The 144,179-nt window shown below is 40.7% G+C and overlaps 1 protein-coding gene across 2 annotated transcripts; it reads left to right on the top strand.

Moving 5' to 3' along the window:
* Positions 1 to 73,603: 73,603 nt before the first annotated feature.
* Positions 73,604 to 139,618, top strand: HTR2A (5-hydroxytryptamine receptor 2A). 2 transcript variants are annotated; one of them, XM_061434591.1, is made up of 4 exons: positions 73,604 to 73,627; positions 74,097 to 74,838; positions 78,377 to 78,577; positions 136,244 to 139,618. In XM_061434591.1, exons 2-4 carry the CDS (start codon positions 74,427 to 74,429, stop codon positions 137,041 to 137,043), a joined length of 1,413 nt encoding a protein of 470 aa, XP_061290575.1. In that variant the 5' UTR covers positions 73,604 to 73,627; positions 74,097 to 74,426; the 3' UTR covers positions 137,044 to 139,618. The 2 variants fall into 2 exon arrangements, with proteins under 2 accessions (XP_061290575.1, XP_061290576.1); XM_061434592.1 differs by lacking the exon at positions 73,604 to 73,627 and adding an exon at positions 76,031 to 76,151 and having other exon boundaries at positions 74,750 to 74,838.
* The last annotated feature ends 4,561 nt before the right edge of the window (positions 139,619 to 144,179 follow it).

Here is a 144,179-nt window from a genome sequence, read left to right as displayed (position 1 = left end):
ATATAAATTAGTCCAGCTTTAACAAATGAACCGTAACTTTTATTGATAAATTGGTTCTATAACATTCAAGGTGGAATGACTATTTTATCCAATTCATTCTGATTCTTCTAGACTCTTCTGGGGCTAAGACTACCTCATTAAGTTGCCCTGGGTATTCCCCAGCTCCCACCCCATTCTCCATGTACCACATAGAGGCCTTTCTTCCTCCCTGAGACATTACAAAATAGTAGAGTCTATTTCTTTTTCTGCTATTCCTCTCCTCACCTCCACTTCAGTACATTTTGGTCTCTACAGACAGGTTTTCTTTCCTCTGTCCCATGTAGGAAGAAGCCTATAAATATTTTTATTTGTTGATGGTGCACAGTCTATATTTTTACATTTTTGATTTGTTGGTGGTAGACAGTCTATATTTTTTTGTGTTGTCCTAAAGAAACACAGGCTGGAATCAAGATTGCTGGGAGAAATATCAATAACCTCAGAAATGCAGATGACACCACCCTTATGGCAGAAAGTGAAGAGGAACTAAAAAGCCCCTTGATGAAAGTGAAAGTGGAGAGTCAAAAAGTTGGCTTAAAGCTCAACATTCAGAAAACGAAGATCATGGCATCCAGTCCCATCACTTCATGGGAAATAGATGGGGAAACAGTGGAAACAGGGTCAGACTTTATTCTTCTGGGCTCCAAAATCACTACAGATGGTGACTGCAGCCATGAAATTAAAAGACGCTTACTCCTTGGAAGGAAAGTTATGACCAACCTAGATAGCATATTAAAAAGCAGAGACATTACTTTGCCAACAAAGGTTCGTCTAGTCAAGGCTATGGTTTTTCCTGTGGTCATGTATGGATGTGAGAGTTGGACTGTGATGAAGGCTGAGCGCCGAAGAATGGATGCTTTTGAACTGTGGTGTTGGAGAAGACTCTTGAGAGTCCCTTGGACTGCAAGGAGATCCAACCAGTCCATTCTGAAGGAGATCAGCCCTGGGATTTCTTTGGAAGGAATGATGCTAAAGCTGAAACTCCAGTACTTTGGCCACCTCATGCGAAGAGTTGACTCATTGGAAAAGACTCTGATGCTGGGAGGGATTGGGGGCAGGAGGAGAAGGGGATGACAGAGGATGAGATGGCTGGATGGCATCACTGACTCGATGGACGTGAGTCTGAGTGAACTCCGGGAGTTGGTGATGGACAGGGAGGCCTGGCGTGCTGTGATTCTTGGGGTCGCAAAGAGTCGGACACGACTGAGCAACTGATCTGATCTGATATGAAAGACATTAGAGCTTTGAAAGATCACAAAAGCAGTATTTTCAGGGCTGGTAAGGGACCAGACAGCTCCGAACTCAATAAGTTATTTTTCTCTCTCTGAAATAAGTATTTGAGGATACCTGATCTTGGCAAAATCATTGTCTTTATTTAGTTAAGAAAAGAAAAGAAAAGAAAATGCATATAAGTGATTTATGCTGAACATGCTTTTCTAAAAATGTTGAGCCAAATCAATCAATCAGACATGGATTATTGCATGGTATGATAGTCACTACTCAGGTGGCTATTGCAATATACACCCTAAATTTAGTATACTCCAAGTCACTTTTGGAATATTTTCCACAGCTCATCTCCTTTCCTTTTAGCAGTTAGCTTTGAGAGTCACTCCTAAAGCAACATGGTAAGTACTGATATAACATCATTCATTTAGAATAATAATAGAACAGGTGGACCCAGTTCTGAATGAGTGGTGATTTAATCCAGGGGTCCCCATCCTTTTCAGCACCAGGGACAAGTTTCATGGAAGACATTTTTTTTTTTTCCACAGACCAGGGTAGGAGAATGATTTGAGGATGATTCAAGTGTATTACATCTATTGTGTACTTTATTTCTATGACTATTACATCAGTTCCACCTCAGATCATTAGACATTAGGTCCTAGAAGTTGGGGACCCCTGATTTAATCCACAGAGAAAATATATGATGGAAATCTGAGGTGCTATGAGGCTATCTTAGGAAGAATCATCATTTTGCAATCTACTAAGGAAAAGTATCCCCACAAAAGTGAGGGTAGGAAAGATGATGCTCTTAGAAGAAAGATGGCAGCACTGGGCCAGCTCACACTCAACCGTATGCTTCCAATTATGCATTCAATTTAGTTGAGACAGAATTATGCTCCAGAATAAGGCTTCCTACTTTGGATTTCTTTTTTAATGACTATACCAGGGCCTGCCCAGAAAACTTCTCCTTGACAAGTTGAAATAGAAAACAAATAAAGGAAAGTAAATATAATCCCAGTCCCTAAAATGACGTATATACACGTACATACTTGAAGCAGAAAAAGAACGGCAACAGCAATCCAAGTTGACTAATAAATTTTAGAAAAAGTGATAAAAATCCATAAGAGTCATCATAGCAAAAATAGTGATGAAATTGGTGGTTAAATATAAAATAGAGTTCTTGGTGAATGCTCTGAGTTTAATCTCAGAAAACATCAGCTTACTATGAAGATACCATGTGGATTAATGCAATTTAAGTACCAGAATGATTTTTCAACTATTGGATCAAATATCATTCAATTTACAAGAAAGCAAAATAGATCGGAAAACAACAGGTCCATGTCTTCTGTATATTAAAAAATCCAAGAGTTTGCAACAGCAGTGATGCTATATATTTAACAACCAGTTTTACAGAAAAGAAACTGATCTGTAGTGCTTGCCTATTTCCATGGTGTAAATATTATTGCCGTGGCAGATTTCAACCTGCTGACACAAGTCACCGATTAGATTTGGAAAAAGATGGGCACAGTTGGCTCCTGCAAACTGGTACAAGCTATCTCCGGCACACCACTGATATAGAGGGCAACGGACAATATATCATGTGAGTTCCAGTCATAAAAATAGCTTCATTAAGTATTTATAGTCTGTGGAAACAGTACAGCTTAGTGGCAAAAAGCTACACTTTGCTGTTTATATATTTGGGTGATAAACCCTTCCCGTTTACTATTGCGTGGTCATTTGCACATAATAAAGTTGCAGTGGCCCCCCTGAGCCGCAGCTTCATTTTTCAGTTTCCCAGTTACCCAGGGTCAACCACAATGGGAAAATATTAAATGGAAAATTTCAGAAATAAATAATTCATAAGATTTAAATCGTGCACCACTCAGAGTAGCAAGATGAAACCCTGCACTGTCCTGTTCTGTCCCACCGGGGATGTGAATCATCCATTTGTCCTGCTTATCCCATTCATTAGTCACTCAGTAGCCATCTGGTTCTCAGACGGACTCTCTAGGTACTGCAGCTCTCATGTTCAAGTAACAATTATTTTACTTAATGATGGCCCCAAAGTCCAAGAATAGTGATGCTGGGACTTCAAGCATGCCAAAGAAAAGCTATAAAAGTGCTTCCCATCAGTGAAGAGGTAAAAGTTCTAGACTTAAAAAGAATCCTGTACTGAGATTGCTAAGGTCTATGATAAGAATGAAGCTTCTGTGAAACTGAAAAAGGAAAAAAAAAAAATTCAAGCTGGTTTTGCTGCCACACCTCAAACTGCTAAGTTACACCTGTGGTGTGTGACAAGTGCCTAGTTAAGATGGAAAATGCATTAAATTTGTACAAGAAGATACTTTGACAAGAAGATAAACACCACATTCACATAACTTTACTATACCATATTGTTGTAATTGTTCTATTTGTAATTACTGTTGTTAATCTCTTACCGTGCCTAATTTAGAAATTAAACTTTATCACAAGTATATACACATAGGAATAAACAAGTATATATACATATATGTCCACGGAATTCTCCAGGCAAGAATACTGGAGTGGGTTGCCATTCCCTTCTCCAGAGCATCTGCTTGACCCAGGGACTGAACCCAGGTCTCCTGCATTGCAGGTGGATTCTTGACCAGCTGAGCCATCAGGGAAGCCCTAAAATTACTTAAATTAATTTTTATAATTGTTCTACTTTATAATTACTGTTGTTAATCTCTCAATGTGCCTAATTTAGAAATTAAACTTTATCACAGGTATGTACATATAGGAGAAAAACAAGTGTATATACGCATATATAAACACGTGTATACACACACACACACACACACACACACACGTGTCGTGTGCGCTGCCACTTCAGTCATGTCCAACTCTTTGTGACCCTATGGACTACAGCCTGCCAGGCTCCTATCTCCATAGGATTCTCCAGGTAAGAACACTGGAATGGGTTGCCATGCCCTCCTCCATAAATACTCTCACTATCTGTGGTTTCAGGCATCCCCTGGGGCGTTCTTGGAACGTATCCCCTGTGGATGGGGGAACAATTGTATTTCAGTGTACCTAGATTTACTTTTCTATACACACAACGTGCATAAGAAGAGTATTCGCTCTATATTACATAAGAATATAACAATGCATGTGATCACTGGGCACAGGACCTAGTACGTGTGTGTGTGTGTGTGTGTGTGTGTGTGTGTGCACGCGTGCGTGCGTGCTTAGTCGCTCAGTGGTGTCTGACTCTTTGTGACCCCATGGACTGTTACCCACCAGGCTCCTCTGTCCATGGGGATTCTCCAGGCAAGAACACTGCAGTGGGCTGCCATGCCCTCCTCAGGGGATCTTCCCAACCCAGGGATCAAACCCAGGTCTCTCGCATTGCAGGCAGATTCTCTGCTGTCTGAGTCACCAGGGAAGCCCCGAGTACATAGTATAAAGGAAAAACTTACATGTTCAGCTATGGATAGAATACACCCAAACTCCTTAATATAACCCACATGTTCCTTTCCTAGCTACCTGGAAAACCACAGCCCTCAGCTTTCTTCTCTTACACCCCCTTATAGCCAATGGCCAACTATAGTTCCCTGAACAGGCTCAGCAAGTCCAGACCTCAGTTTGTTATTCCCTCTCCCACTTTCCTCTGGAGTAAATACGTATTCATCCTTTAAGTTCCTACAAAAATCTTTGACTCCTCTGCCAATCTTTCCTTGACCACTTAGTTCCTGGATCTTTATTTTTATTATTGGACAATAATTGTTTTACAAAATGTGTTAGTTTCTGCTGTACAATGAAATAAATCACCTATGTGCATACATGTCCCCTCCCTCTGGAGCCTCCCTCCCACACCCCATCCCAGCCCTCTAGGCCATCACAGAGCACTGAGCTGAACCCCCTGTGCTATACAGCTGCTTCCCACTAGCTGTTTATTTTACACATGGTAATGTATACATGTCAATACTACTTTCCCAATTTGTCCCACCACTCCCTTCCCATCTAGTGTCCACATGTCCATTCCTCCTGTAAAATTGATCACGCCTTTCTGCATGCTTCTTCATCCCTTGTTCATATCTTCAACACTTACCATATTGTATCTTAATCATTTGTTTACGTATCTGTCCACCCAATACATAATTATTTTGTAAATGATAGTCTAGTGTCTTGACAGTAGGTTAGCATGCTCCTCTTTATACCCCAAGCCCCCGATAGAGTGCTTGGCCTAGTGCCTCACATATTTTTTGATGATTTGTTGAATAAAGTCCAAACAATAACTGAAGAGCTGGAACAAGAGAAGAAATGCAAATTGAGTTCCCTTAAGCAAAACTAGTACTTCTTAGAGAGTAATAAATTCAGACAGCTTGCTATATTCATTGGGGTCTAATTAGAAGACAAAAAAAAAAAAAATACCAGTAATTTGAACAAGGACAGTATTAATACCAAGAATTGTTACCTGGGTAATAGGTAGTTAATTACTGAAAGGAGTAAAAGAAAATATTAAGGTATAATAGGGCAGCCACTTCAGAAAGCTGTTGCCACTATTAAGCTCAAAGAAGTGAATAGGGAACCTAGAAACTTAAAGGAGGGGTCTTCTCCCGCAAGAGAGAGATTCTGACATTTGAGAAGGAACCGGCGGCTGCAGAAACACGTAGCCGCTAACCAAGGTGAATAAACAGGCTCCAGGCGACTTGCCAGAACCATAGGCAAGCGACCCACTGAGCTCTGCTCTGCTTGATGTCACAGGAGAAAAAGAGGAAACAGAAGGAAAAAGGTCCTTCTCATATTATCTTGCTGTCCTTTCCACAGCACCATCTATTGGCAGAGCTTAACATCAAGCCAGTTGGTAAAGGATAAATGCAGCCGTATAGCCAAAGCTATAGTTTTTCCAGTCTGCATGTATGGATGTGAGAGTTGGACCACAAAGAAGGCTGAGTGCTGAAGAATTGGTGCCTTTCAATTGGGTGCTAGAGAAGACTCTTAAGAGTTCTTTGGACCGCAAAGTGATCAAACCAGTCCATCCTAAAGGAAATCAACCCTGAATATTCATTGGAAGGACTGATGCTGGAGCTCCAATACTTTGGTCACTTGATGCAAAGAGGTGACTCACTGGAAAAGACCCTGATGCTGGGAAAGATTGAAGGCAAAAGGAGAAGAGGGAAGCAGAGGATGAGATGATTAGATAGTATCACTGACTCAATGGACATGAATCTGAGCAAACTCTCAGAGAGTGAAGGACAGGGAAGACTGGTGTGCTGCAGCCCATAGAATCACAAAGAGTTGGACATGACTTAGTGACTGAACAACAAATGCAGTTGACAAAGCCTATATCCATTACCAAACATTAGGACAAAGAGTAGGTTTAGAGCTGAGAAGTAACTGATAGCCAGCACATTCCTGCAACTGTAATAAGTGAAACAAAAACCAAGGATCGCTGCTCAGGTGCTAGGAGCAGAGACTCAAACCATCAGCATCTTTTCTCTCCAGTCCCATCCTGCTCTTCTCTTAGCGAAACCCTCATTCTACCTTTCAACCATGGATGGGCTCTTTCATGAGTCATAGATCATGACCACTATCACCAGCCAGGACCATCCTTTCCAAATCAAGACCGAAGTGGAGGCTGAGGATTAGCATGGATCCTGAAGAATCTCTGCCGCATTACAAATAAACTCTGAAGGAATTTTGAATCATGGTCCCAGACCCCTGCTGCCTTCTTTAATGAGTTTCTGTGCCCAAGAGGGTGTACAACTCCAGTGTCTTAAATGACACATGCTCATTTCTATAGGGCGGAGATAATGGGCTATAACTGTAGAAGCACATGGTGAGGATAGAGAAAAAGGAAGAGCTCCCCCAAAAGAAGGGGCAGAAGACAAAATAACAAACACCTGCTTCAAATACTTCAACAGCATCATCCTATGCCTCATTTCTCTCTCCTTCAGACCATTATTTAAGATCCTGCTACAAAGCTCAGTCTGCAGATCTACTACTCAGCAAGCAAATTCTGCTTCTACACAACCTACTTGTTCAGTGCGTTTGATCTCCTCTGCTTCCATTTCAGCAATGACAGAAATAGATGGCCAAGGGCTGGTGGTGGACACCATGATCAATCTCCGTGGAGTGAGTCATAATGCTGGTCTCGTTTCATTGCCGCAGCTTCTTGATGCAGGGTGAAAAGAATTTGAAAGGCAAGTTAAAGTTTCATAGACAAGAGAAGATATGTTTAAAATTAAAAACCTCCTTTATAGAGAACCAATCGTGATTATGACCAAGGGGGGTTTTATTTAAGGAGAGGAATACCCACTTAGATAGTACCTCATTTAGTGAGCCCAAATTATTCACCTATGATTTTAAAAACTTTCAGAATTGTTTTACTGAGCACCTGGACATCAGTTAGAAATGTGATTGATTAATTCCCTTAAACTGTAATTATAGATTTAATATGGTTGATTGCTTTGACGTTATTAAAGTATCTAAAATAGCAAATAACTGAAGTTCAGTGATTCCAAAATTTATAATACCTTAATATTAAAACTAGTTATCAAAATGGTGAAAAAAAATATTTAACTTTGTTTCTTCTTGCCCCGTACTCTGACACAGTGATAGTGCTATTTTCAGATGCTCTTAAGAGTTTTATTAATCTAACCAGACACAAAAGAAAAAGATCATAGCCACACAAATCAAGGTTACAGATTCTAGTTGTCGGCTAGGAAACTCTGCCTTGGGACCTTGATCTGACTGTAATGACCACAGTGATTCAAAGAAGTGACACTGAGCATCATAAGCTGAGTCTTTTTATATAGTAAATGTTTTAAGTTTCATTTAAGTTGGTGCCTTTTCTGAAAATGATGTATTCTTCAACTTTTGGATTTCTTGGTCCCTAATCCCTTGGCCTGTCTCTATGATATATGAATCTAGTCTATTTGCATTATTATTAAAAGTATATGCTTTTTCTAGAATCTTTAAAATTTTAATTACTAGAGCCATCTAGGGTTTAATCTCTATGAATATCTCACCTCTTGAGCTGTTAGACTCAAGAGATTAGGCTATTAGAGATTAGGCTACTTTACTAGAAATGAATTTTTGAAATTTCCAACTTCTTGATCAACAGGTTTGATTAACTTTTATATTTAATTTGCTGGTTATTTCATATGACCACAGTGCTGATCACTATTTCCATTTCTTGGTAGAGCTCCTACTTTACACTGGATTCCTTTCCTCCTTACACAGAAACAAGTGTGTGTGTGCACGCACGCGCATGCATGCACACATATATTTAATTAAAAATACCACACATAGTAATATTTCCACTGTAAAAAATAAAAACTTTAAAACTATCCAAATATATCTGTGCTCCTTTTATATGATAACTATTCTTCGCACACTTAACATCAACCTTTTTTACTCAGGGTGTTAGAAATTAGCATCTGTAAAAAGCCATGAATTTATAACTATTATTATTATTTGATGCAAATTTCTAAGGGTTACTGTTGCTGAGTCCTCTTAAGTAGATCTCCTCACTCTTTTACTGTCCCTTACATCTCCAAAAACATTTTTGCTTTCTGACAACAGAATATTCCACACATAGATTGATTTCTTTCCTGGCTTGAAGAGGAAATCAAACACCTCCACGAGATCTGGTCCCTTCTATGCAGAGGACAAAACTGGACATCAAACAAAATCTGGACACTAGGGGTGCAGTAAAGACATGCTGATGGACAAAAGACAGACGCTATTGGACTTATTTTTTTAATGTCTGAGCAGGAATATGTATTTATCTTAAAAGTATGACTTCAAGTTAATTTTTCAAATTTAATGTATTTTCATTCCCACCTTTCCTTATAATACGCTATTTCATCAACCACTAGGATTTGTTTCTACACTGACTTAAGATCTCGATAGTTCAAACAACAAAAAAAAAAAACCTTGGAAAGGATAACAAGTTTAAGATTCTGCATTGCTTATACATACAGAGGATATTTACATATAACAAACTAAAAGTAGAGTCATATGAGTAATTTTTTAAGCAAAGTATAACTCAGAAGTAAAGAGAATTAGGAAGTAGAGTATGGTTCATGATTTTGGAAAGCAGGATTACAATATAACAGTGGGAAATCCATGTCTTGGTTCTCGACAAAGAATTATCATTCTTCATCTTTCTTCTTTGAAAAAATGTAGAGCAGTAGAGACTGGAGGACTAACTGAAGACAAAAACCTGAAACATGTTCATAAAATAAGTCAGTCAATTTCATGAGTCCATGGATAATGATGATAGATGAATCATTCCTACTCAAAGGAAAATTTTATGTATTTTTGTCACAAAAATATTTAGTTCAAAATCATCTATTTGTTGAAAGTAATGCCATGAATGGTGATATACTACTTCATTTTGTATTCATGAATGTAATGAAATTTGATTCAGCGAAGATGGTGGCAGTGGCAGTTTATTTTTCTTAAATTCTTAAGAAGAATAATCCTACCATTCAGAAGACTGAGATCATGGTATACGGTCCCATAACTTCATGGCGGATAGATGGGGAAACAATGGGAACAGTGAGAGACTTTATTTTTGGGGCTCCAAAATCACTGCAGATGGTGACTGTAGCCATAAACTTAAAAGATGCTTGATCCTTGGAAGAAAGGCTATGACCAATCTAGACAGCATATTAAAGAGCAGAGACATTGCTTTGCCAACAAGGGTCTGTCTAGTCAAGGCTGCGGTTTTTCCATTGGTCATGTATGGATGTGAGAGCTGGACTATGGAGAGGGCTGAATGCCAAAGAGTTGATGCTTTTGAACTGTGGCATTGGAGAGGACTCTTGAAGGTCCCTTGGACTACAAGGAGATCAAACCTAAAGGAGAATCAATCCTAAAGGAAATCAGTCCTGAATATTCACTGGAGGGACTGATGCTGAAGCTGAAACTCCAATGCTTTGGCCACCTGATGCAAAGAATTAACTCATTGGAAAAGACCCTGCTGCTGGGGAAGATTGAGGGCAGGAGAAGGGGACGACAGAGGATGAAATGGTTGGATGGCATCACCAACTCAATGGACATGAGTTTGAGTAAGCTCCAGGAGTTAGTGATGGACAGGGAAGCCTAGTGTGCTGCAGTCCACAGGGTTGCAAAGAGTTGGACACAACTGAGCAACTGAACTAACTAACTAAATTCTATTATATAAAGCAGGCAAGTAGCCAGAAAACAAAGAGACGATCAACATCTCCAACAAACTTAGGTGACAAAGTATCTTCATACACCCCATAGTAAGGGCTGGTATAAACAAACTTTTAGTAGCTATCAGATACATAGAGCATCTGCATCATAGGAAGCATAAGAAAGAACTGGGTATCCTCCACAGTCTAAGACTACAGTCCTAAAATAGACAACAGAAACTCACTGGAAATTCCAGAAGGCCAATGTGAGAACAGCAGCCGGCACTGGGTGAATTTTGCATAGTCCAGTGGTGGGTGAGGGTGTGGACCCTTGTGGTGAGTTTTGAAGAGACTGGAGCAGTCTGTGTCCCATGGACTCAAAGTCAACTGCCTAAACTCCCTTACAGGACAAAGTCCAACACTGAGCATGAAGTGCTAGGAACAAAATCCAATTGAAAGACACAAGGTCAATGGAGAAAAACGAAGGAGGTGCTCACATAGAAGCTGAACATGAGAACAGAACCAGGAGATCGAGAAGACCCACAATACTTTGTGTGGGTGCAGTGAGTCGTGTCCAACTCTTTGTAACCCCATGGACTGTAGCCCACCAGGCTCCTTTGTCCATGGTGTTCTCCAGGAAAGACTACTGGAGTGGGTTGCCACTTCATTCTCCAGAGGATCTTTCTGACCCAGGGATCGAACCTGCATCTCTTGCATCGGCAGGTGGATTCTCTACAACTAGGGCCACCTGGGACTGTGTAACCCTACATAAAAGAGTTAGAAGGGTTAACTGTGGAGCATACAGTTAGAGAAGTTATCTTGAACGAATGGCTTTCTATAAGTTTAACAAAACTGATTTTATATAAAAATAAGCAACAGAAAAGAGAGGTCAATCTCATAACAAGTTAATTAATGCACATATTAATATAAGGGAAAAAAAAGTAAAATGTGCCCCTGTTACAGTAAGAGATCCGGATGTTGGAAAGCAAACAGGATACCTATGGAAAGATAAATACATCAAACCAACTTTGATTTTACACAGATCTAAAGGGTTTGTGGTGTTTTTCTGTAGAGAATTGGAAAAGTCCACAGGACAGACATCAGAAGCAGAGCAGCCATTCCAAGCAATGCAGATACAATCAGCCCAAGAATGAACAATATCCCTCAATCAGCCCAAGAATGAACAGAATGTTTCAAAGCAGCTGCACATGGTGTAATTTTATTTCTGAAATGAAGATAGCTTTATGCTTGGCACAGAGATCAGATTAACTTTGATTACAAGGAAGCTAACCTCTATAGATGGGCTTCCCAGATGGCTCAGTGGTAAAGAATCCACCTGCCAATGCAGGAGACGGAGGTTTGATCCTTGGGTCAGAAAGATCTCCTGGAGAAGGAAATGGCAATCCATTCCAGTATTCTTGCCTGGGAAATCCAACAGACAGAGGAGCCTACAGTTCATGCGGTCGCAAAGAGCTGGACATAACTGAGCGACCAAACACACAACCTTTACAGGTTTCCTTAGAGAAATCTCTAACAGATTTCTTTCCAAGGAGACAGGTACCTATGAGAGTTGAACTTGAGCAAGTTTACAGTTATTTTAAGAGATCTGTGTATCTTACATGTTAGTAAGCAAATGCTTATAGGCTGAAAGAAGATGTCATCCACATAAAATGTTCTGACTGTTCAAATATAAGTAGTTGATTTTGTATTTAATAAAATTCCGAGTATTTCAAAAATTACTGAACTCAGCTTTCTCTAACATTTAAGAGACGTTCATGTATGTTCAAATAAATAAGATTTTCCCCTGCTTTTTATTTTGAACAATTTCAAAGCAATTGGAAGCACAGCACATGAACAGCCATCTGTCCTTCATGTAGATTCACCCATTTGTAACATTACTGGCAATATAGTTCCATTCTCTCTCATTCTCTTGGGTGTTCATCTATTACTTTTTTTTTTCATTTTCCTGATATATTTGTAATTGAATTTTAGACTTCACCTCTTCACCTTTAAATACTTTAATGTCTCCTAAGATTAAAATTAAGGAGATATCCATTCTACACAACCACAATATGACTCCCATACCTATTGAAGAGGAGAAAGAGAGGGGGAAGGGAGGGGAAGAGGGACACTGAATTTAAATTTTACCAATTCCTAAGAATATTTTAAAAGTTGGGGTTTTTCCTCTGATTCAGGATCTAAACAAGATTGAGAAAATGAATTTGGTTGTTTTTCTTTCAGTCTCTTTTAATACAGAAGTGTACCCTTTTTCTTATGGCATTGAGTTTTTGCCAGAGGCCAGGCCAATGGTCTTGTAATAGAATATGTCATGTAATTAACTTTTCTGATTGATAAATCCACTGACTAAAAGATTCAGCTAATATATATTTTTTTTTTGCAAAAAATGTTACAGGGGTGCTATTGTATACTTATTTCACTAAATCAGGACACATAATAATCATTGTCTCACAATAAGGAACATTAATTTGATCACTTGCTTAAGTGAATCACAGGCTTATGTTCTCCAATGCAAAGAAAGATTCACTTCTGCCTCTGTAAATCATGTTGGCTAATTCTCAACAAGGTATTATCAAACTGAATGCAACAGCACATTAAAAAGAATCATTCATTATTATCAAGCATGATTTATCTCAAGATAGCTCAACATACACAAATCAATACATGTAATACACCACATTAACAGATCAAAGGTAAGAATCATATGATCATCTCAACTGATACAGACAAAAATATTTAGCAAAATTGAACATTCTTTCATGACAAAAAACAATAAGTTGGGTAAGAAGAAAGTCCAGTATAGAAGGAACATTACTTAGCATAATCAAGGCCATTTACAACAATGCCACAGTTAATATTGTGCTCAGTGGTGAAAAGTTAAAATCCTTTCCTCTAAGATCAGGTACAGGCATAGAATCCTACTTTTTGCCATTTCTATTCAATAGAGTATTGGAAATCCTACCCAGAGTAATTAGACAAGAAAAATAAAAGACATTCACATCAGAAAGGAAAAAGTAAAATTGCCTGTTTGTAGCTGATATGATTTTATATAGAGAAAACTCTAAAGACATCATTTAAGAAAAAACTAGTGTTTTATAGTTTTCTATATATAGGTCTTTAGTTTCTTTAGGTAGATATATTCCTAAGTATTTTATTCTTTCCATTGCAATGGTGAATGGAATTGTTTCCTTAATTTCTCTTTCTGTTTTCTCATTATTAGTGTATAGGAATGCAAGGGATTTCTGTGTGTTGATTTTATATCCTGCAACTTTACTGTAGTCATTGATTATTTCTAGTAATTTTCTGGTGGACTCTTTAGGGTTTTCTATGTAGAGGATCATGTCATCTGCAAATAGTGAGAGTTTTACTTCTTCTTTTCCAATTTGGATTCCTTTTATTTCTTTTTCTGCTCTGATTGCTGTGGCCAAAACTTCCAAAACTATGTTGAATAGTAATGGTGAAAGTGGGCACCCTTGTCTTGTTCCTGACTTTAGAGGAAATGCTTTCAATTTTTCACCATTGAGGATAATGTTTGCTGTGGGTTTGTCATATATAGCTTTTATTATGTTGAGGTATGTTCCTTCTATTCCTGCTTTCTGGAGAGTTTTTATCATAAATGGATGTTGAATTTTGTCAAAGGCTTTCTCTGCATCTATTGAGATAATCATATGGTTTTTATTTTTCAATTTGTTAATGTGGTGTATTACATTGATTGATTTGCGGATATTGAAGAATCCTTGCATCCCTGGGATAAAGCCCACTTGATCATGGTGCATGATCTTTTTAATGTGTTGTTGGATTCTGATTGCTAGAATTTTGTTAAGGATTTTTGCATCTATGTTCATCAGTGATATTGGCCTGTAGTTTTCTTTTTTTGTGGGATCTTTGTCAGGTTTTGGTATTAGGGTGATGGTGGCCTCATAGAATGAGTTTGGAAGTTTACCTTCCTCTGCAATTTTCTGGAAGAGTTTGAGCAGGATAGGTGTTAGCTCTTCTCTAAATTTTTGGTAGAATTCAGCTGTGAAGCCGTCTGGACCGGGGCTTTTGTTTGCTGGAAGATTTTTGATTACAGTTTCAATTTCCATGCTTGTGATGGGTCTGTTAAGATTTTCTATTTCTTCCTGGTCCAGTTTTGGAAAGTTGTACTTTTCTAAGAATTTGTCCATTTCTTCCACATTGTCCATTTTATTGGCATATAATTGTTGATAGTAGTGTCTTATGATCCTTTGTATTTCTGTGTTGTCTGTTGTGATCTCTCCATTTTCGTTTCTAATTTTGTTGATTTGATTTTTCTCCCTTTGTTTCTTGATGAGTCTGGCTAATGGTTTGTCAATTTTATTTATCCTTTCAAAGAACCAGCTTTTGGTTTTGTTGATTTTTGCTATGGTCTCTTTTGTTTCTTTTGCATTTATTTCTGCTCTAATTTTTAAGATTTCTTTCCTTCTACTAACCCTGGGGTTCTTCATTTCTTCCTTTTCTAGTTGCTTTAGGTGTAGAGTTAGGTTATTTATTTGACTTTTTTCTTGTTTCTTGAGGTGTGCCTGTATTGCTATGAACTTTCCCCTTAGGACTGCTTTTACCGTGTCCCACAGGTTTTGGGTTGTTGTGTTTTCATTTTCATTCGTTTCTATGCAAATTTTGATTTCTTTTTTGATTTCTTCTGTGATCTGTTGGTTATTCAGCAGCGTGTGACACTAATAGATGGAGAAATATACCATGTTCATGGATTGGAAGAATCAATATAGTGAAAATGAGTATACTACCCAAAGCAATTTATAGATTCAACGCAATCCCTATCAAGCTACCAACAGTATTCTTCACAGAGCTAGAACAAATAATTTCACAATTTGTATGGAAATACAAAAAACCTCGAATAGCCAAAGCGATCTTGAGAAAGAAGAATGGAACTGGAGGAATCAACTTACCTGACTTCAGGCTCTACTACAAAGCCACAGTTATCAAGACAGTATGGTACTGGCACAAAGACAGAAATATTGATCAATGGAATAATATAGAAAGCCCGGAGATAAATCCACGCACATATGGACACCTTATTTTTGACAAAGGAGGCAAGAATATACAATGGATTAAAGACAATCTCTTTAACAAGTGGTTCTGGGAAATCTGGTCAACCACTTGTAAAAGAATGAAACTGGACCACTTTCTAACACCATACACAAAAATAAACTCAAAATGGATTAAAGATCTCAACGTAAGACCAGAAACTATAAAACTCCTAGAGGAGAACATAGGCAAAACACTCTCTGACATACATCACAGCAGGATCCTCTATGACCCACCTCCCAGAATATTGGAAATAAAAGCAAAAATAAACAAATGGGACCTAATTAACCTTAAAAGCTTCTGCACATCAAAGGAAACTATTAGCAAGGTGAAAAGACAGCCTTCAGAATGGGAGAAAATAATAGCAAATGAAGCAAACGACAAACAACTAATCTCAAAAATATACAAGCAACTCCTACAGCTCAACTCCAGAAAAATAAACGACCCAATCAAAAAATGGGCCAAAGAACTAAATAGACATTTCTCCAAAGAAGACATACAGATGGCTAACAAACACATGAAAAGATGCTCAACATCACTCATTATCAGAGAAATGCAAATCAAAACCACTATGAGGTACTATTTCACACCAGTCAGAATGGCTGCGATCCAAAAGTCTACAAATAATAAATGCTGGAGAGGGTGTGGAGAAAAGGGAACCCTCTTACACTGTTGGTGGGAATGCAAACTAGTACAGCCTCTATGGAGAACAGTGTGGAGATTCCTTAAAAAACTGGAAATAGAACTGCCTTATGATCCAGCAACCCCACTGCTGGGCATACACACTGAGGAAACCAGAAGGGAAAGAGACACATGTACCCCAATGTTCATCGCAGCACTGTTTATAATAGCCAAGACGTGGAAGCAACCTAGATGTCCATCAGCAGATGAATGGATAAAGAAAGCTGTGGTACATATACACAATGGAGTATTACTCAGCCATTAAAAAGAATACATTTGAATCAGTTCTAATGAGGTGGATGAAACTGGAGCCTATTATACAGAGTGAAGTAAGCCAGAAGGAAAAACACCAATACAGTATACTAACGCATATATATGGAATTTAGAAAGATGGTAACAATAACCCGGTGTACGAGACAGCAAGAGAGACACTGATGTATAGAACAGTCTTATGGACTCTGTGGGAGAGGGAGAGGGTGGGAAGATGTGGGAGAATGGCAATGAAACATGTAAAATATCATGTAGGAAACGAGTTGCCAGTCCAGGTTTGATGCATGATGCTGGATGCTTGGGGCTGGTGCACTGGGACGGCCCAGAGGGATGGTATGGGGAGGGAGGAGGGAGGAGGGTTCGGGATGGGGAACACATGTATACCTGTGGCGGATTCATTTTGATATTTGGCAAAACTAATACAATTATGTAAAGTTTAAAAATAAAAAAAAATTGGAAGAATAAAAAAAAATAAAGTAAGAAAGATCAGGAAAATACAGAAAATAAACAGAATTTATTTCCTTTTTCTTTCAAAAAAAAAAAAAGAAAAGAAAAAACTATTAGAATAAATCAATTCAGTAAAGTTGCAGGGTACAAAATCAACATACAAAAATCAGTTGCATTTCTATACAGTAAGAGTGAACTACCTGAATGAGAAATTAAGGAAGCAATCCCAGTTATAACAGCATCAAAAATCAATAAAACACTTGGAAATATGTTTAACATGTTTAACCAAGGAGGTGAAACATGTGTACAACAAAAACTGTAAGACATTAATGAAAAGATTGAAGAAGATACAAATAAATGGAAATAGATTTCATGTTCTTGGATTGGAAGAATTGATATTGCAAACATGTATACTACCCAAAGTGAACTACATATTTAATGCAATCCTAATCAAAATCCCAACAGCATTCTTTACAGAAATAGAAAAAAATTACTCTAAAATTTGAAATCACAGAAGACCTTGTATTAATATACTCAAAGCAATCCTGAGAAAGCACAAAGCTGAACCCATCACATTGCCAGATTTTAAGCCTTATTACAAAGTGATCAAAACAGTATGGTACTGGTATATAAGTAGGCACACAAGGCAGGGGAATAGAATAGAGAGTCTGGACATAAACAGTACGTATAAGGTGAACTCCTGGCAATCTTGATTCCAGCTCGTGCTTCCTCCAGCCCAGCGTTTCTCATGATGTACTCTGCATATAAGTTAAATAAGCAGGGTGACTATATAGAGCCTTGACATACTCCTTTTCCTATTTGGAACCAGTCTGTTGTTCCATGTCCAGTTCTAACTGTAGCTTCACACAGACTTCTCAGGAGGCAGTCAGGTGGTCTGGTATTCCCATCTCTTTCAGAATTTTCCACAGTTTGTTGTGATCCAATCAAAGGCTTTGGCATAGTCAATAAAGCAGAAGTACATGTTTTTCTGGAACTCTCTTGCTTTCTCTATGATCTAGCAGATGTTGGCAGTTTGATCTCTGGTTCCTCTGCTTTTTCTAAAACCAGCTTGAACATCTGGAAGTTCACGGTTCACTTACTGCTGAAGCCTGGCTTGGAGAATTTTGAGCATCACTTTGCTAATGTGTGAGATGAGTGCAATTATGCGGTAGTCTGAGCATTCTTTGGCATTGCCTTTCTTTGGGATTGGAATGAAAACTGACCTTTTCCAGTCCTGTGGCCACTGCTGAGTTTTCCAAATTTGCTGGCATATTGAGTGCAGCACTTTCACAGCATCATCTTTTAGGATTTGAAATAGCTCAACTGGAATTCCATCACCTCTTCTAGCTTTGTTAGTAGTGTTGTTTCCTAAGGACCACTTGACTTCACATTCCAGGATGCAAGGAAATCAGTCCTGAACATTCATTGGAAGGACTGATGCTGAAGCTGAAGCTCCAATATTTTGGCCACCTGATGCAAGAACTAACTCATTTGAAAAGATTCTGATGCTGGGAAAGATTGAAGGCAGGAGGAGAAGGGGACAACAGAGGATGAGATGACTGGATGGCATCACTGACTCAATGGACATGAGTCTGAGTAAACTCTGGGACCTGGTGATGGACAGGGAGGCCGGGCATACTGCAGTCCATGGGGTTGCAAAGAGTCAGATACAACTGAGTGACTGAACTGAACAGAACAAGGTTCTTAACTGGAACTGAGTAAGGAACTGAACTGAATAACTAATTTTTAACAATGGTTCCAAGACCACACAATGAAGGAAAAGGACAGTCTCTTCAATAAATAGTCCTGGGAAAACTGGATATCCGCATACAAAAAAATAAAATGGACCTCTATCTTACACCACTAACAAAAATTCAAAACAGACCATCTAAACATAAAACATAAAATTGTATAACTGCTAGAAAACACAGGGAAAAAGATTCTTGACACTGGCTTTAGCAAGGATTTCCTGGATAAGACACCAAAATCACAAGCAACAAAGACTGCAATAAGCAGGACTAAATTGAAGAGCTTCGGTGTAGCAAGGAAAACAGTGAATTGAAAAGGCAACCTACAGAATGGGAGAAAATATTTACAAAGCATACAGATGATAAGGGCTTAAAGTTAAAATAAATATTAATAACTCATAACTCAATAACACGAAAAGCAAATAATCTGATTACCAAAAAGGCAAAAAACCTGAAGACATTTTCCCAAAGATTACATATAAATGTCCAATAGGTATATGCAAAGATGCTCAGCATCACTAGTCATCGGGGAAATGCACATCAAAACCAGTGAGATATCTCCTCATACCTGGTAAGATGGCTTTTATCAAGAAGATAAGAGGTAAAAATTCCTGGTGGAAGAAAGAGAGCCCTTGTATACTGTTGATGAGAATGGAACTTGGGTTAAGCCACAGTGGAAAACAGTAACAGGTTTCCTCAAAAAATTAAAAATTCATCTATCATATGATCTGGTGATCCCATGCCTGGAATATACATTCAAAAGAATCAAAACCAGTAGCTGAAAGCAATACCAGCACTCCCATATTCATTGCAGTGTTATTCTCAATAGCCAAGGTACAAAAACAATAGCCTAAGTGTCCATCCACAGATGAATGGATTAAGATGTAATGTATCAGATCAGATCAGTCGCTCAGTCGTGTCCGACTCTTTGAGACTCCATGAATCACAGCACTCCAGGCCTCCCTGTCCATCACCAACTCCCAGAGTTCACCCAGACTCACGTCCATCGAGTCAGTGATGCCATCCAGCCATCTCATCTTCTGTCGTCCCCTTCTCCTCCTGCTACCAATCCCTCCCAGCATCAGAGTCTTTTCCAATGAGTCAACTCTTCACATGAGGTGGCCAAAGTACTGAAGTTTCAGCTTTAGCATCATTCCTTCCAAAGAAATCCCAGGGCTGATCTCCTTCAGAATGGACTGGTTGGATCTCCTTGCAGTCCAAGGGACTCTCAAGAGTCTTCTCCAACACCACAGTTCAAAAGCATCAATTCTTCGGCGCTCAGCCTTCTTCACAGTCCAACTCTCACATCCATATATGACCACAGGAAAAACCATAGCCTTGACTAGACGAACCTTTGTTGGCAAAGTAATGTTTCTGCTTTTGAATATGCTATCTAGGTTGGTCATAACTTTCCTTCCAAAGAGTAAGCGTCTTTTAATTTCATGGCTGCAGTCACCATCTGTAGTGATTTTGGAGCCCAGAAAAATAAAGTCTGACATTGTTTCCACTGTTTCCCCATCTATTTCCCATGAAGTGGTGGGACTGGATGCCATGATCTTCGTTTTCTGAATGTTGAGCTTTTTTTTTTTTTTAATTTTATTTTATTTTTAAACTTTATATAATTGTATTAGTTTTGCCAAAAATCAAAATGAATCCACCACAGGTATACATGCGTTCCCCATCCTGAACCCTCCTCCCTCCTCCCTCCCCATACCATCCCTCTGGGTCGTCCCAGTGCACCAGCCCCAAGCATCCAGTATCGTGCATCAAACCTGGACTGGCATCTCGTTTCATACATGATATTTTACATGTTTCAATGCCATTCTCCCAAATCTTCCCACCCTCTCCCTCTCCCACACAGTCCATAAGACTGTTCTATACATCAGTGTCTCTTTTGCTGTCTCGTACACAGGGTTATTGTTACCATCTTTCTAAATTCCATATATATGCGTTAGTATACTGTATTGGTGTTTTTCCTTCTGGCTTACTTCACTCTGTATAATAGGCTCCAGTTTCATCCACCTCATTAGAACTGATTCAAACGTATTCTTTTTAATGGCTGAGTAATACTCCATTGTGTATATGTACCATAGCTTTCTTATCCATTCATCTGCTGATGGGCATCTAGGTTGCTTCCATGTCCTGGCTATTATAAACAGTGCTGCGACGAACATTGGGGTACACGTGTCTCTTTCCCTTCTGGTTTCCTCAGTGTGTATGCCCAGCAGTGGGATTGCTGGATCATAAGGCAGTTCTATTTCCAGTTTTTTAAGGAATCTCCACACTGTTTTCCATAGTGGCTGTACTAGTTTGCATCAAGACAGTATGGTACAGGCACAAAGACAGAAATGTAGATCAATGGAACAAAATAGAAAGCCCAGAGATAAATCCACGCACATATGGACACCTTATCTTTGACAAAGGAGGCAAGAATATACAATGGATTAAAGACAATCTCTTTAACAAGTGGTGCTGGGAAATCTGGTTAACCACTTGTAAAAGAATGAAACTAGAACACTTTCTAACACCATACACAAAAATAAACTCAAAATGGATTAAAGATCTCAACGTAAGACCAGAAACTATAAAACTCCTAGAGGAGAACATAGGCAAAACACTCTCTGACATACATCACAGCAGGATCCTCTATGACCCACCTCCCAGAATATTGGAAATAAAAGCAAAAATAAACAAATGGGACCTAATTAACCTTAAAAGCTTCTGCACATCAAAGGAAACTATTAGCAAGGCGAAAAGACAGCCTTCAGAATGGGAGAAAATAATAGCAAATGAAGCAACTGAATGTTGAGCTTTAAGCCAACTTTTTCACTCTCCTCTTTCACTTTCATCAAGAGGCTTTTGAGTTCCTCTTCACTTTCTGCCATAAGGGTGGTGTCATCTGCATATCTGAGGTTATTGATATTTCTCCCAGCAATCTTGATTCCAGTTTGTGTTTCTTCCACTCCAGCATTTCTCATGATGTAATGTATATTTACATATATAATGGAATATTATTCAGCCCTGAGAAAGAAGGAAATCCTGACAGTGTGACCATGAGAATGGACTTTGAAGGCATTATGCTAAGTGACAAAAGTCAGGCAAGGAAAGACAAGTATGATCTCACTTATGTAAGGAATCTAGAAAAGGTAAACTCATACACAGTAGAATTGTGGTTACCAGGGACCGGAGGTCTGGGGAAATGTTTAAAGGTACAAACTTGAAACCAGTAAGTAAGTTCTGAAGATCTAATATATCGATATCATAATACAGGTAGTAACAATCCAGTATTACAAACTTTAGAGCTATAATACAAACTTTAGATCCAGGAATACTAACTTTATATCTATATATAAATAAATATATCGTGGGTGCTTGTGCTCAGTTGCTTCAGTCGTGTCCAACTCTTTGAGACTGCATGGACTGTAGCCTGCCAGGCTCCTCTGTCCATGGGATTTCCCCAACAAGAATACTGGAATGGGTTGCCATGCCCTCCTGGCTGAGGGATTGACCTGCGTCTCCTGCATTGCAGGCAGATTCTATACCGTTGAGCCACTGGGGAAGCCCCCATAAATATATCAAATAGACACATTATATACCTTAAAATTACACAATGCTGTATATCAGTTACATCCCAATATTTTTAAAGGTAAAAAAAAATAACAAATTATCCAAGGGATGATATTTCAAGACCACGTGAATTTCCTGTTCCCAACAACATTTGACCATTAGCTTAAATAACTATTGATATAATTCTGCTGGAAGTACCAAGACAGTGATTTTCTAACTTTATTCTTTATGCATTTATTTGGGCTTCCCTGATGGCTCAGTGGCAAAGAACCTGCCTGCCAATTCAGGAGATGTGGGTTCAATCCCTGGATTGGGGAAGATCCCGTAGAGAAGGAAATGGCCACCCACTCTGGTATCCTTGCCTGGAGAAAATCTCATAGACAGAGGAGTCTGGTGAGCTATAGATCATGGCGTCACAAGAGTTGGACATGACTTCACAACTAAACCACAACAACAATGCATTCACTTACTAATGATCAATAGAAATGAAAAAAACTACTGTGATTTGAGAGTACAAGTCTTCAGAGAGGTTAGAAGCCACTTTGTCTAGGCAGACATGAGACATTAGGCTCAAGATTATGTAAATGTCCCACTTCCCCCACACGCTCACTGCACCACTGCACAGGACAAGTATTTTTCCTATTAGAAGCTCTGATGATTGACAGCCCTGCTGTCTGAATTATTTGCAAAGATCTCATTATTAGATTTAATAGGGATAAACATAATTTTCTTTAAAAAACTAGAACCTCTTTATTCCTGACACTTAATATTAGGATTCTAAAAAGCTGTATGAAGTAACTGAAAAAGCTGGCTTAATCTAGACTGTGAAAACACTAAGCAAATGACTCTACAACCTCTACCTCCATACATGCTGAGAACAATGAAATTTTAATATCTGCTGCCTAATTTATCTTTATTTTCTTTAATTTATGATATATTTAATACAAAGACTACATGAGGCCAAGTTGTTAAACTCTTGTACAAGACTGGTTACTTTGTAATTTGTGATTCCCTGGATTTTTCTTGAAAATCAGCCAGAAATTGCTACAGGTATAGAATTTAGCAGTTTTGAAACTGCATTCAAGGAGAAGAGGGACCATTTTCACTATGGAGATCCTTCAATAGGCTCTCATATAAGAGCCTGACCTACTCATATTCAATGCCAAACCAAGATCAGCATCAGTCCTGACTCTGCGAGGTTCACAAAAGCATATGTTCAAACAGGGGTTTCATTCTTTAGAAATGTCTCCACAATGTGTATAACAAGGTTTTTGTTGTTATTGTAAAGATTTCAAGATTTATTATCAAATCTGCTTGCATGATTAATGAGCCACTCTTTTCTAATCAGGAGTCATCTTCTCCAAGGGAGATAGATGGTAGATATTTAAAATATAGCAGAAATCCAAGGTCATTATAGTCAGTAGTCCATACTTACCTTCTGGATTCTGCTGTGCGATTTTTTTATTTTCATTGTTAATCAAATTTGAAGGATAATAATGGAGTAAATACTTGCTTGTTGAAAACATTAATTTGTAGGAATTATGAAAATGAAGTATATAAAAGTAAATAATCCTTGAATGAAATTGAGAAATGGTTGAAATCTGGGGGTGGATCCTGAAGAAGGGCCAGCTTCTTGAGAGAGTCAATTCCTAGGCAGGTTGGTAAGAAGTCCAGGGTCCCCAAGGAGGAGAAAGGGGTCTGGGGCTCTTGAAGCAGAGACAGGGGTCTAGAATTCTCGAGGAGGAGGAAGAGACAAACATTTTTTTCTCTCTACATTCCTTAGTCTTAGTCACACAGAATGTTTTTTTCTTTAAGCCCAGAACTGATGATTAACCAACAAACAACTCAGTTTAAACTCTGTACTAAGGATTTTATGGAATTGTCACTCAGTATCTTCAAGGAAGATTGTTTTCTGCTAGAATATATCTTCAGACAGAGAAGGCAATGGCACCCCACTCCAGTACTCTTGCCCGGAAAACTGCATGGATGAAGGAGCTTGGTAGGCTGCAGTCTATGGGGTCCCTAAGAGTTCAACGACTGAGCGACTTCACTTTCACTTTTCACTTTCATGCATTGGAGAAGGAAATGGCAACCCACTCCAGTGTTCTTGCCTGGAGAATCCCAGGGACGGGGGAGCCTGGTGGGCTGCTGTCTATGGGGTTGCACAGAGTCGGACACGACTGAAGCGACTTAGCAGTAGCAAGGATTATACAACAACAATATATCATGCCTGAGGACAGTTTCTCCTTCCTAAAAACCTTCTGGCTAATCCTGTTATCTTAAATGTATATTATGGGAGTGAGTCCAGTAAAATTTCTACAACCTTGAGACATTCTTTTGATTTATTGTAAGAACTATCTTAAAAAGTCGATAACTCCCTTGCTAAAGACTAGCAGGGGGACACTCTCTGTCCCCCTGCTGATGTCTATGTCAGAAACTTTCTCTGTCCCTTTTTATACTTTAATAAAACTCTGCTATACAAAAGCTCTTGAGTGTTCAAGCCTGGTCCCTGGCCCCGAAGTTAAATCTTCTTCTTCGGAGATCACGGATCCAACACCATTCACCATAAGCTATCATTCTCAAACAGACGATGCTTTTTCAGAAAAGACTTTTTTTCAGATCAAAACAAACACTATCCTAACAGAATCCTAATAAATTTTTAAGTATATTTCCAAGTATGTTTCAAACAGAATTCTTCTACATAAACATCCAACTGTAACTAGCAAGTTCACAAAATACATAGAAGTTGGCTTGTTAAAAGCAAAATGCATTTGTTCTTGAAATCTATCCTTTGAATAACTATAAATAAGTCATTCATTTAAGACTCTCCACCTAACATTCAGCTTGGATTAGCATAGTTCTTACCAGAGTTCTTACTCAGAATCATCTGGTAAGATTTAATTTAAAAAAAAAGAAAATGTGATGTACCCCAATGTTCATTGCAGCTTCACATAGCCAGGACGTGGAAACAACCAACATGTCAACTGACAGATGAATGAATAAAGAAGTTGCAGTACATAAACAACGGAATATAACCCAACCATAAAAAGGAATGAAGCTGAGTCAGTTGTAGTGAGGTGGATGAACCTATAGACTGTTATACAGAGTGAAATAAGTCAAAAAGAGAAAAACAAATATTGTATATTAAAGCATACATATGGAATCTAGAAAAATGGCACCGATGAACCTATTTGCAGGGTAGGAATAGAGATGCAGACGTAGGGAACAGACTTGTGCACACGGATGGAAGGGGAGGGTGGGACAAATTGAGAAAGTAGAATTGACATAAATACACCACCATGTGTGAAACAGCTAGCTAGTGAGAAGCTGCCATATAACATAGAGAGACCAGCTCGTTGCTCTGTGACGACACAGAGGGGTGGGATGAAGGGGTGGGAGGGAGGCTCAAGACGGGGGGGATATATATATATATATACTCATGGCTGATTCACAGTGTTGTACAGCAGAAACCAACACAGCATTGTAAAGCAATTATCTTCCAATTAAAAATAAATTTTAAAAAGTACATGTGCTGAAACACACACCCAGGCACTCAGATTTACTGGAGATTATTACTAGAGTCAGGAATATACATATTTTTAAAACTCCCCCAAATGATTCTGAGATGTACTGCCATTTGGGGTGAGTCAGTGGAGAGAGTAAATGCAGATAGGTTCAAGCAAATATTGCCTAACTAGTTAGACAATCTTGAGAAAGACACTGAATATCTCTGAACATCCTTTCATCTGTATGTAACTGAGCCACACACCATGAAATGCCATCAAATATTATATTTCACATTTTAAAACCATTTTTGTAACTGTTTTAATTCTAAAAATCTGTCCACATATTTAATGTTTCATTTTTATTTTAAAAAGCTATTACTAAAGTCAAAGTGAGTCTTAGAGTGAGTAGTATCCTAGGATAAGGAAGTAAGAATTAGACCCAATGAAAATGCCCCAAAGTTGATGTTGCCGCTAGCTACTGTCTCTGCTGCGCCTCAGTACCAGTCAAGAAGGGCCTTAGAACCTTAAGAAAATTCAGTCTTAAAAGTCAAGGCAGGCCATTTGAGTCCCTGAAAATATGAATCTTTGTAGGAATGACACCTAAATTGGGGTTGTCAAAGTCTTTTTTTGGGTACCATCTCAGAATGTGATCTTAAAAATATTACCTTAAAAATAAAAGTACCCAGAATTCATCCTAACCAAAATTTCAAGTCTCAAATTTAAGTTCTTATACAAGTTCTGCCTCTTTATATCATCTTCAAAAGACCCATATGTTCTTGCTTCTTTGTCTTAATTGCCTCTCCTAAGATACTTCTCAGGAGGATAGCTAACCTTCATGTGCTTGGGACCATCACATATTAATACTGTTCATCTCATTCTATTGAGGAGGAAGAGCTTTCTAACAGTAACACTGGAACACCTGCAGTAGGGGCTTCTCTTCCACAATGTACCGCTAGGGGTTGTTGGATTATGACCTCTCTCAGTGTATTGCTGCTGCTGCTGCTGCTGCTAAGTCACTTCAGTCGTGTCCGACTCTGTGCCAAACCATAAACGGCAGCCCACCAGGCTCCCCCGTCCCTGGGATTCTCCAGGCAAGAACACTGGAGTGGGTTGCCATTTCCTTCTCAGTGTATTAGGTATCTCTAAGTATTTTAAATCCAACCTCTCTTCCATTTCCTTTGTATGAGTAATACTAGTGAAGGATGTTAAGTTTTCATGAAAGGCAGAATATTACAAAGTACAGGGTAAGAAGATGATTCCACAGCAGAAATTTCTTTCATTATAGAATTGAATCTCCCTCTTATATATCTATGAGAGCTTCTGCTGCTGCGGCTGCTGCTAAGTCACTTCAGTCGTGTCCGACTCTGTGCGACCCCAGAGACGGCCCACCAGGCTCCCCCATCCCTGGGATTCTCCAGGCAAGAACACTGGAGTGGGTTGCCATTTCCTTCTCCAATGCATGAAAGTGAAAAGTGAAAGTGAAGTCGCTCAGTCGTGTCCGACTCTTAGTGACCCCATGGACTGCAGCCTACCAGGCTCCTCCATCCATGGGATTTTCCAGGCAAGAGTACTGGAGTGGGGTGCCATTGCCTTCTCCAATGAGAGCTTCTAGTATAACAAATTTAAAAAGGGGGCAGGGCAAGATGGCATCAATGGAAGACCTTGAGCTCACCTCCTCCCATAGGGAGATTGAACCTATACCCACATATAGAACAACTCGTCCTGAAGACCTGAGGGCTGAACAGCTATTGCACGTTGAAGGACCACGTGTAGAGAAGACAGACGTGGTATCCATGGGAAACCTACTCCAACCTGCAGTAGGGAGGGATATAGCTGAGGGGCCTGAGCATCTGGGACATAGCAAAACAAACAAAAAAACCCACAGCAGTTTAAAGGGCACCTAGACTATGGGGAAAGAAAAATCCATTTACTAACCCTACAGCTTCTGCCAGAAGATTAAGGAACTGCTGGAGCCCTCTCCAGGGTCAAGGGCTCTGAGGAGCATCACCAAGTCCCTTCATGAGTCATCTCAGCCCACACCTTCTACTGAGTGGTTGTGAAGATTAATGATATGCTTTCATATGAAAGTATTAAACTATTCTTTTTACAAGAAATGCTGGTTTCTCCTATTCTTCTTTCATTTCTTCTTTCTCTCCTTTCTGTTCTTATTATCAGCTCCTCAAAGAGGAGAGTATGGCAAAGCTCCTCAAATAAGAGTTGCTGAAAGTAGGGTTAGCAGAGAGGTCTATTGGACAAATCAATGAGAACCGCAGACCACAGCCTCCTATCAGCTTCCACTAGATGTGAAATTCTTAGGCAAGTGGAAGTCTCAGTATCTCTACAGATGCCTGCCTTGCTCAAGACTGACCAGACTTTAGTCTGAAATATGAAATTGAAAACTGCATTTATCCTGACAGGTCTCCTCTTGAAATCAAGACAGTACATCTCTGCCAATTCTCCTTGGTTCTTGGGATCTCAGAAAACTGTTTCTGTTCTCTTGGTGACAGTAAGCGGGATAATATTCAGCCCTGAGAGGCAACCCAAGTAGACCCTCATACACATTTGTTTCCACACTTGAGCACTAGTTGAGTTTCTCCAGTCAAAATGTACTTCTAATTGAGTTGTGTTGGCCTGGGGACAATTGTGAAAGAGAATGTTTCTGATTAACCAGGACTAAGATCAACAAGCTTTGATATGGTAAATAGCAAAAACATTGTGCTGCTATGTCTACATGAGTTAGTAGAAATGTCACTCTTGTACTATGAAATAGACATTGAACAAAGACACAGACATTGGCAAGAAGAGTGGAGGACCGCAACTTAGCCTATAACTCAAGTAGTAATTCTTTAGCACTTAAATGCCTAGTGGGGTACGATACAATAGAGGGGGAACATCACAGTTTTTAAGTGAATCAAAATAAAATAGCTAGTAACTCTTGAGACTTATCATCCACGCTAGATTTCAACATCGAAATTATAAAAGAAAACATTTTATATTTCCTATGGCTGTTCCACATCCCTACCAGATAAACATCCTCCACTCAGTAAGCCTTGAATTTAGTAAGCCTAAAACAGAGATTGGCAAACCATGGTCTGCAGGCCAGACACCTATTTTAAAATAGAATCTTACTGGAACACAGTCATACCAGTCATTTGTGTATTACTTACGGTTGCTTTTGTAACAGAAGAGTAGATAGGGCAACAGAAATTGTGTGACCAATAAGCCTGAAATATTTACTATCTGGTCCTTTAGGGAAAAAAATAGTCAATCTAAATTCTAAGCAAAAGTTTCTGGCTCTGGGTAAGATGGAATGAACAAACTCCTCGCTGTCTCTTCCACTGAATTCAGTTTTAAAACCTGGACAGAATATAAAAGGAAATGATCAGGAGACTGAAAAGTAGTGGCAAGTGGGTTGGTGAAAAAGACTACAATTCAGAGTAGTACCAAACCAGTGGTGAGTCCGCCATTGTCTCCCCTGTATTTGGAAACCCCATCATTTGTTCCCCTACATGGATGCAGCAGTGGACATCCATTCCGACCAGGATAACTAAAGCCCCAGATTTCTGGCCAAAAGTCTGAAAAGGAGATCCCCAGAAAGCTAAAAAGTACTGACGATATTGTAGTGGTGAAGAAGCATATGAAAGTGACTTCACAAAGTTTATTAATTCCTAGGAACACCCCTGACCTGTGTACACATGGACAAGATCTTAATCAGAAAATGAAATATTTTGAGAACTGGTCCCAGGCTTGTCACTGGCTGATCACACGTGGCATATATTCAAATAACACTGCAAAGGCTTTGAAAGCTGAGTTGACGTTAGAACTACAGTGCAATAGAGGCAATTTTAAACTTCCAAATTAAACCTGATTGGGCATCCAACGGAGAAGGCAATGGCACCCCACTCCAGTACTCTTGCCTGGAAAATCCCATGGACAGAGGAGCCTGGTGGGCTGCAGTCCATGGGGTCGCTGAGTGTCGGACACGACTGAGGGACTTCACTTTCACTTTTCACTTTCATGCATTGAAGGAAATGGCAACCCACTCCAGTGTTCTTGCCTGGAGAATCCCAGGGATGGGGGAGCCTGGTGGGCTGCCATCTCTGGGGTCGCACAGAGTCAGACACAACTGAAGAGACTTAGCAGCAGCAGCAGGCACCCAAAACAAATTTTTTTTCAGCGTTCACTGTAGAATTTAACAAGATCTATAATCTCACAGCCTAATATTCAAAATGTGTCAGATTTAATCCAGAATTACTGAGCATATGAAAGACAAAAAAAAAACCCATCTCCACTTCACATGGGAAAGAAAACCTACAGACATCAACCCGAGATGAGATAGATATTAGATCTATCTGACAGACTTTGAGGCAGCTGTTGTACAAATGCTCCAGCAAGCAAGTCTAAATACTCCTGAAACAGACACAAAAAATAGGCTGCAAATCAACAGATAAAGAAAATCTGAAATTCTAGAACTTAAAAATACAGTAAAAGAAATTTAATGGAAAGGACTAAGAGTTAAAACTCTCCTACCAGAGTCACTAGTACACATTTTTTTTTCTTACAACCCATACAGACATCCCTTCACCAAAATAGTATAATTAAAAGCTCTGGGTCTCAAATTCTATAAAATTTTTCTAAAGATTCATTGTTGCTCTTTTGAACTACCTCTAAAATAAGTTTCAGTTCAGTTCACTTGCTCAGTCGTGTCAAACTCTTTGAGACCTCATGGACTGCAGTACACCAAGCTTCCCTGTCCATCACCAACTCCTAGAGCTTACTCAAACTCATGTCCATCAAGTCGGTGATGCCATCCAACCATCTCATCCTCTATCATCCACTTCTCCTCCAACCTTCAATCCTTCCCAGCATCAGGGTCTTTCAAATGAGTCAGTTCTTTGCATCATATAGCCAAAGTAGTGGAGTTTCTGCTTCAACATCAGTCCTTGCAATGAATATTCAGGACTGATTTTCTTTAGGATGGACTGGTTGGATCTCTTTGCAGTCCAAGGGACTCTCAAGAGTCTTCTCCAACACCACAGTTCAAAGCATCAATCCCTCCGCGCTCAGCCTTCTTCACAGTCCAACTCTCACATCCATAAATGACCACTGGAAAAACCATAGCCTTACTAGACAGACTTTTGTTGGCAAAGTAATGTCTCTGCTTTTCAATATGCTATCTAGGTTGGTCATAACTTTTCTTCCAAAGAGTTGGCGTCTTTTAATTTCATGGCTGCAGTCACCATCTGCAGTGATTTTGGAGCCCAGAAAAATAAAGTCTGACACTGTTTCCCCATCTGTTTGCCATGAAGTGATGGGACCAGATGCCATGATCTTCGTTTTCTGAATGTTGAGCTTTAAGCCAACTTTTTCACTCTCCACTTTCACTTTCATCAAGAGGCTCTTGAGTTCTTCACTTTCTGCCATAAGGGTGGTGTCATGTGCATATCTGAGGTTATTGATATTTCTCCCGGCAATCTTGATTCCAGCTTGTGCTTCTTCCAGCCCAGCGTTTCTCATGATGTATTCTGCATATAAGTTAAATAAGCAGGGTGACAATATACAGCCTTGACGTACTCTTTTTCCTATTTGGACCCAGTCTGTTTTTCCATGTCCAGTTCTAACTGTTGCTTCCTGACCTGCATATAGGTTTCTCAAGAGGCAGGTGAGGTGGTCTGGGATTCCCACCTCTTTCAGAATTTTCCACAGTTTACTGTGGTCCACACAGTCAAAGGCTTTGGCATAGTCAATAAAGCAGAAATAGATGTTTTTCTGGAATTCTCTTGCTTTTTCCATGATCCAGCAGATGTTGGCAGTTTGATCTCTGGTTCCTCTGCCTTTTCTAAATCCAGCTTGAACATCTGGAAGTTCCTGGTTCCTGTACTGTTGAACCCTGGCTTGGAGAATTTTGAGCATTACTTTACTAGTGTGTGAGATGAATGCAATTGTGCAGTAATTTGAGCATTTTTTTGGCATTGCCTTTCTTTGGGATTGGAATGAAAACTGACATTTTCCAGTCCTGTGGCCACTGCTGAGTTTTCCAATTTTGCTGGCATAATGAGTGCAGCACTTTAATAGCATCATCTTTGAGGATTTGAAATAGCTCAACTGGAATTCCATTACCTCCACTAGCGTTGTTCGTAGTGATGCTTCCTAAGGCCCATTTGACTTCACATTCCAGGATGTCTGGCTCTAGGTCAGTGATCACACCATTGTGATTATCTGGATCACGAAGATCTTTTTTGTACAGTCCTTCTGTGTATTCTCACCGCCTCTTCTTAATATCTTCTGCTTCTGTTAGGTCCATATCATTTCTGTCCTTTATTGAGCCCATCTTTGAATAAAATGATCCCTTGGTATCTAATTTTCTTGAAGGGATCTCTAGTCTTTCCCATTCTATTGTTTTCCTCTATTTCTTTGCACTGATCACTGAGGAAGTCTTTCTTATCTCTCCTTGCTATTCTTTGGAACTTTGCATTCAAATGGGTACATCTTTCCTTTTCTCCTTTGCTTTTCGCTTCTCTTCTTTTCACAGCTATTTGTAAGGCCTCCTCAGACAGCCATTTTGCTTTTTTGCATTTCTTTTTCTTGGGGGATGGTCTTGCTCCCTGTCTCCTATACAATGTCATGAACCTCCATCCATAGTTCATCAGGCACTCTATCAGATCTAGTCCCTTAAATAAGCTTACTAACCACACACACACACAAAAAGTTTGTTATTTTTACTTTATGGTTATATATTAGATTTGCTTGTTTGCTTTAAATAAAACTGGTATCATCAAGCTCTGTTTTTCATTATAGGCAACCAAGTTTCTGACAAATACATGTCAGATATTTGCCACATTTACTGGGATATTTTGTGCCAGTTAGAATGTATCAAAGACAACTGGGTTATATTAAGAAGGTAAGGAGCTAATTGGAAAGAGTTTCTATCAAAAAAAAAAAAAAAGAATGAATGCAATTGATTGGAAAACAGTGGACTCTTAAAAATCCATGAATTGATAATATTAATGTTAAAATAGGTAAAGGGAAAGACCAAAAAACCTCATTTAACAACTTTGGAAGTAACTGGGTCAATAATTCTTTATTCTGAAAGTTAACAATTAGAAATTAAGAGGAAAGAATTAGTCATTCTACCTTAACCTACATGAACTACATTTCAGGATAACTAAGTAGTCTTGACTGATGATGGAAAGCTATTTCTTTAATCAAAATACTCTAGCTAAATCATGTAGGGAGGAAAAACAGATTTAGAAAATCACAATTTTATAGTCCCAAAGTAAAATAATTGAGCCAAGCAACACAATCAATGGAAAGAAACCATTAGATGGAAAGTTGATGGGGAGCTTCACAATGGAGGGATCAGGATTTCAGGATTAAGACAACCAGACATCACTGTCTTATGTGATGCAACAGGAGCATGTAGCATCCTTCCTATGAAGTATTCTTGCCAAAAATGTGGAGCTAAAATCAAATCAAATCTCTAAAGCTAATGCTAATTTATCAAAGCAAAACAAAACAAACAAACCAAAAAAAAAAATAATAATAATCAAAGAGTAGCATTAAAATACACATATTAGACAACAATATATGTTGTCTACAAGAGACCCACCTCAAAACAGGGGACACATACAGACTGAAAGTGAAGGGCTGGAAAAAGATATTCCATGCAAATAGAGACCAAAAGAAAGTAGGAGTAGCAATACTCATATCAGATAAAATAGACTTTAAAACAAAGGCTATGAAAAGAGACAAAGAAGGACAATACATAATGATCAAAGGATCAATCCAAGAAGAAGATATAACAATTATAAATATATATGCACCCAACATAGGAGCACCACAATATGTAAGACAAATGCTACAAGTATGAAAGGGGAAATTAACAATAACACAATAATAGTGGGAGACTTTAATACCCCACTCACACCTATGGATAGATCAACTAAACAGAAAATTAACCAGGAAACACAAACTTTAAATGATACAATAAACCAGTTAGACCTAATTGATATCTATAGGACATTTCACCCCAAAACAATGAATTTCACCTTTATCTCAAGCACACACAGAACCTTCTCCAGGATAGAGCACATCCTGGACCATAAATCTAGCCTTGGTAAATTCAAAAAAAATGAAGTCATTCCAAGCATCTTTTCTGACCACAATGCAATAAGATTAGATCTCAATTACAGGAGAAAAACTATTAAAAATTCCAACATATGGAGGCTGAAAAACACGCTGCTGAATAACCAACAAATCACAGAAGAAATCAAATAAGAAATCAAAATATGCATAGAAATGAATGAAAATGAAAATACAACAACCCAAAACCTGTGGGACACTGGAAAAGCAGTCCTAAGGGGAAAGTTCATAGCAATACAGGCATACCTCAAGAAACAAGAAAAAAGTCAAATAAATAACCTAACCCTACACCTAAAGCAACTAGAAAAGGAAGAAATGAAGAACACCAGGGTTAGCAGAAGGAAACAAATCTTAAAAATTAGGGCAGAAATAAATGCAAAAGAAACAAAGGAGACCATAGCAAAAATCAACAAAGCCAAAAGCTGGTTCTTTGAAAGGATAAATAAAATTGACAAACCATTAGCCAGACTCATCAAGAAACAAAGGGAGAAAAATCAGATCAATAAAATTAGAAATGAAAATGGAGAGATCACAACAGACAACACAGAAATACAAAGGATCATAAGAGACTACTAACAGCAATTATATGCCAATAAAATGGACATCGTGGAAGAAATGGACAAATTCTTAGAGAAGTACAACTTTTCAAAACTGAACCAGGAAGAAATAGAAAATCTTAACAGACCCATCACAAGTACGGAAATTGAAACTGTAATCAGAAGTCTCCAGCAAACAAAAGCCCAGGTCCAGATGGCTTCACAGATGAATTCTACCAAAACTTTAGAGAAGAGCTAACACCTATCCTACTCAAACTCTTCCAGAAAATTGCAGAGGAAGGTAAACTTCCAAACTCATTCTATGAAGCCACCATCACCCTAATACCAAAACCTGACAAAGATGCCACAATAAAAGAAAACTACAGGCCAATATCACTGATGAACATAGATGCAAAAATCCTTAACAGAATTCTAGCAATCAGAATCCAACAACACATTAAAAGGATTATACACCATGACCAAGTGGGCTTTATCCCAGGGATGCAAGGATTCTTCAATATCCACAAATAAATCAATGTAATACACCACACATTAACAAATTGAAAAATAAAAGTCATATGATTATCTCAATAGATACAGAGAAGGCCTTTGACAAAATTCAACATCCATTTATGATTAAAAACTCTCCAGAAAGTAGGAATAGAAGGAACATACCTCAACATAATAAAGGCTATATATGACAAACCCACAGCAAACATTATCCTCAATGGTGAAAAATTGAAAGCATTTCCCCTAAAGTCAGGAACAAGACAAGGGTGCCCACTTTCACCACTACTATTCAACATAGTTTTGGAAGTTTTGGCCACAGCAATCAGAGCAGAAAAATAAATAAAAGGAATCCAAATTGGAAAAGAAGAAGTAAAACTCTCACTATTTGCAGATGACATGATCCTCTACATAGAAAACCCTAAAGACTCCACCAGAAAATTACTAGAACTAATCAATGAATATAGTAAAGTTGCAGGATATAAAATCAACACACAGAAACCCCTTGCATTCCTATACACTAATAATGAGAAAATAGAAACAGAAATTAAGGAAACAATTCCATTCATCATTGCAATGAAAAGAATTAAATACTTAGGAATATACCTACCTAAAGAAACTAAAGACCTATATATAGAAAACTATAAAACACTGGTGAAAGAAATCAAAGAGGACACTAATAGATGGAGAAATATACCATGTTCATGGATCAGAAGAATCAATATAGTGAAAATGAGTATACTACCCAAAGCAATCTATAGATTCAATGCAATCCCTATCAAGCTACCAATGGTATTTTTCACAGAGCTAGTGCAAATAATTTCACAACTTGTATGGAAATACAAAAAACCTCAAATAGCCAAAGCAATCTTGAGAAAGAAGAATGGAACTGGAGGAATCAACCTTCCTGACTTCAGGCTCTACTATAAAGCCACAGTCATCAAGACAGTATGGTACTGGCACAAAGACAGAAATATAGATCAATGGAACAAAATAGCCCAGAGATAAATCCATGCACCTATTGACACCTTATCTTTGACAAAGGAGGCAAGAATATACAATGGATTAAAGACAATCTCTTTAACAAGTGGTGCTGGGAAAACTGGTCAACCACTTGTAAAAGAATGAAACTAGAACACTTTCTAACACAATACACCAAAATAAACTCAAAATGGATTAAAGATCTAAACGTAAGACCAGAAACTATAAAACTGCTATAGGAGAACATAGGCAAAACACTCTCTGACATAAATCAAAGCAGGATCCTCTATGACCCACCTCCCAGAATACTGGAAATAAAAGCAAAAATAAACAAATGGGACCTAATTAAACTTAAAAGCTTCTGCACAACAAAGGAAACTATAAACAAGGTGAAAACACAGCCTTCAGAATGGGAGAAAATAATAACGAATGAAGCAACTGACGAACAACTAATCTCAAAAATATACAAGCAACTCCTACAGCTCAATTCCAAAAAATGAACGACCTAATCAAAAAATGGGCCAAACAACTAAATAGACATTTCTCCAAAGAAGACATCAGATCAGATCAGATCGGTTGAGTCACTCAGTCATGTCCGACTTTTTGCGACCCCATGAATCGCAGCACGCCAGGCCTCCCTGTCCATCACCAACTCCCGGAGTTCACTCAGACTCACATCCATCGAGTCAGTGATGCCATCCAGCCATCTCATCTTCTGTCCTCCCCTTCTCCTCTTGCCCCCAATCCCTCCCAGCATCAGAGTCTTTTCCAATGAGTCAACTCTTTGCATGAGGTGGCCAAAGTACTGGAGTTTCAGCTTTAGCATCATTCCTTCCAAAGAAATCCCAGGGCTGATCTCCTTCAGAATGCACTGGTTGGATCTCCTTGCAGTCCAAGGGACTCTCAAGAGTCTTCTCCAACACCACAGTTCAAAAGCATCAATTCTTCGGCGCTCAGCCTTCTTCACAGTCCAACTCTCACATCCATACATGACCACAGGAAAAACCACAGCCTTGACTAGACGAAACTTTGTTGGCAAAGTAATATCTCTGCTTTTGAATATGCTATCTAGTTTGGTCATAACTTTCCTTCCAAGGAGTAAGCGTCTTTTAATTTCATGGCTGCAGTCACTATCTGCAGTGATTTTGGAGCCCAGAAAAATAAAGTCTGACACTGTTTCCACTGTTTCCCCATCTATTTCCCATGAAGTGATAGGACCGGATGCCACGATCTTCATTTTCTGAATGTTGAGCTTTAAGCCAACTTTTTCACTCTCCACTTTCACTTTCATCAAGAAGCTTTTTAGTTCCTCTTCACTTTCTGCCATAAGGGTGGTGTCATGTGCATATCTGAGGTTATTGATATTTCTCCTGGCAATCTTGATTCCAGCTGTGTTTCTTCCAGTCCAGCGTTTCTCATGATGTACTCTGCATAGAAGTTAAATAAACAGGGTGATAATATACAGCCTTGATGTACTCCTTTTCCTATTTGGAACCAGTCTGTTTTTCCATGTCCAGTTCTAACTGTTGCTTCCTGACCTGCATACAAATTTCTCAAGAGGCAGATCAGGTGGTCTGGTATTCCCATCTCTTTCAGAATTTTCCACAATTTATTGTGATCCACACAGTCAAAGGCTTTGGCATAGTCAATAAAGCAGAAATAGATGTTTTTCTGGAATTCTCTTGCTTTTTCCATGATCCAGCAGATGTCGGCAATTTGATCTCTGGTTCCTCTGCCTTTTCTAAAGCATACAGATGGCTAACAAACACATGAAAAGATGCTCAACATCACTCATTATCAGAGAAATGAAAATCAAAACCACAATGAGGTACCATTTCACGCCAGTCAGAATGGCTGCTATCCAAAAGTCTACAAACAATAAATGCTGGAGAGGGTGTGGAGAAAAGGGAACCCTCTTACACTGTTGGTGGAAATGCAAACTAGTACAGCCACTATGGAGAACAGTGCGGAGATTCCTTAAAAAACTGGAAATAGTACTGCCTTATGACCCAGCAATCTCACTGCTGGGTATACACACTAAGGAAACCAGAATTGAAAGAGATATGTGTACCCCAATGTTCATCGCAGCACTGTTTATAATAGCCAGGACATAGAAGCAACCTAAGATGTCCATCAGCAGATGAATGGATAAGAAAGCTGTAGTACATATACACAATGGAGTATTACTCACCCATTAAAAAGAATACATTTGAATCAGTTCTAATGAGGTGGATGAAACTGGAGCCTATTATATAGAGTGAAGTAAGCCAGAAAGAAAAACACCAATACAGTATACTAATGCATATATATGGAATTTAGAAAGATGGTAATGATAACCCTGTATGTGAGACAGCAAGAGACACAGATGTTTAGAGCAGTCTTTTGGACTCTGTGGGAGAGAGAGAGGGTGGGATGATTTGGGCGAATGGCACTGAAACATGTATAATATCATATAAGAAATGAATAGCCAGAACAGGTTCAATGCAGGATGCAGGATGCTTGGGGCTGGTGCACTCGGATGACCCAGAGGGATGGTACAGGGAGGGAGGTGAGAGGGGGGTTCAGGATGGGGAGCCCATGTACACCTGTGGCAGATTCATGTTGATATATGGCAGAACCAATACAATATTGTAAAGTAATTAGCCTCCAATTAAAATAAATTTAAATTTAAAAAAAGATAGTTTTTATGTAAAAAAAATAAAATAAAATAACATAAAAAATAAAATAAAATTACCATGTATAAAAAAGATAGCAAGTAGGAAGCTGCTATGTAGCATAGGGAGCTCAGCTCAGTGCTCTGTGATGACCTAGAGGGATGGGATAGAGGTGTAGTGGGAGGGAGTCTCAAGAGGGAAGCTAGGTGCATACTTATGGCTGATTCATGTTGTTGTACGGCAGAACACGACGACACACAACACAATTTTATGTATGTACACAACATTGTAAAGCAATTATTTTCTAATTAAAAATAAAAAATTTAAAAAGCAAACACAAAAAACAGGAGCTAGACAAACAAATTACATGACACCACAATGAAGCAAACAAAACCATTCTAAAATTAGGAACTTCTAGAGGTTTCTGTTGACAAGCCATTGACCAGGTGTTGCAACTAATCAAAATGTTATGAAAGTGAAAAATAAGGATGGGGTCAGTATAAATGACGGAGAAGGCAATGGCACCCCACTCCAGTATTCTTGCCTGGAAAATCCCATGGATGGAGGAGCCTGGTAGGCTGCAGACTATGGGGTCGCGAAGAGTCGGACACGACTGAGCGACTTCACTTTCCCTTTTCCCTTTCATGCATTGGAGAAGGAAATGGCAACCCACTCCAGTGTTCTTGCCTGGAGAATCCCAGGGACGGGGGAGCCTGGTGGGTTGCCGTCTATGGGTTCTCACAGAGTCAGACACGACTGAAGTGACTTAGCAGCAGCAGCAGTATAAATGAAAGTCTTAGGATACATAACATCCAATGAATATATCTTTCTTGGATTCTAAGTTGAAGGAAAATTGCAAAGAGGCTTCTTTGCACCTTTGAAATGATGGTACTGCATAATATTAAGGAATTAACATTTCATTAAGACAGTGGCACTGTAGTTATATTTAAATATGTCCTTTTTAGAGATGTACACTGAAGCATGAAGGTATAAAATGACTGATGTCTTATATTTGACTTTTAACACTTCAGAAATAGAAAAAAAGAAAAAGCTTTAGATAAAGCAATATGGAAAAAATTCTGATAATATACCTTGATGTTGAATATACGGAAACTCATACTAGTCACTCTACTTTTCTGCATGTTTAAATTTTTTTCTTAAAAATATTTTCACTAAAAACTGCTATTGATCAAATCTTAAAGATACTCCAAAATCTGTCAGCTAAGTTCTAAAAGTATCTCTGAAATAAAAGATTTGGGTGCATTTGCACCCTCATTCAAATATGTGGTTGTTCTCCCAAGGTGCATATTTTGAAGGAGCAAAAGAAGCAAAACTCTGAGCTCTAAGTTCTAATGTATTTTCTTTAAACTGCAGGCACTTTTATCTGTAATCTTAACATGTCTTATTATTCACCATAGGTAAAATCATCACACCTTTTTTAAAAACATCAAAGCCCAGATCCTCCATTGATAAGGGAAAGAATATGAAGTGGAGAGAACACTGACTATCTGAACCACATGACCATCCTGCTCAGCCAGAGATTTACCTTCTTATTACTTATAGCTGCTCCAAGTGGGCCTGCCACTCTTGTTTAATATTCTGACCTAGGTCACAACATGGGCTTCCCTGGTGGTTCAGTGGTAAAGAACACACCTGCCAATGCAGGAGATGTAGCTTCGATTCCTGGGTCAGGAAGATCCCCTGGAGGAGGAAATGGCAACCCACTCCACGGTTCTGGCCTGAAAAACCCCACAGAAAGAGAAGCCTGATGGGCTACAGTCCACAGGATGGCAAAAGAGTCAGACACGACTTAGCGACTACAGAAAAACAACCAGGTCCTAACATAGGACCCTTTTCTTACACCCTCAAGTAAAATTGAGTCAATGCTGAAACATTTACACAAGATTTTAGTTAAGAATTGGGAATAAAATGACACCAGGAGTAACATAAAACTATATCAGGGCTGCTCACAGAGTGGCCATTGAACCAGCAGCATCAGTATCACTTGGGAGTCTACTATGAATGCAAATTCATGGACTCCCACCCCAGACATACTGAGTCAGAATATCTGGGGATAGGGCCCAGGAATCCTTGCTTTGAGAAGTGTTGATATAATTCTTTTATAAGTTCAAGAATCACTGAACTTGATAACCTCTAGAGATTCTGAATCGGTTGGTTTATGATAATCATCCTCAAACTTGGCAGCACATTAGAATTACCTGGGGAGCTTTTAGAATTCCTAACACCCAGGATTTACAACAAACCAATTAAATCAGAACCCTGGGGTATATTCCAGGCATCAATAGCTTTTAAAACTCTCCAAAGAATTCCAATGCACAGCCCAACTTGAGAACCATTGGTCTAGAATATGGCATGACCCAGACATCAGTATCTTTTATAGAGCTCCAAGATGATGCTAAGCGCAGCCTGAGTTGAGAACCAATGAATGATATAGTTTAAATTCAAGGTACATCAGTTTCAACAAGGGGTATTCTAAATCATCTCACTGTCTGCTTTCACACATCATGGGTCATTTTTTCCCCTCCATGCCAGGAATCCCCACAAGCATGCCTTGATGCCGAAAAGTCCAAGGAAATAACAGTGAAGATGGTCATTCTCTCTCCTCCCTTTTTGTATGTGCCTTTCAAGTTCTGATGATTTGCCTTCTGCAGATGTATGATGTCAGGAGTATCAACCTGATTTTGAGAGGCCCCACTTCTTACTCACAGGGAGGAGAACTTATCCAAAAGACTTCAATAGAAATTGTATCAAAAAAAAAAAAAAGAAATTGTATCAGAATCTGCCTCAACACAGTAACTTCAACATTTGAACATGAGACACTAACTTAAAATAGTAGATAAAACAGTTTATGTTACCTATGTATACCAAAAATAATGCAAATAAATATTTCAGTGTCCAGAAAAAGAGAAGTAATTAAAGATATATGTATACTATATATATGTGTAAGCTACTCTGTGGTTTATACTTTAACTGATCATAGAGCCTATGGGAATTAAATACTTTAAATTTCCAAGTTTTCTGAGAGCTTTAGATTCTAAAGAATAAATCTGTCTCTTACTGATGCCATTCTGAACTACCACCAGGGTGATACCACCATATAATGAACTGTGCTTGAGATTTATACAGACCTTCATTTGAACCCAAATCCACCACTTACTAGGTATATTGAATTAGTGATCCTGAATGAGTTATGTCCTCTATTTGAACTTTGATTTCATGTATAAAATGGGAATAATAATCCCTATACTGAAGGGCTTTTGGGAGAATCCATATATGTGATACACTAACAATTGCTTACCATATGATTTGTGATCAATGATGGATGTTTATTATTGTTTCCAGAATACTCATGTCATTTCATGCCTCCAGGATTTTGACACTCTATTTCCTCTGCCTGGGATGCCTTTCCCTTTTGTTAACCTTTCATTCAACTAACACATATTTTTTAATATTTACTATGTGCTGGACCTTACTAGGCACTAAGGATAATTTAATTCTTCATGTAAAGACAACCCAAATTGACAAATGCTATGAAGGAAAAATATAAGATAAAATTCAAGTGGACCAAGGGGGCTTCTAGTCTGAGGTGTCATCAAAGAGTGACAAGGTTGAAAGCATGGACTGTGGAGACACTTCCGACTCTGCACTCCACTAGTTGTGTGACCTTGGGCACATTATTTCAACCTCTGTGTTCTGTTTCCATAGTACTTAACATATAATGTTGTTGGGACAATTAAATGCTGGGCAAACAGCATAATATCTGGCATATAGCAAGTACTTAAGTCTTAATCTGGTGAAAATCCTCTTGCCTTTAAGGGTTATTGTTTTCTATGAAATTTTTCCTACCATTAGTATAGTCCATATAGTAGAAATACAATAAGTGTTGAAAGAATAAATTCCACATGTACTGCAAATAAGTCAGAAGTTTACATTTACATCAAGATATATATAGTATTTCAGTGAAGTATGGAAGCATTCACTTGGCCATCTAGCTCAAGGTCTTCCTTTTAACTTCCATATAATAACTGCTCATATATTCCACTGGCTTCCTCTCTATAAGAATTTCAAAGGGAAGCTAAGTTTTAACATAGAAAACAGATTCTTTGCTTGAGGATAGCCTTTTTAAGTTTATTTGTGAATTAATTTTGTACCTGTCCATAATATTATCTTTAACTTATAAAGTTATATTTATCAATGCTTAATTAATGTTATTTTCTGTGTATGGCTATTATTAAAATTTCTATTTTATAAAGGAATAAATTATAGCTCAGAGGCTAAGTAACATGTCCATGTGCATAACTAGTAAATGGCACAAACTCCCTCCAACATGTTTCCAAATTTCATGGCCTCTCACCTTCTTTCACTGCAGCTGTAGACCAAAAGACGCTTGTCATACTTAAACCCATCAATTTTAGTAAATGATTACCAACATCTCCTAAATACTCCAGTCTGAATCTGTCTTTATGTTCACAGATGCCAATGCTCCACTACAACTAAGCCCCCATATAATTAGATTATGTCTAGCAAATCAGCTTTGATATAATTATAACAAGAATAAATCTTAACATTTATATTTATTATGTGCCAAGCACCAATCAAAACACTTTACAGGCATCATTTCTTTTAATTCTCTCAACACCTCTGTAAGGTAGCCAGTCCCATTACTCTATTTCACAGATGAGTAATTTGAAGCTTAGAAAGGTTAATCTAAGCGACAGAGTTCAATTTCCACCTTACATTCATATTCAAAGCACTAATTTTTAGCTGTTTTTTTTTTTCAGTCTTCTCAGCCTATCTGTGTTCTTGGTTATGGACATAATAGCATTTTAACATTTCATATTCCCAGTCTTTCCTATTGCTGGAATTGTTGTTTCCTGCTTCAACGTTATTGTTCTTCTTTATCATAAATTTCCTGTAAAATTTTTTCACTGAAAGGGTACCAGACTGGCTTTGACAATCTCTCTGTTGAATTGTCAGGCCCCATTCCTAAAAATTGTGTCTATCGGGGATCTGGGGGTAGGTGGCTAAGATAGAATTACTAAGCTAGGCCTCTTTCTTAGCTGGTATGGACTTAGAAGTCCATGAACTTAGCTGGACTTAGAAGTCCATGAACCAAAAATACATCCCCACTATGACTCTCAAGCAGATAAATGCAGAATAGCCAGCAATTAGCTTGAATCAAGTCATGATGACCCCTGGGCACCACTTACAAGTTGAATAGAAACTGCTGAGCTATTGTAGCACCATCATCACAACAGCTGGGGAAATATGCTATTAGTTATTGAGTGTTCCAGATGGTCAGTCAGACACGTGCATCACAATACAAGTTACCATACCAGCTAAGTCTTGGATCAATTTACAGGTAGGAAATTGTGTGTAACCCAACCTCTACAAGAGCACAGATTCCTAAGAAATGGAGAATTTAAGGAAGGAGAGAGGAGAGACAAGGCAGATAAGTCTTGGCTAATTCAAGATCCCCACCCTCTTCCACCTGCTGAGACAGGATTGCTTGAAGACAGCTATTGCTGGGGCTAATTAGCAAGCAGACAAAGGAACCATTGGCAAGACCACATACCATTGAAACCTTTCTCAGGAAGAACACAGGCAGGAACAAATAAGACCTGAGTTGTGTGTGTGCCATTGAATAGTTACTGGAGTATTTAATCTTGAAGGTAGCACGAATTTTTGGAAATCACATAATGTTTTGTAGAATAGGGCAGTAGAAGGGGCTTCCTGGTGGCTCCGTGGTAAAGAATCTGCCTGCAGTGCAGGCGACACAGGAGACATGGATTCGATCCCTGGGTCAGGAAGATCGCCTGGAGGAGGGCATGGCAACCCACTCCAGTATTCTTGCCTGGAAAATCCCATGGACAGAGGAGTCTGGCAGGCTATAGTCCATGGGGTTGCAAACAGTCAGACACGACTGAAGCAACTGAGCACGCAGCACACACAGGACATTAGAAGCTACACGTGCTCTCAAATCCACAAAAGCCTCCATTTCTCTGGCAAGATAGCAAATGGCATTTAAAGGATTAGGTGGTAAAAATGTCAAAAGTATTATTTAAAATAACATGAGAGAAGGATCATGCAGAGAAACAAACTTGGATCCCTATCTTACATCACCCACAAAAATTAACTGGAATAGATTAAAAACTTAAAGACTTGAAACTATAAAATTTCTACAAGAAAACACAGGAGGAAAATCTCCTTGATATTGGTCTTGGCAATGATTTTTTTGCATATAGTGCTAAAAAAACAAACAAAAAAGACAAAGATCAACAAGAGACTTAGATACAGAGTGAAGTAAGTCAGTGAGAGAAAAACAAGTATTGAATAATATTGCTTATATGTGGAATCCGAAGGAGGAGCCTGGTAGGCTGCAGTCCATGGGGTCGCTAAGAGTTGGACATGACTGAGCGACTTCACTTTCACTTTTCACTTTCATGCATTGGAGAAGGAAACGGCAACCCACTCCAGTGTTCTTGCCTGGAGAATCCCAAGGATGGGGGAGCCTGGTGGGCTGCCATCTATGGCGTCGCACAGAGCCAGACACGACTGAAGCAACTTAGCAGCAGCAGCAATATGTACAGATTAACGTATTTGCAAAGCAGAAACAGAGACACAGATGTAGAGGAAAAATGTATGAATACCAAGGAAGGGAGTGGGGAGAGGTGGGATAAATTGGGAGATTGGGATTGACATATATACACCATTGATGCTATGTATAAACCAGATAAATAATAAGGACCTACTGTATAGCACATGGAACTGAGTGCCCTGAGGTTAACTAAATGGGAAGGAAATTCAAAAAGAGGGGATATATGTATACATATAGCTGATTCAGTTTGCTGTCCAGTAAAAACTAACACAACATTGTAAAGCAACTATACTCCAATAAAAATTTTAAAAAAACCAAAATAAGAAAGAAGCCATTCTGCTTTTCTATCTAGCACTGCCTAACACCATAACCCAAGCTTGGGGGCTTAAACAAACTCTTTGTGTCAACCTCATAGCTTTGTGGGTCAGGAATTTGGAGAAAGCCTGTCTGGGCAACTCTTCTGCTAATTAACTCTTCTGTGATGGCATCACTGTGGATCATTCATTGGTGGTTATTGGTAGGAATAAAAGGTCCAATATGTCTGTGTTCACAGGCCTGGCACCTTAAGGTGGGGTCTCCTCACCTTCTTCATGCATCCTCAGAGCCTCTCTGAGGGCCCTTCAGCAGGGCAGTCTGACTATGTGTTAGACTGGCCAAAAAGTTCATTTGGATTTTTCCGTATGATTGAATAAGCTTGAACGAATGTTTGGCCAACCCAATACATGTGGCCCAGGGGCCTAAAAATGAGCATTTTAAGAGACAAATAGAAACAATGGCCAGGCCCAGAGCTGGTATGGGGTCAATTCCCCAAACTCTATTGGTTGAGACATCACAAGCCAGCCCAGATTCAAGGAAAGTAGGCCCACCTCTCAATGGAGCCATCTTTCATCTGCTACCAAAGAAAACAAGTTTGGTCCAAGGACAAGTAGGTATTTTCCAAGGAGAAGATACTCTGCACATTTATAGAGTGTGCTACACAGACTGCCCAATCACCCAGCCGTACACACTGATTTTTATGGAGGGGACCTGCAGAACAGAATGAGCATAAACGAAAGTCCTCAGGGTGTTTGTAGAAAATTGAGGAGACTAACAGCTCTACTTCAAGAGAAAATATAGCCCAGGCTGAGGTAGGGGGTCTTGTCAGTGTCAGACATGGAAGAGACCAGGAGCCACTTGGACCCTAAGCCTCCCTTCTGCACCCCAGCCTAAGGTAGGCAGGGTACGGTCACCCCGCATGGCCACCTCGTTACCTCACACAGGTAAGGTGTTTGCAACCCCAGACCTCAGGGAAAAGGGGCTGATTTTGTGGGTGTAGAATGAGTCAGAGAATGCACTTCTGTTTATACTCTTATGATCTCCCTTTTCTGTTAAGGAAACATGGGGCCATTGCTTAAAAGCCAGTTACCTTGAACTTCTGCTGAGAACACAGAAGCAAAGTTTGCCCCCCAAGTGGGCTTGTACACATTGTGAAAGAAAATGATAGTCATTCAGTCATGTCTGACTATATACCCATGGACTATAGCCCCCAAGGTTTCTCTGTCCATGGACTTCTCCAGGCAGTGGGTGGCCATGCCCTCTCCTCCAGGGGATCTTCCTGACCCAGGCATCAAACTCGGGTGTCCTGCATTGCAGGCACACTCTTTAACATGTGAGCCACCAGGGAAACAAGGAAGTACCCACTGTATGAATGGAAATAAGCAATTCCCAGTGAATAATGGAGAAAAGGAGACGAGGGTGGCAGAGGATGAGATGGTTAAATAGCATCACCGACTCAATGGACATGAATTTGAGAAAAACTCCTGGAGACAGTGAAGGACAGGGAAGCCTGGTGTGCTGTAGTTCTCAAGGTCAAAGCATCAAGTACAACTTAGTGACTGATCAACAATACTTAGTGACTATCAACAAACAATGGATTTCTTCCTCATTTTGGCATTATTGCCAGACTGTCTATTCAAATACTGCAGTAAAATGTTCTTGCGGATGTAGAGGTAGAGTTTCTTGTTCCAGTTGGGAGATTTTCCTTTATATTCATGAGAATGTAATACGATGGGTTCCCAGGATGAATGTGGGTTCATTCACTAAGCAGACACAGTCAGCTCTCATAGTCCTACAGACTCAATTACTCTACAGGCATCTCAGCACTATACCAAAACCCATGCACATGGCAGCCAGCATGGACAGTATCATTTCTTTTAGAGGTGAATGAAAATAGTAATCTGAGGGAAGAAACCAAAGGAAAAAATATACAACAGACATATTTCTCAGCTAGTTTCCTCTCTTCGTATATCCACCCCTATTCCAAGCAGAAATGGAAATGCTATATGGCAACCAGAACATTGTTTTTGATTACCATTCTGATCATCTGATACTCTTGGCATTTTTTTAAATATGTCATTTGTTAACTGTGTGATAGAATATGAAGCAATGTTAGGACTCTGGCAGATGCAACTGACAGAAACTCAAAGTCAAATGACCTTAAGCCTAAAGAGGGAATTATTGGCTCAGGAAACCAACAACGTTAAGGGAGGATGCTCTCAAACCCAGATAGATCTGGAGGTGTGAGTGATGTTGTTCATACTCTTTTTCTTCACCTCTGGGCTCTGCTTGTCTCCACTTCTTTGTATATATTTGTCTCATTCTTTCCTACTAGAGGCTTACAGGTTATTCCTCAAAAGCAAGAGACATTCTGTCTCCTAGGATCAGTATTTAAAACCTCACAAGATTCCACTTTAGTCCTCTTGTATCCTATATCCTCTCATCCAGCAGTGAGAGACATGGGGGTCCCATGATCAGCCTGGCTGGGTTCTGTGACAACCCCAAGGCCAGCAGGCAGCATACAAGGCCCATCAGAATCCTGGGCTTAAGAGAGAAAGATGGGCACTGGGCAGTCATGTCCAGGATTGATCATGTCCCCATCACATGATCAATCCTGTGTTTCGTTAAACTAGAAAGCATGTGTTAAGAGATTGGGGTTGGGGCGGGGTGGGGAAGTAAAAAAAAAATCTAACAGTTTACAATGCAAATAAAAGATTTTATTCATTTATTCTTTTCTATGCCACTCTAATCTGCTTTTATTTTGTTGTACTTCCATTCTATTCTATCCTATCTTAATCCCCATGTTATTCTACTTTACATAGAATGAGTTTAACGTAGCTACAACTATCTCTTCTCTCATAACACTTTCAGTGCCCTTGCTATGGAATCATTCCTATCCTACAAGCACACTGCCAAGTTTCCATCAGAAGTGGGCCCACCTACAATTTAAGTACCCTGAAATTACCTGGATCCGCCCCGATAATCCAGATAACCTCCCTGTCTCAAGGTCACCTGGTTAAAGACCTTAGTTTCATCTGCAGTTTACTTCCCCTTCACCATTTAATGTATTTCCAGGTTCTAGGGTTTGGGACACGGACATGTCTAGGGGTTGTTATTCTGCCGACCATAGACCCCAGGGCTGGCTGACCCTGGTTGACTTGCCGAGATACTCTTGTGATGAGGACTTTTGCTTCTTCTTCCCTCAGTCATCTTGATTTACTTTTTTTTTTTTTTTAAACTTTACATAATTGTATTAGTTTTGCCAAATATCAAAATGAATCTGCCACAGGTATAGATGTGTTCCCCATCCTGAACCCTCCTCCCTCCTCCCTCCCCATACCATCCCTCTGGGTCGTCCCAGTGCACTAGCCCCAAGCATCCAGTATCATGCATCGAACCTGGACTGGCAACTCGTTTCTTAGATGGAGAAATATACCATGTTCATGGATTGGAAGAATCAATATAGTGAAAATGAGTATACTACCCAAAGCAATTTATAGATTCAACGCAATCCCTATCAAGCTACCAACAGTATTCTTCACAGAGCTAGAACAAATAATTTCACAATTTGTATGGAAATACAAAAAACCTCGAATAGCCAAAGCGATCTTGAGAAAGAAGAATGGAACTGGAGGAATCAACCTACCTGACTTCAGGCTCTACTACAAAGCCACAGTTATCAAGACAGTATGGTACTGGCACAAAGACAGAAATATAGATCAATGGAATAAAATAGAAAGCCCAGAGATAAATCCACACACATATGGACACCTTATCTTTGACAAAGGAGGCAAGAATATACAATGGATTAAAGACAATCTCTTTAACAAGTGGTGCTGGGAAATCTGGTCAACCACTTGTAAAAGAATGAAACTAGACCACTTTCTAACACCATACACAAAAATAAACTCAAAATGGATTAAAGATCTCAACGTAAGACCAGAAACTATAAAACTCCTAGAGGAGAACATAGGCAAAACACTCTCTGACATACATCACAGCAGGATCCTCTATGACCCACCTCCCAGAATATTGGAAATAAAATCAAAAATAAACAAATGGGACCTAATTAACCTTAAAAGCTTCTGCACATCAAAGGAAACTATTAGCAAGGTGAAAAGACAGCCTTCAGAATGGGAGAAAATAATAGCAAATGAAGCAACTGACAAACAACTAATCTCAAAAATATACAAGCAACTCCTACAGCTCAACTCCAGAAAAATAAACGACCCAATCAAAAAATGGGCCAAAGAACTAAATAGACATTTCTCCAAAGAAGACATACAGATGGCTAACAAACACATGAAAAGATGCTCAACATCACTCATTATCAGAGAAATGCAAATCAAAACCACTATGAGGTACCATTTCACACCAGTCAGAATGGCTGCGATCCAAAAGTCTTCAAATAATAAATGCTGGAGAGGGTGTGGAGAAAAGGGAACCCTCTTACACTGTTGATTTACTTTTTAAATAAAAAAAATTTCTTAACAACCTCAAAAAAAAAGAGAGAGAGAGAAACAGCCTCCCCCTCACCCCCGCCAATCCCTTCCTGCGCTGCCAACTACTGCAGCTTCTCAGCTCCTCTTTATAGCCCCGAGGTCCTCACCAGGACCTGCATAGCCCCATGCGATCTGACTGCTGCCTGTTTCTCCAACCTCACGTTTCTTCCCCTCCCCTCTTACTCTCTTCTCAATCTATGTCAATCAGACTTTCATCCCACTCACATCCCAAACTGACCTCTTATCAACAAGGTCATAAAACAGTATTAATTTTGTGATTCTCAATTCCCAGTCCTCTCTTTGGTCATGCCTCAGCAACATTTGGTGCTCCCTGGTCATCTTGGAAGACCTTCCTCTCTTGGACTTCACAACACTTTTCTATCCTGGGTTTCCTTCCATCTCAGTGGCTGCTCCTCCCCATTTTCCTTTGCCAGCTAGCCCCCTGCCCCCCAATTCTCTTACTGACTTCTCTCTGGAGCACCTTGGAGCTCAGGCATTTTCTTCTTTTCATCTCGATTTACTCCTTAGGCAATTTTCTCCCAATCCTATGACTTCAAAGATCATGTAAATGATGAGGAATCTCAAATTTATACTCCAGGCCTAATCCCAATTCCAGGCTCACGTATTCAACTACTTAATATCTCTATTTGAGTGTCTAAGAAGAACCTTGATTTAACAAATTTAACATTTGCTCTCCATCTCAATATATGCTTCTCCCATAATTTTTCACGTATCAGCAGATGGCAACTCCATCTTAGTTACATGGGTCAAAAACTTCAGAGTTATCCTTGACTCCTATTTTTTTTTTTCTCATACCTCACTTTTACACCATCAGCAAGTCCCACTGGGTCTACCTTCACAATATATCCCAAATCCAGTGATACCTTATCACATTCACCAACACCAGCTGGCTCAAGCCTAGATTATTGCAGCAATCTCCACCAAGACTTTCTTCTTCTATTCTTGCTTCCTTCAGTCAATTTTTAATCCAACTCAAAGCATTCTTGTGTTCTTAGGCCCCACACTTCTTACCAGAGCCCTACATAATCTGATAGTTGCCTGTTTCTTCAACTTCATATCCCACCAGTTTTCCCCTCACTCCCTTCACTCTAGCTCCACTGGACTGTCTATTGTTCCCCAAGTATCCCAAGTCAATCATACATCTAGGATATTCACATTTGCTTGTCCCTCTCCCGTTAGCTCAGATGGTAGACTGCTTGCAATGCAGAAGACCCAGGTTCGATCCCTAGGTTGAGAAAATCCCCTGGAGAAGGAAATGGCTACCCACTCCAGAATTCTTGCCTAGAGAATTCCATGGACAGAGAAGCCTGGCGGGATGCAGTCCATGGGGGTCACAAAGAGTCGGACACCACTAAGCCATTAATCCTTTCTCCCTGGAAAGCTCTTTTCCCAGTTTCCCAGGATTCTGCTGGTTATTCAGCTCTTAGCTCTAATATATCCTCCTCAGAAAGATCTTTCCAAAGAATACCATCTAAAATACTCCCCACTGCTCTCTATCCTCTAACACTATACCATTGTCCTCCTGGGCAGTCGTCATCACCTGGCCCAACATTTATATACTAGTGTATCTATGGTGATCTACCTTCCCAAATAGAATGGACGCTCTATAAGGGAAAACCATAATTCCATCCTGTTCACATAAGCATGGCTCAGCAGTAAAGAATCCACCTGCCAATGCAGGACAAACAGGTTCCATCTCTGAGCCAGGAAGATACCCTGGAGAAGGAAATAGCAACCCACTCCAGTACTCTTGCCTGTGAAATCCCACGGACAGAGGAGCCTTGGCAGGCTACAGTCCAGAGGGTCACAAAAGAGGTGGACACAGATTAGTGACTAAACAACAACAATTCACATAAGTATACCCAGCACCAAGAGCGCTGCCTAGATAGTGGGAGGCCATTAATAAACAGTTAATAAATGAGGAAAATGCCGGAGGCTGTTTAAGAGAAACTGGGGGGTAGGAGGGGAGGAGAGAATGAAGAGCTGTCAGGGTAACTGGAACTGGAAAGAGGTTACAGAAAACATCCTTCTTTTCAATTAGAGCATTTTTATCAGACAGATAAAATCTAATTACATTTGCAGGAATCTAACTGATTTTTAAATACTGTTCAAAAGGCACAGAAAACACTGTAGAGACTGTCAAACTCCTGACAGGAAAATGACAGTTGAAATTTGTCAGGAATATGTAATGAACATCTTCTGCCGGAGGAGGCGATGATTAATAGATTGTATTTTAGAACTAATATGTTGAAGTGATGCATATGGAATTTGATAGTTTCAAAGATGTACAAAGATGGTTATATGGTATTTCTTCCTCATTTATTATTAAAGATTATTGATATTCATGATTTACTTATAGTTTAAAGTTTCTCTCTTATAATCAAAAAGAAATATTCAATACCTCATGCCTCTCCATATTGAATTTGTTCATTTATACACAGTTCTCAGACTGCCCAAGTATTGCAGAACTAAGTAATTGGCATCTCTTCTCAAGAAGAGAACACATAAGGAATAAGGTAATAGTTCTTAAAAACTTTAAGAGTATATATATACACACATATATATAGATAGAGAGAGAGAAATCATCTCCCAGAATAGCAGCCTGCTTTCACTATCCCAACTGAGTAGGCAATGAGCCACAGGACTGCTGACCTTCCTAAGGAGAAGCAGAACAGATGTGGACAACTGATCCCCAAGGGGACCATTTAGATGGTCTCTGCCTATAATTCTGAGATGGTCTTCAAAAATTCCAGCAAGAGAATTTTCACTTCCAAGAATAAAGAGTAGACATAGTTTTTCCTATTCCTTCCACTAAGCATAGGTAAAACCCCCAGATGTCATATATAAAATCAACATAACACTCTGAAAGGTAGAAAGTGGGAGGCAGAATGCCGAGGGCCCATGAGACCTAACAATGCAACACACAGGTGGTGAGTTTCTGGGTTTTCTTTTGGTCTCATGTAACCCAAACCAGTGCTGGAGAGAATAGCAAGCAACCTGGAAACACCAACAGCAATAAATAAACAAACAAACAAACAAAAATGCCTCAACCAGAGCCTCTCTCAAGCCAAAGGATCAGGAAAGCAATAGCCTGGGAAGACAGAAAGTCTTTAGATAATAACCACTCTACTTCACACACCAAAAAGTAGACTGTGGTCCCCATTTTGTAAACATAGCTGTGGTCTTTAGAAATAGGTGTTGCAGTGGTAAAGAATCTGCCTGCCAACACAGGAGATGTAGGAGATAGATTCAGGTTTGATCCATGGGTCCGATATATCCCTTGAAGTAGGAAATGGCAACCTACTCCAGTATTCTTGCCTGGAGAATCCCATGGACCGAGGAGCCTGGCGGTCTACAGAGTCACAAAGAGTCAAACACAACTTGAGCACGCACACATCACCAAAGGAACTTGATCTAGAAGGACATGGGAAATACTCTTATTACACTTAAATCCCCTACATACAAACAAGTTCTGCTCCTAGAACATTTTCCTAAGTCCAAACAAGTTAGCCTTGGTACCCAACTAACACAATCAGCTACTTAGCATCATTGATTATAATTGTAAACGTGCACTTGCCCAGAGTAATTAACCTATGATATAGGATGAGATGGTTGGATGGCATCACCAACTCAATGGACATGAGTTTGAGCAAATTCTGGGAGATGGTGAAGGACTTGGAAGTCTGGTGTGCAGAAGTCCATGGGGTCCCAAAGAGTCAGAGAAAACTTAGCAACTGAACAATTAACCTATGATATAAGTATATAATGGCACTGAGATGTTCGATTTCAATGGAAAAATCTATTGTTTTTCCAGTAGTTGAATCAAGTTTTTGATTCTACCTCACTATTTATCATTAGCTCATCCTCAATAATCATAAAAATGAGAGGAGAATATTTAAGGGAAACATAATTGTTTATAGGACATATTTTTTCAAGCTGGATAGCATGAAGTGGAAGTCACTCAGTTGTGTCCAACTCTTTGCGACCCCGTGGACTGTAGCCTGCCAGGCTCCTCTGTCCATGGGATTCTCCAGGCAAGAGTACTGGAGTGGGTTGCCATGCCCTTCTCCAGGCTGAATAGCATGAGTGGTCAACAATTTTTATTACTGGGCTATGTGGAATTGTCCAATTAGCCTAAGCCTAATTGATATGAATTGATAGCCTAAGCCTAGTGCATATCAATGATCATTGATCATTCTTATGTTCTCAATGTGCCCACAAATAAATGCAAAAGGTGATTCTAATCCTGTCTTAAAAATAAAAGAGAGAGAGAGAGAAATGATACAATCTAAGACATAATCCTCTCCGAAGCATTTTTCTCAGATTTAAAATAGCAATTATCCCTCTCTCTCAAGAAATCCAGATTGACAAAAACTAGTCTCTATAACTGTTTCAGAACATGTTTGCTATACACAGCAAGGGGCACTCACACTGTTACACATTAAGCTTGGTCTACTAAATATAATCAGTTTTTAACACTCTCACAGACAATAAGGGGACCACATCTGCCGTGGGCCAGTGAACTGATTGTCCATGAGTAAGGATTCTGGGATATGCAAAGGTAAGCAGCAAAAATTACTCCATTCAAAGTGAGGCTGGTGAGGTTGTATTGATGACTTTGTGTGTAAATCTAATCACTTTGACCTATCTCATAGCTTGTTTTATGACAGCAAAAGGTAAGCTGGAGCCTGGAGCCTGTCATGAACTAGTCCTATTGAGAATAAAAAACTCAAACCAAAAAGCAATACAATATTTTAGAAATTAGAGACCTTGTACTATGCCACTAAAAGAAAGTGAAAGTGAAGCTGCTCAGTTGTGTCCGACTCTGCGACCCCGTGGACTGTAGCCTGCCAGGCTCCTCTGTCCATGGGATTCTCCAGGCAAGAGTACTGGAGTGGGTTGCCATCTCCTTCTCCAGGGGATCTTCCCGACACACAGATTGAACCCGGGTCTTCCACGCTGCAGGCAGACTCTTTATCACCTGAGCCACCAGGCAAGCCCCATGACACTAAAAGTGCTTTTTAAATAGGGAGATATGAACCAAAATTGCAAGACGGTCGCACACACTGTGAATACCAGGATGGCACTTCGTCATATACTCTAATCTTAAGAGAAGTCTGGACCCCAGAAACGTTACCTTCAGGCAGTTTGACATTTTAACTCAGCAAATTATAAAACCATTATGCCTGACATTTTCTGTGAGTGGGACAAGTTTCCAACTTGCTTCTGCTCCTGTGCAAGTAAGGATTCAAATGAACAGACATTTTAATAAGATGAGCAATGCTATCTGAGTGTATCATACACAGCGCCTTCCTTTCTTACCTCATAAAAGTGCTTTGTTATGGAAGCAGATTAACAGCTATCATAATTCTAATCCTCTCGGTTCCATTTAAATTCTAATCTTCTCAGTTCCGTTTATTGAAGGCCCACCACACACCAGTTACTCTACTCGGTACCCCGCAGCTGTCATCACATATGATCCTCACAATAATCCTATGAGGTAGAAGAGGAAATGGAGGCTCAGAATGATCAACCAGCCTAAGGTCACAAACCAGAATACAATACTGCTGCTAAGAAAAGTCAAACACCTCCTGAATGCTTAGAAAAAGGGAGGAGAAAGATGATGGTTGAGGTGGTGGGTGAGCAGGAGAGGTGGTGGGTGAACAAGTGGGACTTTTATTCTTATTTTCTATATCTACTTTTTTTTTTTAACTGGGAAAATAGGGTTACTTTTATAATTAAACAGAAACTACTGAATTCCTTGATCTGATAAGACACTTGTATGGAAACTGCAAATCCCTTAAAAGCGAACACACAGCCTGCTCGAAGTAAATACTAGACAGAACTGAATAGGGTTAAAGTAATTTATTCTTCTTTCAAAACAGTGAAAGCTAAAACCAGAGAACAATTAGCAAAGTATAAGTAATGTGATTGTATAATATGTATAAAGTACCATTAGATTATAATAAATGCACAGATACCCTTGTATAAAATATAGAAAAGGTATCTAGGGAGTATTTATCAATGTTCTAACATTAGAAAATGTCAATGATTCTCAGCTTCTGCTGCACAAGTATTTCTATGGAGTTTTTGTTTCTGTTTTAATGAAGAAAATTTGGCCCCATTCCAGATGACCTGAATCTAAATTTCTAAGGCAAAATCTAGGTATAAGTATTTTGAAAAATCTCCATAGATATTTGTTGAACAGACCAGTAACTGAGAATCCCTACTAAAATTGTTCCTTTAAAAAAATAACTCAGGGTCCTCCCCACCTACACCCTATAGTACTGCTGATTTTATTGGTATTTGAACTACAAAGAAAGGAACTGAAAATTAGAACTCAAATCTTTTTTTGTTCTTTGTATTTTGATGAAAATTTTTGTTTTGATGACTTTTGCTTAAGAAAATAGTGTGTTTGTTGTTCATTTAAAGTGAAGGCAAGATCATGTGAATTTTTTTTCATGTAAGGGTATGCAAATCTTTTTTATACCAAATATCTCAGTTGATAGAATATTAATTTTTTACACATTTTCCAAAACGTTTTAGTAAATGTTTACTGAGCATTTGTATACCAAAAACTTCTCAGCAATTCTGCTCCTAAACATATGTTCAACAGAAAACACTTATTTACCAAAAAGACATTGACTAGCCGAATAATAACAATTCATAGTAGCCCCAAACTAGATACTATCCAAAACCCTTGTAACAACAGAATGAGTAAATTTTACCCCCGTAAAACCCTCCTAACAGAATGGTCTTAACCTAGTAACAACAGGATGAGTAAGTCACACAATGACTGGCATAAATCAATCGACAGCTACACCCAACAAGGATGAATCTCACAAAAAGATGTTGAATAAAAGTTGCCAGCAAAATAGTACATACTGCAATAATTCTACTAACATAAACTTTAATAATTGATAAAACTCATTTTGCTGTTAGAAGTGGACGGAGTGACTGAAAGGGAAAATAAAGGGGATCTCTTATATGCTGGAACTTTTCTGTTTCTCATCCTGAGTGCTGGACACCTGGGTATGTTCATTTAAGGAAAAATGCATCAAGCCGCACATTTACAATATGCGAACTTTGCTGTAACATATTATATAACAATATAATAAAGGCAAAATAAAACTAAAATGTCCATGGCAAAAGAAACAGGAGGCATTAGGCAGTTTAAAATTTAAAAGCCAAGACATAATAAAATCCAAAATATATAGTCAAAGAAAATATGATGCAATAGATTAAGAAAAATGGAGACACAGATTAAGATTCCAACACCAGCACAGGCCTGTGAGATTAAACTTGGACATAACTCTTGACTTCTGAGGGGCATCTGTGTCATGGACTCTTACTTCACCTGTCTTGCAGATTTGCTCCCAGGACTATATAATATATACATAAAGCATAGTACTTGTCACATGGTTCTATAAGCATTTATTTCTCTTCCTTGGCTTTAGAATAAGATATGACTGTAAGTTTCAAAGACATCTGCTGGATGAATGGACAAAGAACCTGTGGTACATATATATACAATGGAATACACTACTCAGCCATAAAAAGGAACGCACTTGAGTCAGTTCTGATGAGGTGGATGAACCTAAAGCCTATTATACAGAGTGAAGTAAGTCAGAAAGAGAAAAACAAGTACCATATATTAACACATACATATGGAATCTGGAAAGATCGTACTGATAAACCTATTTGCAGGGTCGCAATGGAGACACATAGAGAAAGACTTTTGGACAAGGGCCAATAGGAGGGAGAGGGTGAAATGAATGGAGAGAGTAGCATGGAAGCATATACACTACCATACATAAAACAGATAGCCAATGGGAATTTGCTGTATGACTTGGGGAAGCCAAACTGGGGCTCTGTAACAACCTAGAGGGGTGGGAAAGGGTGGGAGGTGGTTGGAAGGTTCAAGAGGGAGGGAACATATGTATACCTATGGCTGATTCTCCTGATGTACTCTGCATATAAGTTAAATAAGCAGGGTGACAATATACAGCCTTGACATACTCCTTTTCCTATTTGGAACCAGTCTGTTGTTCCACGTCCAGGTCTAACTGTTGCTTCCTGACCTGCATACAGGTTTCTTAAGAGGCAGGTCAGGTGGTCTGGGATTCCCATCTCTTTCAGAATTTTCCAGTTTATTGTGATCCACACAGTCAAAGGCTTTGGCATAGTCAATAAAGCAGAAGTAGATGTTTTTCTGGAACTCTCTTGCTTTTTCCATGATCCAGCGGATGTAGGCAATTTGATCTCTGGTTCCTCTGCCTTTTCTAAAACCACCTTGAACATCAGGAAGTTCACGGTTCACATATTGCTGAAGCCTGGCTTGGAGAATTTTGAGCATTACTTTACTAGCATGTGAAACGAGTGCAATTGTGCGGTAGTTTGAGCATTCTTTGGCATTGCCTTTCTTTGGGATTGGAATGAAAATTGACCTTTTCCAGTACTGTGGCCACTGCTGAGTTTTCCACATTTGCTGGCATATTGAGTGCAGCACTTTCACAGCATCATCTTCCAGGATTTGAAATAGCTCATCTGGAATTCCATCACCTCCACTAGTTTTGTTTGTAGTGATGCTTTCTAAGGCCCACTTGACTTCACATTCCAGGGTGTCTGGCTCTAGGTGAGTGATCACACCATCGTGATTATCTGGGTCGTGAAGATCTTTTTTGTACAGTTCTGTGTATTCTTGCCACCTCTTCTTAATATCTTCTGCTTCTGTTAGGTCCATACCATTTCTGTCCTTTATCGAGCCCATCTTTGCATGAAATGTTCCCTTGATATCTCTAATTTTCTTGAAGAGATCTCTAGTCTTTCCCATTCTGTTGTTTTCCTCTATTTCTTTGCATTGATCACCAAGGAAGACTTTCTTATCTCTCCTTGCTATTCTTTGGAACTCTGCATTCAGATGCTTATATCTTTCCTTTTCTCCTTTGCTTTTTGCTTCTCTTCTTTTCACAGCTATTTGTAAGGTCTCCTCAGACAGCCATTTTGCTTTTTTGCATTTCTTTTCCATGAGGATGCCTCAGATATGCAGATGACACCACCCTTATGGCAAAAAGTGAAAAGGAACTAAAAAGCCTCTTGATGAAAGTGAAAGAGGAGAGTTAAAAAGTTGGCTTGAAGCTCAACATTCAGAAAACGAAGATCATGGCATCTGGTCCCATCACTTCATGGCAAATAGATGGGGAAACAGTGGAAACAGTGTCAGACTTTATTCTTCTGGGCTCCAAAATCACTGCAAATGGTGATTGCAGCCATGAAATTAAAAGATGCTTACTCCTTGGAAGGAAAGTTATGACCAACCTAGATAGCATATTCAAAAGCAGAGACATTTGTTGGCAAACTAAGGTCCAGCTAGTCAAAGCTGTGGTTTTTCCAGTGATCATGTATGGATGTGAAAGTTGGACTGTGAAGAAAGCTGAGTGCTGAAGAATTGATGCTTTTGAACTGTGGTGTTGGAGAAGACTCTTGAGAGTCCCTTGGACTGCAAGGAGATCCAACCAGTCCATTCTAAAGGAGATCAGCCCTGGGATTTCTTTGGAAGGAATGATGCTAAAGCTGAAACTCCAGTCCTTTGGCCACCTCATGTGAAGAGCTGACTCATTGGAAAAGACTCTAATGCTGGGAGGGATTGGGGGCAGGAGGAGAAGGGGACCTCAGAGGATGAGATGGCTGGATGGCATCACCAACTCGATGGACATGAGTTTGGGTGAACTCCGGGAGTTGGTGATGGACAGGGAGGTGTGGCATGCTGCAATTCATGGGGTCACAAAGAGTCGGACACGACTGAGCAACTGAACTGAACTGATGGCTGATTCATGTTGATGTATGGCAGAAATCAAACCAATATTGTAAAGCAATTATCCTTCAATTAAAAATTTAAAAAGACATCTGCTGTTATACTTAAATGCAGGAAGAGTACATAACCAGTAGTCTAACTCAACATCAGTGTGGACAAGTGTACTACAAAGAACGTCCATGCCAAGATAGAATTAGACAATTCCAGGGGATTTTTGAATATTCCAACATTACATGCTTTTCTAGGGTGGGAAAACAAATGGTAGGTGGTGACTAAGCTACCAGACAGACAGATATGTGTATATATTGTGCTGCCTGAAAGAATATCGGCTGTGACAGAGTTTTTAACAACCAGGAGTTGTGATCCTGATTCAGCTGAGTGTCACTGTAATAAGTGTCATTGAACATTGAAGGAAGAAGTGATGATCAAACTCCAGGAGCCAAATTCCAATGCAGCAAGTGGAAAAAGAAGACTGTATATTAAAAGATTTTAAACTGCATGGCAATTGGCACTAGCATGTTTCCATTTAAATAAGGCAAGTCGGTATCAAATTTGGCAAGAGCTAGTGTATTGTTAGGCTTGGTGCATTGACTGGCCTCAGGAAGCATTACTATGAACACAGCTAGTGGGGATGATGGAATTCCAGGTGAGCTATTTGAAATCCTAAAAGATGATGCCATTAACGTGCTGCACTCAATATGTCAGCAAATTGGGAAAACTCAGCAGTGGCCAGAGGACTGGAAAAGGTCAGTTTTCATTTCAATCCCAAAGAAGGGTAAAGCCAAAGAATGTTCAAACTGGACAACTGCATTCATTTTACACACTGCTGCTGCTAAATCGCTTCAGTCGTGTCCAACTCTGTGCAACCCCATAGATGGCAGCCTACCAGGCTCCCTCGCCCCTGGGATTCTCCAGGCAAGAACACTGGAGTGGGTTGCCATTTCCTTCTCTAATGCATGAAAGTGAAAAGTGAAAGTGAAGTCACTCAGTCATGTCCAACTCTTAGCGACCTCATGGACTGCAGCCCACCAGGCTCCTCTGTCCATGGGATTTTCCAGGCAAGAGTACTAGCGTGGGGTGCCATTGCCTTCTCCACATTTTATACGCTAGCAAAGTGAAAAGATCAAGCCCAAAAGCATAAGACAGAAAGGGGAACCAGCCTCATTAACCTCATATTTCTACACAGTCATACTCAACCTCAGAAGACGGGAAGAAAGTATATACAATGCCCTCCTACAGTAGCCAAAAACATGGAAGCACTGGAAATAAATATTCACTGATAAATGAATAAAGAAAATGTGATGTTCACATACAATGGAATATTATTCAGCTTTTAAAAAGAAGGAAATATTGCCATTTGTGACAGCATGAATTGCCACTGAGGCTTCCCCAGTGGCTCAGTGGTAAAGAATCTGCCTGCAAAGCAGAAGGTGAAGGAGGCCTCATGTTCAATCCCTAGGTTGGGAAGATGCCCTGGAGGAGGGCATGGAAATCCACTCCAGTATTCTTGCCTGAAGAATTCCGTGGACAGAGGAGTCTGGCGGGCTACAGTCAGTCCATGGGGTCGCAAAAGTCAGACATGACTGAAGCAACTTAACGCACACATATAAATACACACATAATGTTCTCAAGGAAAGAAAATGTGACAAGAATTTTAGACTAAAGTGTAGAGTAATGTTTTTGAACTATTAAACACTCAGGGAATACAGTTCCATGACTTGTTTTTTAAGAACCCACTAGAGAACAATCTTCAATCAACCAAGAGATAACTAGACAGCAATGGCAAAAATAGATGTTGGTAAGCATTCTCCCCAGCAAACTGTAGGACTAAGCCTGGAGCAGGTGTGAGGACTATGATCACAAAATGGATTTTATGTTATTGGGCCCCAGAATCATTTAGAAATGATATAATGAACACAATTGGAAAAGTCAGAAAGAAGGTAAGAATGTGAAAGAAGGTAAGAAAGAAGAATAAGCATGCTGATTTTCTCTTCCCTCATAGATATTATGTAAAGCTGATAAGTAAAGGCGCATGTTGTGCATGCTAAGTCGCTTCAGTCGTGTCTGACTCAGAGCAACCCTATGGACTGTAGCCCCCCAGGCTCCTCTGCCCGTCGGATTCTCCAAGCAAGAATACTGGAGGGGGTTGCCATGCCCTCCCTTCAGGGGGTCTTCCCAACCCAGGGATTGAGCCCGCATCTCTTACATCTCCCAGGTACACATACACTTAAAGTAAGAAGAGCTATAAAGACCTTGTCCACAGGCACAGCTCTGCACAAGTCCTGTGTGTTACATTTTCATGGTGCATTTGTACGTGAAGTTATTTTCTCCAAATACATTACAGCCTTTGACTTTTCTTTATGGCAAATTATCTAGAGGAAAGCACTTGATCTTTGTAGAGAAATTATGTGGAACCAAGTTTCTAAAATGCACTTAAAATGAACATTGATGGAAATGGTAAAAGCAGAGAATCTCCAACTGAGGGATAAAGATACTCCAAGGAGAAGTCAGGGTTTTAAGTGGATAAGATTGTGGCTTCCAAAAACTGTTATATTTCTTAGGCCTTGAAAGTTAACAGACATATGAAAAGAAATTTTTCATAAGCAGCAATACTTCACAGACATTATATTCACAGATACCTTCATTAGAATAATTCTCTTTTATAGTGAGTCGTTTTATTAGAGCCCAACAGTGGTTCATAAAATGTGAAAATGTTCGAGCTGCCAATTTAAAGAACCCTGTGTTAGATGTGGGGAAAATATTAATAAATTGTTTGTAGAAATATAAGTTAGTATATTATTTTAGATAGGTATTTGGTAGTATCTTTGAAATTTAATATTTTCAATACTAAGACATGATTTAGCCTGTTTAACAAGAAGAGACCAGTCAAGTGAATCATAGTGTACCCTTCACTAGAATTCTATTGCCCAAATTTGTTAAAGTTATACATATAATTAAAGTTTTAGTAGATATATATATATATATATAATCTAGGCTTCCCAAATGGCTCAGTGGAAGAGAACCCACCTGCCAATGCAGGAGACACAGGAAACGTGGGTTTGGTCCCTGGATGAGGAAGATCTCCTGGAGGAGGAAATGACAACCCACTCCAGTGTTCTTGCCTGGGAAATTCCATGGGTGGGGAACCTGGTGGCCTGTATAGTCCATAGGGTCACAAAGAGTCGGAAATGACTGAAGTGACTTATAGCATGCCTTATCCTGGAAAACACAGTCCAGAGTAACTTGGGACAGAAAATAGAACAGAAAGAGTAACTGTATCTCAGTGGATAGCGTGGCCTTAGGAGAAGCTACATCGCGGTAACGTTCTTTCCCATTTCAGTAGTTTATGGGGCCCTACCAGATATTTTATAAAAGGCCCTGAGGAGTTTAACTGCCTGAATTATCAATATCAGGCGAAGAGAGGAAACAATAATTTGGCTTTAAAAAGTGACCTCATGAAGGTGAAAACTTGCCTTTTCTGCTACACTTCTGAGGAAGTCAATACTTCATCTTGACGGGCTATTGAACCCACTGGAACTGACGAACCCAGTGTACAATCCACTCATTTCATCCCATCAAAATCCAAGACTCCCTTTCTGCCACATGGCCACTCACCACAAAGAAGGGAGAGCTCCAATCTGGGTTAAGACCAAGGTCACGATTAGGACATAAGTGCTATTTAATAAAAGATACAGCCTTCATTGAGAGGAACAAAGAGGTTAAATCTATTCCAAGCAGTGAGCTCTGATATTTGCCTTTTAGATCAGTGTATTTTTCTCTCACAGGCTGTTTTTCTCATAGCACTAGTTTGGGAAAATTGACCAAAAGTGTTTCTGTTTCTTGGAAAGTACCTCAACCGTCCATCTCCCCACCCCGACTGCCTTATCTAGAACTTGAATGGAAGACAGAAGAATTGTCCAAGAGGCTGTTAGGCATGGCTCTGACCCAACAAATTAACCCTCACAACCCACGGGGTTTAGTCTGGCTCACTGCGTTCCCTAGTTATGAATAAGAAGTAAATTTGCCTGGAATATTCCTTCAGCACATACCATAGACAAATCAACTGGGTGTCTATGCCCACAGTTGAGACAAAATTTGGAATCATGCTCAAACATCTTTGAGATTCAATCAACAGATGTATGTAGAACTTTATGAGGGCAATTCTTTGAGACTAGCAAAAACACTGCCTCACAATAGCTTTCTTGTCTTTTTTTAAGAAAAAGGTTATCCTTTTGCTGTATAGTGAGCATCTAAGTAATAATATATTCATTTTTCCCAACTCTAGGATATGCCTGGCAATGGCAACCCACTCCAGTGTTCTTGCCTGGAAAATCCCAGGGATGGAGGAGCCTGGTGGGCTGCCGTCTATGGGGTCGCACAGAGTCGGACATGATTAAAGTGACTTAGCAGCAAAGTAGATATATCAGGAAACAAACTTACACTTTTCGGACACTGACCAACTGGAGTACTATTTGCCTCTCCAGTGAGAATGTACCAAGTGGCCTCGTGACCTGAAATATATGCAATGTCTCTTAAAGTACCTAAGTATGACTTGGGCACCAGAGCCAGTCTGATGGAATAAAAACACACAGCAAAAAAAAAAGAAAAATGGATAAGCCAAGTATTACCTTCCACTAACAGTGGATAGTCATTGTTTTACTAGTCTGGGCAAGAAATCTTTGTTTGACAAAGGGGTCCATTCCATACAGTCCCCATGAAATAGTCAATCACTTTGCCCTCATCTCTCCCAACAGGTATGGGCAGGTACAGGTCCCAGACTGGCCACCAATTCAAGGGCTCCATTCCCCCAACCAGAAGAATCTGCCTGCAATGCAGAAGACCGGTTTGATCCCTTGGTTGGGAAGAGCCCCTAGAGAAGGGAACAGCTACCTACTCCAGTATTCTGGCCTGGAGAATTCCATGGACTGTATAGTCCAGGGGGTTGCAAAGAGTTGGACATAACTGAGCGACTCACTTTTCATTCCCCTAGCCTCCATGACTGGTTTAGAGATGGGCATGTGACCCATGCAGGTCCAATCAGGGTCTTTCCTGCAGGTAATATAGGAATATTATAAAGTTAAATCATAAATTATGTAAATTCAGAACCACCAACAACCATCTTTCCCAGCTTCATGAAAGAAGTCAGGTGTAGCCCAAGAGAATCAGGTTAACTGAGAGGAAAATAGATTTCAGAGACAGAAATAGTCTGCATCTTTTTAGCCATTGGATCCAGCCATGCCTGAAGTATCAGTTCCATCCCTGGACTTTTCAATTACATAAGAATCTCCTTTGATGCTTCTTTGTCTTGGATTTCTCCCATTTACCAACAATAATCTTGAATAATACAACTGCCATGCTTAAAAGAGAAGCTATTTTTTTTAACATCTCACCTTGAAGCCAGTGTATCTCAGTCATCTTCAGAACATAAGATCATTCCTGGTTCTCTTCTTATGACCTTTAATTAGTTTAAATATTTTAAAATAATTTTGTTTATAAACCTAACACATACGTGCTTCAGAGAATTTATCAAATCCAAAGTAAACATAAACAAGAAAAAATGACTCTAACTCTTGACCTAGATGATTACTATGAATGCTTTCATGCATTTCCTTTTGGTCTAGGATCATGCATACGTGTTTTTTAAAGCTGAGGTCACACTCTATGGAATTTTTATCCTGCTCTTATTTGACACATGAATAACTTCCCACGTAATGAAATGCTCTTCAACTATATGACTCTTAAAGCTAAATGCTCTTTCCTTTGCCTTCTCTCCTCCCTGAAATATCTCCTTCCCTTGGCTTCTAAGACTAAGGGAAGAGAATATTTCTGTTTTTCCTCCTTCCTCACCATGCCTACACCCTAGCTTCCCTGACTGGTTCTTACTCACCTCTAAACATTGAGGTATCCCTGGATTCAGCTGTCCAACTGCTTCTTTGTCTGCTCAGATGTTTGGAAAATCTCACCCTATTTCATGTCTTTCAACATCATCCATACACTGACAATTTCCTAATTTACATTGTAGCCTTGTATATCTGGACCCTTGTATACAGCATAGTCACTTGTTGGTCACAAGACATCTTAAGTTTAACACGTCCAAAACTGATCTGATATTCACCCAAAACTTGCTCGCCCTTGAGGCACTTCAATGAAGGGCAATTCCATCCTTCCAGCTGTCCAGATCTAAAAAACCTAGTAACCTCTCTTTCTCATATGCTACATCCTATCTATCCATCAACAAGTACTCTTGACACTGTCATCAAAATATACACAGAATCTGACCATTTCTCACAAACCCATTACTACTACCCTAGTCCAAGCTGCCATCCTCTCACATGAAATGGACATCCTGCTTCCCTCCTACCCACTACCTAGCCCTCACCTTATTCTGTTCCCAAAGCAGCCAGAGTGATCAATTTAAATGTATCTCAGAGCATGGCATACTCCCACCCACATCAAATGGCTTCCCATGTCACTAAAGGATGAGCCAAATCCTTTCTCTGGCCTGTGTAAGGTTCTCCACAGAACTCCCAGCCCACTCATGCTATTCTAGCCACACCGGCCTCCTTGTTTTTTCTCACCCATCCCAGGCTTGCCCCAGCACCTCAAGGTCTTCACTTGGAGAAAAACTTGCTAAACATTCTTCACCCACTCCCCATATATATGCCCGAATCATTCTATTTCAAGTCATTGATCAAATACAAGCTTCCCATAAAGCCTTCTCTGACCACCTACCATTACAAATCTACTCCAGTCCCTATCCCAGGCTTTATTTTCTTCTAACACCTATCACTTGTAGACATTATGTAACTTACTATTTATATCCGTCCACCTCACACTCTCAGGACAAAATCCACTCACCACATCGTTCTTGTATACTTTAACATTTTCAGTGAAACTGTTCTTATTTCTTAGTAAGGTCACCAACCAACCTGTGTTGCGAAAATCAATGGATTCCTCAATGCTTTCATCTAAACAGGCATCTCAAGATGGTACACTTCTCAGTTGGCCTCTTTTTTTTTTTCATTTTTATTTTATATCGGAGTAGAGTTAAGAGTTGGCCTTTTTCTTTTTCTTGAGACACTTTCCTCTGTTGGATTCTATGACGTGGGACTCTCCTGCTTGTCTTGCTGCTGCTACTGCTGCTAAGTCACTTCAGTCGTGTCCGACTCTGTGTGACCCCATAGACGGCACCCCACCAGGCTCCCCCATCCTTGGGATTCTCCAGGCAAGAACACTGGAGTTGCCATTTCCTTCTCCAATGCATGAAAGTGAAAAGTGAAAGTGAAGTTGCTCAGTCATGCCCGACTCTTAGCGACCCCATGGACTGCAGCCTACCAGGCTCCTCCATCCATGGGATTTTCCAGGCAAGAACACTGGAGTGAGTTGCCACTCCGCCTTTTCCACCTGCTTGTCTTACCACTTCTCAAAGGGGTTTTTTTTGTTTGCTTGAATCCTTCAAACCCTTAAGATTTAGAGTATAAATGTTGGCATGCTTGGTCCAAGGCTTCTGTTCTTCTCTGTCATAACCTTTGCTCTTTAAAGTACTGTGATGTGGGTTGAGTAATGATCCCCAAAGATGCCCATGTCTCAGTCCTCCAAACCTGTAACTACGGTACCTTAAAATGGTAAGCACAACTTCACAGGTGTGTTTAAGGCTAAGGGCCTTGAGATGGGGAGAGTAGTCTGCATTTGTCTAGGTGAGCCCAATCTAATCATACAAACCCTTAAACATGGAGACTCTTTCTCAGCTTCAGAGAACCAGGGTGGTGACAGCATGAGAAGAAATCACCTTCTAGCCTCTAGCTTTAAAGATGGAAGAAGGGGCTACAGAAGCCAAGGAGCACAGATATCCTCTAGAAACTGGAAAATAAGATTAGATCTAAGCTCCCCTAGACTCTCCAACAAAAATGCAGCCCTCTTGACTGTCCCTCTACACCTCCCTGACTGGAGTAATCCAGGGCTCAGCCCTCAGACCTCTCTGCTTTCATAATCCCATTCACTCTCTGGCCGATCTCACCAAGCTTCAGACTTCAGGTACCATCAACATATCACGGACAGCCAAGCTTATACCTCAACTCCATACTTATGCTTACCACCACCAAAAACTCCTTAAGCAAATGAATTAAGGCAGAAATACTGTCCATCTTCACAGTATTAGCTCCTCAAACTGTCTGACACAGCACTTACTTTTTATCTGTGAAATTAATGAGTATTATTAAAACTAGACACCCGTGTTGGCAAACTGACAAGACAGACGACAGGGTCATTAGCTCATTTCAAGTAGTGGTTTCTTTTCACACATGCCAATGGCATTAACATAAGGCAACACAGGACCCTGCTTTCCAAGCGTGCAGTGGTCAGGGGGCCTGGCTTGTTCCAAACCTCAAAACTGGAACATCCAAAGGAAATGATGGACTGATTACACACCACTTGGGAAATCTGTGAATTTTTTTTTTCTTCTCATTCTTAGACGATTAGTAAGATTTGAGTAATAGAAATCTCAGGAGCATATTCTGAAGAAAGAACATGGAATAAATAAATTCTATGCTGCCAATTCAGCACAAAATCAGATACAACTAAGTGGAGATTAAAGCGGCCACTGTCTTTAAAAATAAAGCATAAAAGGACAGACAAAAGAAGGAGCTAGTTAGTCTATGCTTCTTTGAATAAAAATGAGTGACTACCCCAGACATCCCGGCCATTTAAGTTTCCCAGATTGCAATCTACTAAAAAGAAAAAAATCAGTATACTTGCACAGCAATATGAATGACTCTTACAGTCATGCTATTAAGCAAAATAAGACAGACGCCAAATGAGCACGTACTACATGCTTCCATTTAAATGAAGGTACAAAAAGGGAAGTTGCACCATGGTGGGAATGGTAGAGATCTTGATTTCAGTAACGGTTATATGAAGGTATATATTTATCAAAATGCATTAAACCATTTCAGATCTTAACAATTGAATGAACGCAAAATATAATGTGATTTAAACACATAGAGGTTTCCTGCAGTGAGTACTCTGGGGGCTGGAAGAGGAGTGGGAAAAACAGAAAACAAATGCCTTCACAGCAGGATCTCTCAGAGCCCTTAACACGCTTCTGCGCACTGCTCAGTGGTAAAGAATCTGCCTGCAATGTGGGAGAGCCAGGTTCGATCCCTGGGTCAGGAAGATTCCCTGGAGGAGAAAAGGGCAACCCACTCCAGTATCCCTGCCTGGAGAATCCCATGGACAGAGGAGCCTTGTGGGCTACAGTCCATGGACTTGCAAAGAGTCAGACCCAACTGAAGCGACTTAGCACGTGCACTGTAAAGTCCTAAGATGAGGCTACAGGATACTGTATGTTCCAGACTCAACTGCTCAAAGAACTTTATTTTTTCTTACATATATTAACATTTATAAGGCACGAATATCTCAGAACCCAGTAACTTTAGCCTGGAAAAATTCAAACAAGGGCCATGAATACAATGTCAGTCACTGAAAACATAAAAATCAACGTTTTTTAGTGAATCCCCCAGAATAAACTAGTTGCAAAACGCACACTTAGAGAAAGTCCAATTAAGTACTGGAGTACCTCTGCCCAAAATAATAAATTTCATTTTTACAGTAGTGACCTCCCAATTCCTTCTGGCAATAATTAGAGAATAAACCCTATCTCTACCACCTAAGTGACAGTGAAAGTGAAGTCCCTCAGTCGTGTCCGACTCTTTGCGACCCCATGGACTGTAGCCTATCAGGCTCCTCTGTCCATGGGATTTTCCAGGCAAGAGTACTGGAGTGGATTGCCATTTCCTTCTCCAGGGGATCTTCCCGACCCAGGAATTAAACCCAGGTCTCCCGCATTGCAGGCAGACGCTTTACCGTCTGTATCTATTGAAGAACTCCAAGTTAGTAGCAAGAAAGCACTCATCCATATAGACAATAATTATCTTTCTGTCTCTGTAAAACATGCAAGTCTTCCTTAAGTGGCATAAACGCGCTGAAACGCAAATTTAAAATCGAAAGTCTTAGCTTGGGCTCCTCAGGAACCCTTGTGTGTAGATTCACTAGGGAAAGCTCCAGACCAACAGCTGTAGGGAAGCAGGGCCAGACAGGGGGAGGACTTTAACTGTGATGTAGCCACCACAAAGGTGGGGCACTCTGGAAGAGGGGAGGGATCAGCTGAGAGCTGACAGCTGCCAACACTTCCGGCAGCAGATAGAGTGAGAGCCTTAGCCCTGAAGGGAGAAATGAGTCACACACCACAGTGTCCACAACAGCAGCCAGGGCACACCCTTTTCACCAGGCCCAAAGGGGTGTCTGATCTGCAAGAAACCATCCTGACCAAGTCTAATTCTCACGCTATTAATAAACAAGCTCTATTTAAGTACCAGGAGCCAAGGATTGAGACTTTGCCCATATTGTTTTGTCCTTAAAAGATTTCATGAAACTGCAATAAAAACTACAAATTATCTCAGATGGTTACTAATAGAATTCCCTCATAATATAAACTATATATCAAGAAACTCACATGACTACCTTTACCATGACTGGAAGCCCAGCTTTTTTCAGGTAGAATAATGGTCTGAGAACATGAGCTTTAAGACTGATAACACAGCACTCAATATAACAAGATTTAGCATCAAAAAGCTTTAGAGTCACTTTCCAACACTAAAGTGTTTCTTTGTTTAATATATTCTCCTTTGCCTTTCTTTTCATTTGTGATTTTCAAAGTGATTCAATTTTATACTTTAATTTTTAAATTGATATATAATTGACTTACAATGTTGTTTCTGGTGTACAGCAAAGTGATTCAGTTATATATAGACACATATGCATACATATACATATATACATACATATATAATATATACATATGTATGTATGTAAATATATATTCTCTTTCATATTATTTTCCATCATGGTTTATTATATGATATTAAATATAGTTCCTTATACTACACAGTAGGACCTCGTTGCTTCCTTTGCCTTTTATAAATAAAATTAATTTAGTATCCCATTGGATAAAACAATGAAAAAGGAGTTAGAATTTTCTCCCTGAATCAGTTCATTTATTCCTTAACAATGCATCTACCAAGGACATCCCATTAGGGGACATTGTGTTTGGTACTGAAGGTACAGAGATGAATAAGAAGCTCACCATCTAATAAAGACGACAGACATGTGAACAAGTGACTATAAATCATTCATTCATTCCACAAATACATCTAAGAACCAACTATTTATACCATGAATAATAAAAACATAGTCTTTGCCCTTCCAGCGCTTGCATGCAATGTGAGACACATTCAAATAGAAGGTGTTGTAGTCTCTGCCTCCATGGAAAGAATGCCATGGAAAGCTTTTTAACAGTAAGCTAAACAACAATAGTAACAACAGCAACTAACCTTTACTGAGGGTGTAAAATGCTCCAGGCAAATACATGAATCTTAACCCTCAAATCAATCCTCGGAGGTAGATGTTATTATTACGTCCTATTTACAGATGAGGAAGTCACAGCACAGAGAGGTTAGTAACTTCACCCACATCACACAGGCGGTAAGGGTTGGCCTGGGATTCAGAGGACATAACATTGGAACTGAGCCTTGAAAGCTGAGTAGCAATTTGCGAAATGGACACAAAAGTGGTGGGGGGAGTATTCCAGACATAGTGAACTAGAGTAAAAATGCTTAAAAATCATCAGAAATTGACAAATTCATCTGCATGTAGGCTGCTGGTGGGAGGTGAACAAAAGACCCAGCCTGAAAAGTGGGAGCAGTGGGGGATGGACACAGACAGGAGCCACGTGCCCTACGGAGACGGAAGGAATGTTGGCACAAAGTGCCATGTTTAGTAATATCAGTAAGAATACTAATAAGAATTAAAGACATAGGCTAAACATTTCTACTCCTTATCACATTTTAGTTTTACAAAATGAAAATGAAGCAGCTTGACTGTCTGGGGTTCTACTCCTTGTGAGTAACAGAGCTGTGGTTCAAACCTGGGGATCTCTGATTCAAAAGCCCATGCTCTCTCCACAGCTGGCTCTACAATATGTGGCAATCACCCCCCACCCCACCCCATCTCTACAAGGGAAGCAGAGGAGTCGGAGGAAGACAGGGAGGCAGAGAGGGGTGGATTCCTGCTCCAGCCCAGGAGACAATGAAAAAGTGAAAGTGTTCATCACTCAGTCCTGTCTGACTGTCTGAGACCCCACAGACTGTGGCCCACCAGGCTCCGCTGTCCATGGGATTCTCCAGGCAAGAATACTGGAGTGGGTTGCCATTTCCTTCTCCAGGGACTCTTCCCCACCCAAGTATCGAACCCCAGTCTCCTGCATTGCAGGCGGACTCTTTACTGTCTGAGCCACCAGGGAAGCCCAGGAGAATATGATACAGCCTTTAATCAAAGAAGTGAGGGTTGTAGGCTGGAGAAGAGATTTGAGAAATGTGTACACAGAGGTGGCCCTGGAGACTTCTTAAGATCAGGCAGTGAAAAGGAGGGAAGAGATGTGGAAAATAGCCAGCTGTCTGAGAGACAGTGATTCTTTAACCAAGTGGAAGGATGGAAATAAGCAGGAAAAGGTGGGGGCAGAACGGGAGAGGGGAGATTAAGATGCTCAGGCCAACATCTCCCAGGCTAGAGATAAAAGGGCCTGCTGGACAACTAAATATCTGAGGCAAAGCCACCGTGAAGGTACAGTTTTGGCCAAAAACATGTTGAAGGAATGAGAGAGGAGGTGTATTTGGCTAAGAAAAACGTAAAGAATGAAAAGATGAACAGAAACCTAGAAAACCTCAACTATTCAGGAAAGAATCCATTTTCCCATCTGTAAAACTAAGATACATAGACAGAGATTCCTGACATATCTGCCTTCTTTAAAAATCTGAGAAGGGGCTTTCTTACAAGTAAAGGTGATTCGTTAGTGTTATCTCTGGAAAAACTTATTCTCTTCCCTGTGTGAGGTATTGGATTACTTCTAGGGGGTATATTTCCGCTGAAGAAAATAAGGTAGTTGAATGGTGTGTTTAAAAATTTGAAGAAAAAAAAATAGTACTAAGAGCTTCTCAGCGTTATTACCAAAAATCTGCTAGCCATTCTGAGCCCAAATCGCGGATGTCAGTAATGCCACTTCAGGAATAAGCTCTCTGCCTGGAAACACCAGCGCTCCGAGGAAATACCATTCTCCGCCTTTATTTACATTCTCTCTTCACCCTTCACCCTAAACAGTATTACAGTGAGGCTTACCTGCCTTAGGAATCTGTACCAAAGGCGATTTCTCCCGTTTCTCTCTTTAAAATTAAAAAAAAAAAAAAAAAAGAAAACTTCCCACTGTTAATATGTAGCAAATGGGGAAGAAAAAAAAAAAAAAACAGCCCTTCTGGTCCGCCCTCCCTGACTGTTGCTACCTTGCAGTTTATGACATAGACAGAGGGAGGGCTGCCGGAGTGAACCAGGCGGCGGTGGGGAGCAAGTCCCTTGCCGGGGAGGCGGGAGTCCCTGGAGCGAGCGGCTCTGCCCACTGGTAGCCCGCGACGCGGTCCGCGCGGCTCTGAGCGGGGCCGGGGACCATGTCTCCGTGCGCCCGGCCCGGCGAGCCCCGCGGAAGGGAGGGAGCACCCAGCCGGGCGGGGGCAGAGGGAGCCGCCGCGGACCTGGCAACGCTGGCACTGGCTCGACTCTCCCAGACAGTTTTGAAGTCAGCAAAACAGAAATCGAATTACTATGATGCTGGCAGTGGCCGCTCGGGGAGAAGGGGCTCTCTCTGCCGGCTTGATCACCAGGAGAGATGCAGAGAGTCACAGATGAGCCAAGCGTGTCTCCCGGGCGGACCCTGAGGACCCGGGCGGACCCTGAGGACCCGTGTAAGTTGCCGTGTTCTCCGGCTTGCTGTATTCTACGGTTGTGTCGTTTTCTTTCTTTCTTTCAAGCCTTTCTGGCTTGAAAGGCTGCTTGGCCGCCATGGAATTGTTTCGATGAGAATTCCCAGTGTGGAAAGTTGATGATCCTTAAGACTTTTTTTTTTTTCCCCTTTTCTTTGATTAACTAAGCCACAGAATACAAGCTGAAATTCCTGAAGGCAGCCGGGGCAATGCAACCCAAGACTGACAACTATAACCCGAAGTACCACTATACTTATTACGGGGTTAACCCTGGATGTGTTTTTAATAGCCTGCCGGTACTGTAGGCTGCCTGAAGCCCCACTGTTTGGGATCGAATGCTATGTTAATGCTGCTGTGGCTAAACTAGTATGATCAGTGTAACCAATGGAATTAGATAGAGCTAAATGACAGTCCTGCTAGTTAACAAAACTTTTCTCTTTTTTTTGGCCAGGATCACATTTTTCTCCCTGACTCCTCAAAACTGAGCAACCTGTCTCTTAAAAGTTCATGCTGCTTTTTTGATCTTACTTTGGAGAGAAAAAAGAAAAGAAGCTAGACAGAGGATTCTTCTGAAATTGTGAAGGAAAGCACTATAAAGAAGCCACCGCAGTTCTTTAGCTACTATTGTAATAATGGAAGAAGAAAAGCCAACCGATGGAGCCCAGCACATACGCCAGCCTCATTGTGACAGAGCTTGGGGACATAAAGCTGAATGGTGACCAGAGCCTGTAACTGGTAAGGTTTTTCTTACACTTCATCTGCTACAAGTTCCGGCTTAGAAATGGATATTCTCTGTGAAGAAAACACTTCTTTGAGCTCAACTACGAACTCCTTAATGCAATTACATGCTGACACAAGGCTCTACAGTACTGACTTTAACTCCGGAGAAGGTAACACTTCGAATGCATTTAACTGGACCGTGGACTCAGAAAATCGAACCAACCTTTCCTGTGAGGGCTGTCTCTCACCACCCTGCTTCTCCTTACTTCATCTCCAGGAAAAGAACTGGTCTGCTCTGTTGACAGCGGTAGTGATTATACTAACCATTGCCGGAAACATACTCGTCATCATGGCAGTGTCCCTAGAGAAAAAGCTGCAGAATGCCACCAACTATTTCCTGATGTCACTCGCCATAGCTGATATGCTGCTGGGTTTCCTGGTCATGCCCGTGTCCACGTTAACCATCCTCTATGGTGAGTGGCATTTGCTTCCTAGCTGTACCCACATGGGTAACAAAACACGTGCATGTCATTAGCAGATGAGTCCAGGCTCAGGGGACCAACTAAACGTAAGGCTTTGTTTATGGAGGAGGGGCTACCATGTTACACTACTTAAATTTTAAAATGAGATCACATTTTAAAAGATCAGACAACCTGTACACTGTGATCATTGGAGAGTTTTGTGCTTTGAAACATATACAGTTTACATAGGGAGATAAAGCATTGTGCTTAAAAGCACATATGTTTTACTCCTGTATTCTTGCCTGGAGAATCCCAGGGATGGGGTCGCACAGAATCAGATACAACTGAAGCAACTTAGCAGTAGCAGTAGCAGCAGCAAGACAGTCCTAGAGCAAGAGCATCTGTCATATCTGAATCCATTTGGTTTTCAAGCCTTTATATTCCCAACCAAATATCCCAGCCTTCAAGACAGGCCAGTTTGATCTTGGTCACACTGCTTTCAGCACTTCTAATGGAGTGGTAAAACCTTCCCAGTTCCCTTGGAATATTTACAGACAGAACATTCGTGGTGCAGTGGGTTCAATGTTAAAATATGCAGCGTCTCCATTAGAATAAATGACTTACACCAGTTTTAATTGTTCCCTGCCTGAAGCAGCATTAATTTGGAGGTGTGCCTTTGAATTCTATCCCTCAGCTCTTTAAAAATGCATATGAATAAACTCCTCCCGAATTGTTTGGAGGAGGGTGGGAAACACAGGGGAAGAGATTCATCTTGCTTCTTCTCAGTGGAGTTTGAAAGAGTCAAACCTCTCAGCAAGTCAGCAAACACTGGGACGACTTCAGCGGGAAGCAGAATGTGATATTCTTTCCAAATTATGAGTAATACAGCCAGATTCCTCCCTTTAAAAGTGGAAGAGGAGGGGAGAATATTGAGAGTGCTGACTCAGGCACACCAGCCGGTCACCCAGAGCTAGAAACAGGTTATGGGCATTGTTAGAAGGGATTTTTCTGGCTATGTCTTAAGAGCTAAAATATGTGTATCAATCCATCCCCAAGGAGTATGGAGGAGGAAGGAGGTGAGCAAGGGAGCGTGGGCATCGGGTTTGCACAGGGTCCACAGCGCTCCTTGCAAGGCCAGCCCCCGCTTGACGACTCAAAATGTCACACCAGGATGATCTGATTAAATTCGCTTGTCATTTCCCAGACATCCGGGAGAGGTTCCCGCTTCCTAAAACCCTGCCACGTGGAAGGCAAACTCCAGGAGTGGGAGATGACTCCCAGAGGGCCCATCTGGGAACCCAAGCCTGAGTGAGAGGCGGGGAAGGGTAGGTACTCCGGAGCGGCGAGTGGGGCTGGCAGCAGTCAGCCAGGTTAGCAAGTCGAGTCCAGCCGGGCGCCGCCGGCTCGGGGTGCAACGGCGCCCCCTGGTGGCCACGGCTCTGTGCGCAGTTGATTCCCATCGAGAGACGTGCCTCTCCTTTGGCTGGTCCCCAGACTCCACAGAAATGCCCCCTCCTTATCCCCACCACTAGAGAAAGCAATGGCAACCCACTCCAGTACTCTTGCCTGGAAAATCCCATGGACGGAGGAGCCTGGTGGGCTGCAGTCCATGGGGTCGCTAAGAGTCGGACACGACTGAGCGACTTTACTTTTCACTTTCATGCATTGGAGAAGGAAATGGCAACCCACTCCAGTATTCTTGCCTGGAGAATCTCAGGGACGGGGGAGCCTGGTGCGCTGCCATCTATGGGGTCACACAGAGTCGGACACGACTGAAGTGACTTAGCAGTAGCAGTATCCCCACCACGGAAACCCAGACTACGGTCCCCCGCTGCCTCCTTGCAGAGAAAACTCCTCCCACGGTCAGCATCAGTTCCGACCAGGCAGAGGGTGGCTTCCTCCCAGGCACTGGGCTCTCCTTGGAGCTCAAGCTCTCTGCATGTAGCATGAAAGGCTCCACGTCAGACTTGTCTCCTGCACTTTAACTTTTCTAAACATCAGTGGTGGCATCTTGGTAGAGATAGTTTGTGGATAGAGAGTTTGTTCAGCTTTGTGGGTCCAGAGCATGGGGAAAGATGGTCTTCATAATTTTCCTTCTTAACATGTGTCCAGATCTAACACCACGGCTTAGATTGTCATCAAAACTAATGAAGGTTCCTATAGCCATTTGATCTGCCTCTAAAACAGATACAGGAGACTGTGTGTCCCTCAGACATATCCTATCTTCTTAATATAGCAGGTGACTTCCTGCCCTGCATCTCACAGTGGATCCTTTGGGTAGCTTTAAGTCAATTTAATGTTGAGATCCAACTTCCACCCACCCTCCTAGATATCAGATCAGATCAGATCAGTCGCTCAGTTGTGTCCGACTCTTTGCAACCCCATGAATCGCAGCATGCCAGGCCTCCCTGTCCATCACCAACTCCCGGAGTCCTGGATATCAGGACCCCCAGAAAAGCTGTCCAACTGATTCTAATGTGCATCCCCGGATGAGAACCACTGCCCCAGGTAGTGGTTGCCCAAGTGTGGCTCCTGGACGGGTAGCATCGGTACCAGCTGGGAAATTGCTAGAAATGCAATTCTTCCTGCTCCACTGCACATGCATAGAATCAGAACATCTGGAGGTGGGCTCCAGTGGCTCATTTTAAGAAACCACCTCAGAGAGTCTGAGGCTCCTTCAAGTTTAAGCATCATTTCCCTGAAACAGTTCTCAGAAGAATACCATCCTTTTCTTCATCATTATCTTCATCCCTCCTGCCCCACCTCACGTCCCTGCAGTTTGAGTTTAATCCCCAAAGCATTATTAGGGAAGCTTCATTTTCATGAAGGCATATACCCAGTCTGTGGAGAAGGGCATGGCAATCCATTCCAGTATTCTTACCTGGAGAATCCCAGGGAGAGAGGGGCCTGGTGGGCTATAGTCCATGGGGTCGCCCAGAGCCAGACACGACTGAAGAAACTTAGCATGCACACATGCCCAGTCTGGATTTTTAAACATTTCTTCATTCACACCAATAGCATTTTTGGCAGACTGCTAAATGCCATCACTGTGCAAGACTGAGCAATTGTAATAATGGCTAAGAGGTGGCCTAACCTCAGAAAACCTACAGTCTGAAAAAAAGTAAGTCAATAAATAAGTAGCTATAGGATTCTTTGACCAGGCTCCCCTGTCCATGGAATTCTCCATTTGATAGAGGAACCCAAAGTACATCATAACTCCCAACCTAAGTCATTAAAAACAAAAAGAAAAGTAGGTATTGTTAGGCAGAGGAGACAAAACGAGAGAAACCCTGAAGAGACAACAGCCTGAGTTCACAACACACCAGCATGATTCCAGCTATAAGTTTTCAAATCTTGCATTCAACCAGAGCAGTCTTACTCTACTTCAGTACAGTTGACATCAGGCTCCTCTGAAGTACTGAAAGTATCTCGTGTTGCCCTTTGCTGTTAACTGTGCCTTTTCCCAGGATGAAAACTATCCAAGCAGGGTAAATTTCATACGCCAGAGAAGCTCCAGGTCATTCACTAATGCTAACCTCCTGCATCCCAGGGTACCGGTGGCCTCTGCCCAGCAAGCTCTGCGCTGTTTGGATTTACCTGGATGTGCTCTTCTCCACGGCCTCCATCATGCATCTGTGTGCTATCTCCCTGGACCGCTATGTTGCCATTCAGAACCCCATCCATCACAGCCGGTTCAACTCCAGAACTAAGGCATTTCTGAAAATAATTGCTGTTTGGACGATATCAGTGGGTAAGTGGAACAGTATTTCAGACTCTCACTTCAAATGACAGTTCATGCCTTCTAAGTAGACTTCTGTTGTGGTTTTTTGTTTGTTGGTTTTTGCGCTGAACCCTGACATCCTCAATCGTTCTATTTGCTACAAGATATGTTTATAGCATAGTAAATCTCAGCTTTGCTTTAGGAAAGAAAAATCTGTTAATGTCACAGGCTGACAATATAAATTTGTATTGTTTTGCACAAGTAAGAATATACATGTACACCAATAGACTCAAATCAGAATAACTGTGCTATGCATGTGTTCAGCACTAAGTCCTATCCAACTCTTTTGCAACCCCATGGACTGTTGCCTGCCAGGATCTTCTGTCCATGTGATTTCCCAGGCAAGGATAATGGAGTGATTTGCTGTTTTCTTTTCCATGGAGATCTTCCCAACCCAGGTATTAAACCTACGTCTCTTGCATCACAGGTGGATTCTTTACCACTGAGTCACCAGGGAAGCAATGGTGCTATAGCCATCTTCAAAAACTTTTCTTATCTTACACTTTCAAATGCACAAAATTCAAGTGCCTGAATTTCTAAATCTTGAGTTTCCCAGAGACCTCAATATTTATAATCACTGGATTTGTGGTCAATGTAAGAAAACAGAGCCCAATACTGGAGAATGCACAGTTTCTGTGGGTAGAGAAAGGTGCCAGGCACCATAACTCAGAGGGAGAGGTAAGGATGACAGACGGTGGCAGGACTTAGTCAAAGAGAACCCAGCACCTCTGTAAGCTTCCTCATCCTGTTATGATACAACATGCCAGAGGATTTAAACCCACTTCACTTAGGCTGATTACACACCTTCACCTGTTGCCAGTATTGATTTTCTGTCAGACACCTAATAGTCAGAAAAGCCCAGGTAGTAGAAGCCAGAGAGAGCTCCCAGGCAGCTAAGTGAATTGCACCCGTCACCTCAGCCAGCGTGGTTCGTAACCAAAGACTCTCTGGGAGTCTTTTTTTAAGTTTTAAAGTTGCCAAGTGGAAACCACAGTCCCACCAGGACCACTTAGCTGCCAGTGTCTACTCACATGAGAAACTATGGATTTGTTGGCAGGCTTGCCATCAAGGACTCGTGGGAGTCTACTCACAGTTTTGTAATGATGAAAAATGCAAATGAATTATTGTTGAGTCACTCAGTCATGTCCAACTCTTTGCAGTCCCATGACTATAGCCCGCCAGGCTCAAGACATTTCCTGGGCAAGAATACTGGAGTGGTTGTCTTTTCCTTCTCCAGGCGATCGTCCCAATCCAGAGATCAAATCTGAGTCTCCTGTATCTCCTACACTGGCAGGTGGATTCTTTACCACAGGGATAGCAAGCACAATAATAGAATAGCTTTGTGGTTTTCAGGGCCTATGGTTTGCCTTGCTGTTAAATACATCATCTGCAGAGGAGGTAACTCCGTTTTATGGATGAGGAAATGGGTTCAAAAAGTAAAATGGCTAAAGCTAGTGAATAGCAAAGATTGTGCTCGATTATGATGGGAACTTATTTAATTGACTTAAGGGATCACCCCTGGTGGCTCAGACAGTAAAGAATCTGCCTGAAGTGGAGACTCAGGAGACCTGGGTTCGATCCCTGGGTTGGGCAGATCCCCTGGAGGAGGGCCTGGCAACCGATTCCAGTATTCTTGCCTGGGAAATCCCATGGACAGAGGAGCCCGGCAGGCTACAGTCCATGGAGTCACAACAAGTCGGACACAACTGAGCAGCAAACATGATGGGAACATTAACAAACTGCATTGGTGTGATTTCAGCATTTTTGGAAGTCCTAGCTATTCTCCATTTTAAGCTTCACAATACAGTCTGAAGCAGATAGAGTGGGAGATCTTATTTTGTATTTATCTGAAGGACTGAGGAAACAGGGCGGAGGAAAGTGTGTGGCTTCCTGGGTCGCCTCTTCAACTAGTGCCAGGGCTAGGACTCTAAGCTTCTGGCACCAAACCCTGCTGTCACTGCTGAACTTGGTAAATTCTTTCCTGAGTAAACAGATGTTGCTCCCAAAATATGCTTGCAGTTTCTGGGCCTGTGCAGTCTTAAACTCATCCTACTGGGATCAAGAGAATGAAGGATTGGTGGTGCTCAATCTCAGCTGCATGTAAAAGCCCTGGGGAGCTACTGATTTCACTGGTGTGTGTGGGTGTTGGTGTGTGTGTGTGTGTACTCAGTCACTCAATCGTGTCCAACTCTTTGAGACCCTATGGGCTTATGGCCCACCAGGCTCCTCTGCCTGTGGCATTTCCCAGGCAAGAATACTGGTGCAGGTTGCCATTTCCTACTCCAGGGCATCTTCCTTGACCAAGAATTAAACCTGTGTCTCTTGCATCTCCTGCACTGGCAGGTGGATTCTTTACCATGTGCCGCCTGGGAAGCCCTAGTAGTATAAGGGCTATTTCTGCACAGCGACCAGAGACACGGTAGTGCTCAAAGCACCTTACAGGGGATAAATTGCAGAGAAAGACATTGCACAGGATGACATAGCTCGTAACCAGGAGTCCCCCCAGGGCAATTCTATTTGAAAGCCAACACTCTTACTACTGCCCAAAGCACAATCTGCTTCCTGCTCCTTCCAGCCATCACCCCAGGAGTCAGGCAGGCTGGAATGAGTTGTGAAGGAGACAGTCAGGAGCCATCACTCATCCATTTGGCCAAACTTTTATTGCATAGCTCCTATGTCCTTGGATGCGCGTTTTGTGGTCCCTGACCATGTGGTCAGAGAAGGGAGATAAGAAAATACAAGAAACCCTGAGGTTACCTAGGCTCTGTACCAGAAATCTGTGAGAGGTATGGCTGAGGAGTCAGTAAAGGTTTTTAAAAAACGTCAGTTCTAGTGAAGATGTGCACATACTCAATCGTGTCTGACTCTCTGTGACCCCATGGACTGTAGCCCACCGGGCTCCTCTGTGCATGGAATTTTAATGTAGCATAAATATTCTCCTGAATTATTTTTTTAATGTTTTCATTTCCACTGATTTTTGTTGTTGCACATTTAAATCCTTAGGCTGGAAATTTTGTGCGTGGTCTAACGTGCTTTCTTCTACCTATTAAAGCCTTTTCAGTATCTACAGATTTCAGTTTTTCCCCTTCAGTTTATTGATGTATTTAGTTTTCTTTCAGATTTGAATATCAAACTTTTCTTGCTTGCCTGGAATATATTCATAAATGAAGCTGGTTTGTTATTCTTATAAGGTTTCTTTTGGTGGCTTTATTAAATTTGGGAGATTTCTTTTTTTTCCTTAAGATCCTGAAATATTTAAGTAGGAATGTGCTTTAAAGGTTATATAGAATTTAATTCTAAATCTTTCTCATCCTGGTGGCTTTTAAAATGGTATCTTTAACTATATCACAAACCTCTTTAAACATTTTAATCTACATTTTCTACTTTGTTTTGGGTTATTAGCTGAGTGCAAAGTTTGTCTTTTGTATTGATTCATTATCATTAAATGCAATGCTTCTTGCTTTAAAGTCTGCTTCTTCTGAAATTAGTATAACTATGCCAGGTTGTATTTTAGGGTCTTATTTTCTAGATATATTCTATTCCATCCTGTTACTGCCAAACTCCTTTTTGACTTCATATATAAATATTAAGTACATTGCTTGTAAGAAGCATATGAAGTTTTGCTTTTATTCAGTCTGTCTTTTAATTGGAGTGTTTTATTTGTATTTAATGTAACCCACATATATTTGGATTTAAATTGACCACCTTGATTTTCTTTTTATTTCCCATTTTTCCTATGTTCCAGATGCTTTCCATTTTTGCCTTCTTTTGCACTAATCAAGAATTGTCAATTCATTATACCCGTTTCTAGAACTGTTAGTTATCTCAATCTTCTAAATCCTTTTAGTGATTATAACATTCATTTTTCCCCTAAAAGAGGCTAATACAACTACTTTATCACTTCCTAAATGATTCAAAGACCTTAGCATATTTAAGTCAGTTCACCCCATCCTTTGTATTGTTTTTGCTACTTTCCATTTATCTTTTTAAAACCTGTAAGTCATCGTAAATGTTCTGTTCGCTTAGTATTTGTTTTTCACATATTGACCCTTTCTGTTGCTATTTATTGCTTCTGTCACTTCTGTGATTCTGCCTGGGTTTATAGTCCTAATTCCTGAAGAATTTCTTTCAGAATATCACATAGGTTTATTTCAGCTTTATTGTTTTTATAACAAACATTTTTATTTCACCTTCATTTTAAGCATATTTTTTTTTCATTATAGAGTTCAAATTTGGGAGTTATATTTTTTCAGCAAGTTGTGGATGATGTTCTAAAGTTCTAGTTTATATTGTTTCTTAGTAAGAACTTTGCTGTCAGACTTGTTTATAATATACCGCCTCTTACCACCCTTTGCAGCTATAGGATTTTTTTACCTTTGTATTTTAACACTTTTACTATGATATACCTCAGTGTGGGTTAGTTTTGCTCTTGTCCTGAGTGAGTGAGTGAAGTCGCTCAGTCGTGTCCGACTCTTTGCAACCCCATGGACTGTAGCCTACCAGGCTCCCCACTCCATGGGATTCTCCAGGCAAGAGTACTGGAGTGGGTTGCCATTTCCTTCTCCAGGGGATCTTCCCGACCCAGGGATCGAACCCGGGTCTCCCGCATTCCAGGCAGACGCTTTAGCCTCTGAGCCACCACGGAAGCCCTTAGCCTGTGTGGTGTTTATATGGATTCTTAAATTTGTAGCTCAATGCCTTTTGTCAGTTTGGGAGAAATCTTGGTCGTTATCTTTTCAAATATTGCTTCTGCTCCATTCTCTCTCCCGTCCTCCACTTACTTCTTAGATTCCAATTTCTCATATGATAGAACTTTTATTCATGTTTATGACTCTTAAGGGGCTTTCCAGGTGGCTCAGTGCAGTAAAGAGTCCTGCAACACAGGAGACGCAAGATACATGGGTTAGACCTCTGAGTTGGGAAGATCCCCCTGGAGGAGGAAATGGCAACCCACTCCAGTATTCTTACCTGGAAAATTCCCTGGGCAGAAGAGCCTGGCGGGCTACAGTCCATGGGGCCGCAAAGAGTTGGACACAATTGAGCACGCACACATGACTCTTAAATGCTTTTCTACATTTTTCACTTTTCAGTTCGTACTTTAGTGTGGATCATTTTACTGACTTTTCTTCTCCTGGGTTGTTAATCCCCTCACCAGCTATTTCTAATTGGCTGTTAAGCCCATGTTTGTATTCTTAATTTGCTACAAGCATGTTTAGTTTTTAGAATTCCCACTTGATTCTTTTTTGTAGATTCTAGTTTGTAGGTGGCGCTAGTGGTTAAAAAAAAAAAAAAAAAAACACACCTGCCTGCGAATGCAGGAGACTCAAGAGATGTGGGTTCAGTCCCTGGGTCGGGAAGATCCCCTGGAGCAGGAAATGGCAACCCACTCCAGTATTCTTGCCTGGAGAATCCTATGGACAGTGGAGCCTGGAGGGCTACAGTCCATGGGGTCGCAAAGAGTCGGACACGACAGCGTGCGTGCACGCACACACACACACGCAAGTACTCTGGAATAACTCTGTTTTCATCTGTTTTCTTAAATATTAATCACAGGTATCTGGGTATCTGAGTTACCTGGGAATTTCTATTTTCTAGAGTCTTTTTCTGTTAGGTTCTGTCAGCTGCTAAGCCTGGTAATGTTATTAAATATAGACACTGGAAAAAAAATACGTGCATACTGTGTTGATGTTGTCATTCTTCAGAGAGGGGTCCATTAACTTTAGCGGTTAGGTCTCCTAAATCCAGCCAGGTTTAGGATGAGTTTTTGTGAGCACTGGTCTATTTTCATTTTACCCTTATACCTAGGATATATTCCTTCTCGACCTCAGGTGAGCATGACTTCCGTCTCCATTTTTAAGAGCTCTCAACTCTAGTTTTTGTCTCCGTGGCACCATAAGGCTGCTGCTAACCCTTCTGTTGTTCATTGGAGCATAATTGATTTACGACACTGTGTTAGTTTCTGCGGTGCAGCAAAGTGAAATGGTTATGTGTATATCCACTCTTTGAGATTGTTTTCCCATATAGACCATTGCAGAGTATGAAGAGAGTTCCCGGTGCTGTAGCAATAGGTCCTTATTGGTTGTCAGTTTTATATCGAGTAGTGTGTATATGTCTTTTCCTCCCAATCTGTCCTTCTAACAAGTTGGTAAATGCCTTAAAGGGAAAGGAGGCGCATACCATTACATTCCTGTTTTCCTCTTCCTTTCGCTCCAGATCATAACCCCTGAAACCCTGACTACTTTGACAGCCCTAACTCCCAATTTTTGACCTCCCAACCCCTCCCAAGACAAGGATTGAGGCCTTGAATTTTGCTTTATTTGACACTAGCATACCGTACCTCCTTCTCCTTGTTTGAGTCTTTCCAATGTATCTTTTCTCAGCCCTTCATTTTTAATATCTTTGTTCTTTTGTTTAATATACTTATTTTCACAGATAACTTACAGGTGGACTTTTTAAAAAAAAATCTGATACTCTGCCTTTTGATAATGAAATTCAGTCTGCCTACACTTACTGTGACAACTGACATAATTGGTTTTATTCCTCCCATTTTACATTCATCATGTACCTTTCTTTGTAAGAATTTTCTTCCTCATTTCATATGGTTGCTGACTTGCAAAATGTTTTGCTTCTTTCACCCCATCCCAGTTAGTTTGAATTTCTTCTTGGCTTTTCCATTCCTTTTTTGATTATAAAAGCTGAGTCGTGTCCAACTCTTTGCAGCCCCACGGACAGTAGCCCACCAGGCTCCTCTGCCTGTAGAATTTTCCAGGCAAGAATGCTGGAGTGGGTTGCCATTTCCTCTTCCAGGGGATCTTCCCGACCCAGGGATCGAACCTGCATTTCTTGCATCTGTCTCCTGCATTGGCAGGCAGATTCTTTACCACTAATACCACCTGTAATCTTATCCCAAACAATCATTATACCGACATTTCTATTACTATTAATATATGTAAAATTCATAGTAACCCCACTAAATTGTTTTATTTCCTCATACACCGTGAGTCCCAATCATAGATTTTTCCGTTATTTTATTTATTTATTTTAATTGGAGGCTAATTACTTTACAATATTGTGGTGGTTTTGCCATACATTGACATGAAGCTAATGGCACAATAGATCCTTTCTAAGCAAGTCAAAAAATGCAGAAACCATAAAGATCAATATAGACATAGCTTAATACATGAGAAATAGTACGTTTTATATGGCTAAAATCAATATCAACAAAGTCAAAAGCAAACTTTCAATGTCTGGATAACAGACCAAAGAGCACCCACGTTTTGATAAAAAATGAAAAGACAAGCAATTGAACAGGGAAAAAATAAACGATACGAACAGGCAATTCACAGAAACCTAAGTTAAAATGGACAAACCTCATGAAAAACACTCAGCCTTTTTAACAGTTATGGAAATATAGTTTACAACAATAATGCAATATCACTTTTTACCCATTTGATTGGCAAAATTGAGTGAAAACACCCACTGCAGTTTTGGCTTTGGTGCCCTGTGTACCCATTTTCAGTTTGTGTGAATATGAGTTGTTTGTTCGTGAACCATCTAGCAAAAGTTATTAAAATTTGGCCACCAGCCCCACTTGAGAGGATCTGTTCTACAGGAAAACAAAAGTACATGTAGGAATCTAAGACAATTTGAGGGAATAGCAGAAAAGCTAGGTCATGGTTGAATATATTATTTTAAATTATGGAATATTCTGCAGCTCTTAAAAATCTTGAGTTGGGGTTATTGGAGATTCAACTGGAGGAATGTCTGTGAAGTTAAGTGCAGAAAGCAGGTGGCATGCATGGTCTGGACCCATTCTGGTACGATAATAGTAACAGTACATGGAGATGTTTACATATCATTAATAGCGCTGAGGAACTATTAAAGGACTTCACACTTGCCAAGAAGGTAAAATTAGGAAGAATGGCAGGATTATTTTATTTTCCCTCACATAGTTCTGTACAATTTTTCACACAAATATGATGACGATAAAGTGTTTTAGATCAGGGGTCCCCAACCTCCAGGATCTAATGCCTGATGTTCTGAGGTGGAGCCGATGTAATAATAATAGAAATACAATGCACAGTAATGTGATGTGCTTGAATCATCCCCAAACCATCCCTCCCCAAGTCCACGGAAAAACTGCCTTTCACAAAACTGATCCCTGGTGCCAAAAGAGTTGGGGACCACTGATCTATATGTCCACAAATGAAACAGTTACACCTGTGTCATAGGAGAGAGGGCTCTGTGAGAGGTGGTGGTGGTGTTTAGTTGCTAAGTCGCGTCCAACTCTTTGCAACCCCACGGACTGTAGCCTGCCAGGCTCCTCTGTCCATGGGATTTCCTAGGCAAAAACACCGGAGTAGGTTGCCATCCCTTTCCTCTCTTCCTTTCCCAGGCAAGAATATTGGAATGGGTTGCCATTTCCTATGCTGACACTCAAAGTTTGCAAGGATCTAACAGATGGCAAGCTTGGTAACCACATCAGAGATGACTCAGGTTTTCTTGCTCTAAGTATCTCTGAGACTGGCTGCTTCTCCCCAGCTCCTTACAGTGACCAGCTTGGTCAGTTTACTTTTGCCAAGACCTCTATCTAACTCTGAGGAACAATGAACATAATTACAAATTGATTCCATTTTCTATGTGTGAGTTTCTCTGAGTAAAGAAGTGATGACAGTCAAGATTGAAGCATTAGATTAAGAATGATCCTGAGCTTCTCTGAATTTCATTTTGCCTTTATAAACCCAATTCCCTTGATCAGAGGGAACCGTGACTTCAACTACAATATATAAAATGAGCAGACCTCTTCCTCATGATGATTGCCTTGCTAATGCTGTATGAGAAAAGAAAATAGATGCTGTTTATTCCCTGACTGTCTTTAGCAGGTAAAAGTATATATCAGATAGAAAATGTGAAAATGACTATTTTCACATTGTCATATCCTGACAAGCAAGTAAAGACACCAACTTAATTTTTTTTCTTGAACTTATTTCATTTTAGAATTGTATTTGCAGCTCATGAGTAATTTTGAAGTATCATGAGTGTAAATAAGATTTTTTTTTCCTCCATCAAGGCTAAGCATGACCTTGTATTTTATGCACAATTACTTTTATAATAGAAGAGACAAGCTGTGTCCATTTATTCAGTCCTTCGCCTTCACAAACCGGGACACCACATACAGGATCCTAGACTAAATGTTTAGGTCCTTGGATCCAACCTCATGCCTTCAGGCAGGCCAAAACTTACCTTCCTAGATAATGTAGATGAATGAAGCAGCTTTGAGGGACAATGAAAATGCTACGTCTCACTACAGTTTTAATTCGTATTTATCTGATTATATAGTATTTGAGCATCTTTTTATGTTTTGAGCAAATTTATATTGTTTGCTGTGGTTGGCTGCCTGTAGTTTTGACTGTAGAACTTGGTGGTTATGAGCAAAAAGTCTGGAGCCAACTATCTGAGTGTGTCCCCTGTAAGCTGTGTAGCCTTGGGCAAGTTACTCAGCCTCTCCGCACCTTCGGCTCCTGGTGAGTAAATGACAGTAACAGTACCTACATCGTGAGGTTGCTTTACTAATTGAATAAATACAGCATTTGTCTCACGTTAAAAGCTTACAACATCCTTTGAACTCCTTCTTGTAAGGTTCTTGGACTTTTCCTAACACAAAATAAGAGAATTAGCTATTTGTCCATGTTTTCACAATTTATCTATATATTCCCAATAGGTTGTCACTTGCCATTACTTATGGTGGTTTTTTTCCCCTCACATACTTACATATATGATTTTATTTATAGATGTTCTTTTCTCCTTTACGGCTTCTGAATTTTGAAGTGTTACTAAAATTGCTTTTCCCACTACAAAGTTATAAGAGGAATTATTCCATATTGTCTTCCATTATTTCTATGGCTTTGTTTTATACATTTAAGCCTTTGATCCATTTAGAATTTAACCTGTGGCTTAATTTTATTATTTCTACACTGCTTTTTATACTAACTACTTATTGTAACACTTATTTGGCCTTTGATTTGATATGACACCTTTATCATATACTCAGTTTCATATATGTATATTTGGGTTTATTTCTGAACTTTATGTTCTGTTGACCAGTCTGTTCATTCACTTACAGCATACTTTTAATTGGTGAGATGACATATGGCCTTTATTATCTCTTAAAACTAATATTCCCTCATTGCTCTTTTTCAGAGTTTTCCTGACTAAAATTTTCACTTGCTTTTTTTGAGTCTCAGTTTTTATTAGAAATCAGCTTCTGTCTAGTCCCAGAAAAGAAAATTTTATTAGAGCTGCATACAATTTTGTAAATCAATTCTCTAGACCTTTTTGCTGGCATATATGTATACCTCTGGTCTTGTTTAGTGTGTGTTTGTAAACAGCCTCAAATTCCCTTTGGAATTAGATGAAAGTACATACAGGTAACTACCAAAAATTTTAGCACTTAGGTTTTAAAAACTATGTGTATTTAGGTCCAAAAGGAATGATAGTGAAATATGTATGTTGAGTTTTCCTATCATACCATATCTTCTGGGGGTGGGGAAAAGCTTGGAAAAATACAAAATAAATCAGCAAAATAAAATAGGCTCAAAACCAGATGGTGTTCTGTTGGCCTTCTTAGTGGGGTACACCCCTAGCTCTGCTGTCAGAAGCAGATGTACCTGGGGAGCCCACTTGGGGTTCTCTCCTCTGAGACCTTATAGGTTTATGCCCAAGCCCCTTGCTGCCAGGAATCAGCCTAGGAACTGGGTTTCAGAGACTCACCACACAACAGGACAGGAAGGACTTGGATTACCTGCTCTCTCTCCCACTGAGTAGAGATCACATTGTAGGTGAGCATCTACCAAGACATAGGCTGGCCAAGAAGTTCATTCAAGATTTTCCATGCGATGTTAACCCAAATGAATTTTTTGGCCAACCCAATACAAAAGGAAAGTGCTGAATAATTCGTCTAATTCGCCTTTCCCTCAGTTTTCTCTGTCTTCTGATTTCTCTCCTGGGTGCAGTAAGATCGCCTCCCCTCTTTTTACCCCCGGCCTCAATGCATTAGCACATCAGAGATCCACAAGGAAGCTCTGCGAGCTGCCCCAGCCTGCAGGTGAGTGGGTTGGTGTCCAGGAGCAGCGATGCCCACAGCCCAAAGGGGCTGCCATCCTTCCTTAGGGTGCTACAGCACCAGAGAGCTGCCAAGGAGCCTGCCACACTGTCTCTGCCCTGAAACAAAGCCTGTGCAGGGCCACCACACTGTCCACCTCCTTCTCTTGACCCCCGAGTGAAGCACCCTTTTCTCTTTCCAGACACAGGTTCGAGAATTCAAAGACATCTCTCCCAGCAGACCACCTCATCTCGTACTTCTCATATACTTCCTCCAAATCGATCCTTCCCTTTGGGGTCAGCAGGTAGGAATCTTCACTAAGTCAGGAACAATAGCAGATCACCCAATCAATTTGTTAGAATGTCACATCACAAAAAGACTGGGCTCTTAGAAGACATGTCCTTGGTTGTCCTTTAGCACACTGCCCTCCATAGATAAGAGGAGGTTTAATGGCCTGAGTTGTTTAGAGCCTGCCAGAGTGACAACCGACTTCTGTATGCATGGCAGATTCTAGCTGTAGCCATGGGACTATGTACTGAATAAAACAGCATTCGGTAGCATGCTTTCTCCATGGCCAGTGGAAACTGGTGGGGAAAATTCAGAAATGATCCAATGAAAAAGAAACACTTTTATCCTTTATGGACTGGACCTTCATTGTAGACTGAATTTCTTGGCTTTTTGCTCATCATTCTTCTAAGGTGGAAGAGTTACAGGAGGGGGCACAGGACTGGGACATTTATAGCTTCTGGGCACTTACAGCAGAGAACTAGTATCCATAGATTGCCCCCTCCTGCCCTTGGGCTGCATCAGGAACTTGCAAGCTATGGAAGCATCTGCTTCCTCCACATCTATCATTTCCTTTTGGGCCAGCAGGTAGGAAATCTTCACTAAGTCAGAAAGGGTAACAGATCATCTGATCAACTTGTTATCACTCTCAACCGTGGTGCCCTGGTACTTCTTCCTCCAGTGGCCTGACAAAACCCCAGCCCTGGACACCCAACCTTTACTGTTGCTGGAGAAAATTACACTCTGTGAATCGGGCACCACCCACCGTGGCCTCGACGCCTGCCTGGACTCTCATTGTTTTCAGTCCTTTGGTTTATCTTTAGTGGATGTATTCAAATCTTTTTCCTATTAAAGTCTTATAAACCCTGGGTACCATGCTCTGAGCAGACAATCTTATTCCCTTTCAACCTAAGAAGGGGCCATCAAGCGCAATTCCTTTTCTACTCCCACTTTCTAATTCCACTTTCAGTTTTCAGTTTCCAAATGGGCGTCCCCAGAATAGCCAAGTTCTTCCACACTTTGTCTCTGCGTCCTATCCCTCCCACCAGAACCTCTGACTTCTCCCCATCTCCCTCTCTCTGAATCAATTTCCTCTAAAGGTTCTGCTCACCTGCTCCACTTTGTCACCTCTCGTTCACACCCCCATGCACCATCTGGCTTAGACCTCTCTCCTTTGTACTGTTCTTCAAGGTTACCTAATTCACAATCCAATCCGAAAATCTGTTTCTATTTTAATAACATACTCAACTAACACATGAATGCATCCTCAATGTGAGAAAGTCAAACAGCTCTGACTATAGAATGAAGTTGTCCTTCACCCCTCCTGCCTCTCCAGACCAGCACCCACAGGCACTGTGCTGACCTTGAACCTCACTGTGATTGCTCAGTGCAGAGCATAAACAGGAGAGGAGGGAGTACCACCAGGCAGAACTCCCCAAGCCCCCTCCCACTGGTATATCCTCTGACTCTGCTTGCATTTCCAGCTATATGCTCCAGATCCTATTGACCTCTGCTGCAATTTCTTTGTTTCGGCCCTTTCTTCAGCTTCTCTCTCTAAACCTAGCCCCATCTGCTGTCTGTCTTCCAGAGATGCCTCCATCATTTGTGAAATACTAATAAGATGATATTTTCGTGGGTCCCATGGACAGAGGAGCCTAGTAGGCTGCAGTCCATGGGGTCACTAAGAGTCTGACACAACTGAGCGACTTCACTTTCCCTTTTCACTTTCATGCATTGAAGAAGGAAATGGCAACTCACTCCAGTGTTCTTGCCTGCAGAATCCCAGGGACAGGGGAGCCTGATGGGCTGCTGTCTATGGGGTCGCACAGAGTCGGACACGACTGAAGCGACTTAGCAGCAGCAGCAGCGTAGTTTATTCTGATCAATGTGCTTTATCTTTTTTTAATCAGTAAATGGAATTTTAGGAGGGAATATAGACACATGGACATGTGCGCTTGGATAATATCTTGATCCAAGCTTTATTTATATATAGATAGACCATTCTTTATCTACAATCCTTTCTTGCATTTAACTCTGTATTGACATCTCTTCAAAACTGTCTCTTTCTTCAGAATCTTCCCCTCCCTCTCTGATCTGTTGCTTGTACAGTCTCCTTTTTCTCTTATTCTGTATATGGTAGTGTTCTCTATAGATCTATTCTCCACCTTCTCATTTTTTTATTCTCCTTGCTTTGCTGGGTCCCTTTCTTTTCCATAGATTCACCTACTAGCAGAACACTGAGGAACTAACAAATCTATGTTCTAACCCAAAGTGCTCCCCAGAACTTCAGACTCTGGCATCCAACTATGTGATGAGGACTTCTAGCCAGAAATCCCACAAGAGCCTCAGTTTTACCAGATCAAAAGCTGTGCTCACTGTCTGCCGTTCCTCCTCCTGAAACCTCTAGTTCAGAATATGGCATCTAGTAATCTACTCGATTACTAGATACCCAAAAGTCCTCCATATCTAAGCAGTTGGCTACTCCCTTGGCTTTGACTTGCTAGTCGTTTCATACATCAGCTTCTCCTTTCATTCAGCCCTGCCATCTGTCCTGTTCACAGGGTTTTGAGTTTGTTTGGTGTGGTTTTTTGGGAGGCTGTCGTTCTGTATCTTGTCACCAAAGTCACCCTGTGAAATAAAGGTTTAACTAAATCACTCTCCTGTTGGAAACCCTTTGGTTTGCTTGTTCCCAAAGGAATGGCTTTGCTGCCTGTAGATTATAGATCCTTACATGAGAGACACAAAGCCCCATAAGTCTGGTCCCTCCCACACCTCTATTTCACCTCCTACCATACTTTGCCTCACATTTTCTTCTCCAGCTACAATAAATTGCCCATAATTTCCGTGTCATTTCACCTTCATCTTTGCCTATTCTGCTGCAAACACCTTCTCACCTCCTCACTTGGCTAATTTCTACTTCTCTGTTGGTACCGCCTCCTCTGGGAAGCCTTTTTCATTTCTCCCTTCTCTCCAAGGATGAGTTATTTGCCTTGCTTTGATTCTTCCACAACTTTTATATGTAGTATCTTTTCACAAATTTTAATCATCTGTTTATTCCCTTGCTAGATGATGAGTTACCAAACAAGAAATGAAAATATATATATTTAATCTTCAGCCCAAGTTACATAATAGATAATGCCTTTCCATGCTTGCACACAAAAATTAATTTCTAGAGTCAGACTGAAGGTACTTTTAAGAAATTTAGTGTTTAAAAACTGTGTTTTTAAAAAAACCTATTTTCAACCTATTTTTAGATTGCTTTCCCCAAACTTCATGAAAGCCTAACATTTATATCCAAATAAACTGCTACTTTTATTTTTCTACTTAATACCTCCCATGCTGTGGTTATTATAAAGGCCTAATTAATAGGATCTGTAAGAAAGTTGTTGAATCTTTTCCCCCACCAGTTGATGAACTTTGGTTTGAGACTCTGTGGCCTGTTTGGAAAGCGTGGGACAATTCTCCTCCTTCGAAACCAGGTTCTCTCCTGTCAGAATCAACATAGCATCTCAGTGTAGTTTTTCACTGGCTGCTTTTTTAAAATAGTAACAAGAAGGTAAGTAATATATCTCTTGGAGGCCTCAAGGATGTCTCAGGCAGAATTTCATTGCAGCTGAACATCCCTAGGGTCTCTACATTCTGCAGTCCAAACACCACCTTTGCAAGTTCATATTTTTCCTTCCTTTACCCCAGAATTATGCCACTCTGGGGAAGCTGATGAACACGAGTCCAATTCAAATAAACTGACTTCTTTGATACATCGGTAATATATACCCATCTTGCTGGACCCATTCACCTGCTTGGCATTCTCCTTCCTGGCTGGGCAAGCCTCTCAAATGGCCGTACAAAATAGCGATGTGAAGTAAGGGAGGGTCCACAGTGGGCCAGAGACAGGATAAGCGTGTAAGGGACATAGTGAGGCCTGAACAAACCTACAAGCACCTAGCAAAGGGCCTGATGCATACAATTTCAAGCTTTTTTGTTTGTTTGTTGTGAATCAAAATATAAGCACACAAAGGGCTTTATAGTCTAATGGAGCAAGAACTGTTACAGAAAACAGAACTGCCATTATAATAAAAATGCAAAGAATTCAGCAGCATTTGAGGACGAGAGAATGTTGTATAAAAATAGAAATTTGAGTTGAACTTTGAAGAAGGGAGGAAAGTTGGGAAAATGGAGAATGAGACAGAACTCTCCAGAAAGAGAATAACGCAGGAGAAAGACGTATCGCTTGACAAATAAAAGGACTGAGATCTATGAGTGTAGACAACCTTTAAAGGATATTTTTATAACAAACACTGATGAATTGCCCTTTTCTACTCTAGGGATTGTTGTTGTTCTTTAGTCTCTAAGTCATGTCCAACTCTTTTGTGACCCCAGGGACTGTAGCCCGCCAGGCTCCTCTGTCCATGGAATTCTCCAGGCAAGAATACTGGAGTGGGTTGCCATTTCCTTCTCCAGGGATCTTCCAGATCCGGGGATCAAGCCCATGTCTCCTGCACTGGCAGGCGGATTCTTTACCACTGACCACTAGAGAAGCCCCCGCCTCCAGGGTTGTCTGTCTTTAAATAAGCCAGACCAGTCATCTTGAATCAGAGCAGCTTCCCCCCCGGACAGCACTGAAAGAAGGCTGAAGGTTTCTTAGCTCTCAGCTCTCAGCCTCTTTCAATATTTCATCTCGGTCATCCAAATAGTTCATTATACATTAATGTTGAGCTCTAAGATTAGCACTTGCTGGCCTTAGTCATGTTACAGGTGCTGGCTAAGAGAGGTACCTTGGACCCTCGGATACACAGGGAGATACGTTTTTATCGGAAACATTTTCAAGCCTTTCTTCTAGAGAGTTGCTTCTGGGAAGACTTCTGCAGGTGAAGAGCTTCATCATGTTATTATAATCCTTCTTGGTTTTCATTCTAGAAGGTGGCACCTTCCGACAGTCCCCTGCATTTTGCTCTCTTGCTTAATGAGGGGGAATGGCCTTTGTTTTGGCCACAGAATCAGGAAGCATGAAGAATGCTGGCACTCTAAAATGTCCCCCTAAACTTAGTTTCTAATCTATCCTCATATTTCTCATTTTTTAACGAAGGCTGATTTCAAGAGTTAGGACTGCTTGCTATGGTGGGGTGTAGAGGTGGATAGAAACTTCTTGCTCAATTTCTGTTAGAGTGTGCCCGTAAGAACCTTTATGATAAGTTATTGTCTTAGCTTTTTAAAACATTTTCCAAAACGAATTACTTTCTTTCCTACATCTCCCTATTTTCTATGGAATGGCTTCTTTCTCATATCCCTATTCCTTTTTAACTCCCAGATGAACTGTTGTAAAGGTGTGATGGGTGACTGTGCTTACAGGCTGTCCACAAATGGTTAAAACATGACCAAGTTAATGCCCACTGTGTGTTATGTTCAAAGAAACTACCCAGTTTCTACATTTGACATAGAAACTTTGGCAACCACTCAGTTGATACAGAAACCAAAATCTGTCTATTCAGGGGTGTTCTTTTTTCTCTAATACAGCAATTAGCCTACCTGTTGGGTAAGGGCTGTTGCTTATTAAACTTTTGCTTCATTCCCTGAAAGATATTCAAGCCTGTCTGGAGGAAATCTGATCTCCATTTATTGCCTCTGTTAGGCACACTGGTTATCGTGTCTATGCCTGTTTTAGGCACTGGCTTCTGAGCCCCTGGTAGATGCCCACAGTGGACCACAAACCATGTACCTGTCTTGTGTCTACTTAAAGACAAAAGAGATGATTATTATGTTTCCCAGCTACCAACTCTCCAGCACCTTCTTATACAGGACTCTGCCGGCGTTCTGTTGTGGCTCCATGCTATTCAGGCATCATTATTCTTGATGCGAATTGAGCCGTCAAGCTTTGGATGGTTGGTATGCCCAACCCTGCCCTCCATCAGTGTGTTTAACAGATAGTCTCCCCAGGTACTTAAAGGCAAGGTTGTATTCCTGTTGGATTTGTCTCCTAAAGCCATCTATCTGACCCATATAAGATGGGGGAAAAAAAGTCTGTGGATTTAACCTCATATAGGAGCTTGTTTATACTTGTTGATTGAATAAATAAAATGAATGAATGAGAAAAGAAAGGAGAGAAGGAGGGGAAAAGGAGAGGATAGGAAAATAAATGGAGGAAGAGAAACAGGGCTTCCTAGAAACCTTTGTTGTTTTCCTGATAGCAAGTCATCTTTAACATGTTCACCTAAGCCTGTTTTGCATATGAGGCCTCACCTGGCAAAGGATAACACATGAAAATTTACAAGAGCATCTCCATAGTAGCTTCTCTAGTATTTTCGCTTAATGTCCGTTTCCATAGAAACGGATTTGGCAAGGCTAGTCACAGAAGCTAAGAATGAAACACATATACCAGGAGAATTTCAAGTTCTAACTTCAAGTAAAAGCTGAAAGTCACACTTTTGTCTTTTCTATAACTTTCTGCTTTAAACCCAGTAGAGAGCCTTATTAATTTAAGAAATAGTTTCATTACATTAATGATGTTTTCATTTTTGACTGTTTATGTATCTCACAAAGTGAAAGCCATTGTAGGAGCAGTGTTCCTAGGGGATGTGCTCCAGGGAGTGGAGAACTCTAGATTCCAGGTATGGCATTCAGAATGAACACCCCACCAACCACCCTTTTTTCAATGAATGGTCTTTACCAGAACTTGCTCATCTGCCTGTTTTCTTCATATTTGGCTAAACCATTTATAAGAATGTTAGAAAAAGACTGAGTGAAATACTCAAAGATGGAGATTAAACAGTGAAATGGTTTTCTAAGCATCCATCATAACCATGTTATGTTTCTGAAACAAGACGAAAGACACAAAAATAATGACCCATGACACAAAAATAATGAACCATTTCATCCTTGGATGAGAACCCATTTCTGTGAAGGATGGCTTTCCTATAAGACAACAATGGAATTGATTTAGAGTCATAGGAAAGTGCATATTCTCAGGGTCACGCCCAGATAATCTGATTTAGCAGATAAGAAGCAGCCGTCCAAGGATTGGTGTGCACTAACAGGCACCTTAGTGCCTTACTCCTTGGAAGATAAGCTATGACCAATTCAGACAGCATATTAAAAAGCAGAGACATTACTTTGCCAACAAAGGTCTGTCTAATCAAGGCTATGGTTCTTCCAGTAGTCATGTACAGATGTGAGAGTTGGACTGTGAAGAAAGCTGAGCGCCAAAGAAATGATGCTTTTGAACTTGGTGTTGGAGAAGACTCTTGAGAGTCCCTTGGACTGCAAAGAGATCCAACCAGTCCATCCTAAAGGAGATCAGTCCTGAATATTCACTTGAAGGACTGATGTTGAACCTGAAACTCCAATACTTTGGCCACCTGATGTGAAGAGCTGACTCATTTGAAAAGACCCTGATGCTGGGAAAGATTGAAGGCAGGAGGAGAAGGGGATGACAGAGGATGAGATGGTTGGATGGCCTCACCAACTCAATGGGCATGAGTCTGAGTGAACTCTGGGAGTTGGTGATGGACAGGGAGGCCTGGTGTGCTGCGGTCCATGGGGTCGCAAAGAGTCAGACATGACTGAGTGACTGGACTGAAGAGGAACCACCTGAACTATCAGTTTAGAACTGGGATAGATTTTTTTCATGTATGTTCTCATGGAGTGCCTCACATGCACTTTAAGATTTCAGACATATACATTTTATGTACATTTGTTTCCAAGGAACCGATGGTTTAATAGTGGTACACAGAGCTGTCGACCCATGCAGTAGGGCATGCTGGGTTTTTAACCTTGCACACACATGGTCCATACTGTCTTTGATTCATTCATCACTAGCATAGTAGGCGCTTGATACATGCTGGCAAAGCTGACCATTAAAGAGCCCATTCCGATTTCCTCAAGCCAGGGGTGCTGGCCTTGATTCTTCATAGTCTCTTACATTATCTTGGATTTAAAATCTAAATTTAAGAGGAGTTTTCATTCCAAGTTGGTCAAAGTCACAGGAACTGTCTCACACCTCAAAAAGCACCATACTTTAAAGCTATCATTGTACATCACGAACTTTACCAGAATTGAAGAGGAAACAATTGAAGATACAACTTAAGTAATTTCCCTGGAGTTCTTTTGAAATCATAAGACTTATGTGGGATTTGTCTAGAATTAAATTACATTTTGATAATCCTTTCCGGCCCTATAATTCCATTTTCTACTGTTAGATCTCAATACCTAAAATTGTCAGCAAGCCACTGAACAAAGAGGCTTTTGTTCTGGTTCCAAGGGATTCTATGCAACCTTCAGAATCATGCTCAGAACAAGTTAGGTGTCAAGATACAGAGAAAGACACTGAAACCTCCGACTGGCCTCACCAAGACTGGTGGTGTTACATGCAACTCTTGTCCATTTGCCTACCTGGAGAGTCTATCAACACACTGTTTTGAAGCAGAGTTGGATTTTGGTGAATAAACTAAATCACAGACTATATCAACAGAGTAATGCTAAAATGTCTATTTTCAGAATGATTTGCTTGTTTTTCTTTTTCCATAATGGTTGAATGCAGAGTAGACGATGGATTGTTTAGTAACCCAGTAATCAACTCAGAAGCTTGAATAAGGCCAGGAGGGGACTGATGGACCAGAAGAGGTTCTCTTTTAATCTACTGTCAAGTAGAACTGAGTAAATAGTAGTCATAAAAGCAGATAGGGTTTTGTGATTGATTTCCTTTTTGTTTTTCAGGTCAAAATGGACCTATCTAGTTTATGGGATTTTAACCGATTTCTCACAAGATATGAAATATGAATCAGGTTGCATTTATAGTTCTTTAGGAAGCTCTTTCTACATTAAGCTTCTAGCATGCAGAAAAGTCCAGTTACTGGTAAGTTGAAATAATTCTCACAATGTAAAATGCACTGAAAGTTGGAGGAGAGAAAGGAGGATGGGTTTGATTAGCGTAATATTAATAGCAGTAATCTAACAACTTTTTAATGGGCTTTCCCAGTGGCTCAGTGGTAAAGAACCTACCTGCAAATGCGGGAGATGTGGATTCGATCCCTGGAGAAGGAAATGGGAACCCACTCCAGTATTCTTGCCTGGAGAATCCCATGGACAGAGGAGTCTGGCGGGCTACAGTCCATAGGGTCGCAAAAGAGTCAGATATGACTTAGTGACAAAACAACATTTTGAAGATACATCTTCCAGCACTGAGCTCCTCTGGTTATAATACAGTGTCATGCACAGTTCAGCACAAGACATGAGAAGAGTATGAAGACTCAGGCAACCTGGGCTACTGTCCAACTTTGACTTTTGTCAGAATACAGGCAGTGTATATTTCCTCACTTGTAAAATGAGTTTTGACTACTGAATTCCTAACTATTTAGTCATGTCAAAGGATCCCTGAAGTCTTGGCATTAAATGAGAGTATTCAGTGAGATCCCAAGCAATGTTTAATTGGAATTTAACTTCAGTTCAGTTCAGTCGCTCAGTCGTGTCCGACTCTTTGCGACCCCATGAATCGCAGCACGCCAGGCCTCCCTGTCCATCACCAACTCCCGGAGTTCACCCAGACTCACGTCCATCGAGTCAGTGATGCCATCTAGCCATCTCATCCTCTGTCGTCCCCTTCTCCTCCTGCCCCCAATCCCTCCCAGCATCAGAGTCTTTTCCAATGAGTCAACTCTTCACATGAGGTGGCCAAAGAACTGGAGTTTCAGCTTCAGCATCATTCCCTCCAAAGAAATCCCAGGGATGATCGCCTTGCAGTCCAAGGGACTCTCAAGAGTCTTCTCCAGCACCACAGTTCAAAAGCATCAATTCTTCAGCGCTCAGCTTTCTTCACAGTCCAACTCTCACATCCATACATGACCACAGGAAAAACCATAGCCTTGACTAGACGGATCTTTGTTGGCAAAGTAATGTCTCCGCTTTTCAATATGCTATCTAGGTTGGTCATAACTCATCACCTTTTAACCACTGGTTTAACTCTGGTCATTAATTTTAGCCCAATTTAAATTTAAGTCTTCAGATTAAAATTGAATATAATTGATACAGCTCCAGGATAAAGGGATCTAGTTCAAACCAACATTACTTTGCATGATATCTAATTACTAGAGATGCAAAGTATTGAGCCCACCAATATATTTCACTTTCCCTTTAATCAAAAAAAACAAAGCAACAGCATTAGAAATATTTTATTCCTAGAACTTTTTGTTTTAACTCCCACATAAAATGTGTTTTAGCAAAGATAATATTATACGTACTATATACTATATTCTGACATTTCAAATAATGTTGTATTAATGTATTTTTATTTTTCCATATAGGCTTCAAAGTTAAGATTTTAATGGGTACAACTAATTCCCTCATGTTGCTGTTTTAAAATCTATCAGCCATTTCCCCAATTCTGTTTCTAGTTTTGACTGATGAAGTAGTGTATTCAAAGCAGTGGTTTGGCATATAGAATATCTTATCCCATCCCTACAGTAGTCTGTTCGTCCTTTTACTTCCACTTGCCTATAAATTACCTCAGATATACTTCCTTTGGTCCCAATAAATTTACTTTTTCAGTTTAAACAAGCCTTTGACCCATTTAGAAGTTAAATTTAAAAGTCAAAAATAAAAGGCATGTACATTTAAACAAATTATGGTTAACAGATTTGCCATTTTAAGAATATAATTTAGGAGTGTTATATTCATAATCTCGTGCAACCATTACCATTATTTATTTCTAGACTTATCCCCGCAAACAGAGACCCTGAGCGTTCCCTCCTGCTCCAGCCCCTGGTAACCTTCAATCTATTTTGTCTATGATTTAGCCATTCTAGATATTTCATATAAGTGAAATTTTATTTATCCTTTTTTGTCTGGCTTATTTCACTTAGCATCTTTTCAAGTTTCATCTATATTATAGCACGTATCAGAGCTTGATTCTTTTTTATAGCTGAATAGTCATTACATATACATTTTGTTTGATTTATGTGTTAGACAGTTGGGTTGTTTCCATCTTTCAGGTTTTGTGAATAATGCTATAATGAACATTGGCATACAGAGATCTGTTTGAGTACCATTTACTGCGGAGTGTAATTGCTGGGTCATATGACAGTTTTATGTTTAGCTCTTTGCTGCTGCTGCTGCTGCTGCTAAGTCTTGAGGGACTGCCAAATGGTTTTCCACAGTAACTATGCCATTTTACATTCCCACCAGTAATGTACAAGGATTCCAGTTTCTCTGCATCATTACCAACGCTTGTTTTTTGTTTATAATAGCCTTCCTGCTGCTGCTGCAGCTAAATCGCTTCAGTCGTGTCCGACTCTGTGCAACCCCATAGACGGCAGCCCACCAGGCTCCCCCGTCCCTGGGATTCTCCAGGCAAGAACACTGGAGTGGGTTGCCATTTCCTTCTCCAATAATAGCCTTCCTAGTAGTCGTCAAGTGTTATCTCATTGTGGCTTTGATCTGCATTTCCCTAATGACAAGTGTTATTTCACATACTTACTGACCTTTGCATATCTTCTTTGAAGAAATGTCTGTTCAAGTCTTTTGTCCATTTTAATTAGAATGTTTGAGTTTTAGGAGTTCTTTATATATTCTGGTTATTAAACCTTTGTCAAATACAGTTTGCAAATATTTTTTCCCATTCTATGGGTTGTCTCTTTGCTTTCTTGATGCTGTTCTCTGATGCGTGGGATTTTGATGAAGTCCAGTTTTTTCCTTCAGCTGCTTGTGCTTTTGGTATCATCACTATCCTCTTAGTCTCATTTTTACTCCTTCACATTCCTTTAAGTGACTTTATCACCACAAGTATTACTGTCAAATAGTAAACCAATGAGAGTGAAAAGTAAAGACTTATAAAAAGTTATTTTCCTGTCATTTCTTAAGATATTTAAAAACAAGTATTGGCACTTCTGTGTAGCCATATAAATAGCTGATAATTTTTCCACCTTTTAAATGGCAATCTTCCAGTTGTTAGTGAATATAGATGTGATTTATAAAGTCCTTTTGGATACTTCAATGATGAATAGCCACCCTAGACTTCCTTGGGGAAGTGCTTGAAGATAAATACTGAAAATTCTGTGTAATGGATAAAATAGAAGCCCAGACAAATATAAGGACTTTAAGGTATTCTCCCTGTGAGCAGATTCTTTCAAAGAACTAAGTATAGTAATTACACATCTTTAAAGATGTGATTTCCTCGTTTAAAAGGAAAAAATTCCAATGATATTTTAGGGAAACGCTAGTCTGCAATTCGAGTAGAAGTGTGTTTTCAGTCATATGGTCAATTCCTCCAAATTCATCTTCTGAATAGCATTGTTCGTAGCAATGCCTTCACCCTCAAAGACCTTGTACAAACGTTAAATCTCAATCCCAAGTTGTCTGAGTTTTGGCTTCCATTTCATCTTCAGACTCCTTTTCCAGCTGCACAGACCCTTCAGTGATTCCATTCAGCATGCCTCTGACCCAGCTCTGGCAGCTTTACGCATCCAGGAATGCTGAGCTTTCAGATAATTCAAGTATTATGTGCTCCCCAAAGTCTGACCTCCTTAGGGAAAAGACATCCCCATAACTTTACAGAGATGGAAAGAAAAGATATTTGAATACGGAAACAGAATGTCCACTGATGACATAAAATTGTGAATTTAACAGACTAACTAGATTCCCAGCTGCCTAAGGAAACCAGCTACTTAAGAACTGACCATCTCTTCGCAGCAGTGCCAAGACAGTTGATGAACTATCTTTTTTGCTTCTTTTTCTGGATATTTTTTCCTTCAGTCAGGACAAAGTTAAAATGTAGACTTTAGGAAATTCAATTCGTGTATAAGCTTTATCATCAGTTCTTACGTTCCCTTAACTATTTCATTGTTCTACCAAAATTACTAATTCATTCAGAAATTACATGTGATGCCTAAAGGGTGCATCTTAAGATTTTACTTTACTTGCAAGGTATCAGTCACAGGTTTACCTGCCACAGTTTCACAGATGCTGGCAGATGACATGAGACTTTTGGACCAGAGGTTCCTGGCAATGATAGGCAGAATATCATCATTTTCTTGAACTGGTTGCCTGAGCCTTGTCTCACACAGGGCAATGGAACCACATAACGACCACACACAGTACACTACATTATAAGTAAGAAATCTGCATGTAACAAACACAAATCCTTGATGATAAGCAGCAAGCAACCTTCCCTTTGCTTCAGATGGATACACTATCTCTATCATCCAAGACTGTTCACTATTCAAACATCCTTGGTAAGATATTCTGGAGGAAGAGCAGCTCAAAGTTCCACGGAGAATTGCCTGCACAATTTTATAACTCACTGTATACACATTTGTATCCCATTATGTCATAATGTTGATGTAAATTCATAAGCGGTAGATTGCAGAATAAGACACATTCAAATTGAAAATGGCCCCTTCCCTGAGACTGGCAATTTGTTAAGATTTGGTGGTTAGCCTTCACTTTGCAGGATGAAGGTCACCTGTAACCAGCTTGTAGAGTAGTTATTTTAGATGCAAGATATCCGCTAGCTAACTTTGTCTACTACAAACCTAGGAGAGAGTAAGCATTTGAAGAGTAGCTGTTGTCATTGTTATTAGTTCCAGGCAAGGGTCAAAAGCTAGTTTTTAGTTTCCTGTCTTCCTGTGTTTAGACTCAATTTGGAAAGTTCTTCCCAAGATAGGTACATGTTCTATTGCCTCTTAAGCCTTTGCTTAAATGCTTGTTTCTTGCAAGACCTACCCTGATCTCCCCAAAGAGGTTATCCCATTCTTTCTTATCCATTCATTTTACGCAGCTTTCTCTCCCCACCACCTTATTTTATTGCCTTTTTAATGTATTTACTTATGTATTATCTTCACCTAGAATGTACACTCCATGAGGGTAGTCTAGTTCACTGGTGAATCTCCAACCCCACACACTGTACCTAGCCCATAGCTGATATTCAGTTGTTCAATGGCTCGGTCACGTCCAATTCTTTGTGACCCCAAGGACGGCAGCACCCCAAGCTTCCCTGTCCTTCACTATCTCCCAGGGTTTGCTCAGACTCATGTCCATTGAGTCAGTGATGCCATCCAACCATCTCATCCTTTGTGGCCCCCTTCTCCTTCTGCCCTCAGTCTTTCCCAGCAACAGGGTCTTTTCCAATGACCCAGCTCTTTGCATCAGATGGCCTAAGTATTTGGCATCAGTCCTTCCAATGAATATTCAGAGTTGATTTCCTTTAGGATTGACTGGTTTGATCTCCTTGCTGTCCAAGGGATTCTCAAGAGTCTTCTCCAGCTCAAAGAGACTAAGAACCTCGTCTGGGTTTCATAACTAACAAGGCTGTACTGTGCTGTGCTTAGTCGCTCTTTGTCCAACTCTTTGTGACCCCACGGACTATAGCCTTCCAGGCTTCTCTGTCCATGGAATTCTCCAGGCAGGAATACTGGAGTGGGTTGCCATGCCCTCCTCACTAACAAGGCAGGACTGGTCAGATGCAGGTCTTCTAATCTGACGTTCATGACTACTGCTGCTATGCAACACTTTCTTTCCTCAGCCTCACCCTATGCTAAGACCTCTAGGCAGGTCCAGGATAGCTCTAAGAGCTGAGAGACCTCAGAAAAAGGAGGGAGGCAGAAAAGGAAAACTGTGAGGCCAGGCTAAGGCTGAAGGACGGGTCAGCTTCACAGGTAAGCAGATCAGGAAGTGGATCACCTGATCCCACTGTATCTATAGGAGCCGGCCTCCTGGGTTAAGAACTCAGATGCTGAGCCCTGGAAATGGGAACTGTCAGAAGTCTAATCTCTCCAAGTCAGGACTGCCTGTAGTAATCAACACTTTATAGAGAATTTTAATCTACAAAGCAATTTATAAAACTCTCACAAATGAATCCTCTTAGGAGTTCCAGCATGTGGGCAAGATAAAGATAGCAAAACTTAATAATGAAATGTAGACAGCATAAAGGTCTCATGAGATGGCTAGAGGAAGCCTGGGAAAGCTTACCCCCTTCTGAGCATGCCCACATGTTCCCATTGCTGCTACCATCTTTCAGGTGTGCTTCAACTGGTCCATGCCTCCTCCAGTCAGTGAGAAATGCTGATCAGCATTCCATATTGCAGATTTATCCCCTCCCCCTCCTGCATCAGTACAGGTATGTGTGTGTATATATAAATATACTCTAAGTAAATGACCCCAAAATACTGGGTTCACCAAAAAGTTCATTTGGGTTTTTCATTGCATTTTACAGTAAAACCTGAACCAACTTTTTGGCCGACTCCAAAAAATTTTGCCTGGAATCAAGTAATCCCGAGTTATCTCTAAAATAGCCACTAGACTAATCTATTGCTATTTTAAGGCTCTATGTCCCTTGATGGCATTTCAAAGGGTTGGCTCCCTGGTCCTTCAAGACATTCCTAGTTGTAAGACTTGCAAGAGGCTTTGTAAAAGATTTAAAGCTCAGAGTCAGAGAAAGAATTTACAACTGTACAAAAGAAAATGCTTTAAGGGAAGGAAAGGGAATGTCTTTCGCCTTATTTTTAATAAGGAGAATTTATCCTTTTGATTTTGATTTGTATTTGCCCTTAAAGTCTATACAAGCAATATACTGACTCAAAGTTGTATAGCTATTTGTAATGTGACCTTACTTGACTGTTGGGAAAATAAGTCATAATTAAAGAACTTAAATTACAGAGTTTTTAAAAGAAATGTTTACTCTCAAATGCACATGGTAAAACAGGGTTATACCAAAGAGAATCAGTACAGAAGTCCTTAGTATTTTATTTGAGGAATAAATTGAAAAGTTGTATAGAGATTTAAGTCATTTACACAGAGATGACCAAGTGCTTAGAAGCATTCTAAACATTAATATTTCCACCAGTAACTTCTTTTCTTCGTGGATCAAATGCCATTTTATAAGTAGTATCAGTATTTTTCTACATAGTCCAAAATAGGGCTTTCAAATACAGAAAGTAGTATAATTAGCCAAGCAAAGAACTTGATTTTCCTTGACTGTGTTACCTTCAGTTCACTTCAGTCACTCAGTCGTGTCCGACTCTTTGCGACCCCATGAATCGCAGCATGCCAGGCCTCCCTGTCCATCACCAACTCCCGGAATTCACTCAAATTCACATCCATCGAGTTGGTGATGCCATCCAGCCATCTCATCCTCTGTCGTCCCCTTCTCCTCCTGCCCCCAATCCCTCCCAGCATCAGAGTCTTTTCCAATGAGTCAACTCTTCACATGAGGTGGCCAAAGTACTGGAGTTTCAGCTTTAGCATCATTCCTTCCAAAGAACACCCAGGGCTGATCTCCTTTAGAATGGACTGATTGGATCTCCTTGCAGTCCAAGGGACTCTCAAGAGTCTTCTCCAACACCACAGTTCCAAAGCATCAATTCTTCGGCGCTCAGCTTTCTTCACAGTCCGACTCTCACATCCATTCATGACCACAGGAAAAACCACAGTCTTGTGTTACCTTACTATAGGTCTTTGCCTCCTTTGTTGTGCTATAGAAGATGTTATGTGTAACGATCATATGCTCTCAACAACTTCTATTATAACTTAGGAAAACTAACACCCTCTACTGCTTTATTAAAAGCTGGTTTCAATACTTGGTAAGATTCATCCTCAAGGAAGGGTCACACCATCATTTACTTGAAGGAAAATTCCAGCTGTTATTCATGTACTCTGTAGTTCATTCTTATAAAGTACCTTCATGTTAATCAAGTGGTCAGAAAAGTGTCAAAATTTTTACATACTCATTAATCTGTGCAGCTATTAACCCAGTTAACTTGTAGATGAACACTTGAATGCTCAAACCACCTTAAGTTTGATGCCTTATTCAGCAAAATTCTGAGATAGGAGTTATGTAAATAAAGATCTTTAATAACTTCTCAATGGTTTCCCATCACCCTTTGGATGACTTTGAAATACTTTTCTTTATGTTTGAATGCTTAAATGAGTCCTTCTGCCCTCAGAGACCTGCCCATTTCTCCACCTTCACTGCACCCCACTTGTTCTGTGTCTCCCTTAGGACCTGCCTGGTATTTCCCCAATTAACAGACTCTTTGATGTCAGGGTTGAAATACCACCCATCCTTCACTTCAATTCCTACTCCTTCTGTCAGTCTTGGCTCCAAATTTTGTAAAGTAGTGTACTTTACCACGGAAGTTCTCACCAATTAGAGGAAGTTCTTAGAGTTATCTGACCCAACAGATGTTTTGTTTTAGGAAGGCTTCGTTTGCTAGAAGTCACTAACAACAGTGACAGACTTTATTTGGGGAGGAGGGGCTCCAAAGTCACTACAGATGGTCACTGAAGCCATGAAATTAACACTTGCTCCTTGGAAGAAAAGTTATGACCAACCTAGACAGCATATTAAAAAGCAGAGATACTACTTTGCCAACAAATGTCTGTCTAGCCAAAGCTATGGTTTTTCCAGTAGTCACGTATGGATGTGAGAGTTGGACCTTAAAGAAGTCTGATTGTAGAAGAATTGATGCTTTTGAACTGTGGTGCTGGAGAAGACTCTTGACAGTCCTTGGACTGCAAAGAGAGCCAACCAGTCCATCCTAAAGGAAATCAGTTCTGAATATTCATTGAAAGGACAGATGCTAAAGCTGAAACTCCAATACTTTGGCCACCTGATGCAAAAAACTGACTCACTGGAAAAGACCCTGATGCTGGGAAAGATTTAAGGCAGAAGGAGAAAGTGGTGACAGAAGATGAGACGGCTGGATGGCATCACCGACTCAATGGGCATGAGTTTGAGTAAGCTCCAGGAGTTGGTGATGGACAGGGAAGCCTGGTGTGCTACAGTCCATGGGGTCGCAAAGAGTTGGACATGACTGAGCAACTGAACTCAACTCATTGGAAAAGACCCTGATGCTAAGACTGAGGGCAAGATCAGAAGGGAGCGACAGAGGATGAGATGGTTGAATGGCATCACCAACTCAATGGACATGAGCTTGAGCAAACTCCAGGAGATAGTGAACAACAGGGAAGCCTGGCGTGATGCAGTTCATGGGATCACAGAGTCAGATAAGACTGAGCGACTGAACAGCAACAACTGCAAGACAATATTTTTTTCTTCTAAAGGAAGTTGCCCCTACCCGTATCCACTATTCATTATCTTGGGCTCTTTGGCACTATATAAAGGCATATGACAAACTGACTTCCATCAGGTCATTAGTGATCCAGGAAGTTTTGGCAACACAGATTAAACCAGAGAAGGAGCCTTCTATTCAGAATTGTAGGAGGGCACTAACAGGCTTTTCCACTGCTGAAAAGTAGCACTTGGGGAAGGAAAAACAGTAGTTTCCTCAAAATAATTCATTCCACCTGCTTCAGCACCCATAGGACTTCTATTTGGGATAAAGTGTTAGTTGATAAGAGCTAATAGGCTCTAAGTTATCAGCCCTTTCAGAAATGGGTGCATTTTAAGTAGAGAGCGCCAGAAAGATAGAGATGCTCAACAGATACAAAGAAATGCATCTGTGATGGGAAAACCTAGGCAAAGTAGGAAAGAATTTGAGACCTTCCTTCCCAATGTCTCCCAAACTGTATCGCAAGAGCAAGTTTACTCCTTGGCCCAAAGCTGACAGGGGAGCCCCAAGGATTGGTGGAAGGAACTGTGTCGATATTTGTTGCTGGGTCATGTGTCTGGAGGTAAAGAAAATTTAATATTGGTTTTGGGGACAAGGGAAGGACATTTATCACAGTCTAGAAGTATGTCAAGGGAGAAGGAAGCTGCTTAGAAGAAAAAAATAAAATCCTATCCTTTGAGAGCCCAAGCTCCAAGTTTCAAAAATGGCAGCACTCAATCGGATTTCATCTTCTTCTCTTTCTCTTGCTTCTAAGCCTTTCTCCTCCATTTCACTCTGAACCGGTTGCTTTCTTCATTTTGGCATCTCGGTTCAGTTTCCTACCAGCTGTTGGGAAATAACTAGGACCTTTTAAAAGGATAAATTCTTTTTTCCTCCTGCTTAGTTTCCCATTTCTGCCTACCACAAAAACATCTGGTGAGTCTAATTTTAAGTAATCAACCTTTTCAACATGGTGTTAAAAGATATATATCTGAATTTGCATTCATTTGTAGAAATGCTTCCTGGGAGCCATTCATTTTTCATCAAGCTCCCTGTGCTTTTCACTACTTCCTGCCATCCCCCGCTGGTCAACCTGCCTGAGTAAGCAGCTCTATTTCACCCCCATCTCTTGCTCAGCAAATGTGAAACCATTAGCAAATGTTAATAATAGTAACCCATCAGACTTCATTATTTCAGTAATGGAATCTGTCAAGGTCAGCCACTGATAGCTGTTAATGACCACTTTGTTGACAAACAGGGAGTAACTGCAACAATATTCATTTTAAGCAAATAAAATATGTTCTGATGAAGAATTCATTCTCCCCAGTTGGAATCCAATTAAGCCAGCTTCTGCTGGAGAAAGGCTCACTCAGATCTCTCCACTTAAGAATATGGTCATTTCAGGATGGGGAACACATGTATACCTGTGGCAGATTCATTTTGATATTTGGCAAAACTAATACAATTTGTAAAGTTTAAAAATAAAATTAAAAAAAAAAAAAGAATATGGTCACAGAAAGAACATAGTTTTAAGCGGGACTTCTTTCGATAAGTCTTTTTCTCTTTAGAAGCAAAGAGCTTTCCTTCATCCAAAAGAAAAATAAAAGGAGATTGTTTGGCAATCCTTCTTTGCCCCATCTCAGGCCCCAGCGCACAAACGCACACCCACAGGTCTTCCCGCCACTTTTCCATGGTTGACCCCGTGTGCTTGTGTGCTAATTCGCTTCAGTCCTGTCCAACTTTTTGTGACCCTATGGACCATAGCCCATCAGGCTCCTCTGTCCCTAGCACTCTCCAGGTGAGGATACTGGCGTGGGTTGCCATGCCCTCCTCCAGGGGATCCTCCCAACCCAGGGATCGAACCCAAGTCTCTTACATCTCCTGCATTGGCAGATGGGTTCTTTACCACCTGCGCCACCTGGGAAGCCCAGTTAACACCATGGTTTAAATTTGTTCATGTTACCACTGAGGATCTCTTTTTCATGTAGGGAGGGGCTACACTGTGTAGCGTGTGGGATCTTAGTTCACCAACCAGGGATCAAACCCTCACCCCCTGCACTGGAAGTGCAGAGTGTTAACCACTGGACCACCAGGCAAGTCTTGGGGATCTCTTCTTAATTAGTATGGAGGTTTCCATGTATTACAAAGTAGACTTAGACCTCCAGTTAGAAATCCAGACAGGGGAACAGTCAAAATCCTTACTACTCTATATGACGCAGATACCGACCTAGGACCCTATAGTACAGTGAGACCCAAATATATAAACAAAATATAATCTGAAGCAGATAAAAGGGCTATGAATGAATGGGACAAAGTATCAATATCACAACAGTAATAATGGTAACCATTTAGAAAAGATGTTCAGAAAAGACTTTGAGCATTTTTATTTCAACTGAAACTTGGAAAATAAGTAGCCACATAGTAATATCTTGAGGCTTTGGACAAATTATTAAAAACTTTGTTGCAGAGATTTGTGTGTGATTATTTGGGAGAGAAAAAATGCCTACAAATGCTAAGTTACAGTAATATTTTTTTCCCATATGTTGAGTACTGCTGTCTCCTTGGGAGAAAAGTAGTTTTTCAGAGTGAAATAATTCCTGATCCTTAATATTGATAGAAAAGGATAATATGACATCACTGCAAGTTCTTTACTGCAGACAAAAGTTATAAATGTTTCTTGTAGTGAACAAAAACCCCAGTCTTTTAATAATTCATGAGTTCAGAAGAATGAAAACCCAAGGGTCAAGGTGCATCTGTCCTGCTTTTCTCAATAGTTACTTTTTCCCATCACCCATCTTGTCTAGCTTATGAAGTGGCCAGGTCAGATCCCTGAACATCATTCTTGCCATTTTTCTTGCCCCCCAGAGTCCATAGCCAGATCTTTTGTCACTTGGTATCGCCTGGTTTCATTCCTTTTTTCTCCATCCCCTCTGCCTTGGCATTCATTCAGGACTTTAACTTTGACAGGAATAGTGCTATATTATCCAAAGTGGCCTAGCTTATTCCCATTTCCAGTTCACGCTTGTGTTAGTGCCCAATCTAATTTGTAAAGCACAGATGTAACCGGGGCTCTCCCCTGCCTAGAATCTGATTGGCTCCTTCCTGGTTCATCGTGCATCACGTGTGACATGGAAAGCCCATCAAGAATTATTTCCTGGGACTTGCCTGGTGGTCCAAGAGTTCAGACTTCACCTTCCAATGCAGGGGGTACGGGTTTAATACCAGATTGGGGAGCTAAGATCCCATATGTCTCGGGGCCAAGAAAACATAAAACAGAAGCAGCATTGTAACAAATTTAGTAAAGACTTTAAAAATGGTCCACATCCAAAAAAAAATATTAAAAAAAAAAAAAATTATTTCCTGCCTTTTTACTTCATCTCAACCCCTCTGTGTTACCTGCAACTCCTCATTGTGTTCTGATTTCTTTCACTAAGATGCTCCCCCTGTCTGGGGCATCTTCCACCTCTTTATTATGATCGCTGCTTTTCATCCTTCAAGGCTCAACTCAGTACTCCCTTCTTCCTAAGATCCTCCCTGACAACTGAGGTGCTGGTCCTGGAGGAATCCTTAGCACCTTCCTTGTCCAGACTCCTGCCTATTTACCAAGCAGTTCCTCTTGGTTGTGCTCTGTCTCCAAATCATTGCAATCAAAATTGACATTACTTTCTCCCTAAAACTTGTTCTTTTCTAGTTCACATTCCGTGAGGGGTAGGTACCACCCCACAGAGCTAAAAACCTTCAGTCTTCATTTTTCTTTCTGTCCTCACATCCACACGTAGTCACTATGATCTACTGATACTTTTAATGTTTTATTAATCCCCCACTTTCTTTGGCTCCACAGCTGTCACTTCTCACCTTGTGTTTGACACCAGCCTCTTTACTGGACTTCAGTTCAGTCGCTCAGTCGTGTCCGACTCTTTGCAACCCCATGGACTGCAGCACGCCAGGCCTCCCCGTCCATCACCAACTCCCGGAGTTGACTCAAACTCATGTCCATTGAGTCGGTGATGCTATACTGGGCTAGTTCCCTTCTGATTCATTTTCCACACTGCCAAACCTTTCATCCCATCATTTCCATTCTCTGCCTTAAGTCATTTAATGGCTGTGTGTCACCCTCAGGATAAAGTTAAAACTTCTCCAAATGGCTCACAAGGCCCTTCAAGATGCGACTCTTGCATACCTCTTCAGGCTCATCTCTCCCTGGAGGATCCTTACCTCATATTGAATTACTTTCACTTCTTATTACATGCTGTGCTTTCCTGTCTCTAGGAAATGTATTCAATTTGTCTGGATAAAGCCTTCTTTTTGAGGTCTCAAGTTTTTGATCACTTTCTGCAGAAAGCTTTCTTGATCTGATCCCCAAATCTAAGTGTCTCTCTGCGCTCCCTGTTGTACCCCAAAACTGCTGCCACCCTAGAATTTCTTACCATTGTTAGTACTTTTTCCTACTGAACTGTAAACTCATAGCAGGGACTGCTTCAGCCAAGGGGGTATCCTTGGGGCTCAGCATCATGCCTGACACTTAGGAGATATTTGAAAAGTATTTTCTGCATAAATGGTAAGTCATTAAATAATGATAGCCCTTTAACCTAAGTTACAAGCCTTTTCATAAGAAACCCTGATCCCAGGATGTAAATATCAGGTTGACCAAAAAGTTCATTTGGATTTTTCCATGCCGTCTTGTGAAAAACCCAAACAACTTTTTGACCAACCCAATACTTTGTGAGTACTTCCATAAGAACCACCATACAAGCCCCATTCACTCTAATACTTTGTACTAAGAGTTGAAGAGGTTCTACTAGAGAAAGGCAAGCTGATCTTACCTTTTACCAATTTTAAGGTATTTATAAGATCTGTATTCACCCTAAACCTAACCTGAGCCACAAGAGAAGCCCAAAAGTATTGGAGTGGGTAGCCTATCCCTTCTCCAGTGGATCTTCCCAACCCAGGAATCAGATTCTTTACCAACTGAGCTATCAGGGAAGACCCTGTATTCACATAAAAGATCGATATTCCATAAGGTTGAAGGACAGCCAAGCCCCACATCCATTTAGAAGACTCATTTCTATTCAGAACCCTGCAATTTTTACCTTCAGTTTCATAGGTTCATAGCGAATGAAGTAACATTCTTACATCTTTACTTCCTATCTGTCTTTGTTGGGAAAAAGAGAGGTTAAGCTATGAGGTTTATTAAGAGTTCACTGGAAAGATAAATGAAGCACTAGGTACAACTTTATTTCAAGTCCTTTCTAAATCACATATTAGGTTGATTAGAAAGCCATGAGGGATCACTGTTTTATTTTAATGAGAGATTTTTATAGAGAAGAACAATTCAAATTGAGTACTTTTACAAGGAGGTTAAGAGTCATATTGGTAGGACACAAATGCCTGAATCTTGTTCTTAACCCATTATTCAGAACACTATCATTTTTCCAAGAGAAATTTATAACCAGAGATGAAGCAGGACAAAAGATTGCTTTGTTCTACCCTGTTTTGCCCTAAAATCCAGTCTCTTATCTTGAATGTCAAAAAATAAACCAGCAAGGAACAAGTTGTAAGAATAAGACAATGGTGACTAGAGGAAAGACCATTTTTCCCCAGAGCCAGGGTTGTTTAAGACTTTTGGGGACTAATTTTTAGAGGCTCCATCCACATAAACTTAAATATGTAAGTTTTGTTCAATGTGGCATATTAAGGTAGCTAGGTAGCCAGCTCAGCACCGATAGTTAGACGTTACTTTGCATAGACACTAGATGTTCATTTTGAAAAGGTTACATATTTGTATTTTGGATCCTTTTTTCCAGGTCTTATAATTTTTATAGGCCCTTCAGAACACTAAAAGGTCTCCAACTTCAGACCTTTTTAGGGAAAGTAAGCTTTGCGGTTCTGTCCCCAGGTACAGTTTGTCTGTCTATATGGAATAGAGAGCAACCAATATCATAAGGAAAAAGCCAAAGAAAAAGGTGGCCAGGATACCCCGTAGGGAGCCCCTTCCCATTCCAGACAAGGGAGAGACGACCCTCCATACCACCCTAATGAGGTTTATTTAGGGGTCTCACACACAAAGAATGTTCTATGTTGGATCATGTGACACTCACCTTTCCGAAGATCAAAGATGGCTAAATAGCAACATTTTCAGGCTTCACCCTAACAATTCAGTGAGTGTCCTTGAACCTAACCGATCCATAGCATCACTTCTCCCAGGAGGCAGAGTGAGGGTAAAGGGGTGTGTTACTTTTCTAGGCTGCCATACCACAAACCGGTGACTTAAATACATTTGTTTCACAGTTCTGGAGGCTAGCAGTCCAAAATAAAGGCCCGGGCAGGACTGGTTCCTTTTGAAGGCCGTGGGGGAGAGAGTGTTCCATGCCTCTCCCCCAGCTTCTGGTGGTTTGCTGATAATCCCATTTATTCTTTGTTTTGGTAGATGTACCATCCAATCTTTACCTTAATCTTCATATACTGTCATCCCTGGGTCTGTCTGTCTCTGCATCCTAACTTCCCCTCTCCATAAGGTCAGACATACAGAATTAGACATAGGGCTTATTCTAATGACCTTCTTTGAACCTGATCAAGGAAGTCTATTTTCAAATAAGGTCATGTTCACAAATACTGGGAATTAGGACTTCAACTTATTTCCCAGCAACACTCTAGCTCATAACCTTAAAACTGGGGCAGGTTGCAGCAGGTGGGGGGGGTGGGGGGGTGGGCAGGCAGAAGGTAATCTATGATCACTTGACCAGAGACCCTGATCTGTTTTTCCCTTGAGCGTTATCTAATGTTAATTTTATGATCACATACCTGAACCTAGGAGTCTCTGCTGACTTCTCTTATTAGTGACGTATACCATAAAATCCCCGGACAACGCCTAGATAGAGCTGAAGTAGGGCCAGACCTGGAATAGTGATATTTTATTCTAATAGAGGTTCAGAAAAAAAAAGAGAAAGAAAGAAAAACCACCACTATTGGAAGTCCTAACAATAAAAGTCAACTCTAGCAGTGTCTGCCTCGAGCCAGTACAAGCCTGAAATAAGCTAAATAGCTTATTTCTATTTTGCTTCTAAATAGTTCTGCAAGTTCTATTATGCGCCTTCTTGTAAGCTAACAAAAAAGTCTAATTAACTAAATTCTAACAAAATCTAATAAGCAATCCCAACAAAAGGGAACACTAAAGGTATGACTCACAGCCACCAAGAAACACCTAAGCCATTTGTAACACCACCTGCTCGAAGATTCTCTTATTCTCAGCACACTGATCCTCCTATAACACATTAATGTTTCCGTCCTCTTCACACCACAGGAGTTCAAGTTCAGCTAACACCTGTGGGCATCTCCTGAAAGATGACAGTGCGGGGGAGGGAGGGTCTTTCCACTTTATCACATTAAATCCTCACAACAACTCTGAGGGGCAAACTTGTTAGGTAAGAATCAAATCCCAAGGCTTCCCTGGGGGCTCAGTGGTAAACAATCCACCTACCAATGCAGGAGACATGCGTTCAATCTGGCCAGGAAGATCCCACATACTGTAGGGCAACCAAGCCCGTGCACCCCAACTACTGAAGTCCATGTGCCCTAGAGCCTGAGCTCTGCAACAAAAGCCACTGCGATGAGAAGTCCGCACACTGCAACTAGCGAGCAGCCCCCTCTCACCTTTGCTGCAATGAGAGAAATGCCCAGGCAGCAATGAAGACTCAGCACAGCCAAAATAAATTAAAAAAAAAAAAAGAATCAAATCCCAGACTTGGCACTGTGTCCAGAGTCCTGAGATTCCACCACCATCCACCCACCCCCCAACCTAATAGAAGATACACGTGGTACTGATGACCACAACCCGTCCAGCTTAGTCTCTCAGGCTGGCTCCCCTTTATTCTTGCAGGTGTAAAAGTAAAGAAGAGCCTCAAGGTGCTGTTACAAAGGCAGACCCTTTGGAACTGGAGACTATCTCTTCCCAGCCTAGCAGAAGAAGGTTATTAATGACTCTGAGGACTAGCATCAAGGCTACGGCAAACCTCTAGGAAATCCGGTCATCAGGTCCACACATGGCAGACACATGATCTAGAGAGGAAAGCAGTGAGAGCGACAGACGGGGTAGAGGGCCCCCTTAGGGTCTCCCCACCACCCTTGGCAGAGGCTGCTTCCCTGGTGACCAGGCAAAGCAAAGAAACTGCAACGTCCGCCAGCGCCTTCTCCAGCCAGTGGGCTTGTTCAGGCCAACCAGGGTTGAGGCCGCAGAGCTTGGCCTCCACAGCACATGAGAATCACCTGTGGAGTTTTAAAATCTTCTGTCTTGGGCCTCACCTGGAGCTCAAGCTCGGCCCAGGTGTCAGTATCTTAAAGTTCTGAGATGTTTTAAACGTGCCCCAAGGTCCAGAACATTGAATGAAAGCACGCGGGAAGCAGGGGAGCGGTCAGCTGGTCCCTGAGCTTTCTCTCCTCCTGCTTCTCCCAGCCCGAGGGCCAGGGGAGGGTGAGCTAGATCAGCAGCCCATGCAGGTGCTCATAGAGGCATCCAGGCAGGCTATGGACAAACGGGAATTTGGGGCGCACATTTTAATGCTAGAGATTCTCTGCACTAAAGTCCTTCTTCCTTCCCAACCAAAATCACCAGGAGGCATATGGGCTAGGGTGTGAGCTGTGTAACCCCTTCTCCTGGTGTCTCCGTAAGCTGCGGCACAAACTCAAACAAAAGATACTTTGGCCTATGAGAAGCAATTCGATAAAGGGAATGCGTCCCCCAATCTTTACTCAGTAATTCAGAGGTAACACAGCATATAAAGGAACAACAACAACCACGCAGATGGATATGGGCAAAAAAAAAAAAAAGGCGGTAACATAAGAATCCTCAAGAACTTTATAAAAAATAAAAAAGCCTTACACTATTATGAGAAAATAATAAGACAACTAGTTACAAAGATATGTAACATGTTCATATTGGGATAATTTGACATCGTTAATAGCACAACTTAAGATACTAGTTTTCCCCTAAATTAAACCCACAGTTTCAATTCAAAGATCAAAAGGATTGGAGGAACTTGACAAAGTTGTTGTCACTGTTTATGAGAGAACAAAATCCATACACCATGGCTTGTCTGAGGAAGAGGAAGGACCAAGGACGGAAGGCAGTGCTTCCCAACCCCAGCCTCCCGCCTGTTTATTTCCCCCCACGTGACCACAGCTGTGAATGGCACTTCAATAGCATAAATAAAGGTGAAAAACAAGGCCGCTTTTCATATTCTGGAATAGTTTTCTTCCTCACAGGAGAGTTTAAAAATTAACACAGGAGCCTGGATAAGCATCAAAACTCGTGAAGTTTTGAAGGATTCATCAGGTGAATCCCACTCCAAACACACAAAAGCAATGCCATTAAAACAATGAGGGCAGGGAGGGCTGTGCACAAGCAGAGGCTGTGTTCATGAGCTGGAGAGCTCCCCCCACCCATTGACCATCTCCCTGAATGTGCTGACCTACAGCAATACCCAAGTATCCAAGCAGGAACTGCTCCAAGCAATGTGTATCCCTTTCTGGGGCTGCAGTAATAATTGTCACAACTACGCAACAGTTTGGTCAAGATTTTTTAGGAAACCCATGAATGTATTACTTCCAGTTTCAGGTAGAAGTCTAAAATAGGTCTTACCAGACCGAGTCAAGGCATCAGCAGGGCCACATTCCTTCAGGGAGCTCAGGGACAAAGTATCACTTCGCTCCTTCCAGCTTCCAGAGGCCAACGGCTGCCTTCTTCAAAGACCTGGTCGCTCTGATCTGACCCTCCCCCTCTCTCTTCCACTTTAAAGGCTCCTGTGATTACAGTGAGCCCACCTGAATGAACCGGGATTCTCGCCCTGGCTGAAGGTCAGCTGACTGGCATCCGTAATGCTCACCTGCAACCTTAACTCCCTTTCACTGTGAAACAACGTATTCAGGTTCCAGGAGTTGGATGTGAGTATTTCAGGGCATCATTAATCTGTCCCCCACAAAATGTTTCAGTGCAAAACTTTAGTGGGCTGGAATTAGTTAAACCATGTCTCTGCTACTGTCACAAAGTTTAGAAAAGCAGTGAGCATATAATCAAGAAGTTCACAGTTTACTTGGCCATATCCGCCACTACTCAAATGCCCAAAAGGTTGTTAAAAGGAGGGTCTCTCTCCCCCTTAGTCTAAAACCATCCTACCCTTATAAACTAAGTGAAAAAGTGAAAATGAAAGTCACTCAGTCTTGTTCGACTCTTTGCTACCCCATGGACTATCCATGGAATTCTCCAGGCCGGAATACTAGAATGGGTAGCCTTTCCCTTCTCCAGGGGATCTTCCTGATCCAGGAATCAAACCGGGGTCTCCTGCATCACAGGCAGATTCTTTACCAACTGAGCTATCAGGGAAGCCCACAACTAAGAGGACGACTGAGGAATTTTTCAGAAGTCCCTGTTTCCATGGTATGGAAGTTATCTATATGAGAGTCTAAGTCAGTCTTCTGGTCTGACTTATTCCAAGAAGAGTTTCAATTTTAACATGTAACTGGCAAATTAACTTCTTGGACCATAAAGACAGCTTAGTGCCAAAGAACTGATGCTTTCAAATTGTGGTGTGGACTCTTGAGAATCCCTTGGACAGCAAGGAGATCAAACCAGTCAATCCTAAAGGAAATCAACCCCCGAATATTCACTAGAAGGACTGATGCTGAAGCTGAAGCTCCAATACTTTGGTTACCTGATGCGAAGAGCCGATTCATTGGAAAAGACCCTGATGCTGGGAACGATTGAAGGCAGGAGGAGAAGGGGATGACAGAGGATGAGATGGCTAGATGGCATCACTGACTCAATGGACGTGAGTCTAGGTGAACTCTGGGAGTTGGTGATGGACAGGGAGGCCTGGCGTGCTGCGATTCATGGGGTTGCAAAGAGTCAGACACGACTGAGCAACTGAACTGAACTGAACTGAACTGAGGTTCTGTAAGGTATCAGTTTAGCAGTACAGGGACAGTGACCCCAAGAACATGGCAAGATGAGAAACCTATAAGAGATGGGAGTAAAGAAGAATCCACTTAAAAACACTTTAATTTTTTTTTTCCACCAACAGGAGATGCAGTTTATTTACACCAGCAGCTATGGGGGCAGGGCAAATACACAATACAAAAAAAAAAAAAACGTTTTAAAGCTCCAAACCTATGCCAAGCTAATTGAATAATGAAAAATTGGTCTGGCGTACAGATGTTTTGTTTGGCTCGCACAGTGTGTCTTTTCCTTAATTGAACCTGATCGTCCTTAGACACTGTTCCGCTTACCAAGCGCTACTCTTCCATCTTCTTATACTCCAACACAGAACTCAGTTATATGACTACACCAGTGCCCTATGCATTCAAGTTCACACCTGTTAGTATGTAATTTCCAGAATGATCTATGTATTAAATAGTTGAGCATGTGCTGACTGCAGGGATGACAGAGAAAGAGGACAATCATAGGAAGGAAGAGGAAAGTAGCAAAAAAGCCGGGAATTCCAGCACTGTCATCTTTGAAATTCCAGCACATGTCATCTTAGGGCATTTCCCTGCCCCTAGCCCAGTGACAACAGCTGCAAACCGCACCATAGCTAGGTCCGGTGAGATGGGTATCTGGCATAGTCATAGCTGGCCATCTCTTCCAACAAACCTTTCTGTATTTGGAGAAATTCCCAAGAGGCAGAACTCAAATTCCCAGCCTTCCTTGCCGGTCAGACATTGGCTCATGGCCGAGGTTCCTCCAAAGAGCAGCATTTGGCAAAACTGTGATATGGAAAAGAGCAAAGTGAAAAAAACAGAATGTCTTTGCCAGCATGGAGGTAGCTGAGGTGTCAGGTTCCCAGTGGCAACAGAATTGAGTCCCTGGTAGAGACATGCCATTGATGAAGCAGGAAGCTCTGATACTCAGTGGATGAGGAAAACAGAAGTTTCCTCATCATACCAGGTCTGCAATGAAACTTTGGTGGTTCCAGCCACAGCAGAGATTTTCACATAAAATGAAGGACTCTGCACATTAAGAAAGGCTGTTGAACATTTTTCTCTGTTATTTCTGTCTGCTAGACAGAATAAGACTTAACAAGTTAAGACCTAATGTTTACTACCAACAGTAGAGCAATTCTCATTTATAGTCCTCATGAGAATTCTTTAATGGGGATACTATTAAATAATCCCCCATTTTATGGGAGAAAAAGCTCAGATGGATTAAGTGGTTGGCTTAAGGTCACAGGGGATCCAAACTTGAGTTTTCTGAGTTGAAGCTGGTGGCTTTTTCTTCTCTATCAGTGGTTTTCAGTGTGGGTTCTTTCTGGGACACTTTCAGGAAGTCTAGCCAAGCTAATACTATTATCATCACCAACATCATCATCGTCATCAACATTGTTATCATCATATCCAAAGGAAACGAGATCACTGTCCTGAAGAGATGTCTATAACCCCACGTTGTTTGCAGCATTATTTGCAATAGCCAAGATATGGAAACACCTAAGGGTCCACTGGTGAATGGATAAGAAAATGCAGTGTGTGTAGATATAGAGGGAATATTGCTCAGCCACTAAAAAGGATGAAATCCTGCCTTCTGTGACAACGTGGATGGACCTTGAAGGCATTATGCTAAATGAATGTCTGGTAGAGAAAGACAAATACTGTATGACCCCACTTACATGTAGAATCTAAAATCATTGAACTTTTACAAACAGATCAGAATGATGGTTACCAGGGGCTGAGGGTTGGGGGAAATGAGAGTACAAACTTCCAGTTATAAGATGAATAAGTTCTGGGGATCTAAGGTACAGCGTGGTGACTGTAGCTAACAATACCATATTGTATATTTGAAAGTTACTAAGAGCACAGCGCTTTCGTGTTCTCACTGTACCAACAACAAAATGGTAATTTTATGAGATAAAGGATGTGTTAAACAACCTTATTGTGGTAAACATTTTGCAAACTGCATGTGTATCAAATCATCACATTATATACCTTAAACTTACACAGTGGTATATGTCATATATCTTGATAAAGTTGGGGAAAATAAGGTGTCGTTTTCTCTTTTCCCTTTCATTGTTTTATGAGAGTGCAGTGGAATTTTCCAGAAGATGCATGGCATGTGATGTAACAGGCTGAAGCAGAAGCATGTGTGAGAATCCAGCTGTCTTCCATTAAGTCAGACATAAAAGAAATTTCCAAAACTGCAAAACAGAGCCATTCTTCTCACTGTTTTATTCTGGGAAACATAATTATTTTTCATAAAAATGTTATTTATGTTAATATGTAATGGGTTATTAGTTTTGTTTTAAAATGGATTGGTAAATTATTATTCTCAGTGTTCTCAGCTTTCTTTTCTAACACAAGAAGTATTTATAGATATAACCCACAGAAACAAAAACTCTTTGGAGTCCCTAATAATTTTTCAATGTGTGAAAGAGTCTTGAGACCAAAATATTTGCGAATTGCCATCCTGCATTGTCGTTGTTAAATCACATAGTGGGTTCTGACTCTTTTGTGACCCCGTGGACTACAGCCCACCAGGCTCCTCTGTCCATGGGATTTTCCAGGCAAGAATATTGGAGGGGCTTGCCATTTCCTTCTCCAGGGAATCTTCCCAACCCAGGGATCAAACCTGCATCTCCTGTGTTGGCAGGTGGATTCTTTCCCACTGATCCACCTGGGAAGCCTGCCATCCTGCATTATACCTGCCTTAAAAAAAAATCAAGATTTACTTTAACTGCATTTTAACAATTTGATGCCAGGGCTAAACCTAGATTTTCTGCCTACACCTCTGTATGCTCTTCCTCCCTAGTCTTGATTTGGATTGATGAGTTCGTGAATGACAGCCAGAAGTCTTGAATTGCAGTGATTATAGACTTAAGCACCTTCTTCCTGTCAGTTCCGAAAGTACCTAGTTCTCTGTATATTCAATTAATATTTGATCACTGGATGAATGACTAAAATAGGTTGCTATCACAGAGAGAGGAAATGCTTCTTGTCGCTGACAGGCATGTGCCCTTTGTCCTGAGTTCACAGTTGCATGCCAAACACAACTGAACTCAGCCCTGGCCAGTGCACCCTGGCAGGTGTACTACAGCCATGTATGTTCAGCAATAGTATACCTGCCCCTCTACCTTTGGACTTGACCCCTGTCCAGAGTCTGTTGACCCACAAAACCCAGCTTAACCACACAGTGTCCTACACAACTCTTTCCCAGAGACACTAACCCACAATGACCATCACGTTCTGACATCGCGTAGGAGGGTTTATCCACATCACCGGCTTCTCCTCTTGGTCTCATTCTATCCTACACTGCTCTCTTCTTCTTTATTTATTTAATTTTATTTTTTAAACTTTTTTATTTTAATTGGATTATAGCCGAATAACCTCAAGTATTCTTGCCTGGAAAATTCCATGGACAGAGGAGCCTGGAAGGCTACGGTTCATGGAGTTGTAGAGTCAGACACGACTGAGTGCATCAGATCAGATCAGATCAGATCAGTCGCTCAGTTGTGTCCGACTCTTTGTGACCCCATGAATCACAGCACGCCAGGCCTCCCTGTCCATCACCAACTCCCGGAGTTCACTCAGACTCACGTCCATCAAGTCAGTGGTGCCATCCAGCCATCTCATCCTCTGTTGTCCCCTTCTCCTCTTGCCCCCAATCCCTCCCAGCATCAGAGTCTTTTCCAATGAGTCAACTCTTCGCATAAGGTGGCCAAAGTACTGGAGTTTCAGCTTTAGCATCATTCCTTCCAAAGAAATCCCAGGGCTGATCTCCTTCAGAATGGACTGGTTGGATCTCCTTGCAGTCCAAAGGACTCTCAAGAGTCTTCTCCAACACCACAGTTCAAAAGCATCAATTCTTTGGTGCTCAGCCTTCTTCACAGTCCAACTCTCACATCCATACATGACCACAGGAAAAACCATAGCCTTGACTAGACGGACCTTTGTTGGCAAAGTAATGTCTCTGCTTTTGAATATGCTATCTAGGTTGGTCATAACTTTCCTTCCAAGGAGTAAGCGTCTTTTAATTTCATGGCTGCAGTCACCATCTGCAGTGATTTTGGAGCCCAGAAAAATTAAGTCTGACACTGTTTCCACTGTTTCCCCATCTATTTCCCATGAAGTGATGGGACCGGATGCCATGATCTTCATTTTCTGAGCTTTAAGCCAACTTTTTCACTCTCCACTTTCACTTTCATCAAGAGGCTTTTGAGTTCCTCTTCACTTTCTGCCATAAGGGTGGTGTCATGTGCATATCTGAGGTTATTGATATTTCTCCCGGCAATCTTGATTCCAGCTTGTGTTTCTTCCAGCCCAGCGTTTCTCATGATGTACTCTGCAGATAAGTTAAATAAGCAGGGTGACAATATACAGCCTTGACGTACTCCTTTTCCTATTTGGAACCAGTCTGTTGTTCCATGTCCAGTTCTAACTGTTGCTTCCTGACCTGCATACAAATTTCTCAAGAGGCAGATCAGGTGGTCTGGTATTCCCATCTCTTTCAGAATTTTCCACAGTTTATTGTGATCCACACAGTCAAAGGCTTTGGCATAGTCAATAAAGCAGAAATCGATGTTTTTCTGGAACTCTCTTGCTTTTTCCATGATCCAGAAGATGTTGGCAATTTGACCTCTGGTTCCTCTGCCTTTTCTAAAACCAGCTTGAACATCAGGAAGTTCACAGTTCACATATTGCTGAAGCCTGGCTTGGAGAATTTTGAGCATTACTTGAGTGCATACACATAGCCAAATAACAATATTGTGATAGTTTCAAGTGGATAGCAAAGGGACTCAGTCATACAGATACATGTATCCATTCTCACCCAAACACCCCTCCCATCCAGGCTGCCATATAACACTGAGTAGAGTTCAGTGTGCTATACTGTAGGACTTTGTGAGTTAATCCATTTTAAATATTGCACTGCTATCTTTCTAAAGGCTTCCCTGATAGTTCAGTTGGCAAAGAATCTGCCTGCAATGCAGGAGACCCCAGTTTGATTCCTGGGTCAGGAAGATCCGCTGGAGAAAGGATAGGCTACCCACCCCAGTATTCTTGGGCTTCCCCTGTGGCTCAGTTGGTAAAGAATCTGCCTGCAATGCAGGAGACCTGGGTTTGATCCCTGGGTTGTAAAGACCCCCTGGAGAAGGGAAAGGTTTCTCCCATCCAGGCTGCCACATAACATTGAGTAGATTTCCCTGTGCTATACAGTAGGATTTTGTGGGTTATCCATTTTAAATATTGCACTGCTGTCTTTCTAAATCACCTGTGTCTATTTCATTTTCCCTGCAAGATCTTAGGCTTCACAAAGGTTCTCAAAGGTCTTCTGTGGTATACTCAGAGTCAAGCATAGCGTCAAGGACATTATAATAACTGCTATCTTAAAAGTTTACAAGATAATTCAGACACATTACCTTGTTTTCTCACCAAGGCCCTATAGGTAAGTTAGGGAAGGCCTCTTTTTATTATCTCCACCTTACAGAGAAAGGCGTCACAATTAAGCCGTCTTCGGTCACCCAGCTAGTGACTGACAGAGTCAGGATGCAAACCCGTGTCTTGTGATGCCTTATTCTGTGTTTTCCTCACTGTCTTGTGCTACTTTCCTAATATGTAACCTGTGTCATTTACCTGAAGGAGAACTTTGAGAAAAACAACAACCTTAGATCTAGGTTATGAATCAGAACAGACAGGAATAAACCCAGGTCTCCTGATTCTCCCTCAGACACTGCGTTTCTCAGCATCTTTTCCCTGTGATTATAGCTGTTGAGATGGTCAGCTCATGTGCTGGTTAATCCTCTATGTAGTTTTCTCAGAAGGTATACAAGTTAAGGATCCCGGAATTATCTGATTTCCCTCTCTCTGCCCTAGGTGGCTAACTGGTAAGCTCATGTATTGTGTTTTTCTGGCAACAATGAAGGATAACATTATTAAATAATCCAGTAAATTCAAGTTATGTCTATAAGAATTATTATTATAATTTACCTTTGTAATTCCTCATCTTTTCTCCTCTTTCCATCCATTCATTCAGTCAGTCCCACAAGCATTTGCCCAGACCCACGTATGAGCAGCACTGCGTTAGCTACTGGAGGAACCTGCAATAAGTAAAACAATCGATGTCACATAATCAATTATCATAATGAGATTATCATCTCATGGTTGAAATGGCAATTCTAGAGAAAAATTCTAAGGCATTAGAAGGGTGGGTGAGCTCAATATAAATGATTTATGGAGGTGATGAAGGTCTATAGCAATGCTGGAGATGCAGAGACCTGGGTCCGATCCCTGGGATGGGAAGATCGCCTGGAGGAGGGCACGGCAACCCACTCCAGTGTTCTTGCCTAGAGAATCCCATGGACAGAGGAGCCTGGTGGGCTACAGTCCATGGGATAGCAGAGTCAGACACAGCTGAAGCAACTGAGTACACACGCTCACATAAAGGTCTGTAAAGGAAAAAGGCTCTTATTTTGGACAAAAACAATTAGGGAAAGGCTTCATACCAGGGGTGTCTTAAAAGAATGATGTCATGAGATACGTCTTAAAAGAAATGTAGACTATGGTCTGGGAACATGATCTCCATCTATAGCCCCCAGATCACCCCCAAATCATCATACAGTCAAAGTAAAAACAAATGTAGCCACAAGACAAGTTGCCTTGCTCCACACACCCAGCCAGCTGCCACCCAGGTCCTTGCTACAGAGAAATTCTGGAGCCCCCCAGGAGCTGGCAGAGCATTTCAGGGGAGAGAGTGGCACTGGAACTGATCTGGGGCAAAATGGAGAAGTGAGACTGTACCTTCCAGATTCTGCGTACAGAGCATCTTCCTTCCCCAGAGGTGCTCAAGGCTTTTACGAACAAACCAACGTGCTTTAGATACAGCATTCCTCTCTGCCCTGCATCCCCAGATATTCTCAGTATTTCTCTCCTACAGTGTGCTTCTTTCCAAGGCCTGTGCCCTCAGGAGTCTCTCCTGCTATGCACTTCTGTGTTTCCACAAGTTGAGCTTGGATTAATAGGTAACCCTCCGAGGTACTGCAGGTACACAGAATGGGACCCCTTGCTCCAGCAGCGGGACACCGCCATGCCCCAAGTACGCCACTGGAAGACACAGGTGGAGCAGGCAGATCTACTAGCTGAAGAGTCAGTTCAGTTCAGTTCAGTTCAGTCGTGTCCAACTCTTTGTGACCCCAAGAATAGCAGCACGCCAGGCCTCCCTGTCCATCACCAACTCCCGGAGTTCCCAAACTCATGTGCATCGAGTCAGTGATGCCATCCAACCATCTCATCCTCTGTCGTCCCCTTCTCCTCCCTCCCCCAATCCCTCCCAGCATCAGAGTCTTTTCCAATGAGTCAACTCTTCGCATGAGGTGGCCAAAGTACTGGAGTTTCAGCCTCAGCATCAGTCCTTCCAATGAACACCCAGGACTGATCTCCTTTAGGATGGACTTGGATCTCCTTGCAGCCCAAGGGATTCTCAAGAGTCTTCTCCAGCACCACAGTTCAAAAGCATCAATTCTTTGGTGCTCAGCCTTCTTCACAGTCCAACTCTCACATCCATACATGACCACAGGAAAAACCATAGCCTTGACTAGACGGACCTTTGTTGGCAAAGTAATGTCTCTGCTTTTGAATATGCTATCTAGGTTGGTCATAACTTTCCTTCGAAGGAGTAAGCATCTTTTAATTTCATGGCTGCAGTCACCATCTGCAGTGATTTTGGAGCCCAGAAAAATTAAGTCTGACACTGTTTCCACTGTTTCCCCATCTATTTCCCATGAAGTGATGGGACCGGATGCCATGATCTCGTTTTCTGAATGTTGAGCTTCAAGCCAACTTTTTCACTCTCCTCTTTCACTTTCATCAAGAGGCCCTTCAGTTCCTCTTCACTTTCTGCCATAAGGGTGGTGTCATGTGCATATCTGAGGTTATTGATATTTCTCCCGGCAATCTTGATTCCAGCTTGTGTTTCTTCAAGTCCAGTGTTTCTCATGATGTACTCTGCAGATAAGTTAAATAAGCAGGGTGACAATATACAGCCTTGACGTACTCCTTTTCCTATTTGGAACCAGTCTGTTGTTCCATGTCCAGTTCTAACTGTTGCTTCCTGACCTGCATACAGGTTTCTCAAGAGGCAGGTCAGGTGGTCTGGGATTCCCATCTCTTTCAGAATTTTCCACAGTTTATTGTGATCCACACAGTCAAAGGCTTTGGCATAGTCAATAAAGCAGAAATAGATGTTTTTCTGGAACTCTCTTGCTTTTTCAAGCCACATGTAATATCCTTTACAGTTCAAGATATGACATAAAGAAGACAGAGAACACCACATGGCTGTGTCAGAATCGAGAAAGGTGAATAATGACATTAAGACCAGATCACAGAGACCTTACCGAGTGGCCTCGAGCACTAGGGACACTGTTCCTGCCACGCCTTCTAAGCCCAGAGGCCCGGAAGTGAGTTGTCACATGTGAAATTCATTCTTCAGGCTTTCAGAAGGAATCACTCCAAAACTCGATCCCTTTTTAAACACATGGAAGAAAAGATATAGTTCTTCGAAGATGTATGTTGGGCAGAGATGAAATTTTGTAAATAAACCTTTGCTCTTGAGCACATGGCTAAATATACGGTCTAGAAAAGGACACTTTTCCATTGATGGATAGTGTGATGTCCACTTATTATCAATACAGATGACGAGTTGAATGAAAGAATTTGAAAAGTTTCTCTGTTGTATTCCAACAAGAAAATGAGACTCTGATCATTTTTTTCAAATTCCATCATATCATTCAGATTCTATCTGGGCTTCATGACATATGGTCAGGTGAAGAAGGTGGTGGAAAGACACCAATCTGCCTGGGATGAGGCACGTGGATGGACTTCCAGGTGAACTGTCCACAGCTGAAAACACACCTTCAGCAAGTCAGAATGTACTCTCTTGACCTTTCAGTGCAAGATGGTCACACTAAAATCACAATTTCATTGGGGCTGAGGGTGGGGGGTAAATCAAGAGTTTGGGATTAACATATATACACTATTATATAGAACAGATAATCAATAAGGACCCACTGTATAGCACAGGGACCTCTACTCAGTATTCTGTAATAACCTACACAAGAAAAGAATCTGAAAATGAATGGATATATGTATATGTATAACTAAAGCACTTTAGCTGTATACTTAGTAACTATCTTGTGGCTGTTTAGTTGCCCAGTTGTGTCTGACTCTTTGCAACCAGATGAACTGTAGCCCGCCAGGCTCTTCTGTCCACGGGATTTCTTCCCAGGTAAGAATACTGGAGTGGTTTGCCATTTCCAGCTCCAGGGGATCTTCCCAACCCAGGGATCGAACCCGTATCTCTTGCATTGGCAGGCAGATACTTTACCACTGAACCGCCTGGGAAGCCCTAAATCATCTGTACACCAACATAAAATAAAAATTAAATTTAAAAAAGCACAACTTCTGGGCTATAAACACAATGGAAAAGGAATGAGGGTCAGAAGAGCAAGAGGTCACCTTTCTAGGAAGCAAGGACAGGGAACCAAGACCACCAGCTTGGGCGGTGAGTGCACAACTGCATGTCCCGCGGGCAGACTTGGATCATTCCTTCCAAGAATCGTATATGGACTGGGGCAGAATACAAGCTTGAAAGGCTTTTTGGACATTTAGTCATAGTAGTTAAAGAATTGCGACAAAGACTTGGAGCTTAACATAATAACCTCACTCAACACTTTTTTCCCCCAATTAACTACTACTCTCCATCAATTCTTCACGTTGCCTTGCTGTTTGCTGCAGGAAGTTGGCCTGAGTCGGTTGGAAAATTAATAGATTTATTTAATGAAGGCAAAGGGCAGAATTGTTAAATTTTACTTGATTTGGTTTTATTTCACAATCAACACTTTTTACTGCACTTTTAATCCTATACATCTTGGGTTCTTGACACCGGTTGTAGATTAAGATCAGCTAGGTGTTCTTTTGTTTTAATAATAATGTCCTAGCAGGACCTGAGCATTAGTATTGTTCAAAGTACTAACGTCAGAACTTCTGGGAATGGAGCCCAGGTGATGAAATTTTCAAAAGCTCCCCAGGTAATATTAATATGCACACAAGGTTGAGAATAACTGCAATACAAAAAAGAAACTAGGTATTGATTATAAGGATTTCAGTTTTTAAATATCTGTCTGGCTTCAAAGATAATGTCTCACTAGAGAAAGTTTCGACTTTGAGAGTAAAGAATGAAAAAGAAAGCATCAAGGTACGGAGGATCATTGGGGATTGTGTGTGTGTATTCTATAGGTAGGGCACTGATATAATTTAGGGGTTATTAACAGCCTTGGGAGCAGGAACTTTTCTGATAATCTAATTAAGGCTCTATCTTCTCTAAAACAATGTACATATACATAAATTTTGGAAATGTTAGGGCTATCACCGTGTTCCTACAACCAATGTTAAGGACCTCTGATACAGTCATAGACTGTTACAACTACCATAAAAGGAATAAATAAGCAAGTAAAAAAAACAGCTATAAGAACTGAGAAGCCTAAGACTGGGTCTTGATTTTGCCCCCAAATTGCTGTGTGATTCTAAACAAATTACCTAAGCTTGCTAAACCTCAGTTTTTCTATAAAGTGAAATGTTTATCTGCCTATAGGGCAGTGTGGATAACATTTTTACAATTTTGTAAAAATAAAATCAATTCAGAGTAAATGCATAACTGTAAAACTACTTTGAAAAGCTACAGTTTATTAATAGAGATATGCAGGGGGCTTCCCTGGTGTCTCAGTGGTAAGGAATCCGCCTGCCAACACAGGAGACATGGGTTCGATCCCTGACCTGTGAGGATCCCACATGCTGTGGAGCAACTAAGCCCGCATGCCCCAACTACTGAACCTGGGCTCTAGAGCCCGGAAGCCACAATTACTGAGTCCACGTGCTGCAACTACTGAAGCCAGGGAGCCCCAGCGCCTGCGCTCCACCGACGGCAAGAGAAGCCACCGCAATGTACTCGTGTACTGCAGCTAGAGAGTAGCCCCTGCATGCAACTAGAGAAAAGCCCAAGCAGCAGTTAAGACCAAGCACAGCCAAAAATAAATAAATAAATAAGATCATTTAGGGAATAAAAAGAGATATTCAGAATTTATCTAAGAAGAAACATACAATTTCCTGGGTAACTGACATGCATATCTGGCTTTCCCTGTTATGTACACCTGCCTCGTTAGCAGACCATCGATTTATAAGGAATTCAGCAACTCTTGAGCAGACTCAGAGCTATATTAGAAGCTCTGTACTAGAAGGATGGTCAGTCCCAGCGCCGATTGGCCTATATATGCAACCTATCTCTCCCTACGCTACGATGGGTAGCCTGCTGTTACCATGTGTGGTGTTTTCTGTCAAACTGCTAGTAAATCCATTCATATTACTTAAAAAAAAAAAAAAACTCATGTATTAAAATGCAAAGGAAGACTAGTAGTTTCAGGAGAAAGAAACCTATGAAGCAAAATTTGGTCTTTGAGGCCCTGGGGATTCCCAGTGGCTCCCTATCAGAGAATCTCTGCTTCTTATTTCACAAGGAAACACTGTCTCAGAAATACCTTCAGACCCAAGGTATTAAAGTGTAAAAATCTAGGACTGAGAATAAAGTTTGCTTTTCACAGTCAGTGCTGCAGAGTTAAGGCCATTCACCCTGACTGTGGTAAGATGTTAACCAGAGGGGCAAACTTTGTATGCAAATTCTAAACAGGGTTACCCTAAAAGAAAGATCACCAGCCGAAACCTTCATGTTCCTGGGTGTCTAAGGTTCCTATTCACTTCATTGTCTTAGTCTTAATAAAAGGAAATAAGCAATGCGCAAGGAGGATCTGATACTGATACTGAATTTCGTTGGCTGTTTTCCACTCCTCAGAAAAATATATTAAAATGCAGAGTAGCTCGAACTACTGTCTGTCTGTTCATAAAGGAAAACGCTTTATGTGCAGAAATTTCAAGTGAGAGGAGATCTCAGGTCTTCAAAAGCAGCTATTATCAAACAAAGCAACCAGAAAATTAAAGCACTGTAGACGGTTCCGACCACAGTCTCGGCTGTCTGCCAGCGTCTCCATCTCTCTTGGTAGGAGCGTTTTTGAATTGCTTATTGTGTCCACAAAGTCTCTCTGAGTGTTCTGCTTCTTTGACGTAAAATTCCTCCCCCTCCTTTACAGACTATTACTTTAACTGTATAGTTAGTCTCTCCCTAAACCCCTGTTTACCATCTGCTCTGAGCGAGGCACTGAGAAGAACGGTATCTGAGAGCATTCAAGGTGTTTCTGTTACACGTAAAGAGGAATGGCCATTAAGGACCTAAGCACTTCATTCTGTCCCTCCCAGCCAAGGTCCCCCGAGTCGAGGACCCACCTGTGCCTCTCGCCCCACCCACTTTACAGTAGCTCTTCACCCCAGACCTAATGGAGGAATCTCAGCTTCTATGGTCATTCCTCTCCCTCCCTGACCACAGAAGTTGGGCCATTCTGGAAGGGTGTATGTATGAAAGAGAGAGAGAGAGAAAATGTCTTCTCCCCAAACAAGGACACACATTTGAATTCCAAATGATTGAAAATGATTGAAGAATTTGGTCTCTTAAGCAATCCTATATTCTGGTTAATTGAGAACTGCCACTTATATAAATTACCAGGTCACATACAAATAGGGCAAGAGGCTCTCAAGGTGGTGACTTCCTCTGTATTAATCAGGAAAATGCACAGCTAAGAGTTGAATAACAAAATAAAACACTTTTTTTGGATGGTTGGTATTTTATTTATGTGTATCATGACAAATCGTAATGGCTGTAATTCATCACATTAGAGAAGCAATCAACAGTTCTAGCTGGACAGAATTAAAATTGATTGAGACCCTTCGTCACCCTGGCAGAAGATAATAATTACATCATTATTTATTAACTATAGAGCCAATAGCCAACAGTCTTTTTAATTTCTTTTGATTTAAGATCTAATATACATTAAAGTGGGCTTCCCTGGTACCTCAGTTGGTAAAGAATCACCTGCTATGCAGAAGACCCTGGTTCAATTCCTGGGTCGGGAAGATCTGCTGGAAAAGGGATAGGTTACCCTCTCCAGTAGTCTTGGGCTTCCCTGGTGGCTCAGCTGGTAAAGAATCCACCTGCAATGATGGAGACCTGGGTTCAACCCCTGAATCGGGGAGATCCCCTGGAGAAGGGAAAGGCTACCGACTCCAGTATTCTAGCCTGGAGAATTCCATGGACTAGATAGTCCAACAGGTCACAAAGAGTCAGACACTACTGAGCAGCTTTCACTTTTTCATACATTAAAGTCCAGAATATACAAGCAAAGCAAAATATGACAAAATTAGGGGAAAATCAAGTGAATGTATTTAATCTGAATAATCCTGGGAAAAGGCTGCTCTTGTGTTTATGTCCCATTGGCAGAACAGCTAGTCTGCACTGAACACTGTCCTGGGTCCTCTGCATCTTTGGTTCGTTTTCTCCTCACCACATCCATAGAAGCATAATGGTTGCATCCATTCTAAGTAGTGAACAACTACACTAACAAGGATTGTGTAGATTAATATAGAAAACACCTTATATAGATAGTGCAAACACCTAGAAAAACAAAACACTTTTCCTAGAAACCGCATCTCAACTTGCAAGGGAGCAACAGAGACACAGACACAGAGAACAGACTTGTGGGCACAGTGAGGGGAAGAGGGTGGCACGAACTGAGAGAGTAGCGTGAAAACACACGCATTACCACGCGTAAAATAGGCTGCCAGTGGGGATTTGCTGTATGACACAGAGAGCTCAACCCAGTGCCCTGTGACGATCTAGAGGGGTAGGATGGGGTGGGAGGTAGGACGGAGGTTCAGGAGGGAGGGGACATATGTATACCTATGGCTGATTCACGTTGATGTATGGCAGAGACCAGCACATTATTGTAAAGCAATTATCCTCCAATTAAAAACAAGTATTTTTTTTCTAAAAAAAGAGTCTTTTGAAGGATAAGCAAAACTGTTACGTATCCAAAACGTCAGAGGATGTTCCTGTTGGAACCACATTTCTTCCATCTCTTCTTGGCCCACAGCATGTTCCCAGAAACAGGCCAGGGACAGAGAGGAATGAAGGAAATGAAGAGTCATTGTGCACACCGAGTGTCCTTAAGAAGAGTTCTGATGTCATTTATCTCCACCTTCCAAGAATCCTGGGATGGCCTCGCACAGACAAGTGACAGATACTGTCGGTTCAGTCTGTGACCATAATGGCCAATGTCACTGAGGAAGATCTGCGTCCAGCATTACAGTAACTCAAGCTGATGTACCCTCCTTGCAAGGATGGCCAGTGTGAGGTGATGTGAGGTTAGGACAGTCCAATCCCTGGTTGGATGGAGATGAACTCAACGGAAGTTTTCCGTGGATAGCAAGAGTCAAGCAAGCAGTAGCTCCTGGCATGGGAATGAAACTGTTGTTGGCTGGTTTGTGACCACTTATTAGACTCTAAATGGTGTCAGAAGCAAGGACCAGGGCACCCCCTGTTATACAGTTCTGAAGGAGCTGAAAACATGGGCAGGAGATAGAAACTTTTTGCTGACTTTCTCTGGGGTGCTGCTGTGGTTTCTACCCTTCATGAAGGAAGCAACCTTAAACTAAGCTATAAAGAGCATTTGAGGACTTCCCTGCTGGCGCAGTGGATGGGAATCTGCCTGCCAAAGCCAGCGACACGGGTTCCATCCCTGGTCCGGGAAGATTCCACATATGCAGAGCAATTAAGCCCATGTACCACAGCTACCGAGCTGGCGCTCTATGAGCCACAACTACCGAATCTGTGTGCCGCAACTACTGACCCCCACTCACCTAGAGCCTTGCTCCACAATGAGGGAAGCCCTGAAATGAGGAGCCCGTTCGCCGCGACAAAGAGTAGCCCCCACTCGCTGCAACTAGAGAGAGCCCACACAAAGCGATGAAGACCCGGCACAGCCAAAAATAAAACAACTAAAAAAAAAAAAAGAATATTTAATTATTTCTGCATCATCCTGATCATCCTGATTCTTCCTTTATGACAAACACATGATTTCCTGGCCTGACCATTCCCAGACCAGAAAAGGAAGACATTCCCACTTCCCCAAAACTGCACAGTGATGGTGGTGGCCATCTGGCCTAACACCATGGAAGAGAAACTAGCATGATTAGAGGCCAACTATTGCCTTTATTCCCTCTGCTCCTTCCTCTGCCTGAGCCTAACAACTCTAAAATTTCCCCAAATTTGAGTGAAAAGGCAACTTGACCATGGACTCAAATTCCCATATATTTGGCTCATTCTGTCCCCAAATCTTATATGTGTCAATAAGAAAAGCCCGTGGCTGCTAATTTGTTTGTAATCCACCCTTCTGAATGCTTTACTTACAAAATTATTTTTAAAAATGTATAATACCTTTTATGGGACATTAGGAATGTGGATACCAACTCTGTATTTAATAATATTAGAGAAATATTAAATTTCTATGTAGGAATGGGAATGGTATCATGATAATATCAGGATTTTTAAGAGTGCATGGCTTTTATAAACACACTAAAGTATTTACAGATTGAATGATATGATGTCTTAGATTTGTTTCAAAATAACATGGGAGGGTTGCAGCAGGTGGGGATATGGGTGAAACAAGATTGGCCTCCAGCTGATCATTGTTGAAGCTGGGTGGTAGGCTCATTGCGCTGGATTTTGTGTTGTGGTGTTTGTATATGTCAGAAGTTTTCCATAATAAAAATATTTAAAAAAAAAAGAATCAAAACAGGTTAAAGTTACTTTAAATTCACATTAGAAAATCATATTTTTCAAAAATGATTAAAAATAGATGTAGTTATATGATTTAACATTAAATGAGATTTAAAGCTATACATAAAATATTGCCTGCATATATATATATATATATATATATATATATATATATTTACATATGCATGTAAGTGGAAAACTAAAACTACGGAAAAAGCAAATTATGGGTGCCCCTGACTGGCAAGAATACATATTATTTGTAACTTGTTACTTTTTTTTTCATTTTCCTAATTTTCTAGAAAGAAATACATTAAGTTTTCAATTTTATGAAGTTATTTGTATAAATCATGCTCGTGATGCAGAAGGTGAAAAACAGAGTTATAGAACTGTACATGAAATAGAATCTGAATTTGTTTTTAAATGTGTGTGCATGGTGTGTGTATATGTATCTAAAACATCATCAAATTGTTAATGATGATAATCTCTGAGTGATGGCATCATCGGTCTTTTTTTTTTTTTTCTTGGTCTGTTTCTTTTTCAGTTAATATCTTTGTCTCAGTCTGTTTCTTCTTCAATCAATAAGTATAATGTTATAATCAGAAAAACATAGCATAAGAAAAGTAATTTATTGCTATTTCTTTATAAGTAAAGGATTGTCTATGTAGGACAATATAAATATAAGGAACTATGTAATGTATACTTAATGAAACAGATAAGTAAGTCCAAGGGAATTTTAATTCTCTTTGAAAGTATATGTTAAGCCTTTATTTTTTTAATTTTATTTTATTTTTAAACTTTACAATATTGTATTGGTTTTGCCAAATATGGAAATGAATCAGCCACAGGTATACATGTGTTCCCCATCCTGAACCCTCCTCCCTCCTCCCTCCCCATACCATCCCTCTGGGTCATCCCAGTGCACCAGCCCCAAGCATCCAGTATCGTGCATTGAACCTGGACTGGCAACTCATTCCATATATGATATTATACGTATTTCAATGCCATTCTCCCAAATCATCCCACCCTCTCCCTCTCCCACAGAGTCCAAAAGACTGTTCTATACATCAGTGTCTCTTTTGCTGTCTCGTATACAGGGTTATTGTTACCATCTTTCTAAATTCCATATATATGCGTTAGTATACTGTATTGGTGTTTTTCTTTCTGGCTTACTTCACTCTGTATAATAGGCTCCAGTTTCATCTACCTCATTAGAACTGATTCAAATGTATTCTTTTTAATGGCTGAATAATACTCCATTGTGTATATATACCACAGCTTTCTTATCCATTCATCTGTTGATGGACATCTAGGTTGCTTCCATGTCCTGGCTATTATAAACAGTGCTGCGATGAACATTGTTAAGCTTTTAAACAACACTGATATAAAGTTGTTCTAACAGCCACCATTATGCAGTAATGCTCTTGCCTTCATATACTCACTTCCTTAATAATCGTGGCTCATTTTCCGTCCATCTCCAGGTATATCCATGCCAATACCAGTCTTTGGGCTCCAGGACGATTCCAAAGTCTTTAAGGAAGGGAGTTGCTTACTCGCGGATGAGAACTTTGTCCTGATTGGCTCTTTCGTGGCCTTTTTCATTCCCTTAACCATCATGGTGATCACCTACTTTCTCACCATCAAGTCGCTCCAGAAAGAAGCCACTTTGTGTGTGAGTGATCCTGGAACACGGACCAAATTAGCTTCTTTCAGCTTCCTGCCTCAGAGCTCCCTGTCTTCGGAAAAGCTCTTCCAGCGGTCCATCCACAGGGAGCCAGGCTCCTACGGCAGGAGGACTATGCAGTCCATCAGCAACGAGCAGAAGGCTTGCAAGGTGCTGGGCATCGTCTTCTTCCTGTTTGTGGTGATGTGGTGCCCCTTCTTCATCACCAACATAATGGCTGTCATCTGCAAAGAGTCCTGCAACAGGGATGTCATCGAAGCCCTGCTCAACGTGTTCGTTTGGATCGGTTACCTCTCCTCAGCAGTCAACCCGCTGGTGTATACACTGTTCAATAAGACCTATAGGTCTGCCTTTTCCAGGTATATTCAGTGTCAGTACAAGGAAAATAAAAAACCATTGCAGTTAATTTTAGTGAACACTATCCCGGCCTTGGCTTATAAGTCCAGTCAACTCCAAATGGGACCTAAAAAGAATTCGAAGAAAGATGACAAGACGACAGATAATGACTGCACTATGGTTGCTCTAGGAAAAGAGCACCCTGAAGATGCTCCTGCAGACAGTAGCAACACAGTGAACGAAAAGGTTAGCTGTGTCTGATGGGCTGGTTGCCATAGCAACCGTGGAGGGCAACACGGAGTCCGTTTTCCCTCTCTGGGAGGGGAAAAACATTGGGAGACTGGAGAAAATTAGGCCAGTCTAGTGGAACCAACAATAATATCTATATGCCTCATTTTATTCTGTCAATGAAAAGCAGGGTTCAATGCCACAAAACGTGCACTTCAAAAATATTCTGACAGCATTTCAGCTGTGAGCTTTACCGATATCATTTTTAACATTGTAAATGATGTGTCTTTAAAGTAATTAGCTTTTATTGTATAATTACAATGAGGCCATAAATAAATCTAAATTATCTTCTATTTTCAAGTGGAAACCTCGCTGCTATTTTGTCAATTGATGGCATGAGTTGGGTACCTTTTGCTGTAAATAAAAATAGCTCTAAATAGTGAAATATAGGTTACATATAATGGCCTCTTACATAAAGAAAAATTCTCTGTGAAACTTGCCATGATACATATTTTGAATGACAACAACAAAAAGACCCTAAGGACAGTGTTAGGAAATCTGTATTGCTATGATACTTAAAAGAAACACTTGACAACTTTTTCATTCCTGCTTTTTCATAGATGCCATTTTGAAATATTCACAGAGCTGCTGGCATTTGCTGCACTTCAAGTTAATTCTTCTCCAAAGTGAACAAGATTTGAAATGTTATTTAGTAACTATTGCTGCTTTCTCTTCTACTACTCCTGCTTTATTCTGAATTTCCAATGTGATCTTGTTTAGTGTTTGCTCTACTAGGTAAACCTATCAAAAGGATAATCAAACATTACCAGATACATTTCTAGAAATTGCTTCTCCTAAACAGCACCGCAGAAGTCTTTGGTATCTTGCCCGTTAATGACTGCATTGTGCATGCGCTCCTCTGAGCAGTAAAGCAGTATTGATGTAACTATCAGGATTGAGGAACAAACTCAGGTTTTTTGGCTACTGACTGCAGTAGAGTCTTAGGTTTGTTTGTTCAGTTGCCCAGTCTTGTCCAACTCTTTGTGACTCCATGGACTGGCATGCTGCAGTCCATGGGATCTTGGGACAACTCTGTAAAACTCAGTGATCCTCCTGTTGGCATCCATTAGGTAAATCAATGCTTTCAGATCAGTGTATGTGATTTACTTAAACCGCTCCGTTTTGGATTCACAATCGGTGATTGAGTGTACACTACGTGTGAAGAAACGCCCTAGGTATAAAGTTATAAAAATAATTAAAACAAGATCTTTGCCTTTAAAGACAAATAACCTAATTACAATGGTTCTTATCAAAAATAGTAATTAACAGACATTTAGAGAACCAGTTCAATTTATTTCCTTCTCATCTGGCTCAGAAACAGGTTTGTCTCCGCTCTGAGGATCGTCTTGTCAGTTTCCTGACCGTTTGCCCATGAATACCCACCAAACGAAGGAGGGGGAAAATACCACTGAAGGTCAAAATCTGCAAATTAATTCAGGAATACGCACTTCAACCTTGACCCCCAACTCTGACTAACAAATACTGAGCGAAATTTTTGCTTCACTTTCCTAAAAACAAGCTCATTTATTACTCACTGACGCTGGACTTCCTACCCCTAAAAAAGTGGTAATGTAATATTTTGTAGGAAAGTTTGCTAAAGAGACAGAGATGAACAGCAGTTAATTCACCTTGATGTTACATTACTCTAATTTAAACTGCACTTTCTTATTGGAACAGATGTTAGATATGTTATTACAATACTAACGCCTCTGTATGAGTCAAAAACAGTTTTCTGCTCTACGACATTTCAAAAAAATCCTCTATTTGAAACCTAAAGAATGTGGGAAATACCATTGTGTAATTTGGAAATGCATTTAGGGCTATCCTATTAATAATTATGTTCTTTTAAGTACATTGAAAGGTACATTGAAAGGTGTCTTTTTCAAAGCTAGAATTTATGGTAGGCTGCTAATATCTAGGCTCCATTTGAACTGAACTATTTTAATGATTATACCATACTGATACAAAGGTTAAAAAGTCTCTGCTCTAATGTATTTTGCCTTAGTTTATAACTCTGTACATCTCATTATATAGTAAAGACTACAGATTCTACACCCATATTCTCAATCTTGGTCAGAATGAACATAAATACTGCCTGATATGTCTTTTGACTACGTATATATTACAAATGTGTCTGTTTTTCTCTCCATAATTATCTCTTCAAGTGTATATAGACAAACATGTATCTGTATACTTGTACAGACATGTTCCCATGCACTTTATTCAATATTTATATATTTATATGGAGGAAAGCAAGAGTCATTACTGAAAACATTTAGTATATACACATGTGTGCATGTTTGTATCATGTCAATTTAAATGTGAATTTCATGTTCTAAGGTTTCTATGATCTTCCATTGCTGTCAAAGCAGATTAAAATGTAACAGAGGTGTCAGCTCTTTAAATAAACTGGAAGTTGACCTAATTTTGTGGGAAGACTAACACAATTCAATGAGGGTGATGAAAGCACTGTTCCTTTTACATACTTGATTGATCCTAAATAAAATGGTAATTTTAGGCTCTTTGTTAAGTCTGGGGATTTTCAAATTACTACGTTTTGTGGGTGTTTTAGTTTTTTTTTTTTTTTGGCCCCATCACACAGCTTGCAGGATCTTAGCTCCCTGAACAGGGATTGGACCCACACCCTTGGAAGCAAAAGCACAGGAATCCCAACCATTGGACCACCAAGCAATTCCCACTAAGGCTTTTTAACATACCTCTTACTCCATTGAAATAGTCCTTGACTTATTTATGGATCTGTGATTAAAAGACTCATTCCTAGTCAATATTAAAGTAGAGTGACCAATCTTATTTTACTTTAAGTTGAATGGTAGATTCTTCCACATTTAAAGAAAAGAATTAAATGTCATAGTTAGAGATACCTGTTTAAAACATGCTTAATCTACTTGGGCACAGCACCATCTCATGGTCATTTTTTAAAGTGCTACCATAGAAAAATTGAACTAAGCTACTGTAACTGCTTTTACAAAGGGTGCTTTCTCCACTTGTGCATCAACAAAACATATTTATAAAGTGTTAAATTATTCTGTGCCATATGGAACACATAGAGTGAAGATTATTTTATGTTATGATTTTAATCAAGGCTAAATCGATTTTGAGAAAGAATAAATAATTGTAAATAAAGTATACTCAAAAATAAAGGCAGTTTTGTGAATCTATTGCTATATCTGCTAAAGAGAGTTGCCTGAAACCTCCCAAGTGATCGGGCTGGGAGCTCCAGGTACCATCCAGGTATTTTGAGAGTACAAAGCCTGTGCTTCTGGAGCTCAGTCACAAGAGCTAGGACCCTCCCGGTTGAGTTAGATTTATGGTGATGGTCCAGTTTCTAGTTATCTGTAGCAGACAAATGCTCCATGTTTCGTCACCATATCTGGTCCCACCTGTGGGTACACCTGCCTGTGAGTACAGATATACAGGTGTACCCAAAGACATTCAACGGTACCTACACACACACATATTTTCACACAAGCTAGTTTCAAGAATTATTTAAAGTAGAGATGCAATACCATTGAATTACAGGAAAGTTGCTCTGATTCATCATTTCACCTCTGAATGTAGGGGAAAGGGAAGTAGGAATAGCAATGATCTTTTCCAGGTATTTCCAGCTCCATGTATTGAGAACCTATCTTGTGCCTGGCAGTAAGTTGTTTGCTTGTCTTGCTTCACCTGATGGAATCATCACAAGCCTACAGGTATGTATTGTTATTCCCTCTTTTTTACAGATGGAGAAACTGAGATTCAGAGAGGTTAGTAACATGCCTTGAGGTCACACAGCTGGCAACAAATGTGATGAGTGCAAGCCTGGGTCATCTGACTCTGAAGCAGAAACTGTCCCCTGCTCAATTTGGTGTAGGAGAAAGAACACTGGACTTAGAACCAAAAGATGCGTGTTCCCATCTTAGCTCTCTGTGCACTGATTATTTGAACCTGGACAGGTCATTCCCTGTGCCTCAATTTCATTGTCTCTAAAATGGAACTGCCAGTACTTGTCTTGGCTAACTAACCATGTTGCTTAAATGAGATCATGGCTATGGCTGCGCTTGATAACCTATGAAACACTATATAAATGTTGTAGATGTGTTGTTATTAAAAAGAAAAAAAGCCTCTATACATTATTAGCCATCAGAGAAAATTCTAGACAAAACTGGGGGCTAAGCAACATTATTATTCAACAGCTTCTACTATCCTTTCTCTGAATGCTTCTTATTTTTGACAACTATTTGTTTCTGTTTTGTTCTTACCGTAGTGGAGAATTCCCTTCACTGGTTTTCTTCTATTTACATCAAAACTTACTTATGTTATGCACCATTCCCTCTAGTTTCTCCTCTTTTCTGGAGCGCTAGTAAATAATTCTAACAAGAGATTTGGGCTTCCCACGTGGCTCAGTGATTAAGGAATCCACCTGCCAATGCAGGAGATGTAGGTTTGATCCCGGGGTGAGGAAGATCCCCTGGAGGAGAAAATGGCAACCCACCCCAGTTTTCTTGTCTGGGAAATCCCTTATACAAAGGAGCCTGGCGGGCTACAGTCCATGGGGTTGCAAAGAGTCAGACATGACTGAGCAACTATAAACAACAACAAATAAGCAACTCAAGCTGATAACTCACTGTCTCTCACAGATCCCTTCAGCTGCCTACCATGAGGATAAACCAAAGGCAAAAATTTTTAACACTAGAGAGACAAGTTAGGAAGAAATCTGAGGGCAAGAAACATCCTCCCTGCTGCTGCTGCTGCTGCTAAGTCACTTCAGTCGTGTCCAACTCTCTGCCACCCCATAGACAGCAGCCCACCAGGCCCTGCCGTCCCTGGTATTCTCCAGGCAAGAACACTGGAGTGGGTTGCCATTTCTTCCTCCAATGCATGAAAGTGAAAAGTGAAAGTGAAGTCACTCAGTCGTGTCTGACTCTTAGTGACCCCATGGACTGCAGCCTACCAGGCTCCTCCATCCATGGGATTTTTCAGGCAAGAGTACTGGAGTGGGTTGCCATTGCCTTCTCCGAAACATCCTCCCGGTATTACTCAAATGATCCATGGAAAAACAGGTGCCTTCAGACACTCCATAATTTATATAAAGTTTTATAACTTAACACTGACCTTTAATCCACAGTAACAACGGTGATTTTGAAAGAAACATCTGTGACTTTAACGATGTCATTCTAAAATGAGGACATTATAATATTACTAAGCTTTCTCTGAATGGATATTTTCCCCCAGTTGTTGAAAACAATTTGCACAACGTGAGAGTTGCACGTTAAGTTTTACTTGGGACAAAATGGACTGCAGCCCAGGGTACCGCATTTCAGATAGACATGAGAAACCGCTCCAAGGAGGTAAGGGGAAGAGTTAGGATGTACAGGAGTTTTGCAACAAAGGGCAGGTAGCTGGGAACATCAAAAAATTACTGTTAAATAAAGAAAGCAGATATGTCAAGTTAAGGAATTTAGCACTTTTCTATGTATTGGAAGATGCAAGAGTCTGGGCTCACTGAAATCCTTCCTTTGGTACACACCTCAGCTATCTGGGGCCAGTATCCTGTGCTTGCACATCTGAAATTTCCTCAGGGCTCAACATAGGGAGTGGCTGCAGCCTGATGGCTGCTAGATGGCTTATATTCTTTCCTTCCTGAGTTTCCTCAGGGCTCACCAGCGCACGGTGGAAGGCTGCAATCACTGATGACGATAACACCCTTGTTTATTGACATGGCAGAAAATATTCCTTTTCTCACAGTAAATATGCAATAGAACAGAACTTCTTTGTTAATTTTTATCATTTTTCAAATGATAAATGTTATCATTTTGCAGACAGTTTGCAAAAACAAATAGCTTTCCCATTTTCCCTTAGTGGCACTCCCATCATCTCGGTTCCATTATTTGTTTTTGATATTTAACACCAGATGTCCACCTAAGCCAACAATGTTACTGGGAGTTTTCACATCCAGTTGGAACCTCAGGATTTGCTGTGATTCCACTGGAGCAGAAGACTGAGTGAGACAGAAAACCTACATCTGCTGCTAATGTCTGACCTTGGTCTTAGTTGAAGCCTCTTTTCCCTCAAGTGTATAATGAATACTTAGAGTCAATGATCTTTGCAGAGTCTAAGGCTATGCTTCTCTGAGTGCTAGGGAGTCCAGTCAAGGCTTTGATGAACCAAGGCATAACTTCCTGTGCACAGAATATTCTGGAACCCACAATTCACACATTTTCTTAAATTCTTTATATTAATTTCAAATAAAAGACAGCTTTAACTTTTATATGGGGATCTTATGAGAAAAATCAAGCTGTTAATGATTTCAGGAGTTTCTAAGATATGAGACCAAGAGTCTGATATCAATAGGAAGGATTTCTGCTGTGGCATTTTTCTCAAAGTCAGCCCCTCTTTTGTAGTTACTAGCTGTTTTAAGATACCAAGTTACTCTTTTAAACAGCCCCCAGGCTCCCTGAAGAACAAATGTTCCCACTATTCAAGTCCTTGAAGGGTTAAAATTCAATGTCCAAACAGATGTAGAATGCACAATGCAGAGAAAGCTCTCTTTTTAAAAGCTAGATTTTTGTTGAAAATGAGCCAAGGTCATTTAAGTTTTTATTTATAATTAAGATTATGAGGCCTTAAAAGTGTGCTTATTCTGGCTTCTAGAGAAGAGTACGATTTGTACTTCCTTCTTACATTGATTTCAGATATTGAAAGGTAATAATATGCTATTATTCAAATGATCTTGTCTTAGTTGAGGTGACCCCAAGTGCAGAGCTGCGACAAGGACTGGGATGCAAGTTGTTTATGTGGGAAATGATGCCAGGAAGCAGAAAGAAATAAGGAAGATATAAAAGTCTAATTAAGGGTATGGTATCAAGGAAACTATAGACAATTAGAACCCAATTCCACCAGCAGTAGGAGACAACTTGGAACTCTGCAATGCAGGCAACTGAAATCAAAGGTGAGCCAAAGACACCTGATCAAGATCTTACTTATGTGTTTTATTCAGTTTATTCATGGTCAGCTTCCCTGGTGGCTCAGCTGGTAAAGAATCCGCCTATAATGCGGGAGACCTGGGTTCGAGCCCTGGGTTGGGAAGATCCCCTGGAGAAGGGAAA

This window comes from Bos javanicus, chromosome 12, assembly GCF_032452875.1.
Source record: "Bos javanicus breed banteng chromosome 12, ARS-OSU_banteng_1.0, whole genome shotgun sequence".
Lineage (NCBI taxonomy): Eukaryota > Metazoa > Chordata > Mammalia > Artiodactyla > Bovidae > Bos > Bos javanicus.
This window is presented reverse-complemented; position numbering and strand designations above follow the sequence as displayed.

Excerpts from the sequence above, each read along its gene's own strand:
- HTR2A (XM_061434591.1), top strand. The coding sequence starts at position 74,427 with ATGGATATTCTCTGTGAAGAAAACACTTCTTTGAGCTCAACTACGAAC. Across the intron at positions 74,839-78,376 it reads CACGTTAACCATCCTCTATG|GGTACCGGTGGCCTCTGCCC; the intron begins GTGAGTGGCATT and ends CCTGCATCCCAG. Across the intron at positions 78,578-136,243 it reads TGTTTGGACGATATCAGTGG|GTATATCCATGCCAATACCA; the intron begins GTAAGTGGAACA and ends GTCCATCTCCAG.